The sequence below is a fragment of the Schistocerca cancellata genome, chromosome 2 (assembly GCF_023864275.1).
Source record: "Schistocerca cancellata isolate TAMUIC-IGC-003103 chromosome 2, iqSchCanc2.1, whole genome shotgun sequence".
Classification (NCBI taxonomy): Eukaryota; Metazoa; Arthropoda; class Insecta; order Orthoptera; family Acrididae; genus Schistocerca; species Schistocerca cancellata.
Genome location: NC_064627.1, coordinates 1,072,553,639 through 1,072,697,817, shown reverse-complemented (window position 1 = coordinate 1,072,697,817; position 144,179 = coordinate 1,072,553,639). Strand labels below are relative to the sequence as shown.

The following is a 144,179-nucleotide window of genomic DNA, read 5'->3' as shown; positions in this document are numbered from 1 at the left end:
TTTCGAGACTGTATTATAAATAACAATGCTTCCAAGGAATCTTAAAGAGGCAGTTCAGAGGTCATGTTCTACTGTGGGTTCCATTCTTAAAATTCTAGCTGGCAAATTTTAAATGCAGTTGAATGAAAAATTTTTCAGTAACTAAAGACAAACTTAGCTCTAGTTACATAAAAATTAAGAAGATTGTAAATTGTTAAATGTGACAAAGTTGTCAATTAATATGTGTCTGAGAAATGGGCTACTTAGATACTGCTACCTGTGTCTAAGGTGGCTGATGGCAGATGTTTCATGTGGTGGTCCACTGCACCCCTATATAAATACAGCCAGGGAGGCAGTGGTAGGACATACTTCGCACTGGGATAGCAAACTATTTGCATCAGTCAAACACCAGTGTGCTTTGTGCCTCGGGTGATGTCAGAGCTGGGCAGACCTGAATGCATTTTCAGTAAAAGTAGGAAGTGAACAAAACTGCCTGGCAAGTAGCCAGATTATTTTCAATTTTAAGGTGAGCAATTAACTTTTTGTGATTAAAAGTCAGGGAGATAGACCATTTTACTTGTAACTTCCTGTAGAGTTCACTGCTGAGCAGTTAACAATATGTTTCTGATGAGGATATTAGTTACAATATTAAGACTTGTATTTTGTGTGTGTGAAATTTTACAGAATATAGCATTCAGTTAAAACTCAAAACTTTTATTTATAAACATACTTCCTGATCCCACTGAGTGAATAACAAGTAGAAACATTTTTTCCAGTGAGAACAAAGAGTAATACGGATCTACAGACTGTAAATTATGGTCAGTATATTCTCCATCGCTTTCTGGCTGACTGTAAAAATAATGGCACTGCGGCTTCCAGGATGATAGGAATGAGTGAGAGGAGTGGACATGTGAGTGTGTGGATTTCAAAATACAGTTTTGTAAATAATAATATGTATCTATGTATGTAACACTAGGTAATAATAATAATAATAAAAAATAATAATACTAATAATAATAATAATAATAATATGCAATAATAATAATAATATGCAACATATGGTCAAACCCGGTACAACATAACAGAAATGCACAGTGGATACAAGCAGAAACAGACACATACAAGATGATACCACAAATGCCTGAAGTGATAATTTTGCAACATGAAGTCACCCGAGCAATGAATTCTACGCACAATTGGAAAGCCCCTGGAAAAGATAAAATAGCAAATTTCTGGCTAAAGAAGTTCACCTCAACACATTCACATCTAACTAAATTATTTAACATATTTAAAAAGAAAGATGATGAGACTTACCAAACAAAAGCGCTGGCAGGTCAATAGACACACAAACAAACACAAACATACACACAAAAATCTAGCTTTCGCAACCAACGGTTGCCTCGTCAGGAAAGAGGGAAGGAGAAGGAAAGACAAAAGGATATGGGTTTTAAGGGAGAGGGTAAGGAGTCATTCCAATCCCGGGAGCGGAAAGACCTACCTTAGGGGGAAAAAAGGACAGGTATACACTCGCACACACACACATATCCATCCGCATATACACAGACACAAGCAGACATTTGTAAAGGCAAAGAGTTTGGGCATGTTTCCCACGTGGAATGTTTCCCTCTATTATATTCATAAATTATTTAACAGTTACATTACAGACCCATCACATAACCTGATACACTTACACAAGGAATAACTTATCTGAAACCTAAAGATCAAGCAGACACAGCAAACCCAGCAAAATATCGCCCCATAACATGCCTACCAACAATATACAAAATATTAACTTCAGTCATTACACAGAAATTAATGACACATACAACACAGAACAAAATTATAAATGAAGAATAAAAAGGCTGCTGCAAAGGAGCACGAGGATGTAAAGAGCAACTGATTATAGATGCAGAGGTGACATATCAAGCTAAAACTAAACAAAGGTCACTACACTATGCATACATTGATTACCAAAAAGCTTTTGATAGTGTACCCCATTCATGGTTACTAAAAATATTGGAAATATACAAAGTAGATTCTTAATTGATACAGTTCCTAAACATAGCAATGAAAAATTGGAAAACCACACTTAATATCCAAACAAATTCAAATAATATCACATCACAGCCAATACAGATTAAGTGTGGAATATACCAAGGAGACTCATTAAGTACTTTCTGGTTCTGCCTTGCTCTGAACCCACTATCCAACATGCTAAATAATACAAATTATGGATATAATATTACTGGAACATGTTGTAGTTGTGGTCTTCAGTCCTGAGACTGGTTTGATGCAGCTCTCCATGCTAATCTATCCTGTGCAAGCTCCTTCATCTCCCAGTACCTACTGCAACCTACCTCCTTCTGAATCTGCTTAGTGTATTCATCTCTTGGTCTCCCTCTACGATTTTTACCCTCAACGCTGCCCTTCAATGCTAAATTCGTGATCCCTTGATGTCTCAGGACATGTCCTACCAACCGATCCCTTCTTCTAGTCACATTGTGCCACAAACTTTTCTTCTCCCCAATTCTATTCAATACCTCCTCATTAGTTATGTGATCTACCCATCTAATCTTCAACATTCTTCTGTAGCACCACATTTCGAAAGCTTCTATTCTCTTCTTGTCCAAACTATTTATCGTCCATGTTTCACTTCCATACATGGCTACACTCTATACAAATACTTTCAGAAACGATTTCCTGACACGTAAATCTATACTCGATGTTAACAATTTTCTCTTCTTCAGAAACGCTTTCCTTCCCATTGCCAGTCAACATTTTATATCCTCTCTACTTCGACCATCATCAGTTATTTTGCTCCCCAAATAGCAAAACTCCTTTACTACTTTAAGTGTCTCATTTCCTAATCTAATTCCCTCAGCATCACCCGACTTAATTTGACTACATTCCATTATCCTCGTTTTGCTTTTGTTGATGTTCATCTTATATCCTCCTTTCAAGACACTGTCCATTCCGTTCAGCTGCTCTTCCAAGTCCTTTGCTGTCTCTGACAGAATTACAATGTCATCGTGAACCTCAACGTTTTTATTTCTTCTCCATGGATTTTAATTCCTACACTGAATTTTTCTTTTGTTTCCTTTACTGCTTGCTCAATATACAGATTGAATAACATAGGGGATAGGCTACAACTCCGTCTCACTCCCTTCCCCACCACTGCTTCCCTTTCATGCCCCTCGACACTTATAACTGCCATCTGGTTTCTGTACAAATTGTAAATAGCTTTTCTCTCCCTGTATTTTACCCTTGCCACCTTTAGAATTTGAAAGAGAGTATTCCAGTCAACATTGTCAAAAGCTTTCACTAAGTCTACAAATGCTAGAAACGTAGGTTTGCCTTTCCTTAAACTTTCTTCTAAGATAAGTCGTAAGGTCAGTATTGCCTAACGTGTTCCAACATTTCTACGGAATCCAAACTGATCTTCCCCGAGGTCAACTTTGACCAGTTTTTCCATTCATCTGTAAAGAATTCGTGCTAGTATTTAGCAGATGTGACTTATTAAACTGATAGTTTGGTAATTTTCACATCTGTCAACACCTGCTTTCTTTGGGATTGGAATTATTATATTCTTCTTGAAGTCTGAGGGTATTAGGCCTGTCTCGTACATCTTGCTCACCAGATGGTAGAGTTTTGTCAGGACTGACTCTCCCAAGGCCGTCAGTAGTTCTAATGGAATGTTGTCTACTCCCGGGGCCTTGTTTCGACTCAGATCTTTCAGTGCTCTGTCAAACTCCTCACGCAGTATCGTATCTCCCATTTCATCTTCATCTACATCCTCTTCCATTTCCATAATATTGTCCTCAAGTACATCACCCTTGTATAGACCCTCTATATACTCCTTCCACCTTTCTGCTTTCCCCTCTTTGCTTAGAACTGGGTTTCCATCTGAGCTCTTTATATTCATACAAGTGGCTCTCTTTTCTCCAAAGGTCTCTTTAATTTTCCTGTAGGCTGTACCTATCTTATCCCTAGTGAGATAAGCCTCTACATCCTTACATTTGTCCTCTAGCCATGCCTGCTTAGCCATTTTGCACTTTCTGTCGATCTCAATTTTGAGATGTTTGTATTCCTTTTTGCCTGCTTCATTTACTGCATTTTTATATTTTCTCCTTTCATCAGTTAAATTCATTATTTCTTCTGTTACCCATGGATTTCTACTAGCCCTCGTCTTTTTACCTAGTTGATCCTCTGCTGCCTTCACTACTTCATCCCTCAGAGCTACCCATTCGTCTTCTACTGTATTTCTTTCCCCCATTCCTGTCAATTGTTCCCTTATGCTGTCACTGAAACCCTGTACAACCTCTGGTTCTTTCAGTTTATCCAGGTTCCATCTCCTTAAATTCCCACCTTTTTGCAATTTCTTCAGTTTTAATCTGCAGTTCATAACCAATAGATTGTGGTCAGAGTCCACATCTGCCCCTGGAAATGTCCTACAATTTAAAACCTGATTCCTAAATCTCTGTCTTACCATTATGTAATCTATCTGATACCTTTTAGTATCTCCAGGATTCTTCCATGTTTACAACCTTCTTTTACTGGAACATACCAACACAAAATCACACATTTGCTATACATGGATGATCTAAAACTACTGGCAGCAACAAATCAACAACTCAACCAATTACTAAAGGTAACAGAAGTATTCAGCAATGATATAAATATGGCTTTTGGAACAGACGAATCTAAGAAAAATAGCATAGTCAAGGGAAAACACACTAAACAAGAAGATTACATATTGGATAACCAAAGCGACTGCATAGAAGCGATGGAAAGAACAGATGCATATAAATATCTAGGACACAGACAAAAAATAGGAATAGATAATACATATATTAAAGAAGAATTAAAAGAAAAATATAGACAAAGACTAACAAAAATACTGAAAACAGAATTGACAGCAAGAAACAAGACAAAAGCTATAAATACTTATGCTATACCAATATTGACCTACTCATTTGGAGTATTGAAATGGAGTAACACAGACCTAGAAGCACTCAATACACTTACACGATCACAACGCCATAAATATAGAATACATCACATACATTCAGCAACAGGAAGATTCACATTAAGCAGAAAGGGAGGAGGAAGGGTATTTATCGACATAAAAAACCTACATTATGGACAGGTAGACAATTTAAGAAAATTCTTTATAGAACGAGCAGAAACTAGCAAAATACACAAAGCAGTAACTCATATAAATACATTGGCTACACCACTGCAATTTCATAACCACCTCTACAACCCTTTAGATCGCATAACATCAACATATACGAAGAAAATAAATTGGAAAAAGAAAACACTACATGGCAAGCACCCGTATCATCTAACACAGCCACACATCGATCAAGATGCACCCAACACATGGCTAAGAAAAGGCAATATATATAGTGAGATGGAAGGATTCATGATTGCAATACAGGATCAAACAATAAACACCAGATATTACAGCAAGCATATTATTAAAGATCCCAATACCACAACAGATAAATGCAGACTTGGCAAACAACAAATAGAAACAGTAGATCACATCACAAGCGGATGTACAATACTAGCAAATACAGGATACACCAGAAGACATGACATTGTAGCAAAAATAATACAACAACAACTTGCCATACAACATAAACAACACGTTCCCACATACAAGTATGCACCACAAAATGTACTGGAGAATGATGAATACAAATTACACTGCAACAGAACCATTATAACAGATAAAACAACACCACATAACAAACCCGACATCATACTCACCAATAAAAATAAGAAATTAACACAACTAACAGAAATATCCATACCCAATACAATAAATATACAGAAGAAAACAGGAGAAAAAATTGAAAAATACATCCAACTGGCTGAGGAAGTCAAGGACATGTGCCATCAGGATAAAGTTGACATTACACCAATTATACTATCAACTACAGGAGTCATACCACACAATATCCACCAGTACATCAACGCAATACAGCTACATCCAAACGTATGTATACAACTACAGAGATCTGTAATTATTGATACATGTTCAATTACCTGAAAGTTCCTAAATGCAATGTAACATATACCGTACAGTTAAAAGGAAGTCACGCTTGATGAAGGTCCGCGTCACTTTCCATTTTTAACCAGACATAACGTCTGAGAAAGGAAATAAATAAGAATAATAACAATAATAATAAATGACTCTTACAATTAAGTTAATATTTTCAGTGTAATCATGTATGTATACCTTCTGCACATTTCTGAAAGTTTCGGCACAGTAGGAAACATTTTGTCAGTGTAACAAAAAATTGAGAGATAAGATAATTGCTGGGATATGGATGTTTAAGATCGGAGGAAGCAAGCATGGGGTAATTTAGTGAAAAAATAATTACTTTGTGGAAAGAAGAATAGCTTTAGTAGTAGTGGAAAGAGAAGAAGTTTGAAGGATAACAGCATTAAAATTTTGAGAGAGAGAACATATTTGTTTACAAGTAAGGGCGAATCAAACTTGAAACATTCTGGAAGACCCTTCCTGCACCATTGCTGTTATGATTTCCTAATATTTCAAGAAGAATATTTTATTTTTGAAGATTCGTGTAGAAGTGTTGAAGATATTGGCAATGAGAGAAGAAATTAGAAGCAAGCAGATTTGTTTCAAAATTATAGTATAAGATGCAGAGAGGATGAAGGTATCAAAGAGGTGTAGGACAGTCCAAAACCAGTGGCAATCACACTAAGAGAGTGCAAGTACATCATGATTTATTTGAGCAGCAAACTGAATATTTTCTGTGATGTGTATTTTACTGTTTTACAGCATTATTACTTGAGACTGACCAGTACTGTCATGTGTATTGAACTGTAAATTGTTTTCTAAAATGAATTTTCATAATTTGAGAGCTAAGCTTCCAGTCACTTATTTTGAATGAGAAGTGATAAACTGAGGGCTCTCTGGTTAAATATATATTAAGCAGTTATCATTGTTGAAAGTGCAAAATCTATGTCTGTAATATTAACCTGGCTCACCTCATCTTGCATCATTTTTGAAACAGTGAATGTTTGTTTATTATTTGTGTTTTGCTATCAAACAATGTGCCAGAGCAGCCACAAAGTTTTATTTCAGTTTTGGTATTTTTTTTTAAGTTGATAGCCACTGTCATCTTGCAATGACTCAGCAGTCTTCAAGAACAGGAAAACACCAGCGTCAGAGAACGTCCTTCACAGCAGAGGCAACACCAAGTCAGACAAGTGAATTTATCAATTACTTCAAATGCACCACCTGCTTTGACTCTATACTGTAAAGACAGAATCTTTATCCAAATAATAAATGAATATGGATAAATTACATGAATGGTGATACTCTGAGTACCAACCACAGTAACAACAGTTAGCACTTTCTCACACAGCTGTAATCTTTGAAGTCATATGACTTAACAAAACAGTGTGGGCAGAGTTTATGTATGGAGTATGATTTTTTCCCTTCTTTTTCCCTGGGCCTAATCAAAATGGGAACAGTTTTATTAGATACTTTGTAGATGTCGTAAATGAGATTAGACATGACAGTAACTTTTGGTTGAACATATGAGATTACAAATACAACTTGTGAAGCATAATTGAAGTTTACATTTGACTGACCATATCTCTTGAAAATTAGAAACTATACAGAAGTGAGTATATCATTAACTACACTTGATTGCTAACCAGTATTACCACTAATTTAACTTCTGTTAGGAGTCACATCATATGCAGTCTGCCCTTACAATAAACAACATTTCACTATTACAAACAATGGAAATTCCAAGTTCAAATATCTACAAGGAAAATATACATCACTACTCACCTTAAAGGTGACACATTGAGTTTCAGACAGTTACAACATTGTGCCTGTCCACAATTCTGTGTCATCTTTACAGTGAGTAGTAATCTGTCTTTTCCTTATGTTGTTGATTTTGCTACAAGGTGTACAACTTTGCTTCTGCCGTTTTTTCCCCAACATTTGAGGCTCTAATGAAACAAATTGGTTACACATGTATCATTCAAAGTATTTTCCATCACTGGCCACTACTTTCTGCCATCTTTTGGGCAGTGTACGAATTCTGTGTTGAAAAAATTGTTCATCTTTTGAAGCGATCCACAAATCAATCCAATTTGTGACTTCTTCATGAGATCTGAAGTGTTGGTCAGCCAGGCCATGCTCCATTGATCTAAACAGGTGATAGTCGGAGGGAGAATATGGTGGGTGGGGTAGGACTTCCCATTTTAATGTTTCCAAGAACATTTTGACTTTTGCAATGTGGGGTCAAACGTTATCAAGCTGCAAAATCGCTCTATCGTGCCTCTCACTGTATTGGGGCCGTTTGTCTTTTAATGATCTGCTCAAATGGATTAATTCTGTTTGATAACAAGCATCTGTGATTGTTTCACTTGGTTTTAACACCTTGTAGTACATGATGCCTAGCTGGTCCCACCAAATGCAGAGCATGATCTTGGGGCTGTGAATATTCGGTTTGGCTCTCGACGTGGAAGCATGGCCAGGATATCCCCATGATTTTTTGCGTTTAGGATTATCATAATGAACCCATTTTTCATCCCCGGTCACAATGCGATGCAGAAATCCCCTTCCGTTTTTGCCTCTGAAGCAACTGTTCACAAACACACAAATGCTGTTCAACGTCTCTTGGTTTTGGCTCACACGGGACCCAAGTTCCTTCTTTCTGAGTCATGTCCATAGCCTTGAGATGTTTTGAAATGGCTTGCTGTGTCACTCCCACTAATCATGCCAATTATTTTTGAGTTTGACGTGAGTCTTCACTCAGCAATGTCTCCAATTCTGCATCTTCGTAAACTTTCTCTCTTCCACCACTGTGCTGGTCTACGACATTAAAATCCTGGTTCTTGAAGCATTGAAACCACTCACAACACATTCTTTCACTAATATCGTCTTTACCATATGTACTTGAGAGCATCTGATAAGACTCCGCCGGTGTTTTCTTCATATTGAAACAAAACAGTAACATCTCCTGCAAATGATGAAAATTAGGCTTGTAAACTGACATTTTCAATCAAAAACAACTTTATGATGCAGACACAAATCGACTAATGTTTGAATGAGGTTATGTTGACTGAGGTCCAAGCTAACTGCCTGATGTCTGCGATCTGTTTCTTTTGACCGCTACTTACCGTTGTTGCCACCTATCGGCAAACGGCAGAAGCAAAGTTGTACACCTTGTAATACAATCAATCTCAACTTACACTACAGTGATTTGGTAAAAAATTCTATTGAAGCATATCCATTCTCTTACAGTTTGAATAATTATTATGAAAAACAGAATTAAATTACTTATCCATGTCTCTGCTTACAATAACAAACTCTTAATAATTATTAGCTATTATTACAACAGAACTTTAAGCCTTTGTTTATTTATGTCTATGTATGAATTTCTTTATGATCATTGGTTGTAGGAGTGAATGTGGGTGTGTAAGTGTGTTGTCTTGCTCATCTCAGTCAGGCAATACAATAGGGCAAAGACAAGCAAAAGACAGCTATCAGTTATCAGAGATTCATTAGTCAAGTTTTTATTCATTTTTGGATAAGACAAGCCAGTTAATGAGGGCCTCATACTTCAAGTTAGTTTTGGCTGGCAAGGTCATGTTGTGAAGGCCACTAAGATAGTGAGTATCTGTAACATCATAGTGAATAGAACTCTTATTATCAGAGCATTATATACAGCATGAAAAGACTATTGGTTTCACTCATATTTGAGAGTTACAATCAAATATGTTGTAACTGTGTCAATGATTTACAAGCTACACTAACTTTTGTAAACTGTCCTAACCAAACCAGAAAGAGTCATGATAGTTAGTAAGAAGGAAAGCAGAGCTGTTAGGATCATTTTAGACCTCGTCCAGTTTACCAGTCCCTCATTAGCGTTAGCTGCTGCCAGCTTGGTTAGTCCCTATTGGGCAAGAGCAACAGAGGATGTACTAGCATTTCTGGATTACCTATTATCAGCTGTGGAGTTTGCTTTCTTGACAGATGAGCAGTTGCTGCAGATGACAAAGTTGCACTTGATGGGGGGAGTAAAAATGTATGTTATGTACCATGAGGATTTCAGGTATGCACTGATGCAGGAGCAACTTGAAGAAAGTGTGGTACAACATAACAAGAAGCAAAATAGCTCCAGAGCCTTTTGCAAACAGCTGAATTCAGAATCGCAAAGACAAAATGAGTCTGCAGAAAATTTTCTGGATAGAATACAGAATGTTAATATGAATACCCATGAACTGGTAGGGAGTGATGAAGCAAACAGAATTATTCTGCAGGAAGCAGGACATTAGGTGTTGGATGCAGTCCTAAGGAGACCACTACTTGATGTACCAAGAAGGATTTAGGACAGAAATAGTAATGGAAGTGTGGGACAGAAAGAACATCTCCTCTACTTACGTGAGGTGTTACTGATGTGGACGTTCAGGACACATTCAAAGGGAGCATAGCCAACCACCATGTAAAAGATGTGAAATAGTGCAGCACTGGAAACCAGGTTGCAGAAGTAAGGGACAAAATGGGAAAGGGTACACTAAAAATAATCTATCATTAAATGATGACGGGAACTCCAAATGCAGTTGATAGCATTCCCAGTAAGTTTTGATACTATGAAAACATATGCAGAGCCAGAGTTTTGCTTAATCAGCATAAGAGGTGGTAGAGAGCATAGGTTTTTGTTAGACACAAGGGATCACATGTCTGTTGCAAGTCTGGACATCTTGAGCAAGAGGCAGTTAAACCCTCATCAATGTAAGTTACATGGGGCAGAGAATAATGATGTACAGTTGTTAGATGCAGTTGTGTTAAGTTTTCAGACTGGAGCAAAATAGTTCCAGAAAGCTATGGATATTTTGCCCCATGTAGGTTAAGGGTACTTCATGATCCTAAGGTTGGATTTCCTGTATAAGCATCAGGCTTAAATTGACCTTCAGCAATGCACAATAGAACTCAGGGGAACATTGGTCCAATGGGGCAACTGGGGGGAGACTGTTGCCGATGATGTACTGTTACAAGCTTCATCTGTTCAAACGGCTCTGGACACTATGGTACTTAACGCTTCATCTGTCATGAAAGACAAACAATTTAACTGCAGGCAAGGTCATTACTGCTCAGTTCAAGTGATAAAGTGCAGCAAGGCATAGGACAAACACTTTGGGTGCATGTGGGAACAGAACTACCCGTAAATGTATTATGTGTAGTAGAACCATTGGAAGAGAATGATAAGCTAGTCAGAGGGTAAGTTTTTGTATGTTGGAGTGTTGTAAGCATACAGGAAATGGGCAGTGAATGAGTAATACCCATCAGAATGGGTAATTTCAGTGCCAATGTATAAGTTTGTTAAAAAGATTGTTAGTAGCAAATTGGGATGTTCTAGACAAGGATGATCTCGGCAAGTTTGGATCCTAGCTAAAAGAAAACTACCCTTATAACTGCATTATGTATGAAAGTGGAACATTTGAAAGGAGCAGAGTGTGTAACAATGGTCAAACTGCTGTTGGTATTTGAGGATCTGTTTAATCTTCGTGGCCCACTGGCTGTAAACCCCAGTGACATAGCACAAGATTCCAATTACATCGCCCATATACCGTAAGCCATGTAGGGTACTCCGTCACTTACAACCAACAGTGGAAGAATTCATTAATCAACAATTGAGTGATGACATCACTGAGGTATATACTAGCTCAAGGTTTGCACCTGCCATCGTAGTGCTTTTCCACAATAGATCTGAAAAGTACATACTGTCAATTGGAAGTAGTGCCAGAGGATGAACCAAATACTGTGTTCACAGGTCTTTGGGGTCATTACCAGTATCAGTGAACACAGTTTGGTTTGAAAAGTGCACTGGCCATATTTCAACTGTTGTTGGATGGAGTATTGATTCAGGTTAACATACTGATTATTTATGGTGTACTTTGATGATATTACTGTACTTACAAAAGACATGGAGGAACACATACGACAGTTGAAAGAAGTTTTTAAGAGGTTATGTTCTGTACATCTGATCCTAAGCATCAAAAAGTGCTATTTTGCATTGAAATAAGTGAATTGCTTAAAACTTGTAACTACTATCAACGCAAACAAAGCTGACACTCAGCACAGTGGCTGATGGGAGCAACTGTAAATGGGAAATGCCTTTACAGTTGCTCCCATCAGCCACCGTGCCGAGTTTCAACCCTGTGCATGTAGTGGTCAGGATAGAGTGAGACGATATCCAAGATTTGTATACACAGTGTGAAGTTTCCCAACACCACAGACAAGTAAAAAATTAAAGTCACTTTTTGGACTGAGTATTACTACAGGAGATTTGTAATGCAATTTGTGGATATAGCAGAACCACTTACACATTTACTGAAGGAAAGGATAAAGTTTTATTGGATAAAAGAGAGTGAAACCATGTTTCAAAAACTAAAAGCACTGTTAATCACTTCTCCCCTGCTGATCTTCCCAGATTAGAAAAAGAAATTTATTTTATCATGTGGTGCTAGTAACCATGGTGGAGAGCTGTGATTTAAATTTTAAAAAATGCAGGGTATGGAGCATCCAGTCACTTATGCATCACAGCAGTTGAATAAGGGTGAGAAAAATTACTCTGTCACTGAGAAAAAGATGTTGAGCTTGATATTCAGTTTGACATACTTCTGATGTTAAAGTGTTGACAACACACACAGCAATGAAGTGATGGTAATGTCTGAAGGGTCCACTGCATAGATTTATGCAGTGGACATTAAAACCAAGTGAGTTTGATTCCGAAATGGTTCACAGACTCAGTAAGAAACATAGTGATGCAGATGAGATCAGCAGAAAAGTCAGCAAAGTATGGGCAGTGGGTTGTTGCCTTGCTGAATGCCAGAGAGCACGTGCTGCAGATGCAGACTGCAAACATTTCACAAAACAACCACAGTTTACCTTTCAGGAGGGGATGTTGCAGAAAACAACAAGATTCAGGCTTTGTGTAGTGGTCCCTGTTGTGGTACATGAAGACATATTGAAGGAAGCACATTACCAAGTATTGCCTAGTCGCAGGGTTTTTCGAGTCACAGAACAGATGGTAGCTAAGCATTATCAGTGGAGGACACTGAAAAAGATGTACATCAGTACGTTAAAAACTGTGTGTCGTGTGCACAATGTGTGGATAAATCAACATTGTACCACTACAGAGGTCACCAGAAGTGATTAAACCTTTTGATACATTTGGAACTAATATTTTAGGACCTTTTAGCCACAGACCTGCTACTTTTTTACTATTATAGATGATTTCTCTTAACATGTGGCAACAATTCCTATTCCAAACTGACAAGTGTGCACAGCAGCATGTGTGATGGTGGATAATTCGTTCTTAAAGTTCAGTGCTCCAGAGATAGTAATTACGGATCAGGGCACCAGGTTTATGTCAGAGTTGAAGAAGCCATTATGTCACCTGTTACTTATTTGTAAACTGTGAACATCCATGTTGTTGTTGTTTTTGTTGTCATCTTCATCATTCCAAAGACTGGTTTGATGCAGCTCTCCATGCTACTCTAATCTGTGCAAGCCTCTTCACTTCTGAGTAACTACTGCAACCTAAATTCTTATGAATCTGCTTACTATATTCATTTGTTGGCCTCCCTCTACAATTTTTATTCCCTGCACTACCTTCCAGTACTAGATCGGTGATCCCTTTATGACTCACAATGTGTCTTATCAACTGATCCCTTCTTCTAGTGAGGTTGTGCCACAATTTTTTTTCTCCCCAATTCTATTCAGTACCTCCTCATTAGTTATGTGATCTACCCATCTAATCTTCAGCATTCTTCTGTAGCACCACATTTTGAAAGCTTCTATTCTCTTCTTGTCCAAACTATTTATCGTCCATGTTTCACTTCCATACATGGCTACATTCCATACAAATACTTTCAGAAACGACTTCCTGACACTTAAATCTATACTCGATGTTAACAAATTTCTCTTCTTCAGAAACGCTTTCCTTGCCATTGCCAGTCGACATTTTATATCCTCTCTACTTCGACCATCATCAGTTACTTTGCTCCCCAAATAGCAAAACTCCTTTACTACTTTAAGTGTCTCATTTCCTAATCTAATTCCCTCAGCATCACCCGACTTAATTTGACTACATTCCATTATCTTCGTTTTGCTTTTGTTGATGACTTAAATCTATACTCTACTTCTTCAGAAATGCTTTTCTTGCCATTGCAAGTCTACATTTTTATATCCTCCCTACTTCTATCATCATCAGTTATTTTGCTACACAAGTAGTAAAACCCATCCATTACTTTAAGTATCTCATTTCCTAATGTAATTCCCTCAGTATCACATGGTTTAATTTGACTATATTCCATTATCCTCGTCTTGCTTTTGCTGATGTTCATCTTACAGCCTTCTTTCAAGACACTGTCCATTACATTCTACTGTTCTTCCAACTCCTTTGCTGCCTCTGAGAGAATTACATCATTGACAAAGCCCAAAGTTTTATTTCTTCTACTCCCAATTTTTCTTAGGTTTCCTTTACTGCTTGCTCAATACACAGACTGAATGATGTTGGAGATAGGCTACAATCCTGCTTCACTCCCTTCTCAACCACTGCTCCCTTTCATGACCCTCAACTCTTATAACTGCCATCGGGTTTCTGTGTAACTTGTAAATAGCTGTTTGCTCCCTGTATTTCACTCCTGCTACCTTTAGAATTTAAAAGAGAGTATTTTAGTCAACATTGTCAAAAGCTTTCTCTAAGCCCACAAATACTATAAATGTAGGTTTGGTTTTTCTTAAGCTATCTTCTGTGAGAAATCGCAGGATCAGTATTGCCTAGCATGTTCCAACATTTCTATGGAATCCAGACTGATCTTCATTGTGGCCAGCTTCTAGCAGTTTTTCCATTTACCATTCATCTGTAAAGAATTCATGTTAGTATTTTGCAACTGTGACTTATTAAGCTGATAGTTCAGTAATTTTCACACCTGTCAACACCTGCCTTCTTAGATATTGGAATTATTACATTCTTCTTGAAGCCCGAGGGTATTTCGCTTGTCTCACACATCTTGCTCACAAAATGAAAATTTTGTCATAGCTGGCTCACCCAAGACTATCACATGTAGATATGATTTTAGCCAGCTACCCAGCTGTCTTTGGATTTCATTATGGCATACTTTCCCTACAAGCATCCTTCAATGAGATACGATTTTAAATTAGATTTAAAACTTGCTTCATTAACTGTCAGACATTTTATGTCATTGGACAAATGATCAAAAATTTTTGTTGCTGCATACTGAACTCCTTTTGTGCCACTGACAGATTTAACAACGGGTAATAAAGCTCATTTTTCCCTTTAGTGTTGCAGTATGTACATTACTGTTCTTCTCAAACTGTGATGGATTATTTATAATGGATTTCATTAGCAAATATATGTACTGTGATGGCACAGTTAATAAGCCTGCTTGAGTTAGTTAGACAGTAACATGTTCCATTGATCATTTTGCACAATAGACTATACATTCATATAGCAATTTAATTCTAAGCATTCCTAATTTTTTACAAAAAGAAAAAAAGATATGCAAATTTAAGTTAGTAATTCCTACTCACCACCTTCTACACATTATAATAATAGAAAATCTTCTATGGAATAGGAGGAGTTGTGAAGGAGAAACTTTCTCAGTTTGTTATCAGCTTTACTTTGCTGTCTGTCAGACATTTTATATCACTGGGTAAATGATATAAAATTTTTGATGCAGCATTTTGCTCCCCTTTTTGTGCTAAAGACAACCTTTATGTGGTGTAATGAATGTCATTTCTCCTTCTGATATTGTAATAGCATATCTCATTGTTCCTCTTGAGTTGCAGTGGATTATTTACAACAAACTTCATGATGGAATAAATATACTGTGAAGTAGTAGGCATAATTTTCAACTCCTCAAACAGATGTCTACAATATGACCATGGGTAACACCACGTCATTCTCACAGCACGTTTTGCCGCAATGAAGACTTACCTTCTTAAAGATGAGCTAGCCCTGAACATTATTCCATACGACATTATTGAATGAAAATATGAAAAGTATGTCAATTTACTGATATGTATCTCCCCAAGATCTGCAATTACTCTAGGTGCAAATGTGGCTGAACTATTCCTCACCATGTGTTACACTTATCATTGGTGTAGTGCCCCTAGATGTGCAGAACTGAATATATTGCACCTTTTTAAAATTGAGGGTGAGACCATTTGCAGAAAACCAGTCAATGATACATTGAAGAAATTTGTTTACTATTTCTTCTGTTTCTGTATGTATGCTTGAATCGATTACAACACTGGTGTCATCTGTAAAAAGAACTAATTCTGCTTGTTGTATACTAGGCAGAAAATCGTTTACACATGTGAGTAACAGTAGTGGACCTAAGACTGAACCTTGGGGAACCCTACACATGATTTCTCCCATCATAATTATGTCCCTGATTGCTTGAATTACTAAGTACAAATTACTGCATTCTTTTGGTTATGCCATTGCTATACCATCAATTCCATAAAATGTTAATTTATCTAGAAGAATACTGTGATTCACACAGTCAATGCCTTAGAGAGGTTGCAGAAAATATCAACCAGTGCTATCTTATTATTTAATGCTTGTCATGTCTGCTGAGTGAACATGTAATGGCATTTTCAATAGAGCATCCCTTCTGAAACCCAAACTGTGATTTGCTAAGGATACTATTGTTGCTACGGTGAGATCCTATTCTAGAATACATACCTTCTCAAAAATTTTAGAGAATGTTGTCAGCAGTGAAATATGCCAGTAATTCTTGGTATCTTTATCATCACCTTTCTTAAAGAGTATTTTAACAATGGCATATTTCAGTCTGTCTGGAAAAATTCCTTGAGTTAGTGATGCATTACAGATTTCAGATAAGACATGGGTTAATTACATGGGAACAAATCTTTAGGCCGCTATTCGAAATACCATAAAAACCATATCTTTTATTTTTGAGAGAACATATAATTTTCTTAATTCCAGAAGGAGATGTTGGTGATACATTTATATGATTGAATTTTATGAGTTTCACTTTTAGCAAACTGCTTTGATTTTGGTCTTGAACTACTTGTCACTATGCTTTCAACTATATTTAAAGAAATGATTATTAAATGCATTTTCTAACTGTGACACATCATTTATTGCCCTTCCATTCAGTTCAATGGTGCTGTTGTCCTGTTCTGTGGCTGGTTGTCCTGTCTCTCACTTCACTACATTCTGTATTGCCTTAAGTCTGTTGTCAGGAGTACTGATTTCTGACATTATGTGCATGTTCTTTGATTTTTTCAGTAACCTTTCTTAATAATCTTGAGTACTTATAGTGGTGTGCAACTACTGCAAGATCCCTACTTGTTCTTGCCAAAAGATACATTTCCCTTTTCCTTTCACAAGACAATTTAACCCCTCCAGTTCAAGTTTTCATAAATATATATTCCAAACAATTTGGAGCATTCTACCCTATGTGCTGACTCCAACTCACATGCTACATCAATTGCTGATATGACTATTTGTTGTACAGAACTGACTGTAGAGTATTTTTCTGAAATTTAGGGAGTTCATTTTCATAGGACCACTTAATGCTTCTTTGGAAAGTACCTTTACCAAGCCTTCTGTTGCTTTCTCTCTAATGAGATTTGTTATAACACTAGCATCATCTGCAGAAAGTATCAATTTTGCTTGTTGAATGTTAAGTGGAAGGTCATTTACATCTATAAGGAATAGGAGTGGCCCAAAATTGAACCCTGCGGTACTCCCTTTGTCATTTCCCCCCTTTTATTTTTGTTTACACTACTGAACAGTAGTCGCATTGTTCATGTTGGTCGTAGAAAATTAGTTTGTTCATAGGGATATAACTTCACGATATTAATTAGCTCACGTTGTTAATTCTTTACAATTGTCAGTCTTGAGAAGCTTGGACTTCATTTTCCAAATTCTGCAGTACTCACGGAAAACCAAGAGCACAGCAAAACACCTAATTTCAAAAATAAATATGACACTTCTCAAATTAATGTGACTTACTCTCAAATACAATGACTTCTTGTGTTAATATCTCTTTATAGGTTACATCCCAATAATCTCCATGTAAAATGTAAAACTGACAATATTAAGATACAGCTACAGGCCATACATATTTCACAGATAATGAGATTCTTCTCTTATCTCTGATGACAATCTGTATTGTCAAAGGACACTTTTTCCATGGCACACCCCACGTCTCTATGTTAGGATACTGCAACAGTGCGGAATAACAGTGCCTAGCATTGGTAAAGTTGCAACTGCTGTCTCGCCTTGAAGACACATAGCACCCATCAATGTATCACGTACACATACAAACAATGACAAAAACTTCCAAACAGTTTGGGAAAAAATTACTTAACTAATGAAAATACTTTTATATTTTGTGACTACCCACTCACAGGTGATGGGTACCTAAGTGGTTTGTTATAGCACATAGTACAACGATTAATAGGGCGATGTGACAGATGCATTAGCAACCCCTTAGACCAGTCATCCACAACATTTTTCGATTTGCAAATCCCTTCTACAGTGATTTGAGCAGGGTGAACCACTGATTTCGAAATATACATACAGTAGACATACATTAAATTCAAGCAAAAGGTTTAATAAACTTGAATTAACCCTTAACAATTAAAACCTAAAGTACTCTTGTTACAACTTAAAAGTTACACAATCTGTAGGCCTGGCACATACAAGTTTTCATTTATTTACTCACCTCTTCCTTGGAATTCAGTGAGAAGTTTGCACCTGCTTTCTGTGGCACAGAGCTTCAAAGTCAGCAACCACAGAAGTGAAACCAAGTCTCAAATCACTTTCAGCACAAAGTCTGTTTCCATGTTTATTTTTTTTAAATAGGCATATGAAGAAATGGCTCCGAGCACTATGGGACTTAACATCTATGGTCATCAGTCCCCTAGAACTTAGAACTACTTAAACCTAACTAACCTAAGGATATCACACAACACCCAGCCATCACGAGGCATAGAAAATCCCTGACCCTGCCGGGAATCGAACCCGGGCGTGGGAAGCGAGAACGCTACCGCACGACCACGAGATGCGGGCGGCATATGAAGAAAACAACTTTTTGCACAAATGTGTGGATAATGGCTTTAACACTGGAAACTGCTTTAAAATTCACCAAAAATCAATTAACAACAAACATTTAGAACTTTTTTTGCAAGTAAAAATCAGTGGAATTTCAAAAATATTCTTTTTCATTTACACTTAATGTGGAGTCTAAAACTGTCGACTCTTCGAAGGAATTATGAATACAATTGTTGTTATTGGAAATATTCTCCAAAAGGTTTTTCCAAATCCCTTTAAATTTTCTTTAACCACAGTCTTACCATTTTTGTCCAAGGAAAGATGATTTTCCACAAGGAAGTAGTGAAGGGTACGAAAGCACCCCATTTAATTCCTACTGAAATACATTTCCCAAAAATTAAGTTTTTTAATGAATGATTTGATAGGGTGTACAATATAAATGTTTATATTTGACCCCTGCACAGAGAGGTTTCAACGGTTAATTTTTTGGAAAATATCCACAAATAAGCTAAATTCTGAAGCCAGATTTCATCTTCCATGCTCTTTACTTTGTGAAAGGCATGACTGGTAATAAAAATGTAAACTTTGTCTTCAAGCTCATACAGTCTGGAAATAGTTCTACCTTGAATAGCCGCCTAACTTCAGTGTGAAACAATTAACATTTATAAATGCTTCCCATTTCCTCACAAAGCACTGCAAAGATGCGGGAATCTGTGGAGTGAGCATTAATAACATTAATTATTTTCACTGCATCATCCAGCACAGATTTCAATTCATACTGGAAGCGTTTAGAAACAAGAGCTTCTCTCTCAGTGCAACACTAGGTCAAAGCAGCATTTGGTGCTACCGATTTTACTTTGGCAAAAAGCACAGCTCAGCATCCTGTCATACATTTTGCGTGAGCCAAACAAATGCCTACAAAGCGAGTCCAGCCTACTGAGTTTTCCTGAAAGTATTCATCAGTGCACTTAAATATATCTCCTCCTGTGGGTCTCTTTCAAGGGTCTGCAGAATAGTAATTCCTCTTCTACAGCCTCCCCATTAATATAAGGGACGAAAAGTAACAAAATGGCCAAAATGGCAACATCAGTCAATTCGCCAGTTTGAATCACAAAAGGAGGACTGGCACAAATTCTTTCCCAAATTTCATTTTTGACATAATCTGACATGTCTTTAATCCCTGTATTAATCTTTAATCCCTGTGTTAATACTGTATTGTTATAAAATGGTACCATCCTGACTTTTTGTGAAAGTCTCCAAGCATGCACTGTACTACATCATTTATACATGGAAACACTAACTCTTCGTCTATTGAATAAGGTTTTGCAGTTTTAGTAATTCTGTAGCTAACATGATAAGACACTAAGAGCATTCTCATTGTCACTGAATGCAGTGGATATAAAGGTAGTTAAATCATTTTTCCACTCGTTAGCTTTTTGGAGAAAAAAAAAAAGAAACCAGCAGCAGCAGATATGATTACGTGGGTGAGGTGTTTAGTTTCTAAATGACATTTAAGTAGAGAAGGTTTCAGACTACCGTTAGTAAGCGTGTCACCACAAACAACACACTGGGATCTTGGACAGTCCTTGTCACCTAAATACGAAAATCCAAACCTAGTGCAATTATCATTGTACTTTATTTTCTTTACCCACGGTTCACTTTTGTTGGATTGACACATGTCATGAGAAGCTGAGTGACCTGCTGACACAACACTAACTTGCAATTTTGTTAAACCCTGTTTCCACCTCGCAGTCAGTTATACCTTTTAACCCTTCGGTGGGCATGCCTTTCAACTTCCACGAGGGGGCGCATTGCGGCTTTTACACCGCTATTAGTATTACATTTTTAACTTAAGGAAAAATAATCTGTACACAATCGCCAGTTAGATTTTATTGGAGAAAACATAACATAACATTACGTGGCTCTCTACAAATAATCTTTTATTTATTTGTTACCTTCACAATTATCTATTATTGTCATTGCAACTTATAACAAGCCAATATTCTTTATTGCCTTCATGGTTCTTTTAGTTATATCACTTAACTGCACTGATTCACATGAAAAGACAGTAACAAGGGCACACATTACGAAATGGAGCACTCCCACTCCCACTCATGTTTATGATTTTGAATAAATTAGTCAACTTCCATCTGCAGCTCACTTTCACATTGCACACATTTTGTATCTATGACACTGTTTCTTGCATACATTTTTCTTGCATTTCATACATACTGTTTTGATACTGTTGTTTTTATGCCTGCACATATGTAACAAATTCCAGGTTTTGTTGGCGCCTTGGTCTTCTCTTCTTCACGCCTATACTTGGTCAAGAAGGCGTGAATATCCTTGGGAAGTGTCTCAAGCAATACTTGTTGATTCAAATGTTCTTCCATTAGGTCCAAAGAAAGATGTTTCAAAAAGATTCGTCTTCTTTCTTTATTATCAGGATTGTTGAATTTGAAAATAATGCTGGGATAAATGCAAACAATATCTAGATGTTTGTAGAAAAATGCAAGTGGCCATCATCGCGTTATTCTGGAAGTACTGTAGGATGAGCACATCTGATCTACAGTGTCTACTCCTCCTTTGGTAGCATTTTAGTCCAAATTCACTCTCGGTTTCTTAGTCTCTTTATCTATTTCATTTGTGTTGTGCCTTGCTGATAAAAAAAAAATGTCACAGCTTTATTGTTTTTATGAACAGTCGAGACCTATACAAAAATCGTCTTGGAAACCGAAGAGACATGACTGGACTTCTCGGGTTTTATTTGCTTGGAATTCTTGAGGTATTTCCTTTTTTTTTTTTTTTTTTCATGGTTCCCAAGAAACTCAAACCTTTGCCGAGGAGATTTTCAGCCAGAGGGTAGGTACTGTAGAAATCGTCAGTCGTAAGATTTCTGTTTGTTTTCTCAATTGGTGTTGTTAATCTTTGCACAATGTCATAAGGTTTGTTAGACTTCAGGTAGGGTCCTGGCATCTGCTTGCCACAGTAAATTTCAATGTTCAGGGTGTAAAATGTTTTGGCATCACACAAGGCATAAATCTAGAGCTCATATTTTGCAGGCTTATTAGGGATATACTGTGCAAATCCACAGCGTCTTCTGAAAGGATGCAACATCTCGTCAACAGTGACAAACTTGCTGACACTGTAGTGAGCAAGGCAGTTGATGCCATACTCATGATGGAAGTCACGAATAGATGCTAGTTTGTCACTTTCTTTTCTTTCATTCCGGGTACCCAGGTTGTTGAACCTAAGAGTTCAAAGCAGAAAGCGAAAGCTCTAGTAGCTGAAGAGAGCTCGTAAAATAATCATTCCTGAACCATCTGCATCCCACAGTTCACATCAATTCGTGTGTCCTTTATACCTATTAGATATAATGCACCTAAAAGATCTCTGGTTTTGTGCTGTCTCTGCAGTCTCATTCTCTTGAATATTGAACTTCAGCTCTTTTACTATTCTGGATGAATCAGTTTGTATTTTCCACAATGTTGTCAATCATCGCATCAGTAATAAATAGGTAAAATGCCTGAATTTCTTTTTCCATAATTTCAGTACTTGCTTTTGGACCTGGCAAAACTTTTAGGATGTTCTTGGCCATGGTTTTAGAAGAGGGAAGAGGTTCACGTACCCAAATAGTTTCTTTATCTTTTCCTACGTAAAATCGGTAATCATCTGTTTCTAGTCTCCCCTCTCCAACCAGGTGGTCATCTGTTACCTCTGTTGATTGTTTGGAGTCACTGCTGTGGTTTTCTTCTTCAATAACTTCCTCTTCAGACTCAGATTCACATGGATCTGACAATTCTTGTAATTCTTCTTCTGACAATTCTAGCAATATTTTCTCATAGTATTCAGGGCGTACAATAAGATGGTGCCTATCAAATGCCTTCTTTTTCTCCATTTCCACACTTTTATGAGACCTAACAAAACATATTTTTTTGTAAAAGTAATATATTGTAGCAAATCAATAATAGTAATAATAATAATAATAATAATAATAATAATAATAATAATAATAGCCCCCGTGGAGGCCCGGGAAAAGAATAGACCTCCGGTATGTTCTGCCAGTCGTAAAAGGCGACGAAAAGAACAAACCACTAATAGGGCTAACCCCCCTTTTAGTGTGATTACTTGGTTCAGGACAAAATTAAAGAAGCCTCGGACAAGCGCCGTCATGGTCAGGGACGACGCTTGAACCCTATGCCCGCCCACAATGGTAACGACACTGCTAGCCAACTGGAAAATGATTTAAATCCAAATAGAGGTGTTTTGCAGGATATGCTTCCTGCAACCACCCTAGAAGGAAAACAAAGACAGAGGATGAGATGGTCAGATGAAGTTAATCGACACCCCATGTTCTGTTATTACCAAGCAACAAACCTAGGAACCAACACAACTGGATACAGATCACAAGTATACACAACATTTATTACAAGATACCCAGAATTAAAATTTTTAGCAGAACAACAACTAGCTGATCAGATCCGTGTAATAATAAAAAATATCAGGATACCCCAGTCAGAATTAGAAAACATCAAACAACAAGTACAACAAATACTGGAACAAAATAATGTGCAATCAGAAGAAGAAGAAGAAGAAGAAGAAAATACAGTATTGGACTCAAACATCCCAGAGCAAACAAACAATGACCAACACCCATCAATTAAACAATCAGAGGAAAACGAAATCTTAAGACAGCCACCAGAACAAGCACAAATAGAACACGAAGAGACACACTTGTTAGATATAGAAGAGAAATTTCAGCTGACATATATAGAATACAAAGACACAAATACAGACGTTAGACCATTCTTGCATAGACGGCCAAATAACCCACAAGTCGAAACAACAATAAAAACTATCAACACAATCATACACAACAAAATAAATGAAAACACAAGTATGGAAGAGTTACAACTACTGGTTTATATAGGAGCACTCACTACACTAAATATACACACTAGGCAGAGATCAGAACAAACCAACACACAGAAGAAATCCTCAAAACCAGCATGGCAACACAGGCTACAGATCAGAATAGAAAAACTGAGAAAAGACATCGGACAGCTAACACAATTTATAAGAAATGAAATATCAGACAAAAAACGAAAAAGGTTAGGTAAAATCTCACAACAAGAAGCAATAGAGCAATTAGATGAAAAAAAGCAGAAATTACAAGCATTGGCCAAACGACTTAGAAGATACAAAAAAAGTGAAAATAGAACGAAACAAAACCAAACATTCAACACAAACCAATAGAGATTTTACCAAACAATAGATAACACACACATCAAAATAGACAATCCACCAAACATAACAGACATGGAACACTTCTGGAGCAACAGATGGTCAAACCCGGTACAACATAACAGGCATGCACAGTGGATACAAGCAGAAACAGACACATACAAGATTATACCACAAATGCCCGAAGTTATAATTTTGCAACATAAAGTCACCCTAGCAATTAATTCTACGCACAATTGGAAAGCCCCTGGAAAAGATAAAATAGCAAATTTCTGGTTAAAGAAGTTCACCTCAACACATTCACGTCTAACTAAATTATTTAACAGTTACATTGCAGACCCATACACATTCCCTGATACACTTAAACATGGAATAACCTATCTGAAACCTAAAGATCAAGCAGACACATCAAACCCAGCTAAATATCGCCCCATAACATGCCTACCAACAATCTACAAAATATTAACTTCAGTCATTACACAGAAATTAATGACACATACAACACAGAACAAAATTATAAATGAAGAACAAAAAGGCTGCTGCAAAGAGCAACTGATAATAGATACAGAGGTGACATATCAAGCTAAAACGAAACAAAGGTCGCTACACTATGCATACATTGATTACCAAAAAGCTTTTGATAGTGTACCCCACTCATGGTTACTACAGATATTGGAAATATACAAAGTAGATCCTAAATTGATACAGTTTCTAAACATAGTAATGAAAAACTGGAAAACCACACTTAATATCCAAACAAATTCAGATAACATCACATCACAGCCAATACAGATTAAGCGTGGAATATACCAAGGAGACTCATTAAGTCCTTTCTGGTTCTGTCTTGCTCTGAACCCACTATCCAACATGCTAAATAATACAAATTATGGATATAATATTACTGGAACATACCCACACAAAATCACACATTTGCTATACATGGATGATCTAAAACTACTGGCAGCAACCAAACAACAACTCTACCAATTACTAAAGATAACAGAAGTATTCAGCAATGATATAAATATGGCTTTTGGAACAGACAAATCTAAGAAAAATAGCATAGTCAAAGGAAAACACACTAAACAAGAAGATTACATATTGAATAACCACAGTGACTCCATAGAAGCGATGGAAAAAACAGATGCCTATAAATATTTAGGATACAGACCAAAAATAGGAATAGATAATACGAATATTAAAGAAGAACTAAAAGAAAAATATAGACAAAGACTAACAAAAATACTGAAAACAGAATTGACAGCAAGAAACAAGACAAAAGCTATAAATACTTCTGCTATACCAATACTGACCTACTCATTTGGAGTATTGAAATGGAGTAACACAGACCTAGAAGCACTCAATACACTTACACGTTCACAATGCCACAAATATAGAATACATCACACACATTCAGCAACAGAAAGATTCACATTAAGCAGAAAGGAAGGAGGAAGGGAATTTATCGACATAAAAAACCTACATTATGGACAGTAGACAATTTAAGAAAATTCTTTATGGAACGAGCAGAAACTAGCGAAATACACAAAGGAATCACTCATATAAATACATCGGCTACACCACTGCAATTTCACAACGACTTCTACAACCCTTTTGATCACATAACATCAACAGATACGAAGAAAGTAAATTGGAAAAAGAAAACACTACATGGCAAGCACCCGTATCATCAAACACAGCCACACATCGATCAAGACGCATCCAACACATGGCTAAGAAAAGGCAATGTATACAGTGAGACGGAAGGATTCATGATTGCAATACAGGATCAAACAATAAACACCAGATATTACAGCAAGCATATTATTAAAGATCCCAATACCATAACAGATAAATGCAAACTTTGCAAACAACAAATAGAAACAGTAGATCACATCACAAGTGGATGTACAATACTAGCAAATACAGAATACCCCAGAAGACATGACAATGTAGCAAAAATAATACATCAACAACGTGCCATACAACATAAACTAATAAAACAACATGTTCCCACATACAAGTATGCACCACAAAATGTACTGGAGAATGATGAATACAAATTATACTGGAACAGAACCATTATAACAGATACAACAACACCACATAACAAACCTGACATCATACTCACCAATAAAAAGAAGAAATTAACACAACTAATCGAAATATCCATACCCAATACAACAAATATACAGAAGAAAACAGGAGGAAAAATTGAAAAATACATCCAACTGGCTGAGGAAGTCAAGGACATGTGCCATCAGGATAAAGTTGACATTATACCGATTATACTATCAACTACAGGAGTCATACCACACAATATCCACCAGTACATCAACGCAATAGAGCTACATCCAAACGTATATATACAACTACAGAAATCCGTAATTATTGATACGTGTTCAATAACCCGACAGTTCCTAAATACAATGTAACATATACCGTACAGTTAAAAGGAAGTCACGCTTGATGAAGGTCCGCGTCACTTTCCATTTTTAACCAGGCCTAAGGTCTGAGAAAAATAGAAATAATAATAATAATAATAATAATAATAATAATAATAATAATTATTATTATTATTATTATTATATTATGACAATGCCGTAGAAACTAAAGAAACAGTAATAGGCCTAACCTCAAAACCTGCCATAATGGAAAACGACTTTGGCGACCACTTGAAATATTTTGTGAACCCCCATGGGGTTTGCAAACCACAAGTTGGGAAATGATGCTCTAGACCAGTGGTTCCCAATCTGTCTGTAATTGCCCCATCAGGGGCAAAATGAAATTTTGTGAGGGGCAGAAACTAAACGATTCAGTTCTGTTTCAGCCACAACACTACATTAGTTTCAAAAGATTGTTACTATTATCACAATTTTGTATGACTAATAATGATTATATAAGTTACCAGTAATTACTTTTTCTCAGTTAGTAGCATTAATGTGATGGAGGTTACAGGTTCCTCATACAGTCCAACCCCTACGCAGATATGTTGTGCTTTGTCCCATACATTGCTGATGGTAAAAATGAGACACACATGTAACAAACACTCACTATCTCAAGAACATGTCTTCTCCAAGTTGTAGATAGTACCTGCAGTACATAAGGACTAACTATAGTGCTGTACAAACTATAGTGCTGTACACCACCACCACCACCACCACCACCACCCTCCCGGTAGCAGAGTGGTCAGCACGACAGAATGTCATTCCTAAGGGCCCGGGTTCAATTTCCGGTTGGGTTGGAGATTTTCTCTGCTCAGGGACTGGGTGTTGGATTGTCCTAATCATCTTTCCATCCCCATCGATGTGCAAGTTGCTGAAGTGGTGTCAAATCGAAAGACTTGCACCTGGCGAACGGTCTACCTGATGGGAGGCCCTAGTCACACGAAATTTTACTACTACTACTATTATTACTAGTGGCTGTGGTCATATGCGAAGCATTAACAGCCTGAAGTCTTCCAGTTTCTGCCACTTCAGAAGTAAGGGGTGTGATCAAGTGACTTACGAACAGTAAGTAGTATAGTGCAAATGTTTTAAATTGGTTAGTTTAAAAGGGGTTGCAGAGTGCAGGATAAGCAAGTGTTGCAATGGAGAGGAGTAATGCAGCAGAAGTATGTTTTGCAACAATGCCCAACCTCACTGCGGATAGTTAGCTTTCTTATCAGATAAGGAGTTTTGTGTAACATGTGAGGCACCACAAATTCCTTTGTTGTTCATTCCCCCCCCCCCCCCCCCTCTCTCTCTCTCTCTCTCTCTCACTCACTCACACACACACACACAAAATATCATTCACCTTTCCTTATTCTGAAAATAAAAGTGTTCCAAGAAAAGTCTTTCATTCTACAGCTTAGTAAGGTGCTAAAGTTGGTGACAATGTGTGGGACAGGACAGAGGTTGGAGGGAGAGGAGGAGGGTGCGGAAACAGGCAGCAGGGGAGGGGGGGGGGGGGGGGTACGAATTAATGTCTGACTGCACTCAGGTAATGGTCTAAGAAAGGTCGGGAATCACTGCTCTAGACAATAAACAAAGCCAAATAACTTAAAAGCAAACATGCATTCAGAAACCTAACAGCATTATTATCAATTTAATTAGCAGTAAAGTCACAACTTCAAGGGTATTTTCCCTGAGCACACAGTAAGACTCTTCCCTTCTCTGAACATTTTGTGCCAAGGTTAATCAGCTGAATTACCAACATGGACATAACATGTCTTCATCCCATTTAGTTAGTTTCTCCTGCTTGTTGACTGGCACTACATCTACATCAAATGTGAATGCTGCACAAATTCTTCATTTTCTTGTTCAGGTACAGTGATATACTTGACACAAACATGTATGCAAGAATTAATACCAACCACCACTTAATCATTCACTTTTCTTCTGGGTAATGCTAACACTCTACATTTACTGGTGATCAGAAACTTTATGTCAACACCTGAGCATGAAAATGATTTCAAAACTGTCTGTCTGTGGTGGATGTGCTCACAAAAAGAAATTTTCATGTCTTAGAGGTTCATCTCAATACTATTTATGGTCTTTGAAACTGGTTTACCTAAGTAATTTATGTAAGACTGGAAAAAATATATTGTATTTTTATTTTGTTTACTCATAATTAAAATGGAATTTCAAAATATTACAATTTCAGGCACAATAGTACAGTCTTTCAGTAGTCAGTACAAAGAGGTGTTTTAAAAAATACAGTTAGAAATTATTGCAATACTCAATATCAGTTCCATACAGGAGCACACAACTGATATACTTACAATGAAACAATTTATGTTGCCCTTAAAATTAAGCAACTGTATGTTATTAGAAATACCTGAGCATTTATTCATTAAGTGCAACATTTTTCTGAAATTGTACAGCTTATTTTCAGGCATTACAGTTACTAAGGCATTACTAATGCAACAATTCCACTTTTCTTAAAGTATGAGCACTACAGGCAGTGATACTCTTAGGTCATTTCATTACACCTGTTAATATAAGCTCTTTAATCACGATTTATTTGAATATATACACACATTATGTGCTCAAAATACAAATGATTTTAAAATTTATGATACAGTTACAATTTAATTTCACTGGCTGCGTAATGTTATGGATCTGCACAATAAAGTCATGAGGTATGAAAGACAGATAATTTAAACTTTTTACTAAATATAATTTAATCGGTTTCGATCATTCAGAAAGTGCATTTTGAAAGTAATTAATTATTTCTACTCAAAATTTCACTTTGCAATGCACATGTAAATTAAAAACTTCAAAACAGTACAAGAAGAGAACCAATATGTGATTTGATTACAATGAGAGAACACTGCTGCACCTACATGTGATGTTACTTTTATCCCTTGTGCTCTCCCATTAACATTACAGTGGGACTGAGATGTTGGTCTGAGTGGGGAGGTGGAAACTAAGCTTAATATGGTCACAAAAAGACATGCAGCAAGTAAGACCATTGGCAATAAGTCATCAAACCCACAATCTATGAAGTAATATCGATGAGTGTCATAACGAAAGATTTGCCACTTATACACCAATACCCTAACAACATCAAAACAATTAAGTTAAGTCCACTGATGGAATGCTTGTGTTATTAATATTTAGTTTTTAAGTATATTAAAATGCCACGCACTTTTAAGACAATCTGTGTCAACCTCATGCACTGACAGCAATGGGAATGCAGTTTTTTTTTTTTAATCTGCCAATATGAGGACAATCTAGAGTTGAGATTTTCATCCATGTACCTTCAGTTTTCACTGGAAGTTTCCCTTTAACTGTCTGAAGAGTAAACTTAGTCTAAGTAGGAAACCTCACTAGGGAATAAGAATAAAAGAATTTCTTGTTATAGGTAAATACAGTGTGCAACCACAGCATACCACCACATGCATTACTCCACTAAATCAACAGAAAATGGATATCTGAACACAAATTATGTTTATAAAAATACTGATTATGAAAATAGAATTTAACTATTCATAAAATCTATGTTTTCATTTTTCATACATGAAAGTGAATAAGAATGTTTGAAAATGGCCACAATTTATAAAAAAGAATACAATAAAAATGTTTCATTTAAAGAACATAACAATCTTTTATTTAAACAACACATATAAAAGATTTTTCTTTTTATTTCTCTGGTACCTCTTTTCAAAAGTGAGGAAGTTATCTTTACTCTGGTCTCCCTTATAAACCACAGCTGCCCTAACTACAGAAAAAAATCTTTGTGGAATGTTAACTTGCAGACTACAGAAGAATTATAGTAAGTGCTACCACCTCATAAATTTCTATACTTAATGAGCATAAAAATCCATCTCAAAACTTAAAAATACTAATTATTTGTGATGCAATGCAGATTTAAACAATGTGAGAAATGGATGATAAAAGGACAACATGAGCAAAAACCTAATACAGATATGAAACAATGAAAAATCCAGGATGGAATGCAACAATATTATGAAAAGGATAGTTGCTACTCACCATAGAACAGAGATGCTGAGTCGCAGATAGGTCCAACAGAAAGACCATCAGAAAGTGCGCTTTCAGTCTCACCAAGGCCTTCTTACACACACACACACACACACACACACACACACACACACACAGACAGACAGACAGACAGAGAGAGAGAGAGAGAGAGAGAGAGAGTGTTGCTGAGGCCAGGCTCCTGCGTCACTCTCGCATGTTATTTCCTCTACCCTTCCATGCCACATGAACTTTTATCTCATCCTACCAACCCCTCACCACCCCCACTCCTTTACCTCTCTATTCCAATTTGCACCTACTTACTTTACTTAATCTAGTCACATCTGCCGTCCCCCTTCTCCACACTTATCCACCCACAGTACTGCAACCCACATTAATATCTCTTAATTTATTTTTTTCTTTGATTTCATTGTGTCTTCAAGCCTATTTCAGTTGGTTTCTGTCTTTACTGTCGGCCTACTCCCTCAGATTTCATCTTCTTTCCCCTTACTTCACTCATTCCATCCTTTTCATTTTTTCTCCGCCTATTTGGGTGTATTTTTGTGAATTTTTTTTGACGTATTTCTATGTTATTTACATAGTTTTATCCTCCACCGTGGACCCTTGCTCCTTCCATCTGCATCAATACAGAAAAGTTTCCTTGTCCCTAGCCAAAACTCAGTCCCACATGCTGCTCCTGTATAAATTTATTATTGAGTCTGGCCTCAGTGGTCGGACTGTGTGTGTGTGTGTGTGTGTGTGTGTGTGTGTGTGTGTGTGTGTGTGCGCGCGCACACGGAGGGGTGGGGAGGTGGGGGTGGGGGGGGGGGGGGGAGAGAGAAGGAGCCATGCGCATATGCTTGTGTTGTCTATTTCTGACGTAGGCCTTGTTGGCCGAAAGCTCACTTTCTGACAGTATTTTTGTTGTGCCTATCTGCGACTCAGTATGTCCGCTATATGGCTAGTAGCAACTATCCTTTTCATACAATATTGTTGTAACACAGATACGACATTCATATGAGAAAATAAATACTTTATCTACTGGGATATATAATCGTCATGTTCGAATCAGATATTTGATTATAATGAGATTCTTGTGGCAAAAGATGAGCTTTACGCGATTGCCAGCCAAAATAAGTTAATCACTTCATATGAATATGAAAAATAACAAATATTTCTAGTGGGTGAAATATTCAATTGGTAATCAATAAAAATCTACAGCCCAATGACACTACACTATTTAAATATTAACAGCTTATAATTAATTCTGAGGTGATAATACAAATACTCATGAATTTATGTGTAGTACAGATACAAAATGACACTGTGGACTTTACAATGAAAAAATATAAATAAAAAGTATTGCAATATACAGAGAAGATGGCCCCACAAAATTGTGTCCAAAAGAATGGCCCTGGTACAATTCTTTCCAAAACAATGTGATTCAGTAGTACTCAGTTTTTACATGAGTAAGAAACTGCATACACAAATTATGACACATGAGAGAAATGGAGATACCACTTCAACCTTGAGTAAGAAAATACTGTGGTGTTCAAACCAACAGTTGACAGCAACCTTACCTTTCAGAATTTAACGTTAGGAATTCTGTGCTATGTTACCAACAACGTTTGAAAGTTGGTCTGCCAGAACAAAGCTATAGCTATTTGTAGGGTGTAGACGTAACAGGAATTTGATGAAAGAGGTGAGATGAGTGGAACGGAAGAGAGGATGGTGACTATTAAAACAAAGGCCAAGTGAAGGTAATGGTGAAGAAATCTAATTTGAAACCATTAAGAGTGGTTATTAACTGTTCAAGTAACTATACCTACAATAACAGCAATATATACGCATCAACCTTTTTCCAAAGCAAAATATTAATATACAGAAATTTTGCATTTTTTATCACCACAGTATTTATGTTTATACATAGACAAAACTATAAAACAGACTTGAGACCTAACAGCTGTTTTCTTAACAGATCTGATTAAAAAAGAAGAGGAGCAAGGTTCATCTCGTGGCACAACTGCTGCTTTTCAAATTGTTGACTATGGATCTAATGGATGAATTATTCAATTATAAATCATTACAAAATCTTAAATCCAATGAGGGTAAACTATTTGAAAATAACAGAATATAATTAATTCTGAGGTGGGAATACAATATACTTCAAATAACACTTAAGGTTTTTACAAAACATTGGAGACTGATAACACTGAGTGTTCCATTATCTCATTTATTCAGTTTGGTCACTTATTTATATGCGCTGCTCATATGCATTCCACAGGCGTGAACGTATTTCAGCTGCAGAGGCCACTGGGTCATCACTGGCTGATATAGCTCTCCCAGCCACGACTACATCTGCACCTCTTACCAATACAATATCTTCTGGTGTTGTATATTGCTGCCCAAGGCCGTCTGTTGTTTTTCTTTGGCTTAGACTGACACCAGGTGACAACTGAACTATGCCCGGTGACTGTAGCAGGCGGGGACTCTGACAAACTATTCCACATACGAAATCTTCGTGTTTCGAACACATATCCAATGCATCTAAAATACAAAATCAAACATGAGAAAAAATAAGACATGTTTATGATTTTTTTATGATTACTTGTTTCAAAATACACTTCAATGCTTTATTTATTATGAAAAGCTCAACCATATTATTTAATGGTGTTATTATGATCCATAATAACAACATTCCTATAGTGAGGCCATCTGAAGTGGCTGCAAGAGAATGATTGAAGCATAGTGCTAGAGAGAGAGAGAGAGAGAGAGAGAGAGAGAGAGAGAGAGAGAGAGAGAGAGAGATATCAAACTGAAAAAGCAGAAGTAACAAATATTTGTAGCAAGTACACAGGAGATATACAATGGTACAAAAAAAATTAAGATAATAAATTTATTGCTTTTATAAACACACTGATGACTTAATATAATTTTCTTTGTGTGATATTGCCTGTCTCCAGTACTATTCCACACATTTGCTGCCTTACTTCCTGTGTTGCTCTGTTCAAGTTCATCCACGTCTCATTTTCCTTCAGCTTGAAACCCTTCCATATTTTCACTTTGCTTTTAATCATGGTTATTTCGAACATTTGGTATTTTCTAAATGTCTTCTAACATCATCAATCCATTTGATAGTTCCTACAGGAAATAGTTGAATACCTGTTTGATTAATCTATTTCCACTCATTTTGTATAGGTGTCCAAGAAACATTCTCCTTTGCAAGACTTCTAGTTTTTCCAGGTTATAGTTCGTAGCATAGCATTTACTAGCACAGAAACAATCCATTTCAACTGCAGTGTTCTGTCTTTTTTTTGCATTCCAAGAGATGCACCTCTCATTGTACATATCTGACAATCCATGATCTTTCCATCCTTCGCATTTGATCTCCAACAGCTACTTGTCATTTATTTAATATCATTTATCAATAATCAGTTGACAAAAATAATAAATATATGTACACGGTAATATTAAAATGAACAGATTCATTCTCATTGGTTTACACCTTTACCAACTGGTATCACCAAATGTTCATTTATTCACAATAACTGATTGTAATGGCTGTACATCAACTTTCAGTTAAAAAAGCCACCATAGTTGCTTTAGATACATCTTGCCATTTGTCAGACAATACACTACTAGCTCCTTAGTGTAATATACTCATTCATTCTTCTACAAAACCAACTCTGCCCTGTAAGTCATACCCCCCAAACCAATTTTTGTACAAGACCTTTCCACAGAACCTGAACGTTTACGAGTCAGTGAGTGGTTGCCTAAATGATTTACAACCTAAACAAAGGTAAAATAATGTGTCACTCAGAGTTGACTAAAGTCACTAAAGAATGATATGTTGTACAAAAATGTAGCAGTTGTTCACAACAAAAGAAAAGTCAAGGGTTTTCTGCTCAACAAAACCCATTTAAATAGCTGTTTCACAGATCACATCAAATTAACCTTTTTCTCAAAAACAATAGCTCAGAACAGCATAGGTTATAAATGGCTATAAAAATGCTCTCAAGTCTCTCATCCCCCACATCCTAGCCTCCTACTCCGTGGAAGACAGGGAGGAAAAAGAGAGCAGTACGAGAAAGAATCTACAATAAGCTCAATAGATTACGCTCCATACAATGGAAAAGTCAACGTGCAAGTTGCCAAAGTGGCATCAAATCAAAAGACTTGCACCCAGCGAACGGTCTACCTGACGGGAGGCCCTAGTCACATAACATTTACATTATTTAAAATGGAGAATGAACTGGCCAATATCCTAGCATTATGAGGGGTTCTTGCCCTATTTGTGGCCTAAAATGAAGAAATGAGGAGCCGCTGCATTGTCGCTTCTCAGAAAAAAATTGTTTGTTCAGTCTACAGTCTTACTTTCATTTTGTGTAATGCCTAATGGGTTTCAGTATCTGGTGGCATCATCAGGGTACTTCATAATCAAAGGCACTTAAATATTTGGAAACATTTATAGTTTTTCTGTATGGCAGTCATATTTAAAGTATGATACAAAGTTCAATAAAATCTTCTCTGTCTAAATGTTGAATAAAACACTTGATCCCTCAATAGCTGTCTCTCCATCATCATCAGGACTTAAAAATTACTGACTATCTGGGCTGGCATGGTGTTCTGCTTATACAGGGTGTATACACAGACAAAGGGTCGAAAAATCCTGGATTTCGTGGTTATAAATACACTTTTTTCATGTTATGTGACAGTTACAATGTAAAATTTATCACTCCTCAGAATGATAAAGGTGCACGGAACTTCCCAGCACTTTAGGAAACGAAATCCCAGGGGAGGGGGCAGTGGGGGATTGCATCTTGGAAAGCTCAGTGATGGGCAGTAACATGTACACAACATTTTTTTGTATTGTGAGAATACAAATACTACCAAACTGGACAATAGCGACTATATAGCAGGGAAAGTTGAGGATGGCTCCTTTGATTTGTATGAAGCCAAGCATTATGCTTGAAACCATACCGAAACTGAATAAACATGAAACAATAGCTGCTTACTACTATGGCTCAAAATGGAAATTCTTATGAAACAGAACTAATCTAACCAATTAAATAAAAATTAATGATATGAATATATTAGAGGGAAACATTCCACGTGGGAAAAATATATCTAAAAAGAAAGATGATGAGACTTACCAAACAAAAGTGCTGGCAGGTCGATAGACACACAAACAAACATACACACAAAATTCTAGCTTTCGCAACCAACGGTTGCCTCGTCAGGAAAGAGGGAAGGAGAGGGAAAGACGAAAGGATTTGGGTTTCAAGGGAGAGGGTAAGGAGTCATTCCAATCCCGGAAGCGGAAAGACTTACCTTAGGGGGAGAAAAGGACAGGTATACACTCGCGCGCGCGCGCACGCACACACACACACACACACACACACACATCCATCCGCATATCATTAAATAAAAACTTTTATGAAAGCTACAATGAACAAAATATAAATTCCTTTCTGTATTTACTAACTGTCCACCACTCATTTTCTCATGGTAGCATTCTTGCTTCTCGATCAAGGGGTCCTGGGTTCAATTCCTAGCGGAGTCAGGGATCTTCACCTGCCCCGAGATGACAGTATTGTGTCATCTTCATAATGATCATTCATCCCATTACAGTCTGAGGAAGACAACGGCAAACCACCTCCATTAAGATCTTGCCTTGCCTAGTACGGTGGCGCAGATCTCCCGCATCGTTCTCTTACTCTCTGTCAAGAAGCATGGGATTTCATTTCCATTCCATTTCCTAACTAGGGAAAAGTGGGAAGAAGTTTACAACACTGCAGACACAAATGAAAAGTTTCATGCTTTCAGTACCATCTTCTGCTATTATTTTGAACTATGACACTGCATACTGAAAATGCAAAAACAAAACTTAAGACAAAACAGGTCTCAACTAGCAGGAAAGAAAAAACTTTTCAACTGGTTATCACAACATATTAAGACAAAAAAATTTTAAGGAATTTTAAAATGGCTCTAAAAAGGCATCTTTTAATTAAATTGCATTATAGTGTCGATGAATATATACAATCTTAAACTGTATAGAAGCTAGTGAAGCTAGCTGCTTCTGAAATCTGGACGAGCTCCTGTAGAATACTTTAGTCATTAACATAATCAGTGTAGGTGTATGTCATAGAAATTTTAAATATTTTCTAATCTTTAAATTTGTGTCTTTTGGCCAAATGCAAAAGCTATATAAACTACACTCATGAAGATGCCACAAAAACTGTAAACATTACTCTACATTTTTAATTAATAAGAGTAACAGTTGTGTTAAAAATCCTCTTGCTTTTTTAACTAGAAAACTGTCAAGTCCTTCAGAAGAGCATGTGTATATGTATACATTTGCTCACAGTTTTATGTATATAAACTTACTTCTATAGTAGCAGGTATAGAATTCATAATCATCACATTATTTCATGTTGTCTCACCACATCATTGTTGTTGTTGTTGTCTTCAGCCCAGAGACTGATTTGATGCAGCTCTCCATGCTACTCTATCCTGTGCAAGCCTCTTCATCTCCAAATAACTACTGCAACCTACATCCTACTGAATCTGCTTACAATATTCATCTCTTGGCCTCCCTCTATGATTTTTACCCTCCACACTTTCCTCCAATACTAAATTGGTGATCCTTTGATGCCTCAGAACGTGTCCTACCAACCGATCCCTTCCCCTAGTCAAGATGTGCCACAAATTCTTCACCACACCATCTCACAAAAATTGATTTGTCCAATATCAGTTTGTAACTATTACAAAGATGATGAAAAGATTAATAAAACAAAAAAATATTCAATCACTCAGTGGAACAATGGCTGATTAATCTTTAGTTAAAACCTTATCACATGAGCTTTTAAATTAATTTACTGTTCACATGTGAAAGCTGTGAACAGCCACTTCTCTTTGCTTCAGATGACAATGAAGCTGGTTGTAAATATTGGTTCTTTCTTGTAGCAATTTTATTTTACTCCTTAATTTTTCTTTTCTGGGACCAGACTAATAAATCAACTTCGCTTTCAACATCAGCAGCTGTTATTTAACACACTGCAGGAGTTTCAATGTATGCATCACTGAAGGAAGTTTCATTCATGTTTTCAACTGGAAAGTAACACATAGCATTGCCTTAAATGAAGCCTGTAGGCCGACTGATCTCTTACGATCTTGCTTGGCACATACTCATCTAACACATATTGTATGATGGTTTTGAACCTTGTCCACTGATCCTCAACACTACCTGTACTCAAGACAAAACTTTTGTGTTGAGCCGTCAGGTACTCTGAAATCTGCTTTTTGTCACTTTTGCTAAACAGAAAAATCTTCCTACCTTTTTTTAATATTTCTATTTACAGCTGAAATCATCGATGCAGTAACCGCTTTATGATTGCTGATTCCCTGTTCTACGTTAACTGTTTCAAATAGTTCGGGCCTGTTTGTCACCAGAAGGTCTAATATGTTATCGCCACGAGTTGGTTATCTGTTTAACTGCTCAAGGTAGTGTTCAGATAAAGCACTTAAAAGGATTTCACTGGATTCTTTGTCCCTTGCCACGTCTCAGGAGGCGTCTTGTTGGGCCTAGGGAGGGAATTCTCTAACCTAAAAAACCCACATGTGCACTCCATACATAATCCGCTACCCTTGTAGCCGCTTCCTGTGTGTAGTGCATGTCTGACCTATTCAGGGGGACCCCACATTTCTCCAGCCGATAGCGGAGGTCGAGAAATTTGCACTCCAGATCTCCGCAGAATCGTCTGAGCCTCTGGTTGAAGCCTTCCACTCGGCTCCAAACCAGAGGACCGCGATTGGTTCTGGGAACGATACTACAAATAGTTAGCTCAGATTCCACCCCGCGAGCGAGGCTTTCCGCTCTCACCAACTCCGCCAACTGCCTGTATGAACTGAGGATGACCTCTGAACCCAGACGGTAGGAGTCATTGGTGCCGACATGAGCAACAATTTGCAGTCGGGTGCAAGCAGACAGAGTGAACACTGGCCTTCTTCCCCGACCTTTCCGCTAATTCCCTAAGGGGCTCCATCACCCACCTAATGTTGGAGCTCCCAATCACTAATAAACCCCTCCCCCCATGTGCCTGCTCGGACCTTGCCAATACGTTCTAATAGGGATGTCTTTATTCCGTCTTCTTTCCTCATCTCCTCATTCCTTAACTTGTCCATCTTGGTCTTCTGGATGGTGGATCTAAGAAATTTCTTCTCGGATGCTTGCAGCCTTGATGATCTATTTGTGAGGTTACATGTTTTGATATCATAGGTAAATACTGATATGAAATAGCCATTAAACATCATCAGTTTGGCTGGTTTTGGAATAAAGTCATCCCATAAAAGTTATATTACTTGTTGGTAGAATTCAGATCCTTTTTGCACTCTGGTGGTGATCTCGTTTCTGTCCAAATTATCACTGGAGATTACACTTCCAAGGTAAGGAAAACTGTCCACACACTCTACTTGGTGTGGTCTCTTAGTTTTACACTTGCTGGTTGTCCATCTCTGTTGACTTCCATCACCACTGTCTTGGTCTTACTGATATTGAGGCTATATTTCTGGAATTGAGATTTCCATTCATTCAGTCTGATTTGTACTTCCTCTTCAGTTTCACCCCAAGTCATGATGTCATCAATAAAGGCAAATGCATTCAGTTCATGTGACCTCTCATTGACATTCTTCATTATAGTATCCATAACAGTGATGAATGGTAGTGGGGTCATTGCACTTCCTTGCTAAACTCCACTCCTGGTCTCAAACCACGATGATCATCCTTCCCCAATTTGTACACAGCTAGTACAGTCTTTGTACGTCATCTGAATTTTTCTTATTAGTCCTTTAGGCTCATTCTTTTTCCTCAGGCATTTCCAGATCTTATCTCTTATAACACTATCATAGGCTTTTTCTATATCCAGGAATGCAATGACCAGATTCTTGCCTTTCTCCCAATACTTTTCCATCAAAATGCGGGTGCTAAAAATTAGATCTATTGTTGATCTGTTACTTCTGAAGCCGTAATGTTCCTTCTCCAGTTGAGCTTTTATGATAGTGCTCAGGCTCTTTTCCACGATCTTCTAAAGTATTTTCAGCCCATGAGACAATAGGGTTATTCCACTATAGTCTCCTGCAGCAAATTGACGCATGGTGCAGGGAATGGCAATTGAATCTCAATGTAGACAAGTGTAATGTGCTGCGAATACACAGAAAGATAGATCCTTTATCATTTAGCTACAAAATAGCAGGTCAGCAACTGGAAGCAGTTAATACCATAAATTATCTGGGAGTACGCATTAGAAGTGATTTAAAATGGAATGATCATATAATGTTGATCGTCGGTAAAGCAGATGCCAGACTGAGATTCATTGGAAGAATCCTAAGGAAATGCAATCCGAAAACAAAGGAAGTAGGTTACAGTATGCTTGTTCGCCCACTGCTTGAATACTGCTCAGCAGTGTGGGATCCATACCAGACAGGGTTGATAGAAGATCCAACGGAGAGCAGCGCGCTTCGTTACAGGATCATTTAGTAATCGCGAAAGCGTTACGGAGATGATAGATAAACTCCAGTGGAAGACTCTGCAGGAGAGACGATCAGTAGCTCGCTACGGGCTTTTTTCAAAGTTTCGAGAACATACCTTCACCGAGGAGTCAAGCAGTATATTGCTCCCTCCTACGTATATCTCGCGAAGAGACCATGAGGATAAAATCAGAGAGATTAGAGCCCACACAGAGGCATACCGACAATCCTTCTTTCCACGAACAATACGAGACTGGAATAGAAGGGAGAACTGATAGAGGTACTCAAGGTACCCTCCGCCACACACCGTCAGGTGGCTTGCGGAGTATGGATGTAGATGTAGATGTAAAACCTGTAATTCTCAGGGAATTACATTGTACTTGGAAAAATTGGGGAAATTTCAGGAATTTTGAAAAATCTCATGGAATTCTGTATTTTTAACCTAACATTAGAATTTAATTTTATATAGGTTTGTAAGTCACAAATCATGGAGAGCTGCATCAAACCAGTCTCAGGACTGAAGACCACAACAACAACAACAACAACAACAACAACAAGTCACAAATTGTAGAACATGTAATATTTCAAAGTGTGTTTGTTATTTGAATATTATTCCATATAAATTATTGATGTTTAAAACATGCCATTAAACTACAGCTGAGAGGAAAGAAGTCATTTCTGTGAGATGCTCAACGCCCCCTCCCCACTCCTGCTCATCGTTAATTTCTCAGCGGTTTAAGACGTAATCTTGTTTCAGTGTTTAATTAGCACCCTGAGTACAAAGTGAGCCTAAAATACAGGCAGTCCCTTTTGTTACTCTACAGTCCTCTTCCCCCCCCCCCCCCCAATTCTCATTCCCCTCTCCTGTGCATTTCATAACTTATATAAAGTCTGTTATGATTTGCAAATGTATGTTATTTAGTGTGACATACCCCATTATTAACTATGTTTTGAGTCATTGATGCACGGATTGAATTTGAGATGATAGACACGCCTTGCTAAAGTAGCATAATGGTAGAAATTTTAAAAACACTCAACTTACTGTTTTAAGCTGCAAAGGCACAAGCAAACTATGAATTTAAAGTAAGTTACTGATTGTCAAGTGTTATAAACAGAATTCGGACATAAATATTGAATTTGCATGACAGAAGAGGATTACATTTACACCACAAAATGATAATACGGATCGCTGGTTCGATATTTCTGGGCTTCCCATAAAACACTAAGACTCATTGATGTAGCCTCTTAAAACTGCATGTAGCATACAAGAAATGGCTTTCATTATCGTGGTTGATTTGTGCTGCGTGATGCCACCCATGAGGTTGATCAAATACATGGACACATCTGGGATAAACAGGAAACTGGAATTGCTGCCAAAGATGATCAGCTGACAGTTGCAGAATATTGCATTGCCAAACTGCACCACTATGCTGGCTAATCTTTTCAGTACAAATAATTTTAACTGATCAATAAGTTGTGCTGTTGTTGTGAACAATATCGACCTGGTTAGTTCATTGATTTATAGAGGAATGCACTGTGTGTAAATGGTTGATGAAAAAATTAGCAATTTAGATGCTTAGTTTTTTGCTCAGTGTTTTATTATAGTGTGGTTTGTTTTGTTCATTATGTGTAATTATTTATTTATTTATTTATTTATATACTTGTTCCATAGATCTGTACATGTGAGCAAGTCACTCAGATGTGGAACGTGTCAATGTACATAATAAAATACATAGAATAAAGACATTGTTATAGTATTAATAACAGTGCATACTTATTAGCTTAAAAAGTCACACTTATTAGCTTAAAAACTAGTCAACATAAATGTGAAGATAGCAGTTTCATATTTAGGGCATTATTGCATCTATTTTAACCTTGAACAGTAATCAAAACTTCCCACTTTGGGTTTAAAAGTGACCCAAAAATGGAAATGAGAAAAACAGGAATTTTTACATTAGGGCATTATTACATTAGTTTAACAGTAAACAGTGTCAAAAAATTTAAAAACATCTTTCCAATCTGGGTTTTACTTATTTCTCTGAAAGAATTCCTCTAGTGAATAAAGTGAGGTCTCAAGTAAATAATTTTTCAAGCTACATTTAAATACTGATGTACTACTCCTTATACTTTTGATGCTGTTGGGTAGGGAATTGAAAATTTTCGTTCCAGCGTACTTTACCCCTTTCTGAATAAGTGTCAAGTTCTTTAACTCACAGTGGAAATCCTCTTTTCTTCTGGTGTTATGTTCATGATGTAGGCAATTCGTTTCATACAGAGTGGGGTTATTTATTACGAAGCACATCAGTGAATATATGTACTGAGATGTTGCTGTCTGTATTTCAAGTCGTTTAAAAAGATTTCGACATGAGGTTCGTGGGGGTACACCACAAATGATTCTTATTGCTCTTTTTTGTGTTGTGAGGATTTTCTTTGCGGCAGGTGTATTGCCCCAGAAGATGATGCCATAACACATGACTGAATGAAAATAGCCAAAGTAAGCTGACTTTGAGATGGTAATGTCATTAAAGCGTGACAAAATTCGTAAAGCAAATGTTGCCGATGTCAGCCGTTTTAGTGTTTGTAGAACGTGATGTTCCCAGTTCAGCCTACTGTCCACGTATACGCCTAGGAATTTTGATAAGTACACTTGCTTTATCATCTGATTATTCTGTGTGATAACTACACTCCTGGAAATGGAAAAAAGAACACATTGACACCGGTGTGTCAGACCCACCATACTTGCTCCGGGCACTGCGAGAGGGCTGTACAAGCAATGATCACACGCACGGCACAGCGGACACACCAGGAACCGCGGTGTTGGCCATCGAATGGCGCTAGCTGAGCAGCATTTGTGCACCGCCGCCGTCAGTGTCAGCCAGTTTGCCGTGGCATACAGAGCTCCATCGCAGTCTTTAACACTGGTAGCATGCCGCGACAGCGTGGACGTGAACCGTATGTGCAGTTGACGGACTTTGAGCGAGGGCGTATAGTGGGCATGCGGGAGGCCGGGTGGACGTACCGCCGAATTGCTCAACACGTGGGGCGTGAGGTCTCCACAGTACATCGATGTTGTCGCCAGTGGTCGGCGGAAGGTGCACGTGCCCGTCGACCTGGGACCGGACCGCAGCGACGCACGGATGCACGCCAAGACCGTAGGATCCTACGCAGTGCCGTAGCGGACCGCACCGCCACTTCCCAGCAAATTAGGGACACTGTTGCTCCTGGGGTATCGGCGAGGACCATTCGCAACCGTCTCCATGAAGCTGGGCTACGGTCCCGCACACCGTTAGGCCGTCTTCCGCTCACGCCCCAACATCGTGCAGCCCGCCTCCAGTGGTGTCGCGACAGGCGTGAATGGAGGGACGAATGGAGACGTGTCGTCTTCAGCGATGAGAGTCGCTTCTGCCTTGGTGCCAATGATGGTCGTATGCGTGTTTGGCGCCGTGCAGGTGAGCGCCACAATCAGGACTGCATACGACCGAGGCACACAGGGCCAACACCCGGCATCATGGTGTGGGGAGCGATCTCCTACACTGGCCGTACACCACTGGTGATAGTCAAGGGGACACTGAATAGTGCACGGTACATCCAAACCGTCATCGAACCCATCGTTCTACCATTCCTAGACCGGCAAGGGAACTTGCTGTTCCAACAGGACAATGCACGTCCGCATGTATCCCGTGCCACCCAACGTGCTCTAGAAGGTGTAAGTCAACTACCCTGGCCAGCAAGATCTCCGGATCTGTCCCCCATTGAGCATGTTTGGGACTGGATGAAGCGTCGTCTCACGCGGTCTGCACGTCCAGCACGAACGCTGGTCCAACTGAGGCGCCAGGTGGAAATGGCATGGCAAGCCGTTCCACAGGACTACATCCAGCATCTCTACGATCGTCTCCATGGGAGAATAGCAGCCTGCATTGCTGCGAAAGGTGGATATACACTGTACTAGTGCCGACATTGTGCATGCTCTGTTGCCTGTGTCTATGTGCCTGTGGTTCTGTCAGTGTGATCATGTGATGTATCTGACCCCAGGAATGTGTCAATAAAGTTTCCCCTTCCTGGGACAATGAATTCACGGTGTTCTTATTTCAATTTCCAGGAGTGTATTTGTTTTGGGTTTTTGTGGGTTGTCTGGAACTGGATAAAATTGTTTTTTTTTTCAGGTTTATTGAAAGGGAGTTAATACTAAACCAACCCAGAACTTCTTTAAAGATATCATTGACCTCGGATTCTAAGTTATTAGTTGACACATTATCCACCACAATGCTCATACCATCAGCGAACATTGTAAATTTACACTGCTTATTGATGGATAAAGGCAGGTCATTAACATATATGAGGAACAGCAAGGGCCCAAGCACTGATCCCTGTGGCACTCCATGCTGCACAATTCCCCACTCAGAGTCCACTATATATTGTGATACACTATCTGAAACATCTAGAATAATCTTCTGCTTCCTATTTTCGAGGTACGATTTTAACCAGTTCCCTACAGGTCCTGTAATTCCATAATGACAGGCCTTCTTGAAGAGTATCTGGTGATCTATACACAGTCGAACGCCTTTGATAGGTCGCATAAGACACCAATTGGCAGCCTCTTGCTGTTTATAGACTCTAGGACATCATTTGTGAATGAGAAAATTGCGTTATCTATTGAAACTCCCTGTTGAAAACCAAACTGCTGACTGTTAATGATGTTCAGGTCACCAAGGTGTGCCACAATCCTGTTGTACAGAGCTTTTTCTAGGACTTTTGAAAATGTTATTAATAGAGACATAGGGCGATAGTTTGACACATTTGTAGCATCCCCTGCTTTGTACAGGGGCCTGACAACAGAGTATTTCATTCTGTCTGGAAACACTCCTTGTTGCATGGATGTGTTGCAGATGTGAGACAAAACTTCAGTCGCTTCACTACAGCAAGCCTTCAACAGCTTGTTTGAAATATCGTTGATACCAGCAGAATGTTTATTTTTCAAAGACTGTATGATTTTTTTGATTTCATTGGCAGTAATGGGAAGCACACTTATTTGACTGAAAGGTTCTGGAAAATTATTTTTCATTATACAGGCAGCTTTATCTACAGAACCATGGCAACCTATCTGTGTTGGGACAGTTAAAAAATGTTGGTTAAAGATTTCAGCAATTTCCTCACTATTAGTTATCTCTGAGTTGTCAACAGTTAAAACAATATTTTTGTCTTTGGTGTAGTTTACAGTCCCTGTTTCTATCTTTATCACATTCAAGATTGTTTTAATTTTATTTTCAGAATTAGTAATTTCAGATGCTATACACATACTTTTAGAGTTTTTAATTACTTTGGCAAGGATTTTACAGTAAAGTTTATAATGTTTTAGCTGAGCAGGGTTGTTAGAAGTCTTTGATGCTATGTAGAGTTGTCTTTTTCTCTGACAGGAAGCTATGATGCCCTTAGCGAGCCATGGTTTTTTTGCAGATCTAGCAGGATGGACTCTGTATGACTTTTTTGGAAATACACTTTCAAAGATACCTGTTATCTCATTTGTGAACAAATTGTACTTTGAATTAGCAGTTTCTGCTAGATAAACAGGTGTCCAGTCAGTATGCTGAAGACATGATCTGAACGTTTGAATAGCTTCCTCACTTATTTTCCTTACTGTTTTCCATCTAAGTGAGGTGTCACTCAGAGGAATTCCCAAGCTGTTGAAAGTAACTCGTTGTCCGTCATGGTCAGACAGACCATTTATAACCATTTCAATATTAATATGGTTGACTTTACTCTGATCAACAAAAATGTTATCAATGAGAGTACTGGAAGAGGTTGTGGTTCTGGTGGGCGAGCTAACCACGGGAACAAGGTTGTACGTGCACATGAGATTTTCAAACTCCACCTTGCAGGGAGAATTAACCAAGAAATCTATGTTAAAATCCCCAACAACTACCATGCCCCTATTTTTTTTCTACTTAAGTACAACAAAAGAGTATCTAATTGTTTAACAAACACTTTAAAATTACCAAATGGTGCCCTGTAAACTGGCACAACTGTTAATCTGGAGACAGTGTCTGGCACCTCTATAGCACATACTTCAAAATGTAGATCAAAGCAGAATCTTTGTACATCTATTGCCGTGAACAAGACATTGTTTTTTACATATACAGCTGCTCCTCCTTTGTCCATATAGTTCCTGCAATAAGATGTTGCCAAAACATAGTTGGGAATAGGGACCACTTCAATACCAGCAGTGATGTGGTGTTCTGTTAGACACAGAATGTGGGCACTGTTTATACCTTTTGTGTCTTCTATATTTGCTGTGAACTGATCCAGCTTGCAGTATAGGCCTCTTATGTTCTGATGAAACACTGTTAACTTTTGTTTGTCTTTAATTGTATTGCTGTTTGAGTGAACTTTCGTTTGTGTATTAATTACTTGTTACAGATTTTTGTTACTGGACCAAATCCTGCTAGAGTTGACCCAGCTCACTAGTTTCCCTTGTTAGTTAGGGCTAAGACTGGTCTGCTTTCATGATCGTTATTGTTTAGGCCTATTATTTCATGAAAAGCTTTTCCAATGTCTGCTGCTAGTTTATTTTTGCCAAACTGATTTAGATGTAGTCCATGCTTTGTGAAGCAGTGTCTCTCATACCTATCTGTATCCAGTAGTGTCACATTCGTAAACTTAATGCAAAAGTGTTTCAGTTTACTATTCGTTAGGTGAATTTCCCCCCATGAACCATGGACCTTGCCGCTGGTGGGGAGGCTTGCGTGCCTCAGCGATACAGATGGCCGTACCGTAGGTACAACCACAACGGAGGGGTATTTGTTGAGAGGCCAGACAATCGTGTGGTTCCTGAAGAGGGGCAGCAGCCTTTTCAGTAGTGGGAGGGGCAACAGTCTGGATGATTGACTGATCTGGCCTTGTAACAATAACCAAAACGGCATTGCTGTGCTGGTACTGCGAACGGCTGAAAGCAAGGGGAAACTACGGCCGTAATTTTTCCCGAGGGCATGCAGCTTTACTGTATGATTAAATGATGATGGTGTCCTCTTGGGTAAAATATTCCGGAGGTAAAATAGTCCCCCATTCGGATCTCCGGGCAGGAACTACTCAAGAGGATGTCGTTATCAGGAGAAAGAAAACTGGCGTCCTATGGATCGGAGCGTGGAATGTCAGATCTCTTAATCGGGCAGGTAGGTTAGAAAATTTAAAAAGGGAAATGGATAGGTTAAAGTTAGATATAGTGGGAATTAGTGAAGTTCGGTGGCAGGAGGTGCAAGACTTCTGGTCAGGTGACTACAGGGTTATAAACACAAAGTCAAATAGGGGTAATGCAGGAGTAGGTTTAATAATGAATAGGAAAATAGGAATGCGGGTAAGCTACTACAAACAGCATAGTGAACGCATTATTGTGGCCAAGATAGACACAAAGCCCACGCCTACTACAGTAGTACAAGTTTATATGCCAACTAGCTCTGCAGATGACGAAGAAATTGAAGAAATATATGATGATATAAAAGAAATTATTCAGATAGTGAAGGGAGACGAAAATTTAATAGTCATGGGTGACTGGAATTCGAGTGTAGGAAAAGGGAGAGAAGGAAACGTAGTAGGTGAATATGGATTGGGGCTAAGAAATGAAAGAGGAAGCCGCCTGGTAGACTTTTGCACAGAGCACAACTTAATCATAGCTAACACTTGGTTTAAGAATCATGATAGAAGATTGTATACATGGAAGAACCCTGGAGATACTAAAAGGTATCAGATAGATTATATAATGGTAAGACAGAGATTTAGGAACCAGGTTTTAAATTGTAAGACATTTCCAGGGGCAGATGCGGACTCTGACCACAATCTGTGGGTTATGACCTGTAGATTAAAACTGAAGAAACTGCAAAAAGGTGGGAATTTAAGGAGATGGGACCTGGATAAACTGAAAGAACCAGAGGTTGTACAGAGTTTTAGGGAGAGCATAAGGGAACAATTGACAGGAATGGGGGAAAGAAATACAGTAGAAGAAGAATGGGTAGCTTTGAGGGATGAAGTAGTGAAGGCAGCAGAGGATCAAGTAGGTAAAAAGACCAGGGTTCTTAGAAATCCTTGGGTAACAGAAGAAATATTGAATTTACTTGATGAAAGGAGGAAATATAAAAATGCCGTTAATGAAGCAGGCAAAAAGGAATACAAACGTCTCAAAAATGAGATCGACAGGAAGTGCAAAATGGCTAAGCAGGGATGGCTAGAGGACAAATGTAAGGATGTAGAGGCTTATCTCACTAGGGGTAAGATAGATACTGCCTACAGGAAAATTAAAGAGACCTTTGGAGATAGACAACCACTTGTATGAACATCAAGAGCTCAGATGGAAACCCAGTTCTGAGCAAAGAAGGGAAAGCAGAAAGGTAGAAGGAGTATATAGAGGGTCTGTACAAGGGCGATTTACTTGAGGACAATATTATGGAAATGGAAGAGGATGTAGAAGAAGATGAAATGGGAGATACGATACTGCGTGAAGAGTTTGACAGAGCACTGAAAGACCTGAGTCGAAACAAGGCCCCCGGAGTAGACAACATTCCATTGGAACTACTGACGGCCTTGGGAGAGCCAGTCCTGACAAGACTCTACCATCTGGTGAGCAAGATGTATGAAACAGGCGAAATACCCTCAAACTTCAAGAAGAATATAATAATTCCAATCCCAAAGAAAGCAGGTGTTGACAGATGTGAAAATTACCGAACAATCAGTTTAATAAGCCACAGCTGCAAAATACTAACACGAATTCTTTACAGACGAATGGAAAAACTGGTAGAAGCCGACCTCGGGGAAGATCAATTTGGATTCCGTAGAAATACTGGAACACATGAGGCAATACTGACCTTACGACTTATCTTAGAAGAAAGGCAAACCTACGTTTCTAGCATTTGTAGACTTAGAGAAAGCTTTTGACAATGTTGACTGGAATACTCTCTTTCAAATTCTAAAGGTGGCAGGGGTAAAATACAGGGAGCGAAAGGCTATTTACAATTTGTAAAGAAACCAAATGGCAGTTATAAGAGTCGAGGGGCATGAAAGGGAAAGGGAAGCAGTGGTTGGGAAGGGAGTAAGACAGGGTTGTAGCCTCTCCCCGATGTTATTCAATCTGTATATTGAGCAAGCAGTAAAGGAAACAAAAGAAAAATTCGGAGTAGGTATTAAAATCCATGGAGAAAAAATAAAAACCTTGAGGTTTGCCGATGACATTGTAATTCTGTCAGAGACAGCAAAGGACTTGGAAGAGCAGTTGACTGGAATGGATAGCGTCTTGAAAGGAGGATATAAGATGAAAATCAACAAAAGCAACACGAGGATAATGGAATGTAGTCGAATTAAGTCGGGTGATGCTGAGGGAATTAGATTAGGAAATGAGACACTTAAAGTAGTAAAGAAGTTTTGCTATTTGGGGAGCAAAATAACTGATGATGATCGAAGTAGAGAGGATATAAAATGTAGACTGGCACTGGCAAGGAAAGCATTTCTGAAGTAGAGAAATTTGTTAACATCGAGTATAGATTTAAGTGTCAGGAAGTCATTTCTGAAAGTATTTGTATGGAGTGTAGCCATGTATGGAAGTGAAACATGGACGGTAAATAGTTTGGACAAGAAGAGAATAGAAGCTTTCGAAATGTGGTGCTACAGAAGAATGCTGAAGATTAGATGGGTAGATCACATAACTAATGAGGAAGTACTGAATAGGATTGGGGAGAAGTTTGTGGCACAACTTGACCAGAAGAAGGGATCTGTTGGTAGGACATATTCTGAGCCATCAAGGGATCACCAATTTAGAATTGGAGGGCAGCGTGGAGGGTAAAAATCGTAGGGGGAGACCAAGAGATGAATACACTAAGCAGATTCAGAAGGATGTAGGTTGTAGTAGGTACTGGGAGATGAAGAAGCTTGCACAGGATAGAGTAGCATGGAGAGCTGCATCAAACCAGTCTCAGGACTGAAGACCACAACAACAATAGGCGAATTTCTCTGTTCACACAAGACCAGTCTGCCAGGTCATCTCTCGTGGGCACAATTGTTAGTATTATGTTTGTATGCTGTAATAACTGCAGCAATACGAGTAGCTTTTTAATGAAAGTGCTGGCCTCGTTGCAATAAACATCGTTTGCTCCTGCGATTATCGCAACACAGTCTTTTTCCGTGAATTTAGCACATTCTGTGTGTATGTCTTCTACCACATTCACGAATTTTGCTCCTGGTTTAACAATTGCTGATATACATGAACCATCTTGAGCAGAGTTCGACATGCATGTCGAAATATTGCGAGCATGACTGTCTCCAAATATTTTTACATTATTTTTCCGTTGTGTTTGTTTATGCACGCGATCGAAACTTTTTCTTATGCAACCACGCGTGTTTTGTGAACACGTGTTGCCGTCTACTACAATTTTAGATGCACTGTTTTTGTTATTTGAATTATCCCTGTTTATCAAGCACTGAACTTTGTCCACTGTTGAGGCTTCTTTATTCACTTGTGGGTTTCCTTTCTTGTATATAAATGTGGCATCGTCGACGGTTACGTTTTCACGACGTACATAACACCAATCTACACACACTGTTGAAGCACTACTATTTTGTAGAGCTGTATATCGGTCTTGGAGGACAGCGTATTTCACTTCTAGCACTTCAATATCAGTTTGTAGCATTCTGATTATTTCGTCCTTATTTTTGATAATGTTTGAAAATTTACTTTCACACGCGGCTGCTATGCACGGCTCACAGGTCCACAAATAGTCATCAGTTACAAGTTTTAAGTTGATCTTGCAGCAATTTTCATGAAACCAGTACTTGCAGGTTCTACACTGAATTCCTTTACGAACTTTTCTGATACACAATTTACAATTACTATTACTTTTATCTTCATAACTGGGAGCTGAACCTACAAGTACTTTCTCTATCGGCGCCATCTTAATTTTTGCATTCCATGTTTTATGTGATGATGTATTTTTTATACATACTTTACATTGTGGTTTTTAACAGCTCTGTACATAGGGGGCTTCTTTGTCCCTACTGGTGGCAGTTTACATTATGCAACACTTAGCATTAATATTTATTTGGGTAAGTGACTTTGAGATGTGAGTAATGGACTGCCTAATTTTAAGACTGCACTTCATACTGTGTGTGTTCTTGGAGTCTTTTGCTTTGTCATGTCTCAATAAAATCTTGTCAATTTGCAAGCCGTTTGACTCAGCCTTTTGATAGTTGTCTCTGCCATTATTGACAGGAGTTAAAAATAACTGACTGCATGCACTGGTGCGGTGTTCTGCTACGGCAATGTCTATAGCCTTCCAGAGAGGGCCAGAGTGGTGCACACTCGGAAAGCAATTTGGGCTGCTCCCAGCAGGTCCGTCCTGCCATGGGACCAAGTAATGTCAGATTGTGTGAGAGGCCAGTGCCATGCTTAAAACTGCCCCTCCTACGGCCCTACAATCATCAAGCCTCTGTCTCTGCTTTTGCTCAATGTCCAAGGCCCATCCCCCCCTGCCCTGCTAAGTGTGTACCCATGGTCTCTGTTAAAAATTGTTGCTGTTCGTTCTAATATCGCCTGTGTCTTTTGTACCAGAATCCAAATATATTGATGTTTGATCAAAAACTTTTTTTTTAAAGTTGTGTTTTATGCCCATTTTCTGGACAATTTTCAGCCATGGCTGATTTCTTCAGTTCCCGTTCTTTAATATGTGGTGAGTGCTCTGCACAACACTCAGCAAAAGTGCAAATAGTTAAATCAGTGTAAATGCTACCACATTCACAGCAGACACCATACACGCCAGGAGCTCGAAGACCTCTATAAACATGGAGTAACATCTCTCTTATCTTGGAGGCAGGCCAGGACACAGTCTCAGTACATGTCGATTCAGCATGCATCCTATCTTGCTAGTAGCTGCTGCACAGTATGAATGCAATGTACCTGGCTTGGCCCCCTCCACCTGTTTATGAGTTTCTGTCATTGGTGACACCTGAAAGCTTCTGCAGTTGCTGTAGCCATTTTCTCTGAACATACGCTTCAGATGCTGAAATGCAGACTCGAGATGGTCATTGTCAGAAATAATATTTGCCCTGTGTACTAACTTGTTTAAGACCGCTTTCTTATGTACAGGGTGGTGAAAACTATTGTTGTGTAAGTACTGATCAATGTGCATAGTCTTCCTGTATAATGAATGACCAAGCCAGCCTCCTCCCTACTGTTCAGCTAAAACGTCGAAGAATGGAAGCTCCACATCCCTCGTCAACTTGACCACATGTACAGTGTCCATCCCAATATGTAATTTACTGTGAATTTCAGCATTTGAAGCTCATATTCAGAGAAACCAGTTACAGCAAGAGAGAAATTGCAAGAGACCCTCATGAACTGGTGGAAGAGGCCAAGTTGGCTGCATTCTGTCCATACTTGCAGGTACTAGCAAGATAGGCTCCATGATTAACAGATATAGACAGAGAGTGGTGTTTTGGCCTGCATCCAAGATATGATATGTTATACCCCATTAAAGACAACTTAGGTGTTCAGTTCCTGGCATGTATGGTGTCCTTTGTGAATGTGGTTGCATGTGCATAGAACAAACTATTGGCACTGATGTTGAGCACTGTGCAGAGCACTTGTGACATATTAAACATGGGGAACTGGAGTCGTGGCCAAAAATCAACCAGAAAAAGAGTATAAATTACAGTTTGAAAAGGCAAACATCATAATATCAGCATTGTGTTACAAAAGAAAAGGACAGCATTTTTTTTTAAAACAAAAAATAAAATTAAAAAAAGCAATAATTTTAACAGAACCGAGTTAGTAAACTGCTGCAGAAGCAAAGGGAACTTCACAGCAAAAATAAACATAGCCAAAGCCTTGCAGACAAACAAAAAGTACGCGAAGCAAAATGTAGTGTGAGGAGGGCTATGCGAGAGGCGTTCAATGAATTTGAAAGTAAAGTTCTATATACTGACTTGGCAGAAAATCCTAAGAAATTTTGGTCTTATGCCAAAGCGGTAGGTGGATCAAAACAAAATGTCCAGACACTATGACCAAAATGGTACTGGAACAGAGGATGACAGACTAAAGGCCGAAATACTAAATGTCTTTTTCCAAAGCTGTTTCACAGAGGAAGACTGTACTGTAGTTCCTTCTCTAGATTGTCGCACAGATGACAAAATGGTAGATATCGAAATAGACAACAGAGGGATAGAGAAACAATTAAAATCGCTCAAAAGAGGAAAGGCCGCTGGACCTGATGGGATACCAGTTCAATTTTACACAGGGTACGCGAAGGAACTTGCCCCCCTTCTTGCAGCAGTGTACTGTAGGTCTCTAGAAGAGCGTAGCATTCCAAAGGATTGGAAAAGGGCACAGGTCATCCCCATTTTCAAGAAGGGACGTCGAACAGATGTTCATAACTATAGACCTATATCTCTAACGTCAATCAGTTGTAGAGTTTTGGAACATGTATTATGTTAGAATATAATGACTTTTCTGGAGACTAGAAATCTACTCTGTAGAAATCAGCAAGGGTTTCGAAAAAGACTTCCGAAGTAAGAGTGACTTCAGGTGTGCTGCAGGGGAGTGTCGTAGGACCATTGCTATTCACAATATACATAAATGACCTTGTGGATGACATCGGAAGTTCACTGAGGCTTTTTGCAGATGATGCTGTGGTATATCGACAGGTTGTAACAATTGAAAATTGTACTGAAATACAGGAGGATCTGCAGCGAATTGACGCATGGTGCCGGGAATGGCAATTGAATCTCAATGTAGACAAGTGTAATGTGCTGTGAATACATAGAAATAAAGATCCCTTATCATTTAGCTACAATATAGCAGGTCAACAACTGGAAGCAGTTAATTCCATAAATTACCTGGGAGTACGCATTAGGAGTGATTTAAAATGGAATGATCATATAAAGTTGATCGTTGGTAAAGCAGATGCCAGACAGATTCATTGGAAAAATCTTAAGGAAATGCAATCCGAAAACAAAGGGAGTAGGTTACAGTACGCTTGTTCGCCCACTGCTTGAATACTGTTCAGCAGTGTGGGATTCATACCAGATACAGTTGATAGAAGAGAGAGAGAAGATTCAACGGAGAGCAGTGCGCTTCGTTACAGGATCATTTAGTAACTGCGAAAGTGTTACGGAGATGATAGATAAACTCAAGTGGAAGATTCTGTAGAAGATACACTCAGTAGCTCGGTATGGGCTTTTGTTGAAGTTTCGAGAACATACCTTCACCGAGGAGTCAAGCAGTATATTGCTCCCTCCTACGTATATCTCGCGAAGAGACCACGAGGATAAAACCAGAGAGATTAGAGCCCACACAGAGGCATACCGACAATCCTCCTTTCCACGAACAATACGAGACTGGAATAGAAGGGAGAACTGATAGAGGTACTCAAGGTACCCTCCGCCACACAATGTCAGGTGGCTTGTAGTATGGATGTAGATGTAGATGTAGATCCAGACTTCAATGGTACGGGAATGTGATGAGAATGGAGCCAACTAGATCAGTCAAAATAAATTTGGAAAGACAGGTGGATGCGAAAAGACCTCAAGGAAGACCTCAAACCTGATGGATGGACTTTATAAAGGCTGATCTAGTGACCAGAGGATGGGCAGTGGATGATGATCCCCATGAACAGGTGTATTTGGACAGGACGAAGTGGATGAGTCTCATTACCAGTACCCAGGAAACTGAAATTGTTAAATTATGATTTTGATGATGATGATGATGATGATGACAGAAGAATTGCCACCTTGGCACTGTATCTTAGCTATATATGGAAACTATTTTAGAAATGTTTCCTAACAAGTATTTTAACTGTGAACTGTGAGGTTTTTGATTATAGGATAGCATGATAATGGTACCTGGTAACAAAATTTGTAATCATCAGACAAAATGAAAGTATGACTGTAGACTAAAGCAAATACAAATAATTTCACTGTTTGGTTCCTGCTTTAACTGTGTGTTTGAAATATGTAATAATCACTTCTGTATTTGCTGTAATCAGTTTTGTCTTTCTAAATGAAGGCTACAGAAGCAGCATATGGCTGATAAGGGTAAGAATAGGGATACTAAGATGAACTGTGTCTCAAACATTTAAATACAAACATTCACACTGATAACTTACCAGATATATACTGCTGGGAAGCTAGATTTCCTTCAGAACTCATTTCCACAACTACAAAACATCCCCTTTTGCGTCCACCAATCTGAGATTTGAGACCATTTAGTATTCCATCACCCGGTAGTGCATGGGCTGTCACTGCATCAGCCCAGGATACTATGTGATGAGTTCCAGTGGAATACTGCAAGGTACTTATGTGACCTATGTCAGCAAATTTTCTGAAAATGGAGAGAGAGAAGCATATTATTTTACCAGGAAGTGGGCTGGTTACACTAGCATAGGTTGAGTCCAGAATGATGGTAGAATTGGGGGGGGGGGGGGGGGGGGGGGACATGCTGGAGAATAATTTTCTATCTCTGGAGTTCAGGGAAACTAGTGCTGTGTGGGGGCACCTGAACAGCTATATGGTAAAAAAGGCACTCATCTTCTGTATCATGTAGTATCTCTGACTTCTCATTTTTGCACACATTTCCTTTTATCTTTACCTTGCTCCTTTGTGACACTAGGTGAGTCCTTCTTAGCCGAGATTCTAAATACCTTCCTCCCCCCCCCCCCCTCCCCGCCCCCTCAATTATTTTCCTTTTTCTCCTTTGATGATGTAACATATGGTTTCAAAAGCTATGAGAGTTGTTATTTATTTTTGTGTATATCTGCAGTACCTCCTGAAAGTAAATTGAGGCCAGCACATAGATATCAACAGTTCTTTGTCATTTAAGAAATGTTGTAAACCAATGATGCAGGGGGTCTCATCAAGAAACTTAGTATTCTTGTATTCACATAACTGTACAGTTCCTTCTTAATGATCTATCTGGCTGTAATAAAAGTAAGTTTTTAGTTAACTGCAATGTAAACTACCACAGGACAACAAACATTAATAATGTTAAGCATGTGTGGTTCATAATTGAAGGCTTTGAAGCACAACTGTGCCAACATGTATATTAAAATACATATCTCTATAATGAACTGCAGAATTTAATTTATCAGGATTTTGAACATTTCCCACATGAATTTACACAATATTTAACATTTTTGGAACTGCTGATATAGAGTGATGTTTATCAAATGGATAGGAGTTGTCTTGAGGTTGCACCTTGAATATCAGCTAGTTCTTTGTAACAGAGATTTGGAAGTGTGGCTGCTTTAGAGTGCAGCTGTTTTGGGTCTCCTGAAGGCTCAGTCCAGTCCCTCCAGCCTACCCATCCCACGTCATGTCTATGTCACAAGCAGAACTTTGGAGACGCCATATTAGATTTCGTCCTAATCACTCGAATTCCATAATTGGTGGGTTTTATATTATAACTTATGTCATATGAATACATGCTTTTTAAAGCATCAACATATTGAAGATCTCTCAAAAAAGTGTAATTACTGGTACGATTTGTTGTTTTCTTCTTCTACTCTTTTGAGAACTGTGGTAGGGAAGACAAATGGTCGACTTTGGTTTACTGGGAGAATTTTAGGAAAGAGTGGTTCACCTATGAAGGAGAATGCATGTAGGATGCTGGTGCAACCTGTTCTTGAGTACTGCTCGAGTGTTTGGGATCCATATCAGGTCAGATTGAAGAAAGACATTGAAGCAATTCACAGGCAGGCTGCTAGATTTGTTACCAGTAGGTTCAAACAACACTTAAGCATTATGGAGATATTTTGGGAACTCAAATGAAGGGAAGGTGATGATACATTATTGGAAAAATATAGAGAACCAGCATTTGAAGCCAACTGCTGAAAGATTCTACTGCTGCCAACGTATATAGTGTGTAAGGACCACGGAGATAAGCTATGAGAAATTAGGGCTCATATGGAGGCATACAGACAGTTGTTTTTCCTTTGCTGTATTTGAGAGTGGAACAGGACAGGAAGCAACAAGGTACCCTCTGCCATGCACCATACGCTGCCTTAAGGAGTATCTACATAGATGTAGACATAGAAATGGTTTACTTACCAAAAGGCTGCAATTGTGAGGTAAGTCCTCTCAGAATAAAAGCAAGGTCTGTATTTCCTTGTCTCAATTTCTTTCCATGAATTTTTCAGATGACTACCAAACTGGTCTAGCATAAAAAGAGAACTATTCTTCAGTGAATCACCTTTCTTCTCTCCCATACTCAGTTAACCCATAATTTCATACCAGTCTTGTCCATCCAACCCCTGTCAAGTACAGGTGTGAACAATAACACCAGGTGGTATTTCAGAAGATTTTTCACTTTAAAATGATCAATGTATTAAGTTTAGTACAGTCAGAACTACATGAAAGGATAGCAGTCTAATGCATTTCTTAATGTCCAATTGTTTTTACAATTACAGTTTTAGCACCTTTCATGGCAACAGTTCTGTTACTCAGTAGATCAAATGTCAGAGGAGTTTCGTCCATGTTTGCCATTTGGCTTAGTTCCATACTGGTTTTCTTTAGATGTTGAATAATAAAGTGATGTAAAGATAATATTCTCTCTTCACACTCTTGTGGCATTTTATGAGATATTTTGGTTTTGGTTCGCAGGCTAAGACCATGACACTTCAAAAACCTGTAGCAGCAACAAACTCCAACCTTAAAGCCTGCTAAGTTCCTTTGTAGCACTAGCTCATGGATGGGTATTTGATCATTTTTTGTATTAGTTCCAATGGCATTTGGGCGGTGTCCTTTAATCCATTTCAATTTGTCATAATCTAGTTTTGGCCATTTTGTATTTAGTACTCTATTTGCACATTTATTCTTCTTTATTTTTTTCAGTTGTTCTTTTCTAGCTCACCAATGTTGAATGGTTTTCTCTGTTGGCGGAGAGCCGAAATGCCATTCAGCTGCTCTGTTTTCATGTTGTTCTGCATATGTTATTACTTTCAATTTATAGCCTGCGTCATATGAATACCTTTTATGTTTTTCCATTAGGAAACTAGCTACAAATAAAAATACTGCACTGTTACAGATAATATAAATCACTTTCAGTTCAAGTTCACTGACTCCATAGACTGCAATCATACATGATAGGCTAGACAGTGTTCTGGATATGTCATGGCAAGACAGGAGGGAGACAATGTTAGCAAGCTTGTGAATCCCCACAACTCACCTCATGTTCATCGCATCGGTGCACTGCTGCTGCCAGTCGAATCCAATGTTGCCAGGCAGATACAAGTTTCCAGCGGCATCAAATATATGGCCATTTTTAAGACTAGCGGGAATTTTAAACCAAACACTGGAAATTTTTCTATTAATTTTGAGTATAAGACTCATCTGAATTTTGGATGCAATTTTTTGTAGAAAAAAGTGCATCTTAAAGTCCGCAAAATATGGTTGTTCTTGGTATAATTTGTGATAAATTATCAATTATCGATGAATTGGCAATTCATGCCTTCAGGTGAACCACAAGATACAGAAACGTACGTATGGAAGTTTACTGCAGTATAGTTGATAAAGACACTGACCGACTATAACAAGGTTGGTTTGTTCGCATCTTTCTGTTTCCAATTTTTTTATTCATATTGAAGATATGCAATCCCACTAAGTTCTTAACTAGTATTGCTTGATGTCGCTAGTTTATTTCCAAATGTTCCTACTGATGAACCTACACTGAAGTGCCAAAGAACCACGTATAGGCATGCATATTCAACTATAGAGATATGCAAACAGGCAGAATACGGCACTGTGGTCAGTATGCCTCTACAAGACAACAAGTGTCTGGCACATGTCAGATCGGTTACTGCTGCTACAATGGCATGTTATCAAGATTTAAGAGAGTTTGAACATGGTGTTATAGCTGACGCACAATCGATTGGAAACAGCATCTCCGAGGTAGGGGTGAAGTGGAAATTTTCCCATACGACCATTTCATGAATGTGCCATGAATATCAGGGATCAAGTAAAACGACAAATCTCTGACATCGCTGAGGATGAAAAAAGATTCTGCAAGAACACGACTAATGATGACAGAAGAGAATCTTCCCGACAACAGAAGAGAATCATTCAACATGACAGAATGCAACCCTTCTGCAAATTGCTGCAGATTTCAATTTTGGGCCATCAACGAGTGTCAGCATGTGAACCATTCAACGAAACATTATCAATATGGGCTTTTGGAGCCGAAGGCCCACTAGTGTACCTTTAATGACTGCACAACACAAAGCTTTACGCCTGGCCTGGCCAATAACAACGACATTGGACTGTTGACTGAAAACATGCTGCCTGGTTGGAGGAGTTTCATTTCAAATTGTATTGAGTGGGTGGACATGTAGAGGTATGGAGATAAGCTCATGAATTCATGGACCCTGAATGTCAGCAGGGGACTGTTCAAGAGAGGCTCTGTAATGGTGTGGGGTGTGTGCAGTTGGAGTGAAATGGGACCCCTGACACATCTACATACGACTGACAGGTGACATATGCTTAAGTATTCCTGTCTGATCACCTGCATCCATTCATGTCCATTGGGCATTCTGATGGACTTGAGCAATTCCAGCAGGACAATGTGACACCCTAAATGTCCAGAATTGCTATAGAGTGGCTCCTGGGACACACTTTCGAGTTTAAACACTTCTGCTGGCCACCAAAATCTCCAGACATGAATATTATTGATCATATCTGGGATGCCTTGCAATGTGCTGTTCAGAAGACAACATTAGACTAACAATTTACAAAATTATTGCCATGTATCTGTGATTACCCAATGGCAAGAGACTTTAATCTATGGTACAACAACAGTGCCACACAAATGTAACTCATAGTTATTTGTAGACTATAGATATGCAACCTGTCTTTTCCATCAAAAAATTTCCATTCAGTCCTTAAAATGATAGTAACAACAAGCTCCATGACACACTATATGTAATTTTTCATCATTACCTGTCCTCCAAAATGAGGAAATTATGCTCTTTAGCAAGTGTTACTAATTCCTGCACAAAACTCTTGCTAAAATCTTCAATAATATCACAGTGTATTTTCAAGAGACATATGTGTTCAGCTACAGCTCTGGCCAAAGTTAACAAGTCTGCAGTTTTTGGCATATCTGCAGCTAAGCATAAGTTGCTCTTCTTCTTCGTCATTACAGCAAAAAGTTCTGCAGCTACAGAATTGCCAGCATAGGAAGCACGTTGTGCAAATGACATCGTTAGGCGGTTTGATTGCTCATCTAAAAATGAAAGGAATCACGATTAGCATTGTGTGCCAATCCATTTCTATCACACAAATATTTCATTAAACACTGGAGAATTATACGATAATGGTAAGTAACACAAATGTAGCATGGTATAAAATGCAAAACAGAAACACACAAAAAGAGCAGACTTTTTGCTGCAAAAGTGGTATTCAATGTAGTATCATAGGAATTCTCAGTAGTCAAACACGACATGTGCATTAGCTCCTGCAATATCCCTCATATTTCACAAAAATGTTTAAATGTTTAATGATGTAATTAGAACATTTATAATCTCTGACGTGTTCATTTGAAAATACATTTATTGCTCAGTCTGTCTCCCTTATACGCATTGAATTTATACCATCCCATCCTCATTTGGGATTTCAACAGTTTTCCTTGACCACTAAGGCAAATGACAGGCTAGTTCCCTGATTATGACCATGGTCAACCACATGTCCTATCCTCAAGGACAGCCTGTACTATCTTCATAAAGCTTGTTGTGTATGCTTTATCCTGTACCTATATTTTGATTTGTGTTGTATTATCTTGACAAATCTTATCACTGTGAGTTAATCCTTGGTTGGATAAAAATAAACAAAGTTAATCAGTGAGTGATGACAATTACCGACTTGTTTCACTGCTGACGACATTTCCCAAAATTTTTGAGAAAGTGATGTACTCTTGATTTTGGTGTGTTCACAGATCTGCTGGTAATAGATTCGCACTCACACGCCAGCAAATAGCAACCGGTCGGCACGCTGCAACAAACTGTGGGGGGAAGCGTTGGGGAGGGGTAGCGGACGGATGCAGGAATATGAACTACGACTTTGTCTAGCGCCTGACGTGCAACTACGGCTTCACGAGCCGATCTCTTTCGGATACAGCCGAAACTGCACGAGGTAGCAAAAGGAAAATTCGCTGTGCAGCGGGTAGCCGCCTGCCGCCTAGTAGCGCACGTTATCTATTGCGTATCTATCGAGTGTATAGTTTTCGTTGCCCTCGCGTGAACTAGGACAGAATCACCGTTATGATGATGAATTGCGTTCATATATATGTTCAGCGTGTGGAAGACGCTACTATTATAACAAGAATCTGATAAAATTCTTGATCATATGCACGTCAAGGAAAGTTACGTGTTGTCCCTCCACAATTAAAGGTGCAAAAGTTTTAGACATATTTGGGTAGTTTAAGGGTAAACAGTTCAACCAGGAGCGCAACTTAAAAAGTCACGAAAGAAACGCACATGCTTCGGAGAATAGTTATATGTAAATGAAAAGTCCGTTGTGCGGTATATCAGACCTTTCGAAGAAATGCAGTTATGACCACTTCTCAATGAAACATGCTATGTTCAAATTCGAATGGTTCAAATGGCTCTGACACTATAGGACTTAACATCTGAGGTCATCAGTCCCCTAGAACTTAGAACTACTTAAATCTAACCAACCTAAGGACAGAACACACATCCATGTCCGAGGGAAACATGCTGTGTCAATTACATCATAAAAGACTAAATTTGCTATACGAAACACGTTACTTTGCGTCAAAAAGTGTGGGGCGTATTACACTTCGGACAACGTCACACAGCGCGTCTTTATACGTCACCATTCAGAGAAATACGTGCCTAAAACAAAGGGCATACAAAACGTGAAAAACTAAGGGCATACATAACATGGAAACCCAAGCAACTAACTAAATAGGAGGCGTCTGTCCTTCCAACAGTTCTCGACGGGACGTTAAACACTTAATACCCTCCTCCTTAACGTGACCGAAGCTGGGACGGCAGCTTCAAAGTAAAATGCACGGTTACTCAACATCTATACTCCGCAAACCATCGTGAGGTGCATGACAGAGGGTATGTCCCGTTGTGCCAGTTATCAGGTTTTCTTCCTGTTCCATTTACGTGTGGACCGCGGGAAGAATGATTGAATGACTTTGTGCGTTCAGTAATTATTCTAATCCTATCCTCACGATCCCTATATGAGCGAATGTCTATGTTCAAGAGTCTCCCAGTGTGGAGGCCTGGATGGAAAAAAACCCTCTTTTAGCAACAAACAATTACATTTATCTTCTCCTTCGAACATAGATGATGCCGATGATCTGGAATGAATTCCGCCCGACGTCGGTGTTATGCCAGAGGCGGTCAACAACAATGAAACCGCGGTCATGTTTTTAGCATTGATCGGGTGAGCCGCTGTCGGCAGCTGGCACAGTCGCCCGTTGTCTGCTACAGCGTTGCCAACTATACGATAAATTATCGCGATATACGATAATTACAATGTGAACAAGATATACGATAGTACATTGCTGATAACTGTGGAATCCACGATAATTTTTGTGATGCTTTAAAATGAAAATAAATTGATATTTGTAGTAATTTCACACAATAATAATGTGTTTTCATATATTTAAGTCCATACTCCATTCAATAAAAGCAATTTCTTCTCTTTCACCCGTCCGCTCCCCGCAACAGTTCCACGTCTCTTAACTGTATATTCTCTTCCGGGGAATACTCTCACTTCCTAACGAATATTGTTACACAACCGATATGTGCCATCAACCATTAGGTCATCGTCATCAGTTGCCGGTGAGATTGGGACGTGAATGCACGGGTGCTCTTTAAGGACTACTACTTTTTTTTATTCCTAACGGAAATTTAAGTGTGGCGTTCTTCAAATAAATACTGTAACAAAGCGGCAACAGTAATTTAGAGTCTCCATCGACTCCACTGACGAAATTGAGGCTGTATGGTGAGAAACGTTTGAAGCAAGTAAAATATATTAAAAAAGTTACGTGCCCTAAGATGTGTCGGGCCCCTATAAAAGACGCTTGACTTTTCACCACACTCGAAGTCGTCCGATACGCTTGATACGCAGAGCAAGAAGGCTGAAATATTGCTACGTGGATTTCTGGCAGAACATAAGTGGGTTAGTGGCAACAAACGACTTTTCACATTGGTGTGTAGAATGTATGAGTCTGGCGACATAACATCTGACTTTCGGAAGAGTATCATCCACACAATTCTGAAGACTGCAAGAGGCGACAAGTGCGATAATTATCGCACAATCAGCTTAACAGCTCCTGCATTCAACTTGCTTACAAGAATAATATATAGAAGAATGGAAAACAAAATCGAGGATGTGTTGACGATGATCAATTTGGTTATTCTGACTGACGTGAGGTTGATAATGGAAAGAAAAATTAAGAAAGCAGGTTCATAGTATTTGTCGACCTGGAAAACGCGTTCGAGAATGTAAAATGATGCAAGATGTTCGAAATTCTGAGAAAAATAGGGGTAAGCTATAGGGAGAGGAGGATAATGCACAAGAGCCAAGAGGGAATAATGAGAGTGGACAACCAAGGACGAAGTGCTCGGATTAAAACCGGGTAGCTTCAGGTGTGGATTTAAAATTCAAGGTGAAAGGATATCAATAATACGATTCGCTGATGACATCGCTATCCTGAGTGAAAGTGAATAAGAATTACGTGATCTGCTTAATGGAATGAATATTCTGATCAGTACAGAATAAGGACAGAGTAAATACAGGAAAAACTAAAGTAATAAGAAGTGGCAGAAGTGAGAATAACGAGAAACTTAACATTAAGAAAGAGGGTCACAAAATAGATGAAGTTTGGAATTTTGTTACCTAGGTAACAAAATAACCATTGACGGACGGAGTAAGGAGGACATCAAATGTAGGCTAGCACTGGCAAAAGGACGTTCTATCAGTATCAAACATGGGCCTTTATTTGAGGAAGAAATTTCTGAGAACGCACGTCTGGAGTACAGCTTTGTATGGTAGTGAAATGTGGACTGTGGGAAAACCGGAACAGAAGAGAATTGAAGCATTTGAGATGTGGTGCTACAGACGAATGTTGAAAATTAGGTGAACTGATAGGGTAAAGAATGAGAAGTTTCTGCACAGAATCGGAGAGGAAAGGAATATGTGAAAAACTCTGACAAGGAGAAGGGAGAGGATGATAAGACATCTGTTAAGACATCAGAAATGACTTCCGTGATTCCAGAGGGAGCTGTAGAGGGCAAAAACTGTAGAAAAAGTGCCTTTCCCAATTCTAAAATTGATGAAAACATACAATTAAGTAGAACAAAAGCCACAGGACTGATAAAGAATGTCATAGGTAAGCGTCATTTGGATGAATTGAATGAAGTTCTACGAAAACAAAAGTTCGGTTGCAAAATTGACGAACCTACCGACATTTTTGTGCGGTATTTTGATGAAGGTAGCTCCAAAATAAATACTAAATTTTGGCAGTTGTTATAAGTTTTTGAGAAGAAAGATGCACATCCGCTCATGTAGGTGCTACTGCTAATGGTTTGTACGATCTCCTACGTAACACCTCATCAGTACATAGTATTTCTCTTGAAAATTTGGTAGGATTTGCTTCAGATGGGTGCAACACAACGATGGGGAAAGAAATTCTGTTGCTAGTCGACTAATTTGAGGTTTTCCTGGCAATTTTATAGTGAAATGTAAATGCCATCCATTGCAAACAATTACAAAGGATATGTGAAGGCACTGCAACGGATACATATACATTCTTTAAGCATAGATCAAAAAGAATAGTCTAATTTGCGGAATTCCAAGAGTTTTGTAATATCGAACCTAACACGACACTGCATCCGTCTCAAACAAGATGTTGTCTTTGTTAACTTGTTTCACATATTATAGAATAGTGGAATGCACTGCAATTATTTTTCACTTCCAAGTGGGAAGAAGAAAGCCTGTATGCAGCTGAACACTTAAAGTCATTCCGGGGCAACTTTGAACGTGTAATTTTTATATTTCTCGAGTGGATTCTACCCAACTTTGTGTCAATGAATAAGTATTTTCAAAGAGAGAAATTAGTAATTTGCTCTTCGCATGATAGAATGTACAAAACACACAAAGAAATCCTTCTCTGCTACATGTCTCCTGATTATATCAACAAAACTGATTCCACAAACGTAGGTCCAGCAAACTAAGCCCAACTTGTGCCTTATACACAAGTGTACGAGGGTTGGAACTTTAATAGTGGCAACTATTTATTTACAGTTTGTACAAAATAGATACGTGTTTCAAAGTTTTACTGGTGTTGAGAGTAGTCACCAACATTGTGTATAACGTGTTACCAGCCATGTGGAAATCGTAGGATACCCTTAGCAGTGTCACTTGCGTTGACAGTTCGAGTGGTGCGGTCTATTGTCCGCCGAATTTGTAGCAGTTCTGAAGCAAATGCCGTGAAGAGTTTCCTTCAGTTTAGAAATTGAGTTGAACTCAAGAGCACTTAGCAGCCCCATCAGTCAAACAAATCAGTAGGCCCTAATACCTTGCACTGTACATGCTTGAGCATTGTCCTACAAAATGATGGTCAGGTCCTGCAGAAAGTGTCATCACTTCTGTCTCTAAGCTGGTTGTAGGTTGTGTTCCAAAAATGAACAGCAGAGAGACAGAATTGAGGACACTTTCTGCAGGACCTGACCATCATTTTGAAGGACAATGCTCAAGCACATACTGATTTGTCAGACTGATGGGCTACTAAGTGCTATACCACCTACTGCACTCCCCTAACTTGAGTCCTCGTGAGTTCAACTCTGTTTCTAAACTGAAGGAAACACTTCATGGCATTCACTTCAGAACTGCTGCAAATTCGTCGGGCAATAAACCGAGCCGCTCGAACCGTCAACGCAACTGTCACTGCTAAGAGTATCCTACGACTTCCACATGGCTGGCAACTGGTTATACACAATGCTGGTGACTACTTTGAATGTCAGTAAAACTTTGAAACAGGTATCTATTTCGTACGAGCTGTAAATAAATAGTTGCCACTATTAAAGTTCCAACTCTCCTATTTAGATGTAGGTGTGATTAAGATCATGAGCCAATCGGAAAACATGTCACAAAAATCTAGTCATTTCCACTACACAGTGCAACAGTTCCTTATAATGTCTTGTTGTGAGATAAAAGGAGTGGTATTATTTCAAAAATTCTGTTCTAAAAATGTTGAGTTGGCTAACACCAGAAATAGCACTGGCAAAAAGTGCTAAAAGGCCATCAATGCTTGTTCCACTTCTATAAAAAGGTTCAGAAGATTTCTCAAAAAGACAAGATGCTTGTGCAAATTACTATCAGAGGAGAGGAGAGAATTTCCCGAAAATCAAAGAGGTAGACGATTTTCATAAAGAACACTAGTGACCTTCATGGTAACCAAGAATTCCTCCAAATAGGAAACTGTGAAAGATATATTAGTTTCACCAGATTCCAATGCTGGTTGTGAGTGGGTATTTTAGAAAATGAATTTAGTGAAGACGCTGTTGAGAAATACGTTACATTCAGGTACAGTAAGCTCACTTCCCAGCTTGTCAAGAATTCTGTACAGTTCGAACCAACCAGTATAATGATTGGATCAATGAACACGTCCAACATTTATGCCAAGGAGAGAAGGAATCTCCTCGGAATAGTGATGCCGAGGTGGAGTTCAATAACGATGCCTATTAGGGTGAGTTTAATTATATTACTATTTGTAATTATATTACATACCCATGCTACTTTTCAATCGGGTTTGCACAAAATCTGTGATGCTTTGGAATCTTCCGAGTTTATCTTGTTCTGAAGTAGATTAGTGCAAAGGATCGCGATTTGAGATGTTTGGGTTCGTAATTCGCAAATTTTATGGATAAAAATTTTAAGAGATGAAGACTTTGCTATTCGCGATTGAAAACATGTATTGTTTATGTCATATTATCAACATTATTGTTTTTATGGTTTATGACTTTCAGTATAGGGTAATTTTAGATAAAAATTCCATAATTTCGTTGGCAATGTTGGTTTGCTACACTGTGGCTATCCTTAACACTAGGACAGGGGCTTATGGACAGCCTGGAAGGACCAACTGGTCATTTTGATGGGTGTAGTTTTATTTGCCTTTTTTAAAAATAATAAACAAATTTGGATGTATACTAATTTATTTCATACTATTTACACAGTTTACGTGACTAAAGTTTCGCTTTTTCTGTAGAATCACACGGTAGAATGAACATTTTATATCTAATAATTAATCCAAATACATATGACAACAAAATGTGGAATGGTTAACTCCCCTTAGTAAAAACAAGTGTTAATATTAAATTTTGAATAGCACAATATATTGTACAGAAAACAATTATAACCTTCATTCCGCTCATTCAAATCTACCTGCTGCAGGGTGACAAATACGAGTATTCAGTGTTGCCTAAACATGGTCCACATACATACTTGCTGTACTTCATACATAATTACTGGCTCCTATTCTTCCCTGTACATCCTCCAAGTCTCGTGAATGTTGCTATATTGCAATACTGTATAAGCAAATCTGTTTCTACATCTACACTCATGCTCATAAATTAAGGATAATGCTGATACATGGTGAAACAACACTCTGGTGGGCGGTTTGCGGGTTTAAATCACCTCGGGGTATGACCATACGGTGCATTTGACCTGCGATCATTGCACGGTGGTGCTGGCAGCAGTCCACATATGCAGAAGTGTGTTGGTGCCTGTCAGAGTACGGTGCAGCCAGTAAGTATGCAGACGTTTTCAGGCGTGCTAATGATGACTGTGTGTTGAAAATGGCTCAAAGAACACACATTGATAACGTTATGAGGGGTAGAATACTAGGGCGACTGGAGGCTGGTAAAACACAGCAGGTTGTAGCATGGGCCCTCCGTGTGCTACAAAGTGTGATCTCAAGATCATGGCAATGATTCCAGCAGATAGGAAACGTGTCCAGGCGCTACAGTACAGGACGTCCACAGTGTACAACACCACAAGAAGACTGATATCTAACCATCAGTGCCCGCAGACGGCCACGGAGTACTGCAGGTAGCCTTGCTCGGGACCTTACCGCAGCCACTGGAACAATTGTCTCCAGACACAGAGTCTGCAGTCGGTTGAACAGACATGGTTTATCACCTGGAGAGTGGAAAGTGCATTCCCTCCTTGAAAGGGACCTGTATGAAGGTTGTGGTTTGATGGTGTGGTGTGGTGTGGGATTATGACTGGTGCACGTACACACCCTGCATGTCTTTGACAGAGGAACTGTAACAGGTCACATGTACTGGGACGTCATTTTGCACCAGTATATCTGCCTTTTCAGGGGTGCAATGGGTCCCACTTTCCTACTGATGGATAATAATGCACGGCCCCACTGAGCTGCCATCGTGGTGGAGTACCTTGAAACAGAAGATATCAGGTGAATGGAATGGCCTGCCTGTTCCACAGACCTAAACCCCAACAAGCACGTCTGGTATGCTTTCAGTTGATATATCGCTGCATGTCTTCAAACCCCTACGCCATTCAGGAGCTCCGACAGGCACTGGTGCAAGAATGGAGGCTATACCCCGGCTGCTGCTCGACCACCTGATCCAAAGTATGCCAACCCATTGTGTGGGCTGTGTACGTGTGCATGGTGATCATATCCCGTATGGGTGTCGGGGTACATGCGCAGGAAACAGTGGCATTTTGTAGCACATGTGTTTCGGGATGGTTTTCTCAACTTATCACAAATACTGTGGACTTACAGATCTGTGTCATGTGTGTTCCCTATGTGCCTATGCTATTAGCACCAATTTTGTGTAGTGCCACATTCTGCAATTATCCTCAATTTATGAGTGTGAGTGTACATTGGTACTCCTGTGGACTCATGTAATGGAGTCAACTCTTTTCCCAACTTGCATATGAACTGACGTGTCTTTACTTTTTCCCCCGTTACATCCTTACTCATGCATTGGCCATTCTTCAAATTGTAAAGTCGGGTAATTTCGTTGATAGCATCAACGTTTTACTTGGTTTCGTAGTGTGCCTCTGATTCTGATTGCTTTTTAGGCTGTCATTCATTGATAGTAACTGTGTCATGCACTGAACTCAAATGAAGCACCTTTTTACGTTTTTTTCCCCCCAGTTAGCGTTTTAGAGTATCACTTTGCTTATAAAGTATAGTTGTGTGCAAAGGTGCTACAGCAGATTTTGCTGTTTGAGGAATCTCCCGTATAGATTTTTTCACTATGTCGGCATAAATTTGCTCTTAAGTTTCAAACTTTATGCAAGGTATTTGGTTCAGAAACATGTAATATTTCTGCCTGCAGAAAGAGAGGGTATAAGATGCATTACAACATGCTCTGCAGGAGTACCATCTGCTCAACTTTGCTTAGGGAAGGAAAACCAGTCATCTAATATCTAGAATTTTTATCAACTGGAAGCTGAAATTATTTCGAATTTGACAGGTTTACTTCTCATATACTGAATGGAATCATCATCTGATACTGAAATCAAATATTTTAAAACTTCTTTATCAGACGAACCACATCCTGGAAATGCCATTATGAAGCAACTGGAATGTGATCAACACGAACTGTGCCATTTCAGCAATAAAGCTTCCTTCTTCATCAGCAAAGGGTCTGCAGAATGCTATAAACCGATCGAGAAAGGAAATGCGGATAGGTCCAAAATCTATTGATCACACATCCGTACCTGTCAAAAAGACGGAAGACGATCCTTCATTGTACCACTTTTCAGATAGGATCTACACGCATGGTTCATACTTTGCAGACGTTTACCTCACACATATTTGTTATAAGTAATAGAAAAAGGAAACTGTAAAATAAACCATTTACAAGAAATACGTCTACTAAAGCAGAGCACCCATCAAAGGTGCGGTCCTAGTGTTAACTATCGCGCACAGTGCAAGCTTTGGCTAGGGTATATCTTCGCAAGGAAGACTTGACTGTAGTATGAAGCGATTCCGGATTAGCGACAGACATGAAGACACCAGTCATCCAACTGGTAGAGGGGAGGAAAATATAGGTACTACAAAGGCGAAAAAGGGAAGATATTATAAGCACTATTTATTGCTAGGCTTAACGAAAAGTACAATCAATTGCAAACAACATGTGCAGTGTTTAAAACCCAGTTGTCTTTGGTTCACGTTCACTTAATCATTTGGAGCAGCAGTACTCTGTTGACGAGCCTGAAGCATTAGCAGTCTTATTTGCTCTGGAAAAATTTAAGCTATATTTGGAGCACCAGATGTTTGAACTTCAGACTGACAATCAGGCCATTCATTGGGTGCTGGGGCACCCTAGAAGAACTGGGCAGATAGCTTGATGGGCGATAAGAATATTAGCTTTTTAGTTCACGGTTAAGACACATCAAGGGCGTGGGCAACATTGTTGTGGACACCTTAAGTCAAATGTTTGAGGATCAGGACCAGGATGAACAACATCTGGAGAGAGATCGTCAGTTGTCCTATGAGATCAATGATATATTAGCAAAGTATCCTGAACTGCTTCACAGAATTGAAAATTATCAGAATCAGAGTTCAAGTTAGTGATCGAAAGACCAACAAGGGTAAGGATAGCTACCCCTACCTATTGAAAAATGAGATTTTGTGTTTTCAGACATGGGGTGAAACTCGTGCAAGAGCTGTGGTCCCTGCGTCTGCAGCAGTTTTTTTTCTATGTTACTGTCATGTGTCCCCAATGGGCAGTCACATTAGAATGTTTAAAACTAGGAAGAAGGTTAAGAAAGATTTTGCTGGGTAGGTATGGACAAGGACAAGAAGGTTTGTCAAGGAATGTCAAGAGTGCACTTCTAGTAAGCGTGCACTGCATACCTTGATGAGATACAGGGCCTCATGACCAGCCAAGTGTCCTATGGAAAGAATATTTGTAGATTTTGTGGGTCCAATGCCATGTTCTAAGAAAGGCTGTGTGTGTGTGTGTGTGTGTGTGTGTGTGTGTGTTTTCCTAGTTGAGTCCTTCTGTCTTATAATGCTACCAATTTCACCTCCAAGGAATTAAGGAATTTAATAATTTTTTATTTGACATGGGATGAAATATCACCGGATTACACAGTACAATTCAAAATCCCTCTCTTGCTGAAACAGTCAACCTAAATCTCCAGGTAGCTCTTATCACTTACCATCAAAAGAATCAGTCAAATTGGGGTGAGGCCTTGAATTGGTTAGCCTATGTCTTTAATATGGAAACACACGAGAGCCATCTGAAAGTGCCTGCTCAACTGATGTTTGCTTAAATCCTGAATTCTCCACAGTGCAACTTGCAGGGAATTGAGGATTTGTTACCTAAGAGAGTCTCACCTTCCGACATTAAAGAGCACTGGTGTAAGGCCTGGAGAAACGAGAAATCCATTATAATCAAAACAGTGTTTTGGAAGAATTTTGCAGCCATGAGCAAGGCCATCAAAAAAATCTCTAAGAAATTGCTGCCCTGGTTTAAGTCTCATCATCATTCAGGGGTGTGTTATGCTGGTCACAGTTAGACTGCAAGATACTCAGAGCAGTAACGTTCTTTGGGCACACCTATCACAAATTAAGCCATTTGGTTCATAAGCATTGAAGCGTTGTCCACTGGATACAGCTCACCTTCATGGGTACCATGATGTTCAGGGGGGTGGGGGGTTAGCCAGTTGGTTTCCTCCTCCAGCAATTTGCATTTCGCGTTGTTGCAGTTCTACCATAGTTCCTATGTATTCCACAGGATACTGATTATGCCTAGGTGCATGACTGACATTGCAGTCGCACTAGCGGCATCAAAGGTGACAGTTTGAGTAGTGCAAGCTAGGCTGGGTGTTCAGTTCTCGACTGCCGGTGTTCACGACCACAGAATTGCACAGGGGCACTTCAGCAATGAGGCAAAATTGTGTTGTGGCTGCTGATAGCATGTGTGTGTTGGCATTCAGCTCTGAAAAAGTGTTTAAATACATCTGTGGTGGTTTAGTTCTATGTTGCTGTCCATTTTGGTTATTACTTGGGTTCAGTCAAGATTTGCAGTTTAGCTCAGCTGGTCATTCCTATTGTCTTGCTTTAATGTTTCCAGCCAGGTTTGTTTAAATGGTGAATAGTATCGTCATAAAGTTTATTTCTACCTTAAGACGACAACGCTATTAGACCATGCTGACGATAAGAAGCTGTGTGGTGTTAGCACTGTGGTTGATTACGAGAACTGGCTAAGACAGCTGTATTGGTTCCTTAACTTCTTGCTCGTGGCTTCTATCATATTAAGGTGCCAGTAATGACTGCAAACTGTCAGTGTTATTCTCCAACTCTTTGTGAAGTATTGATTTCCTTGTCTTGTTTTGAGGTACAGTCATTGTGAGTTATTGCAAGGACCAGCTCTGACAACAGCTGTGCTTAGTAATATTATTGCTAAGGAGAGATACAAAAACACGTCCCCCATAGTAAAATGCTGTGTTTGGTTCTCCTTGTCTTGTTGTGGTGTGGTGAGCCCTTTGTGAAATGTTGTAAGGATTACTTCTGGCGGCATGTTGGTGGTAAATTTTCATTAGTTGCAACAGAATGTTAGCACATGGACCCGCCCTAGTAGGCTGATGGAAAGGATCGTTATTCAGCAAAGATACAATTTTTTGCTGTGGTGATTCTGAATCATTTGAAGTAGTGTACTTCGCTTCTATAGAATAGTAAGGTGGTGCACCACAGCAGTTAGGAAAATTTTAAGTAAGAGTGTTTGTCTGCGACTGATGAGCTGGGTACGGTAGCAAAATGGTTCAAATGGCTCTGAGCACTATGGGACTCACCTGCTGTGGTCATAAGTCCCCTAGAACTTAGAACTACTTAAACCTAACTAACCTAAGGACATCACACACATCCATGCCCGAGGCAGGATTCGAACCTGCGACCGTAGCGGTCGTGCGGTTCCAGACTGTAGCGCCTTTAACCGCTCGGCCACTCCGGCCGGCTGGGTACGGTAGCAAAAGATTACTTAACATTGTTTTGCGCAGCGCTTTAGTGCCCTCGTGGTTACAGCCTGGCCAGTGTTCAGCCTCACTTGTGTTGCTACAGCCTGTTAAGGTTAAGCTACCACTTGCGGCTGTGATCCTGTGAGCATATAGCGCGTCTGTGTGACAGTAGCTTATTGTTTGGATGCAGTGGTTGCTGAGCTTGGCCAGTATTAAGATTAGTGTAGTAAGTTTTAAAGGCTTTCTTGCTCAGCTCTGTTAGCCTATTCTGTTTGAATGTAATAATTAGCACTTGGCCAGTGTAAAGTTTTATTTAGCATAGCTTACATTAGTAATCATGCACTTGGTTGTTATTAAGATTAAGTTGTAAGCACCTTGTTGCTAAAGCTTTACTCTGTTTTACCTGCCACTTATGTGTTTGATGGTTAAAACCTTATCCTACTATTGAAGTTGCTTACTGTCCTTTCTGGTTCTGTGATATTTACACTTATTCTGGGGCTAAGTAGTTGAGCTTTGCTATTTAACTGTTCATTGGAACCTTAAGCTGTTAAGCCCACAGCTAGGACTGCACTAAGTTACTTCCAGGATGGAGGTGGTGACTGACGCCTGAGGGAGGACTCTAACCTCCGATGGGGGGAGTCGCGCGAACTGCGGCAAGGTGCCTCAGACCGCGTGGCTACCCCACGCGGCAACAGAAAGATGTACTAGCAGAGGGGTTTACTGATCAATGTCTATATGAGTAAAGGCACAAGAGACCAATTTCTGCATTAACATAATAGATCAAAAGCAGGCCAATCAAGCACAACACATGTTCATAATAAGGCATATAAGCACTGAACAGATAAGGTTGCTACAGATTAGCACAGTATGGATTCAGTGCAAGCTCCAGAAGGACATTTTGTTTTGCTATTATGGAGGTATAGCAATCTGAAGAGTTAAAGTTCTGTTTAAGTACTTAACTACTTGTTTACCAAATGATACTCCACCAGTTTCAAGTTCCTAGTCCTGAAAAAGGGACAGTCATGGCAGAACATTACCCCTTACCTTCTAGCATGTCCCCACTAATTCGCCTCAACGATAGCCTCACTGGTGTCTGTAAGAATCAACAACTGCACCAGCACACGTACACATACAATAAGAGGTGGTAGAATCTTGTTCCCACACCTTTTTTTTTTTTGTCGTCTTTAGTCCTGGGACTGGTCTGATACAGCTCTCCATGCCACTCTATCCTGTGCAAGCTGCTTCATCTCCCAGTACCTACTGCAACCTACATCCTTCTGAATCTGCTTAGTGTATTCATCTCTTGGTCTCCCTCTACGATTTTTACCCTCCATGCTGCCCTCCAATATTAAATTTGTGATCCCTTGATGCCTCAGAACATGTCCTACCAACCGATCCCTTCTTCTAGTCAAGTTGTGCTACAAACTCCTTTTCTCCCCAATTCTATTCAATACCTCCTCATTAGTTATGTGACCTACCCATCTAATCTTCAGCATTCTTCTGTAGCACCACATTTCGAAAGCTTCTATTCTCTTCCTATCCAAACTATTTTTCGTCCACGTTTCACTTCCGTACATGGCTACACTCCATACAAATACTTTCAGAAACGACTTCCTGATACTTAAATCTATACTTGATGTTAACAAATTTCTCTTCTTCAGAAACGCTTTCCTTGCCATTGCCAGTCTACATTTTATATCCTCTCTACTTCGACCATCATCAGTTATTTTGCTCCCCAAATAGCAAAACTCCTTTACTACTTTAAGTGTCTCATTTCCTAATCTAATTCAGTCAGCATCACTCGACTTAATTCAACTACATTCCATTATCCTCGTTTTGCTTTTGTTGATGTTCATCTTATATCCTACTTTCAAGACACTGTCCATTCCGTTCAGCTGCTCTTGCAGGTCCTTTCCCTGTCTCTGACAGAATTACAATGTCATCGGCAAACCTCAAAGTTTTTATTTCTCCTCCATGGATTTTAATACCTACTCCGAATTTTTATTCTGTTTCCTTCACTGCTTGCTCAATATACAGATTGAATAACATCGGGGAGAGACTACAACCCTGTCTCCCTCCCTTCCCAACCACTGCTTCCCTTTCATGCCCCTCAACACTTATAACTGCCATCTGGTTTCTGTACAAATTGTAAATAGCCTTTCGTTCCCTGTATTTTACCCCTGCCACCTTCAGTATTTGAAAGAGTATTCCAGTCAACATTGTCAAAAGCTCTCTCTAAGTCTACAAATGCTAGAAACGTAGGTTTGCCCTTCCTTAATCTAGCTTCTAAGATAAGTCGTAGGGTCAGTATTGCCTCACGTGTTCCAACATTTCTACGGAATCCAAACTGATCTTCCCCGAGGTCGGCTTCTACTAGTTTTTCCATTTGTCTGTAAAGAATTCGCATTAGTATTTTGCAGATGTGACTTATTAAACTGATAGTTCAGTAATTTTCACATCTGTCAACACCTGCTTTCTTTAGGATTGGAATTATTATATTCTTCTTGAAGTCTGAGGGTATTTCCCCTGTTCCATACATCTTGCTCACCAGATGGTAGAGTTTTGTCAGGACTGGCTCTCCCAAGGCCATCAGTAGTTCCAATGGAATGTTGTCTACTCCCGGGGCCTTGTTTCGACTCAAGGTCTTTCAGTGCTCTGTCAAACTCTTCACGCAGTGTCTTATCTCCCATTTTATCTTCATCTACGTCCTCTTCCATTTCCATAATATTGTCCTCAAGTACATCGCCCTTGTATAGATCCTCTGTATACTCCTTCCACCTTTCTGCTTTCCCTTCTTTGCTTAGAACTGGGTTACCATCTGAGCTCTTGATGTTCATACAAGTGGTTCTCTTATCTTCAAAGGTCTCTCTAATTTTCCTGTAGGCAGTATCTATCTTACCCCTAGTGAGATAAGCCTCTACATCCTTACATTTGTCCTCTAGCTTAGCCATTTTGCACTTCCTGTCGATCTCATTTTTGAGGCGCTTGTATGCCTTTCTGCCTGCTTCATTTACTGCATTTTTATATTTTCTCCTTTCATCAATTAAATTCAATATATCTTCTGTTATCCAAGGATTTCTACTAGCCCTTGTCTTTTTACCTACTTGATCCTCTGCTGCCTTCACTACTTCATCCCTCAGAGTTACCCATTCTTCTTCTACTGTATTTGTTTCCCCCATTCCTGTCAATTGTTCCCTTATGCTCTCCCTGAAACTCTGTACAACCTCTGGTTCTTTCAGTTTATCCAGGTCCCATCTCCTTAAATTCCCACCTTTTTGCAGTTTCTTCAGTTTTAATCTACAGGTCATAACCCACAGATTGTGGTCAGAGTCCGCATCTGCCTCTGGAAATGTCTTACAATTTAAAACCTGGTTCCTAAATCTCTGTCTTACCATTATATAATCTACCTGAAACCTTTCAGTATCTCCAGGCTTCTTCCATGTATACAGCCTCCTTTTATGATTCTTGAAACAAGTGTTAGCTATGATTAAGTTGTGCTCTGTGTAAAATTCTACCAGGCAGCTTCCTCTTTCATTTCTTAGCCCCAGTCCATGTTCACCTACTACTTTTTCTTCTCTCCCTTTTCCCACTACCGAATTTCAGTCACCCATGACTTAAATTTTCGTCACCTTTCACTATCTGAATAATTTCTTTTATTTCATCATACATTTCTTCAATTTCTTCATCATCTGCAGAGCTAGTTGGCATATAAACTTGTACTACTGTAGTAGGCGTGGACTTCGTATCTATTTTGCCACAATAATGCGTTCACTATGCTGTTTGTAGTAGCTTACCTGCATTCCTATTCTCCTATTCATTATTAAACCTACTCCTGCATTACCCCTATTTGATTTTGTGTTTATAACCCTGTAGTCACCTGATCAGAAGTCTTGTTCCTCCTGCCACCGAACTTCACTAATTCCCACTATATCTAACTTTAACCTATCCATTTCCCTTTTTAAATTTTCTAACCTACCTGCCCGATTAAGTGATCTGACATTCCACGCTCCGATCCGTAGAATGCCAGTTTTCTTTCTCCTGATAACGACATCCTCTTGAGTAGTCCCCGCCCGGAGATCCGAATGGGGGACTATTTTACCTCCGTAATATTTTACAAAGAGGACGCCATCATCATTTAATCATACAGTAAAGCTGCATGCCCTCGGGAAAAATTATGGCTGTAGTTTACCCTTGCTTTCAGCCGTTCGCAGTACCAGCACAGCAAGGCCGTTTTGGTTATTGTTACAAGGCCAGATCAGTCAATCATCCAGACTGTTGCCCTTGTAACTACTGAAAAGGCTGCTGCCCCTCTTCAGGAACCACACGTTTGTCTGGCCTCTCAACAGATACACCCCCCCCGTTGTGGTTGCACCTACGGTACGGCTATCTGTATCGTCGAGGCACGCAAGCCTCTGTGTTGATAAAGAATATTTCTGAATGATGTAATGACGCGGAAGTCTTTACACCAGTCAATACTGATTCATGTACAAACCATGTGTTAAATTTTTGGATTGTTCCATATTTCACATTCCTTCCACCAGCAAATTCATCACTGTCAAGCTATACAATGAATCTAGATTCATGGGACAGCAAAAGGGAGCTCCATTGGGTGTGCCCTGTCCATGTTTCTGCACCTTATGTCTTTGGATACTGCCATGCCAACTGACTAATGGACCACATATCAATGGGATATGAGGATAATGGCCACCTGTACGAAGATGACGGCTAACAGTTTTGGGCTACTAGTGTTTGCAATGTTGCTGCAACGTAGATACATTCGACATGCTATACGATGATTTACGAGCACTAGTTAGGGACCTGAAAAATTTGCATTCGTGATGAATGTGAATATGGATGCAAATTTTGCCTCAAAATGTGATGATGGGAATTTATCTAACTAATAATAGTCCATAGCAAGCTTTATCTAGATGTACTATTTTTTAATTACTGGTATTACACAATATATGCCAAATGCAAATTTGGAAAGAGCATGTGCATAAGAACATGTTTTCAAAATAAAGATCACATTAATGGACAAGCTCAATGATGTAACAGTGTGCTCTTAAGTTACGCTCTGGTCCCATGTCAACTGTGAGATGGTGAATAGCCTCTATAAGATATACACCATGTATTGTAATTGAGGACTCAGCCACAGGACTAGCACTTTAGAAAAAGAAACACATATATTTGCCTGTTAGCTAAAGTTGGTATTATGTTGATACTTTAAAATGGAAGCTTTAAGTGCGGCTGTTGAACTATGGTTGCATACGATTTATACGATTTCTGTAGAGATGGGGTCTGAACTATCTCGTTTATGATGCTGCCAAGCTGACAAACAACTGTGTGGTAGAAGTTACTGAATGCTTTGCTTTGCTTTGTGCGTAACTCTTTCTTTTATTATTTTGAAATGAGTGAAGATGCTGCTAAGACATTGTTGGTTCTATCTGTAACACTATCAACTAAAAGTCGCGTACCTATGAGTACTTGCAGTAGGGCTCTGCCATATATTAATCAGGGTTTCTATGCTACAGATTTGAAACCAATGTTATGAAGGTTTTGCCGTTAATAAACTGGGTCTGAAAAGAACATAATGTTGAAAAACTCCTTAAATAAGAAGAACTCTGTTGACCAGCTAGGAAATGCTGCTGCTTCTCAACAGTCAATCACTTTTTGCAAGAACAGAGAGAGAGAGAGAGAGAGAGAGAGAGAGAGAGAGAGAGAGAGAGAGAGAGAGAGAGAGAGAGAGAGAGCAGACAATTTTGGGACAAAATTTGTTTAAGTCTTTGCAAAAGTATGCATTCCACACAAGAAACTATTTAGAGAGAATAAAAACCATTTATTCTCTTATTATTATTTCTTTCCTTTCTCAGACGTTATGTCTGGCTAAAAATGGAAAGTGACGCGGACCTTGATCAAGCGTCACTTCCCTTTAACTGTGCGGTATATGTTACATTGCATTTAGGAACTTTCGGGTAATTGAACATGTATCAATAATTACAGATTTCTGTAATTGTATATATATGTTTGGATGTAGCTGTATTGCGTTGATGTACTGGTGGATACTGTGTGGTATGACTCCTGTAGTTGACAGTATAATGTCAATTTTATCCTGATGCCACATGTCCTTGACTTCCTCAGCCAGTTGGATGTATTTTTCAATTTTTTCTCCTGTTTTCTTTTGTATATTTGTTGTATTGGGTATGGATATTTCGATTAGTTGTGTTAATTTCTTCTTCTTGTCGGTGAGTATGATGTCAGGTTTGTTATGTGGTGGTGTTTTATCTGTTATAATGGTTCTGTTCCAGTATAATTTGTATTCATCATTCTCTAGTGCATTTTGTGGTGTATACTTGTATGTGGAAACGTGTAGTTTTATTAGTTTATGTTGTATGGCAAGCTGTTGATGTATTATTTTTGCTACATTGTCATGTCTTCTGGGGTATTCTGTATTTGCTAGTATTGTACATCTGCTTGTGATGTGGTCTACTGTTTCTATTTGTTGTTTGCAAAGTCTGCATTTATCTGTTGTGGTATTGGGATCTTTAATAATATGCTTGCTGTAATATCTGGTGTTTATTGTTTGATCCTGTATTGCAATCATGAATCCTTCCATCTCACTGTATATATTGCCTTTTCTTAGCCATGCGTTGGATGCATCTTGATCGATGTGTGGCTGTGTTAGATGATACGGGTGCTTCGCATGTAGTTTTTTCTTTTTCCAATTTACTTTCTTCGTATCTGTTGATGTTATGTGATCAAAAGGGTTGTAGAAGTGGTTATGAAATTGCAGTGGTGTAGCCGATGTATTTATACGAGTGATTGCTTTGTGTATTTTGCTAGTTTCTGCTCATTCCATAAAGAATTTTCTTAAATTGTCTACCTGTCCATAATGTAGGTTTTCTATGTTGACAAATCCCCTTCCTCCTTAATGTGAATCTTTCTGTTGCTGAATGTGTGTGATGTATTCTATATTTGTGGCATTGTGATCGTGTAAGTGTATTGAGTGCTTCTGGGTCTGTGTTACTCCATTTCACTACTCCAAATGAATAGGTCAGTAATGGTCTAGCATAGGTATTTATAGCTTTTGTCTTGTTTCTTGCTGTCAATTCTGTTTTCAGTATTTTTGTTAGTCTTTGTCTATAGTTTTCTTTTAGTTCTTTAATATTTGTATTATCTATTCCAATTTTTTGTCTGTATCCTAGATATTTATATGCATCTGTTCTTTCCATCGCTTCTATGCAGTCGCTGTGGTTATCCAATATGTAATCATCTTGTTTAGTGTGTTTACCCTTGACTATGCGATTTCTCTTAGATTCGTCTGTTCCAAAAGCCATATTTATATCATTGCTGAATACTTCTGTTATCTTTAGTAATTGGTTGAGTTGTTAATTTGTTGCTGCCAGTAGTTTCAGATCATCCATGTATAGCAAATGTGTGATTTTGTGTTGGTATGTTCCAGTAATATTGTATCCATAATTTGTATTATTTAGCGTGTTGGATAGTGGGTTCAGAGCAAGGCAGAACCAGAAAGGACTTAATGAGTCTCCTTGGTATATTCCACGCTTAATCTGTATTGGCTGTGATGTGATATAATTTGAATTTGTTTGGATATTAAGTGTGGTTTTCTGGTTTTTCATTACTAGGTTTAGGAACTGTATCAATTTAGGATCTACTTTGTATATTTCCAATATTTGTAGTAACCATGAGTGGGGTACACTATCAAAAGCTTTCTGATAATCAATGTATGCATAGTGTAGTGACCTTTGTTTAGTTTTAGCTTGATATGTCACCTCTGCATCTATTATCAGTTGCTCTTTACGTCCTCATGCTCCTTTGCAGCAGCCTTTTTGTTCTTCATTTATAATTTTGTTCTGTGTTGTATGTGTCATTAATTTCTGTATAATAAATGAAGTTAATATTTTGTATATTGTTGGTAGGCATGTTATGGGGCGATATTTAGCTGGATTTGCTGTGTCTGCTTGATCTTTAGCTTTGAGATAAGTTATTGCATGTGTAAGTGTATCAGGGAATGTGTGTGGGTGTGCAATGTAACTGTTAAATAATTTAGTTAGATGTAAATGTGTTGAGGTGAACTTCTTTAGCCAGAAATTTGCTATTTTATCTTTTCCAGGGGCTTTCCAATTGTGCGTAGAATTAATTGCTAGGGTGACTTTATGTTGCAAAATTATCACTTCAGGCATTTGTGGTATCATCTTGTATGTGTCTGTTTCTGCTTGTATCCACTGTGCATGCCTGTTATGTTGTACCGGGTTTGACCATCTGTTGCTCCAGAAGTGTTCCATGTCTGTTATGTTTGGTGGATTGTCTATTTTAATGTGTGTGTTATCTATTGTTTGGTAAAATCTCTATTGGATTGTGTTGAATGTTTGGTTTTGTTTCGTTCTATTTTCACTTTTTTTGTATCTTCTAAGTCGTTTGGCCAATGCTTGTAATTTCTGCTTCTTTTCATCTAATTCCTCTATCGCTCTTGTTGTGAGATTTTACCTAACCTTTTTCGTTTTTGTCTGGTATTTCATTTCTTATAAATTGTGTTAGCTGTCCGATGTCTTTTCTCAGTTTTTCTATTCTGATCTGTAGCCTGTGTTGCCATGCTGGTTTTGAGGGTTTCTTCTGTGTGTTGGTTTGTTCTGATCTCTGCCTAGTGTGTATATTTAGTGTAGTGAGTGCTCCTATATAAACCAGTAGTTGTAACTCTTCCATACTTGTGTTTTCATTTATTTTGTTGTGTATGATTGTGTTGATAGTTTTTATTGTTGTTTCGACTTGTGGGTTATTTGGCCGTCTATGCAAGAATGGTCTAATGTCTGTATTTGTGTCTTTGTATTCTATATATGTCAGCTGAAATTTCTCTTCAATATCTAACAAGTGTGTCTCTTCGTGTTCTATTTGTGCTTGTTCTGGTGGCTGTCTTAAGATTTCGTTTTCCTCTGATTGTTTAATTGATGCGTGTTGGTCATTGTTTGTTTGCTCTGGGATGTTTGAGTCCAATACTGTATTTTCTTCTTCTTCTTCTGATTGCACATTATTTTGTTCCAGTATTTGTTGTACTTGTTGTTTGATGTCTTCTAATTCTGACTGGGGTATCCTGTAATTTTTTATTATTACATAGATCTGATCAGCAGTCATTCTGTTAAAAATTTTAATTCTGGATATCTGGTAATAAATTTTGTGTATACTTGTGATCTGTATCCAGTTGTGTTGGTTCCTAAGTTTGTTGCTTGATAATAACAGAACATGAGGTTTTGGTTAACTTCATCTGACCATCTCATCCTCTGTCTGTTTTCCTTCTAGAGTGGTTGCAGGAAGCATAGCCTGCAAAACACCTCTATTTGGCTTTAAATAATTTTCTGTGTGTCTAGCAGTGTCGTTACCATTGTGGACGGGCATAGCGTTTAAGCATCGTCCCCGACCATGGCAGTGCTTGTCCGAGGCTTCATTAGTTCTGTCCTGAACCAACTAATCACACTAAAAGGGGGGTTAGCCCTATTAGTGGTTTGTTCTTTTCGTCGCCTTTTGCAACCTGCAAAACATACCGGAGGCCTATTCTTTTCCCGGGCCTCCACGGGGTTTATTATTATTTCTTTCTTTACTTTCTCAGACATTAAGTCTGGTTAAAAATGGGAAGTGACGCGGACCTTGATCAAGCGTCACTTCCTTTTAACTGTACGGTATATGTTATATTGCATTTAGGAACTTTCGGGTAATTGAGCATGTATCAATAATTACGGATTTCTGTAGTTGTATATATATGTTTGGATGTAGCTGTATTGCGTTGATGTACTGGTGGATATTGCGTGGTATGACTCCTGTAGTTGATAGTATAATTGGTATAATGTCAACTTTATCCTGATGCCACATGTCCTTGACTTCCTCAGCCAGTTGGATGTATTTTTCAATTTTTTCTCCCGTTTTCTTCTGTATATTTGTTGTATTGGGTATGGATATTTCGATTAGTTGTGTTAATTTCTTCTTTTTATTGGTGAGTATGATGTCAGGTTTGTTATGTGGTGGTGTTTTATCTGTTATAATGGTTCTGTTCCAGTATAATTTGTATTCATCATTCTCTAGTACATTTTGTGGTGCATACTTGTATGTGGAAACATGTAGTTTTATTAGTTTATGTTGTATGGCAAGCTGTTGATGTATTATTTTTGCTACATTGTCATGTCTTCTGGGGTATTCTGTATTTGCTAGTATTGTACATCTGCTTGTGATGTGGTCTACTGTTTCTATTTGTTGTTTGCAAAGTCTGCATTTATCTGTTGTGGTATTGGGATCTTTAATAATATGCTTGCTGTAATATCTGGGTTTATTGTTTGATCCTGTATTGCAATCATGAATCCTTCCGTCTCACTGTATATATTACCTTTTCTTAGCCATGTGTTGGATGCGTCTTGATCTATGTGTGGCTGTGTTAGATGATACGGGTGCTTGCCATGTAGTGTTTTCTTTTTCCAATTTACTTTCTTTGTATCTGTTGATGTTATGTGATCTAAAGGGTTGTAGAAGTGGTTATGAAATTGCAATGGTGTGGCTGATGTATTTATATGAGTGATTGCTTTGTGTATTTTGCTAGTTTCTGCTCGTTCTAGAAAGAATTTTCTTAAATTGTCTACCTGTCCATAATGTAGGTTTTTTATATCTATAAATCCCCTTCCACCTTCCTTTCTGCTTAATGTGAATCTTTCTGTTGCTGAATGTAAGTGATGTATTCTATATTTGTGGCATTGTGATCGTGTAAGTGTATTGAGTGCTTCTAGGTCTGTGTCACTCCATTTCACTACTCCAAATGAGTAGGTCAATACTGGTATAGCATAAGTATTTATAGCTTTTGTCTTGTTTCTTGCTGTCAATTCTGTTTTCAGTATTTTTGTTAGTCTTTGTCTATATTTTTCTTTTAGTTCTTCTTTAATATTTGTATTATCTATTCCTATTTTTTGTCTGTATCCTAGATATTTATAGGTATCTGTTTTTTCCATCGCTTCTATGCAGTCGCTGTGGTTATCCAATATGTAATCTTCTTGTTTAGTGTGTTTTCCCTTGACTATGCTATTTTTCTTAGATTTGTCTGTTCCAAAAGCCATATTTATATCATTGCTGAATACTTCTGTTATCTTTAGTAATTGGTTGAGTTGTTGATTTGTTGCTGCCAGTAGTTTTAGATCATCCATGTATAGCAAATGTGTGATTTTGTGTGGGTATGTTCCAGTAATATTGTATCCATAATTTGTATTATTTAGCATGTTGGATAGTGGGTTCAGAGCAAGACAGAACCAGAAAGGACTTAATGAGTCTCCTTGGTATATTCCACGCTTAATCTGTATTGGCTGTGATGTGATGTTATCTGAATTTGTTTGGATATTAAGTGTGGTTTTCCAGTTTTTCATTACTATGTTTAGAAACTGTATCAATTTAGGATCTACTTTGTATATTTCCAATATCTGTAGTAACCATGAGTGGGGTACACTATCAAAGGCTTTTCGGTAATCAATGTATGCGTAGTGTAGGGACCTTTGTTTAGTTTTAGCTTGATATGTCACCTCTGTATCTATTATCAGTTGCTCTTTACATCCTCGTGCTCCTTTGCAGCAGCCTTTTTGTTCTTCATTTATAATTTTGTTCTGTGTTGTATGTGTCATTAATTTCTGTGCGATGACTGAAGTTAATATTTTGTATATTGTTGGTAGGCATGTTATGGGGCGATATTTAGCTGGGTTTGCTGTGTCTGCTTGATCTTTAGGTTTCAGATAAGTTATTCCTTGTGTAAGCGTATCAGGGACTGTGTATGGGTCTGCAATGTAACTGTTAAATAATTTAGTTAGATGTGAATACGTTGAGGTGAACTTCTTTAGCCAGTAATTTGCTATTTTATCATTTCCAGGGGCTTTCCAATTGTGTGTAGAATTAATTGCTCGGTTGACTTCATGTTGCAAAATTATCACTTCAGGCATTTGTGGTATCATCTTGTATGTGTCTGTTTCTGCTTGTATCCACTGTGCATGCCTGTTATGTTGTACCGGGTTTGACCATCTGTTGCTCCAGAAGTGTTCCATGTCTGTTATGTTTGGTGGATTGTCTATTTTAATGTGTGTGTTATCTATTGTTTGGTAAAATCTCTATTGGATTGTGTTGAATGTTTGGTTTTGTTTCCTTCTATTTTCACTTTTTTTGTATCTTCTAAGTCGTTTGGCCAATGCTTGCAATTTCTGCTTTTTTTCATCTAATTGCTCTATTGCTTCTTGTTGTGAGATTTTACCTAACCTTTTTCGTTTTTTGTCTGATATTTCATTTCTTATAAATTGTGTTAGCTGTCCGATGTCTTTTCTCAGTTTTTCTATTCTGATCTGTAGCCTGTGTTGCCATGCTGGTTTTGAGGGTTTCTTATGTGTGTTGGTTTGTTCTGATCTCTGCCTAGTGTGTATATTTAGTGTAGTGAGTGCTCCTATATAAACCAGTAGTTGTAACTCTTCCATAGTTGTGTTTTCATTTATTTTGTTGTGTATGATTGTGTTGATAGTCTTTATTGTTGTTTCGACTTGTGGGTTATTTGGCGGTCTATGCAAGAATGGCCTAATGTCTGTATTTGTGTCTTTGTATTCTATATATGTCAGCTGAAATTTATCTTCTATATCTAACATGTGTGTCACTTCGTGTTCTATTTGTGCTTGTTCTGGTGGCTGTCTTAAGATTTCATTTTCCTCTGATTGTTTAATTGATACGTGTTGGTCTTTGTTTGTTTGCTCTGGGATGTTTGAGTCCATTACTGTATTTTCTTCTTCTACTGATTGCACATTATTTTGTTCCAGTGTTTGTTGTACTTGTTGTTTGATGTTTTCTAATTCTGACTGGGGTATCCTGTTATTTTTTATTATCACACGGATCTGATCAGCTAGTCGTTGTTCTGTTAAAAATTTTAATTCCGGGTATCTGGTAATAAATGTTGTGTATACTTGTGATCTGTATCCAGTTGTGTTGGTTCCTAGGTTTGTTGCTTGGTAATAACAGAACATGAGGTGTCGATTAACTTCATCTGACCATCTCATCCTCTGTCTTTGTTTTCGTTCTAGGGTGGTTGCAGGAAGCATATCCTGCAAAACACCTCTATTTGGATTTAAATCATTTTCCAGTTGGCTAGCAGTGTCGTTACCATTGTGGGCGGGCATAGGGTTCAAGCGTCGTCCCCGACCATGACGGCACTTGTCCGAGGATTCTTTAGTTCTGTCCTGAACCAAGTAATCACACTAAAAGGGGGGTTAGCCCTATTAGTGGTTTGTTCTTTTCGTCGCCTTTTACGACTGGCAGAACATACCGGAGGCCTATTCTTTTCCCGGGCCTCCACGGGGTTTATTATTATTATTATTATTATTATTATTATTATTATTATTATTATTATTATTATTATTATTTCACCTTAGATCATGGTGTTTCCTTTTATTATTTTTTATTGTTTGTGATTTGTGATCAATTGAGTCTACAGGCACATGATTGGCACATTTTAAATTGATACATTTAAATCGATACATCTAATAATTCGCAAAAAAGAGAATGAAGATACTAATTCTGGCAAAAAAATAGATGCTAATTCTGCACAAAATACACTCCTGGAAATTGAAATAAGAACACCGTGAATTCATTGTCCCAGGAAGGGGAAACTTTATTGACACATTCCTAGGGTCAGATACATCACATGATCACACTGACAGAACCACAGGCACATAGACACAGGCAACAGAGCATGCACAATGTCGGCACTAGTACAGTGTATATCCACCTTTCGCAGCAATGCAGGCTGCTATTCTCCCATGGAGACGAGAGATGCTGGATGTAGTCCTGTGGAACGGCTTGCCATGCCATTTCCACCTGGCGCCTCAGTTGGACCAGCGTTCGTGCTGGACGTGCAGACCGCGTGAGAAGACGCTTCATCCAGTCCCAAACATGCTCAATGGGGGACAGATCCGGAGATCTTGCTGGCCAGGGTAGTTGACTTACACCTTCTAGAGCACGTTGGGTGGCACGGGATACATGCGGACGTGCATTGTCCTGTTGGAACAGCAAGTTCCCTTGCCGGTCTAGGAATGGTAGAACGATGGGTTCGATGACGGTTTGGATGTACCGTGCACTATTCAGTGTCCCCTTGACTATCACCAGTGGTGTACGGCCAGTGTAGGAGATCGCTCCCCACACCATGATGCCGGGTGTTGGCCCTGTGTGCCTCGGTCGTATGCAGTCCTGATTGTGGCGCTCACCTGCACGGCGCCAAACACGCATACGACCATCATTGGCACCAAGGCAGAAGCGACTCTCATCGCTGAAGACGACACGTCTCCATTCGTCCCTCCATTCACGCCTGTCGCGACACCATTGGAGGCGGGCTGCACAATGTTGGGGCGTGAGCGGAAGACGGCCTAACGGTGTGCGGGACCGTAGCCCAGCTTCATGGAGACGGTTGCGAATGGTCCTCGCCGATACCCCAGGAGCAACAGTGTCCCTAATTTGCTGGGAAGTGGCGGTGCGGTCCCTACGGCACTGCGTAGGATCCTACGGTCTTGGCGTGCATCCGTGCGTCGCTGCGGTCCGGTCCCAGGTCGACGGGCACGTGCACCTTCCGCCGACCACTGGCGACAACATCGATGTACTGTGGAGACCTCACGCCCCACGTGTTGAGCAATTCGGCGGTACGTCCACCCGGCCTCCCGCATGCCCACTATACGCCCTCGCTCAAAGTCCGTCAACTGCACATACGGTTCACGTCCACGCTGACGCGGCATGCTACCAGTGTTAAAGACTGCGATGGAGCTCCGTATGCCACGGCAAACTGGCTGACACTGACGGCGGCAGTGCACAAATGCTGCGCAGCTAGCGCCATTCGACGGCCAACACCGCGGTTCCTGGTGTGTCCGCTGTGCAGTGCGTGTGATCATTGCCTGTACAGCCCACTCGCAGTGTCCGGAGCAAGTATGGTGGGTCTGACGCACCGGTGTCAATGTGTTCTTTTTTCCATTTCCAGGAGTGTATATGCTAATCTTGCAAAATAAGATGCTACATTTTCAGTCCCTAGCAATAGGTAATGATCACCACTGGCTGAAGTTGCTTATTATGATCTTTTTTGAATATCTCTCACTGTTTGATAATGAGTCCAGTTATGAAGCTACACGCTGGAGCACTCAATGGCATTTGATATTTCACCCTCCTATTCTACTGATGGCTCACTATACCATAGACTGTTCACTAGGAATAATGAACAAACTTAACTTCAATAAGAAACTTACGGAAAATAAGAATTAAATCATTTAATTAAGGATAGCCATATTGGAATTTAACAGTGGTCACTTTATACACAGTAGCACTCCGCCTCAGTGCGTTGGCAGTAGCGTTGGTATTAATGAAGTGAAGAAAGCACATTGCTCAGAAACGTCTATGAGTTAGGTGTACCATCCTGAGGGGTGAAACTACATCTGCATCTATACTCTGCAAACCACCATGAAGTGCATGGCAGAGGTTATATCCCATTGTATCAATTATTAGGGTCCCTTCCTGTTTCATTCAAGTAAGGAGTGGGGGAGGATTATTTGTTTGAATGCCCCTGTGCATGCTGTAATTATTCTAATCTAATCCTCATGATCCCCATGTGAGCGATAATTGGGGGCTGTAGTATATTCGTAGAGTCATAATTTAAAGGTGGTTCTTGAAACTTCGTTAGCAGACTTTCTCGGGATACTTTATATCTATCTACAAGAGTCTGCCGGTTCTGTGACACTTTCCCACTGATCACACAAACATGGGACCATGCATGCTGCCCTTCTCTATATATGTTCAATATCTCCTGTTAGTGCTATTTGGTACAGGTCCCCCACTTCCCCAGTATTCTACCAATAAACCGAACTATACCACCCACTTTACCCACGACTGAGCCCATGTGATCATTCCATTTCATATCCCTACAGAGTATTACACCCAGTATTTGATTGAGGTGGCCAAGTCCAACACTGATTCATTGATGTTATAGTCATAGCATGCTATGTTTTTTTGTTTTGTGAAGTGTACAATTTTACATATCTGGACATTTAAAGCATGTTTCCAACCTTTGCACCACTTTGAAATCTTATCAAGATCTGACTGAATATTTATGCAACTTCTTTCAGAGAGTACTTCATTATAGACAGCCGCAAAAAGCCTGATGTTAGTATTAATACTGTCTGCAAGGTCAGTAACATACAACACGATCAGCAAGGATCCCAACACACTTACCTGGGGCACACCTGAAGTTATACATGTGACATTGACTCTCCATCCAAGATAACATGCTGCGTCTTCCCTATCAAAAACTCCTCAATCCAGTCACAAATTCCACTTGATATCCATATAATTGTACTTTTGGCAATAAGCATAAGTGTGGTACTGAGTTAACTGATTTTCAGAAAACAAGAAATACTGCACTACCTGACTGCCTGGATACAAAGCTTTCAGTGTGTCATGTGAGAAAAGTGCAAGTTGGGTTTCACATGATTGATGTTTTTGGAATCCATGATGGTTGGCATGGAGAAGGTCATTCTGTTCAAGATATCTCATTATGTTTGAGCTCAGAGTATGTTCCAAGATTCTACAAGAAATTGATGTCAAGCACACCGGACGGCAGTTTTGTCGATCACTTCTACTATCCTTTTTCTAAGAACTGGACACGGTTCTTTGTTCAAGTGATCTATGACAGATTATAGTTAGAAGAGGGGCTAACTCAGCCACAAATTCAGTACAGAATCTGGCTGGGATTCCACTGGGCCCTGGAACTTGGTTCAATTTTAATGATTTCAGCTGTTTCTCAGCACCACTGATACTAATACTTATTTCATTCATCTTTTCAGTGATACAACGATTAAATTGGGGCAATTCTCCTGGGTTTTCCCTTTAAAGAAACATCTGAAAATGGAGTTAAGCATTTCAGCTTTTGCTCTGCTATCCTCAATTTCAGTTCCTGACTCATTCTGAAGGGACTGGACTAACTTTGGTGTCATTAACAACCTGTACATATGACCAGAATTCCCCTGGATTTTGTGAAAGATCATTCGACAATATTCTGCTATGGCAGTAACTGAAAGTTTCTTTACATTGACTGTATACCACGGAGATTCTCTCCCATTATCAGCTGTTCTACTGGGTTCATATCTATCCAGTGGACGGTTAACTATTCTTTTCAATTTGAACCATAGTTTCTCTACATGCTCCTGCCCTGAAAGTTTAAAGTTCCTCACTGAGATATGACACTACTGATTTGTTATCTAGTTTTCTGAAGATATATATCTTCCTGCCTGTTTTAGTTATCCTTGTACTTTGGTAGTCATTGCTGCCAAGACCACATCACAGTCAGTGATACCATTTTCAATGTGGACGTCCTCAAAAAAAAACCACAACTATTTATTGCCATTAGATCCAATATATTTCCATTATCAGTGGAGTTTGGAACTATCTGCTGCAGGTAATTCTCAGAGAAGGCATACAGTAATGTTACACAGGATGTCTTCACACGCCAACCACTAACAAGACAGTGACTTTCCCAATTGATTGTTGGATGATTAAAGTCTCCACCGGATAATCACAGTACGATTGTGGAACTTACGTACAAGTAAACTGACGTTCTCTCTTAAGTTTTCAGTTACATCATGAGATGAGTCTAGTGGGTGATAAAAGGATCCAGTCATGTTATGCCCACCCCTGTCCAAAGTATGTGTAGTGACTCCAGTAAAAGTTTTGAAGGAAAAAAGGATCTCTCTGTAAGGGTAGTATAAAACATCTGTGTCTTTTACCTCAGTAAAGACTATAGTTTCGCAACTCCAAATATTAAATGTTATTTACATCAATTTTTTTACCACTGGGAATGATTTGTGCTGAGATTCCACAATAAACAATAGCTCCCCCCCCCCCCCCCACCCACCCACCCAATAAAACTAATCAAGTTCTACATCTATGTTTAGAATTATACTTTACAAACCACCATGAGGTGTGTGGCAGATCGTACATCCCATTGTACCCATTATTAGGGACTTTTTCCTATTGCATTCCTGTTGCATTCATGTATGGAGCACAGGAAAAATGATAGTTTGAATGCCTCTATGCATGCAGTAATTATTCTAATCTTATCCTCACGATCCACATGTGAGCGATACGTAAGGGGTTGTAGTATATTACTACAGTAATCATTTAGAGCTGGTTCTTGAAACTTTGTTAACAGACTTTCTCTGGATAGTTTATGCCCGTCTTCAAATTAGCAGTTCACAATTAAGTCTTCAATACTGTGTGACCTCTCCGGGTTACAGGTCATAGGAATAAATGTACACAATGTCTCCAATAGAACCACACTGGACACAGCATTATAGTACTGAAACTGACATTCCAATTTATGAATGTCCTAACAGTGCATAATATGAGGCTTCATTATGGATAGAATTCTAATTTAAAATAATTTTAAAAGAAAATGACCTCAAATATATGATTTGACCACTTCATAGAAATTGGAATAACTACATCAAACTTCCTTCTACCATGTTCTCAGTTTGCCCAATTCTGATGAAAAACAACTGATATTATAATGGGGCAGACGAACTAATAACAGGGACTAATGAATAACTACAGTTATAATTGTTTCTGAGGTATTAAAACTGTGTGACAGACCATGACTTGAACCTGAATATGGCTACAGATGAGTGAGAGTCTTTACTTTGCAACAAATGTTTAATCTGACAGTGAGGCTCATCACACCACACAGGCTAGTACAGAGTAGGAGTAGTTTCACAATGTAATTACAATTATGAATGCTAAAATGTGCAGACTTTACCTGCAGGTGCAACTGTAGTATTAATGTAATTGATCAGAGGAATCTGACTTGCTGATATGTATTTTCTTACACTGTCCACAACAGACATATCCACTTTTCCAGCCTCATGTAAAATATCCATAATCTGACAAAACAAAAAGAAAAAAAAATCATTTACAATTAGTGGAGCACAGGGCAGTTGACAAAGAAGACTGTCTTGAAAATGAGAGGAAAGCAGCAATTGCATAAAACTTAAATGATTGTAATAGATATATCTCTGCATATTCACATATCACATGGCCATAAATACACGGTGAAAATCAGTGTTCTGAAGAATGTCAAACACTGTGTTGTCGTATGGACCTAAGTTACAATATCAAGCTATCAGCTCCCGAGCCAACGCAATGTACTTTCACACTAAATTAGAGAATAATTAAGTGTAAATTATGCCATGGAAATGTGTCCCATGTGATAGCTCCATTCCATTCTGAGTTGCTGGAGTCTGTTGTCAAATGTGCCACGAGATGTGTTTGCCTGTGTGCGAATGGTGTGCATTTCTCTTTTGCTGATGGAGACTGTGGCTGAAAGCTTTATGGAAGCGTGTATTAATTGTGCCTGTCTGCAACAATGTACCTTCTTTACGATAAGTAGCAATATTTCTTTTCACACACTTAAGTGTACATTACGAAACACACAAAAATAAATGTGTGCAAAATTGAAGTAAACTGTGAAAAATATCCAAATGGGAAGAGTTCGCCGAGTTAATGATGATTAAATTTTACTTCCCAAGACTTTGTATAAAAGCTCATGATCTGAACCAAAATTTATTATGTGGCTGTTACTTATGTGATGACACACCACACACTGTTGTGTTTTACTTTGTAGTACAAATCCACGAGTCAGAGGAGGCAAATGAAGAGGAGTTCCATTCACCTTCACGGTCAGAAGTTAGTATGCTGTGGCTGTGTAACTGACTTTGTCACCTGCAGCTTCTTGCCCACACTTCCAATTATTCCCCCCCCCCCCCCCCCCCCCCCCCCCCCCCAATGACATACTGCCCTGTGCCCCAACAACTGGATGTAGTGGGATTTTGCATTTTTAGACTTTAGAATATATACAGATCACTTTGACTGCTACATTTACTATCTGACTATGCTGAATTCCCACATCTCCCTGCACCCAATAGAATATCATCTTTCTTTGTCGATTAAATGACGCAGAATGTCTACGACAGACTAGACAATATGGCTTGCAGTGTACTCAGAATCTGAGGAGATGAGTTCCATAGTTCTAATACAGCTCATGTGTTCCAGAAACCCTCAGACTGCATTTTCCTCCAGGTCATATACACTGACTTCGCAAGTAAAGCTTGAGGATGGATTGCAGAGCAGTCAACCAAATCCATAGTTCGGTGTACAAAAGGTGTGATAAAATAATATTGTCTGGGTGCAATTGTGTGCTCCCCATGTGCATTTGCGTAGTTTTAAAATCATCTTGAGCTGGTTCAGCTTCTAGGCAATAATGTAGCCACAGAGCAGGTCCAGATCACAACCCCCCCCCCCCCCCCCCAATAACCTAAATGAAATTACACACAATATAGCTGAAAAATACAAAAAGTGATCAAAAAGTTTCGACTTTAACACAGTGCTGCAGCTTATATGCAACATATGTTGGTATATAAGTGCTTATATGTGGGCAAGGAATTAGAGTGACATTTGTGTCTTTTCGGTGTGTGTGTGTGTGTGTGTGTGTGTGTGTGTGTGTGTGTGTGTGTGTGTAGGGGGGGGGGGGGGGGGGTAAATGAGGAAACATGAACTATGGTGATGTTATTACCAAATGTGTGTGACAAGTACCAGCATACTGTTTATCTTTTTCTTGGCTGGCAAAGAACAGACAATGGTAGACATCTATCAGACAATGGAGATAGTGTATGGGGCAGCATGTTAGTCAAAAACCAGAGTTGTGGAATGGTCTGACAAGGGGTGCTTCTGCTTGATGAAAACTCACATACCCATTTCTCAAATGTCATAACATGGAAATTACAGGAACTCAGGTGGGAAAAACTCTAGCACTGGCCATATAGTGTTGATCCCTTCCCATGTGATTATCATGTTTTTAGTCCTTTAAGAGTTGACCATTCCTGTCATCGAGGATAGGCAGCAAGCAGTTACAGACTTCTTCACGCATCGGGACATTGTATTTTACCAAATGGGTATCTTTAACCTTCTGCATCGGTAGGATGATTGCCTCAACACCCAAGGCGCTTTTGTCTGAATGGCATGCCAATTGTGCATGATGTGCTCCAGTTTCACAATGTGTCTACAAGATGGGTGCCATGGCAGCTGACTCCTGAAATGAGAGAACGACATGTTGATGCTTGTGAAGAACTTCTTTAGCGCTTTGAATGAGAAGATGATGGGTTCCTTGTACGAATCGTTACTGGGGACGAAACCTGGGTTCACTTCCACCAACCGGAAACAAAGAGAGTGACCAGGGAATGGTACCATTCCTTATCCCCAAAACCAAAGAAGTTTCAAACAGAACCATCAGCAGGAAAGGTATGCTGACACTCCTTTGGGACGAAAAAGGCATCATTTTGGAGCATTACATGCCTAGAGGGACCACTGTCACCAGTGCATCATACACAGATCTCCTAAAAAATCATCTGCAGCCTGCAATCAAATCAAAGCGACATGGATTGCTGTCAGCAGGTGTCCTTTTGCAACATGACAATGCAAGGCCCCACACTGCCTGTACAACAGTTGCAACAATTTCCTCATCCACCATACTCACCAGACCTTGCCCCCAAGTGATTTCCATGTGTTTGAACTACTCAAAGACGCAATGGGAGGAAAGAAGTTCCATTCTGATGAAGAGGTACGCCACGCAATGCACGAGTGGTTGCGTGGACTACCAAAAGAATTTTTTTCTAAAGGAATTTATGCACTTTTAAGCACTGGAGAATAACCAGTTTTACCAACTTTGAGACTGAGCTAGCAACACCTGGATTTGGGAAGCAGGGTGATCAAAATCTATCTGTCGGCAACCTTGAGAAATGGTTTTCTGTGGTTTCCTATTTTAAATTCAGGCGAATGCTGGTACTGGTCCCCTACTACAGGCTACAGCCAATTCCTTCCAACTTCTTTCTTTCTTGACAGATGCCAGTTCCATTAAAGCAGCAGCTTCTCTGCTTAAATGAAAAGAGCTGTATCAAAGGCAAGCTGAACATCTCTTCAGAGACTCTGGCACTGAAAGCCATATTTACATTGGATCATCATTTTGTGCTATGTATCTGTGTGTAAAGATGGCTCACTTGCAGAACTAATAGTATGTCTTCACATTTTACTACAAGAACAATGATCTACTGTGAAATGTCTTATCCATAAAATGCTTTTAGCTTTTAGTCCAATCACCACACCTCTAACTTACTTTTAAATAAACATTCTACAAATGACAATGTATGTTTTACACCTGTTTCTGAGTCATCAGTCTTCAGATTAGTTTAAAGCAGCCTGCCACAAATTCCTCTCCTGTGCTTTTTGCATCTCAGAGTAGCTCTTGCACCCTATGCCCTCAATTATTTGTTGGATGTATTCTAGTCTCTGCCTTCCTCTAGTACCATGGAAGTTATTCCCGATATCATAACAGATGTCCTATCATGTTATTCCCTGATGTCTTAACAGATGTCCTACCATCCTGCACCTTCTTCTTGTCAGCGTTTTCCATATACTCCTTTCCTCATCGTTTCTGCAGAGAACCTCTCCATTCCCGAGATTCCCAGAAATTTCTTCCATAAACTAAAGCCTATGTTTAATAGTAGCAGACTTCTCAGGACGAGGAACACCCTACTTTCAAGCACTAGTCTGCTTATTATGCCCTCCTTGCTCCACCTGTCATGGGTTATTTTACTACCTAGGTAGCAGAATTCCTTAACTTCATCTAATTCTTGATCACCAATAATGATGTTAATTTTCTCACTGTTCTCATCTTGTTATTTCTCATTACTTTTGTCTTTCTTCAATTTACTCTCAATCCATATTCTGTACTCATTAGACTGTCCATTCTATTCAACAGATCCTACAATTCTTCTCGACTTTCACCGAGGATTGCAATGTCATCACCAAATCTATCGTTTCACCTTTAATTTCAATCTCACTCTTGAACCCCTTTTTTATTTTGTAGCATTGCTTCTTCGATGTATAGATTGAACAGTAGGGGGCGAAAGACTACATCCCTGTCTTATACACTTGTTAATCCAAGCACTTTGTTGTTGATCTTCCAGTCTTGATGTTAACTCACACTTCTTATAAATAATGCGTATTAACCACCTTTCCCTATAGCCTATCTGTTATTTTTCTCAGAATGTTGAACATTTTGCACCATTTTACATAGTTGAATGCCTTCTCCAAATTGACAAATGTGTGTCAATTTTTCTACAGTCTTTCATTCATTATTAACTGCAACGTCAGAACTGCTCCTCTGGTGCCAATGTCTTTCCAAGAGCCAAACTTTTCATCATCTAACAGATCATCAGTATTTTTTTCCATTCTTCTGTACATTATTCTTGTCAGCAACTTGGATACATGAGCTGTTAATTCTCACACTTTTTGGTTCTTGCTATCTTCGGTGTTGTGTGGATGATGTTTTTCTGAAAGTCTAAAGGTATATCGCCTACATTCTTCACACCTAAGTGAATAGTCATTTGGTTGCCACTACTCCAAATGATTTTAGATTTCCAATGGAATGTTACCTTTCCCTTCAGCCTTGTTTGATCTTAAGAAGTCCAAAGCTCGTTTACTCTCCCCTCTCGACTTTTGTCCCATCTTCCATCATGTCATCTGACGAGTCCTCCCCCTCATAGAGGCATTCAGTGTATTCTTTCACATATTCACACTCTCCTCTGCATTTAACAGCGTAATTCTTATTGCACTCTTGATATTACCACCCTTGCTTTTAATTTCACTGAGGGTTGTTGGGAATTTTCTATATGAGTCGGATCTTCAATCATTTTTTTCCCCACATTTTTCATGGAACCATTTTGCCCAAGCTTCCCTGTATATTTCCTATGCATTTCATTCCTAAGCGATTTGTAAGTCTGTATTCCTGAATTTCCATGAACCTTTTTTGTACTTACTTCATTCATTGATCAACTGAAGTATTTCTTTATTATCCATGTTTTTTTCGCTGTTTCTTGTACCTACATTTTTCCTCCAAACCCTATTCATTATCAGCGAACTTCAAGTGTATCTCTTCATTCCTTATACTTCTGCATCTCACTTCTTTGCACATTGATTCTTCGTGACAAGTCTCAAACTTCAGCCTCCTCTTCATAATTACTAAATTATAATCTGAGTCTGTATCTGCTCCTGGGTTTGCCTTACAATCCAATACCAGATTTTGGAATCTCTGCCTGACCATAATGTAATCTAACAAATATTCCAGTATCTCCTGGCCATTTCCAAGCACACCACCTCAATTTGCGGTGAACAGAGAATTCATTTTTACTAGCTCCAATTTGTTGCAGAACTCCATTAGTCCTTCTCTCCGATTCCTACTACCAAGCCCATATTCTCTGCAATCCCTTTCTTCTGCTCCTTCCCCTTCCAATATCCCATGACTATCAGATTTTCATCTCTCTTTACTTAATGAATTACCCGTTCAATATCCTCTTATACTTTCTCTATTGCTTCATTTTCTGCTTGTGATCTTGTTGGCATGTGTACCTAAACTATTCTTTTTGGTGTTGGTTTGTTGTCAATTCTGATGAGAACAACCCTGTCACTGAACTGTTCATAACACCCACTCTCAGGCCCACTTCCTGTTCATGGCAAATCTTATTCCTGGTATAACATTTCCTGCTGCTGTTGATATTACCCTATACTCGCTGACCACAAATCCTTGTCTTCTTTCCATTTCACTTCACTGACCCCCCACTATATCTAAACTGAGCTGTAGGATTTCCCACTTCAGATATTCTAGCTTCCCTAGCATGCTCAAACTTGGGACATACCACACCCTAACTCTTAGAATGGTGCCTTTTGTTGGTTATTCTATCTTTTTCTCATGGTCACCTCCACCCATGGCAGTCTCCTCCCAGAGATCCAAATAGGAGACTGGTGTGGAATATTTTGCCAATGGAGAGATCAACATGACACCATGACATATTATGTGTCTTTAATGCAGTTGTTTCTATTGCCTTCTGTGTCTTCATGCCATTGATCATTGCTGATTATTCTGCCTTTTAGGGGCAGTTTCCTACCTCAAGGGCAAGCAAGTGCCTTGAAATTCTGTTCACTCATCTGCCCCCTTTGACAAGGCAGTTGGTAGAATGACGACGACTTCTTCTGGTGAAGTCTTCAGCCTCCATTGCTAATTTCAAAATTTAAGCAGTGGCAAGGTTTGAAACTAGTACTCAAGACCTTTTTTTACTAGTCAAAGATGCTACTCCCTTTTTGCCTTCATTTTGTTTGTTATTGTTATCATCTGGTCTCAGCAGACATCATGTGACACCCCTTCAAGTTCATTACTGAATACTTCACTCAGTAGGCTTTATTAGAGGCAGAACAAACTGAACTACAATTCCGGCATCACTTAGATCTCCAGAACAAATTGTAGAGGAGTTTATTGGCATCAACGGCTGTATATCCATATTATCATGGATAAATACGAACTCATTTATGAGGCTGCATACATTAGAAGTCTAGCTGAATGCAAATTATTTACATAAAATAAATAAATAAATAATAAATACATCTTTTTCAGCATACAATGAAAAAAATGAACCTTTTAAGGTCCTCTTCAACAAATTGGACCCCTCCTGTCACAAAATCCTGGCTATATCCTTGTTCTAGGGTATCTGTCAGAGTCACACACTGCATAAATCTTAAGATACAGTCCACAGGAGGGGGCACTGCACCTGATTTTGAGCACATCCCTTATAACTTAATGGGTGGGCACTCATCCCGAATACTGTCACCAACAAAAGGAACAGCTTACCAATAATGACATCACTTGGATTCACATTGGATATGACTACAGACCTTTTTTTGATTAAAAAACCCAGACAAGATGGTAGTTCAACTGTCATGGCAAGACCTTTCCTTTGCTGTTTGTGAGGCCAACACTTACTCTGAGCAATTTCTTTACTGGAGCCTCATAGCACACTGTGTGTGTTGAAGTCTCTCATAAGGAGAAATTGTCATGGGAACTGTGTGATGTGGCTGTTGAGAATCTTGCTGTCTAAGTGATTCATTAGGGACAAGTACAGTCATCCATATGCCAAGTGCATTACTGAAGCAGCTGTTTGCAAGTTGGAATAACGGTTGAGAGGAAATAAGCCTTGGAAAAAAAATGCACCTGTGGTAAGATGCTAAACACCTACACATTAATCCTGAGCTCATTGTGATCCACTGTAAAATGGGAGCCATTTTCAAGGTATGGCTTTTTGCTATCCTTCACATTCTGTAAATGTTGTTAAGCCCACAGTGGTTGAGAGTTTTGATGAGTGTTTAATTGTTTTCTTCAATTGTCCTCATAGTCTGGATAATTACATTCTGGTAAGTCAAAAAGAAAACCAATGTAGTGTGGTGTTAAGGTCTGGTCTTGTTTAACCCTGAATTTCAATGTTCCAGGGATGCAAATGGCATCTATATTATTCTGGATATACTAGCTGATTTTTCTAACCATCATTTTAGTCAACATAACTGACTTTGATCCTCAATGCTATCTTCTGCATTCATTATGGCCTGCTGATTTTGCTGCATGAGTATCTTTATGAGAAAACTTGCAGTTATGGATGTTTGATCCAGCTTCTACTGACATTATGTTTAAGAGTCTTTTATAGGAAACACTTTCTTCATGACTTGTATGGTAATGTGGATTCTGAAAGTTTAATAGCAGAAGCTTCCTTTACTTCTGTCTGTGGTATTCTCCATGTTACCTCAATTTCTTGTAAATTCTTCTCCTCAATGAATTATGGGCAGTGACAATTCTACTCAGCATTTGCAAAGGTTAGTAGCAATGAACAAGGTGTTTCTTTGTACATGTGTTTTTGCCAAAGGTTCCCTAGGTCTGATTGGCCATTATAGAATATAGCAGTATGACAGCATCACAGGAATTTGTACTATCTCACTGGGCTTGATTACATGAAGAAATTCAATTTTACACATTGTGGTATACTAGGTGAATTGGAATTATAAACTTAGCTGTTCCTTCAAGCTCACCTTTAGCTTTTTCACGATATTTCTTACCTACCTCACACATCCTAAACACTTTTCTTTTAAAAATCATTGTTTTAACATGAATGCGTACACCAACTACCACAGTATGTTGCAAAGCTCCACTGTATTTGCCTAGCATTTTTGTGTTTTGGACCATATCACTTTAAGAGAAATAAAGATTTTTGCTCAAAGTGTAACTTTGAAACTGTTTACCACATTTAAGCAGAAGAACAGCACACTAAGTCCTTATGGATGTGGAACGATTACACTATTTCAATGATGCCATCTTCTCTTTTCACTATCAAAGTAGACATGACACAGTCAATATTCTGCTTTAATTTGTTATTTTCTTAAGAGCCACTGTTCTTAATGGACTATCCTACAACAGCCTCTGGGCTTTTGGGTGTTATTTCTCCCAACAGTACACTCATCATTCAGTGTGTTTTATTTTGTGAAGAAAAGACCACTGTATTTCTACAAGAAGTTTCAGAACTGGTCAGTTCCAGCAGAGCACCAAAGGTTGCATATTAATCACTGCCGTATCTCACCAACTATCCACCCTATTAAAATGCAACATATCTTGACAAGTTATCTTCGTTTGTCATGTTTTTTTGTAAAATGCTCTTACACAGCCTGGGGTGTTTGCCACTTACGAGTAGAATGACACAGGGAGCACATGTGGTTTTATCCAAATACCATGCTTATACTAAGTATTACCATCTACATCTACATCCATACTCCACAAGGCACCTGACGGTGTGTGGCAGAGGGTACCTTGAGTATCTCTATCAGTTCTCCCTTCTATTCCAGTCTCGTATTGTTCGTGGAAAGATGGATTGTCGGTATGCCTCTGTGTGGGCTCTATACTCTCTGATTTTATCCTCATGGTCTCTTCGCGAGATATATGTAGGAGGGAGCAATATACTGCTTGACTCCTCGGTGAAGGTATGTTCTCAAAACTTCAACAAAAGCCCGTACCGAGCTACTGAGCATCTCTCCTGCAGAGTCTTCCACTGGAGTTTATCTATCATCTCCGTAACGCTTTCGCGGTTACTAAATGATCCTGTAACGAAGCGTGCTGCTCTCCGTTGGATCTTCACTCTCTCTTCTATCAACCCTATATGGTAGGGATCCCACACTGCTGAGCAGTATTCAAGCAGTGGGTGAACAAGCATACTGTAACCTACTTCGTTTGTTTTCAGATTGCATTTCCTTAGGATTTTTCCAATGAATCTCAGTCTGGCATCTGCTTTACCGACAATCAACTTTATAGAATCATTCCATTTTAAATCACTCCTAATGCGTACTCCCAGATAATTTATGGAATTAACTGCTTCCAGTTGCTGACCTGCTGTATTGTAGCTAAATGATCAAAAATCAACAAATATTTTTCTCACATATTAATTTCTTCACTCAGTTCACTAAAATTGTATAGACAATTACCATTGTTGAAAACAAAAATTCTGGTATATTCTGCCAAAAATGTTGTAAAAATTTATTTTACAATATACTACTATGAACTATTCCAATCCACCATCTTATAATTGTCCCCAACATGGCTGTAACATTTGTCACAAGGTACCAGGTGCGATTAACATAAAACACTGAGTTATTGAGGAGAGAAAAAAAAAGCATCAGTGTGGCATATGCACTTTGTAGAGGATCAGTTCAGTTTTGTGTGCCAGACAGAAAAAGAGCAACTAATGCAATATAAAATTCACGAAACCAATCAAAATTATATGTTGTAAACAATATTGTGCCATTACCACTATTGATAATTAAGTCCCTTTATTATTATTGGGAACATTCTTAGAGGAGTTCACAGAATATGTATATTAGCAACAAAGAGTCAATATAACACAAATGACTAAGACGGTTTTCCCTCTTCTCCCCTTCCTCTACCAGATCAGGATTTTTTTGTCTTCAAGCCAAAATATTAGTTAACTGTTAACCCATATTTATAGTTTATTAAATGTACTTCACAATTTTCTCCATTTGCTAGATAACATAAATAAAGTGTTTTATAGCTTTTATAGTATCTACCAATTTTCAATTGTCTTTAAGAACAAGGAGGGAAGATTAGTGTTTAATGCATCATCACTGATATGAGAGAATAGACAAAGCACGGATTGAATTGAGGGGAAAGGTTTGCAAATTGACTGTGGTGTTTTTTGAAGGAACCAACCTGACTTCCATCTACATTGGTTTGGAAAATCCACAGAAAAGTTGAATCAAGATGAGACGGATGGGGATGCAAGCCCAACTTTTCCTGATTGTTATTATAGTAAATATTTATTAATTGGTAAACTGATATACCTTTAAACATCAGCCATCAGGCTGAAATATCAACAATTTTAAGAAAAGATAGATTGCTACTTACTGCAAAGTTGACAAATTAAGTTGCAGACAGGCACAATTAAAAGACACAGCCTTCACCGGGAAAAGAAACACACACCATCCATTCTCACAAGCAAGCACATCTCACACACGACCCCCAACTCCTGCAGCTCTGACCAGAATGCACAATGATACTGTCATGTGGAATAGAAGAGAGGGGGGGGCAGAGAGGGGGCGGAGAGGGGGGGAGAAGCACTGCAGGGACTAGACTGCCAACTGGCACAGTGGCAGGGTAATGCGAGACGGAGAGGTGGGGGGAAAGAGAGCGAAAAAGGAGAGAAGTGTGAAAAGATGGGAGAATGTGTTGCACAGGGTGGCACACAAGGAGGGTGGGGGTCAAGAATAGAGAGGTGGTGATGGGACAGAGGGTGTGGAAACTGTTAGGTGGAGGGTGTGCGAACAGTATGTTACTGTAGGTAGAAGCAGTGATAATTTCGTATGTGGAGAATGTGTTGTCAGGATAACTTCCATTTGTGTAGTTTGGAATAGTTTGTGATGAAGGGGAGGATCCAGATGGCTCGGGTAGAGAACCAGCAACTAAAGCCAAGCACATTATGTTCACCTGCATATTATACCACAGTGTGTTCTACTTTGCTCTTGGTCATAGTTTGACAGTGGCCGTTCATCCTGATAGACAGCTGGTTAGTAGTCATACCAATATAAATGGCTGTGCAATGACTGCAGCAGAGCTTGTATATGACATGGCTGGTTTCACAGGTGGCACGGCCTCTAATGGGGTAGGATAAGCCTGTAACAGGACTGGAATAGGAAGAGCTGTATGGATGGATGGATTGGGTAGGCCTTGCACCTGGGTCTTCCACACAGATATGATCCTTATGGCAAGGGGTTGGGATTAGGATGTTATGGAGGTTGAGTGGATGACAGAACACCACTTTAGGAGGGGTGGGATGTCCCTCATTTCAGGGCATGATGATAGGTAGTCAGAACCATAGAAAACAATGTGGTTCATTTGTTCCAGATTGGGGTGTATTGGGTGAAGAAGGGGGACACTCCTCTGTGGCTGGTTCTTGGGGGTGGTGGGAGAATTGGGGGTGTGAGGTGAATGGCACGGGAGATCTTTTTGTAGACAACATCTGGGGGGTAGTGCCAGTCTGTGAAGGCCTCAGTGAGACCCTCAGCATACTGGGCAAGGATGGTCTTACCACTGCAGATACACCATCCCCAAGTGACCAACCAGGCTGTATGGCGGAGAGTTTTTGGTCTGAAAGGGATGACATCTGTTGAAATGCAGCTACAGTTGGTGGTTGATTGGTTTAACGTGGACAAAAGTGTGAATGGAGTCATCAGCAAGGAGCAGGTTAACGTCCAGTAAGGCAGCAAGGTTGAGGAGTACCAGGTGAAGCAGATGAGAAAGAAGGTGTTAAAGTTATGAAGGAATGAAGATAGGGTGTCTTGGCCCTGAGTCCAGATCATGAAGATATCATCAACAAACCTGGAACAGATTAGGGTTTGGCATTTTGGGAGGCTAGGAAGATCTCCTCTAGATGGTACATAAACAGTTTAGCATAGGAAGTGCTATGCAAGTACCCATTGCTGTGCTGCGGATTTGTTTACATACTTTCCCTTCAAAGGAAAAGTAGTTGTGAGTTTGGACAAAGTTAATTAGGTGTATGAGGTATTGGGTTTAGTCTGAAGGACATTGGAAAAGGTATTGTTCAATGGTGGTAAGACCACGAGGGGTGCCGGTCTGCGAGGAGGTGGCATCAACAGTGACGAGTAGGGATCTAGGTGGTAACGGGGTCGGGAAGTGGAGAGTCTGAAGGAAGTGGTTCGTATCTTTGATATGGGAGGCCAGATTTACAGGCAACTGGTTGGAGGTGTTGGTCAATGAGAACCAAAATTCAGTGGGGCACAATAACCATCCACAATGAAACATCCAGGGTTGTTGGATTTGTGGATCTTGGGGAGTATGTATAAGCTGGGTGTGCAGGGTGACGCAGGGATGAGGAGGGGAATGGATTCAGGGGAGAGGTTCTGGGAGAGGCCTAAGGCTTTAAGCAGGTATTGGAGGTTGTGTTGGACTTCTGGAATGGGATCACTCCGACAGAGTTTATAGTTGGAGGAACCAGATAATTGACAGAGGTATGAGGGGAATGGCATGGGAGATCTTTTTGTAGATTGTGATTCATAAGAACAGTGGTGGAATCTTTGTTGCAGGTAGGATGACCAGGTCAGGATTTGTTTTTAGGTTGTGTAAGGCTACTCTTTCTTCAGCTGAAAGGTTGGTGTTCTGAGGAAGGGACCTGGAAAAGGATGATGAGGCCAAGCTGGAGCTATGGAACTCCTGGGAGGTAACCAGCATATGGTTAATTGGGGGTAGGGCTGGGGGGGGGGGGGGGGGGAGATCACAGTTGGATGGTATTATGAACTGGGAGTGGCACAGTTCAATGTTGAGCTTAAGTTGCTTTGGTTGGAGGGAACAGTGGCAAAGAAGTGTTTACATTGCAGGGATTGGGAGAAGAAGAACAGACAAGCTCAGCAAGTTAAATATGAGTGTAGAGCCAGCTAAAGGTGAAGCTTTCAGACAGACAAACTTCTGTGTGGTTGAGTGTTTTGGTGGAAACAAACAACTGTGTTACTGGAAAGTTTTGGCTTTGGATTTCGTGGAGTGCTGGCAGGGAGTTGAGGATATGGCTAGCTGAAAAGTTCAGCTAGACAGTGTTTAGACGATATGAGCAGTGGATGAAGAGGAACATTATGGGTAGGATAGCAGTTAGATAGTGGTGACCCAAGGCAGCAGCAGCAGGATGTCAGCAGATTAGATAACTTACGAAGGTGGTGTCCTGAAGGCTCCTCCAGGTGCTGGAGGGCAAGGGATTCAACTTCAGAGATGTGATGTGTGTGTAGCACAAGGATTGCACAGTAGCAGTACCTTGCACAGGGTGCAGAGGTGGTTTTGGGATGCCTGTGCCATGGATGTATGTTTTTATAGTACCATGTTTGTGATGACCAGAATCTGGAAGATGAAGAGGTCACTGTGAAAGGGGGGGGGGGGATCCAGAGAAAGAAATTTTTATGGTTAGGATGTTGGGGGGGGGGGGAGGGGGGAGGGGGGGGGGAATTGCATGGTTTAGGCAGCATAGAATGCAATACTGGGTTTTAGCCAGGGAAAGCAATACTTTTCTGCACTGGTGCCCAAAGATGGAGCAGGGGTCCATTGTGGCAAGGATGGTATAAAGGAAATGGGAATGACACAGAAATGGGCAAAATAATGTGATGATTGTTGTGAGAGGAGCTGGATAAGAGGAAAGAGGCATAAAAATGTGTAAATACACAGAAAAACACTCACAGATACTTAAAAATATGAAAAATGCATGAAGCCACATAAAAATATGCACAAATTCATTGAAAATGTACAGAAACACGGAAGAAAAAGAACAGGTGAGGTATGGAAGCATGTGTGTGTTGCAATAAGGGACACTGCTATCCATTCCCCTTCCCCACCCCCTCCAGATTGTTGCTTCATTTCCATGTGACAGTTGCATGCTGGTCCAAGCTGCCAGAGTTGGCAGTCATGTGTGAGTGAGGTGTGCTGGCTTGTGTGAATGAATGGTGTGTTTTTCTCTTTCTTTTTCTGATGAAGGCTATGGCCAAAAGCTAATGTGTAAGTGTCTTAACTGTGCCTGTCTGCAACTAAACATGTCATCTTCGCTGTAAGTAGTGCACTATCTTATCCTTACATTGTGGAATTTTCAATTGTGCATTCCACTATTTGTGTTGGAGGAAACAACAGCTCCTCTCTCGGGTTAACAGTTTTATCACACTTTCAAACTATTAAATTTATCATCACAATTATATACATTAATTACTTAGCAGCAGGAATGATTCTTCCTTGAAAGGTGATGCCATGAAAAGCTAGTGACTGAAGTGGCAATAGCCATCTGTCTTCAAAGTGAAGAAGGAAGTAAAGTTAAGAGTTTAAAGTCACACCCTTATCTAGACTATTTGATGTAGAGCAAAAAGTCTGCTGAACAAGGATGTTGAGCAAACCATCTGGTTTTATCCTGGAGTGATTTGAGGGAATCACAGGAAACCTTTAACTCATGGTTGGACAGGATGATTTGGACTCCAGATCTCCCAAATTTCGGTGCAGTGTCTTAACCAGTGTGCCAACTGTTTGATGTTTTAGAATGTGCTCAGTAATGAAACATTCTTTCTGTGCAAACTGCTTATGCTGTTTCAGTCACAGGACTGTGATTATCAAATGAGAAATACCATAGCATATAGGTTCATACATCCACAAGCCCACCACTCCCCTCCCATCCCCCCCCCCCCCCCCCCTTGAAAATGGAGTATAGATTTTTCTATTCATTGCAAAAGCCTCACACATTTCCAGAAGTGGTTGCCTTGACTGGATAACTATCAACTCTTCGGGCTATAGTAAGTTTCTTGAGTCACCTATAAAATGTATTTCTTGATGCATGACCAACTTATTTATATTGAAAATGACAGTTTTTGAGTCTTGTCCCCTTCCTTTCTTCATCCCACTCCCAACACCAAGATGATTTCTGTGGGCACCCATGCATATTGCAATATAACGTCAAGTGGAGTGAGGAAAGAAGAATAGAGAAAAGAGGAAGGGGTTGGGAGGGGAGGGGAGGGGAGGGGAGGGGAGGGGAGGGGAGGGGAGGGGAGGGGAGGGGAGGGGAGGGTATCATCACTGGAGAAATTCCTGTGAGAACACAGCAACTTTTAACCACCAGGATGTAATGTACGGCATCATTTCCCACTTTTAGCTGTAACTTTTTTCTGTTGTGCGTCTATAAAGATATAATACAATGTACTAAGAAAGACATACCAGGAGAACAGCAGCAGGCATATATTTAACATTTTTGAACAATAAAAACAGTTACAGCATAAAGAGGGAAATTGTCATTGCTTAAAGAATTTATAGAAGCTGTGATCCTGTATTACAATAAGTTATCCAACATGCTAATTACTCCTGTCACAAAGGATGGGGAAGGGAGAGAAGACTTACAAATGGCCACAGAAGTACATCAACAATAAATAATTGCTAGTATTTTTGTTTTGACAACTGAATGCAAAACTTCAGCTACTACTAGGATTGTAGCTTAAGCACTACACTACTTTTACTTTTTCCTTGAAGGAAAAGAAAGTAAGATTAGAGTGAAACATCCTCTCAACAACTAGAGCAAAGGGCAGAGCATAAGCTTGCTCCAGGGAAGGATGCAAAAAGAAATTGGTTGTAGTCTTTTCAAAGGAACTGTCATGGAATTTGCCTTCAGCAACTTCAGAAAATTTAAATCTGGATGACTGCGAGACTAGTGTTCACCGTTTTTGGTGACAAAGTAAAGGTGAGGCATGGCACCTTGTATCACTCCTGTCTAGAGCCCTAGTATTGGGAGAATGACTCGTGCGTGCATAGTGACAGATGGTCTGAAGCAGGTTCAATCGAGTATGTAGTTCTACTATTCATCTACCATAGTCCAGTAGTGCACAGACATTCATTCAAGAAAAAGGTTAAGAGAATGCTTTGTGAATTGTTCTGTTTATTTCTTGAAGGGCTTTTTTTTGTTTATGTTTGTACAGTTTTGTATATGCTTTTAGTAGTGTGAATGATGCATGAATGTGGTCTAAAGTAAATATGTAGATCGTTGTACTACTGATAAACACTGTACGAACTAGCATGAGACAGTGTGAATGCAGATGGGGAATTTTGTATCATAATGTGTTAAGTAAGTTTATGGTAAAAGGAAAAATAATTCAAGTGCAAATGAAAATAGTTACTAATGTAAAGTATGAACAAAATATCAGAATGTTAAATATTTATTTCAGGAAAAGTACACTTTGAAAGTCTTATTTGTTGATTGGTTAGTCATGAAAAGTGTGGACTAATGCAAGAGAATAATGTTTTTCTATTGGCCTTAAAGAAAACTGACCAATCAGAACGGAGCATTCTTCATGCGTCTTCTCTTGGAGATGTAGAATGCTGTCAGCAGTCAAAGAGTTGGAGCCCAGCCTTCCAATGGTTGTGTGCGGGATGAGCTCCAAAGGACATTGTAATTTGCCTGTTTTAGTTGTGCTACATGTTCAAAAGTGTTTTAAAGTGAAGGCATATTTATTCCAGTGTGTTTTTTTAGAAAGCACAGCAGATTGGTGACTAAAAACCTGAGTGCATTAGACACCGATTAACTTTATAGAATGGCAAGTATTATCATTAAGAACAATCTGTGCTTAGTAGCTATTCAGATTTTGGGAAATATGTTACCATAAACTTGCTAATGTGAATGAAAGGGTTTGTGCATGACTGTGGTAAGATTAGCATGGGCTTGGTAGTGAAAGCGTAAATTATTAAGGTTCAGAATACACCAAAGTTTTGCCGGTATTTCCACCTTTCATTCAAAATTAAGACCTTTTCCCAATTCTTGGAATAGTTACGTTGTATGCAGCCTGGTGTAAGTTGCAGTACGGTAGGTTTCTGCTCGGTTTTCCTATTGGTAATCGGCTGCAACGAGTTCGAAAAAAATGGTTCAAATGGCTCTGAGCACTATGGGACTTAACATCTGAGGTCATCAGTCCCCTAGAACTTAGAACTACTTAAACCTAACTAACCTAAGGACATCACACACATCCATGGCCGAGGCAGGATTCGAACCTGCGACCGTAGCAGTCGCGCGGTTCCGGACTAAAGCGCCTAGAACCGCTCGGCCACCATGGCCGGCTGCAACGAATTCACAGGTAGGTGCAGGTAAAAGGAAGAAAGGAACCGTGCCACCACAAAGGGGCTGAGGTAGATTCCAATAAGCCATATGCATATAGTTTCCTACACACAGTCCCCTTCTTTCTTGCCCAAATTTCTTTTTGACATAAAATAAAAAAAAATACTTTCAATATTTCAAATTGCAGATAAGAAATAAAGTACAAGCCCATGAGCGTACATACACATCCAGCACTTTGTCCATAATTGTCACTGTCCTTTCTATTTTTAAATGTCCATAAAAAAGTGAAACAATGGTCAGCTGATTTTCTTTCCGAGTTTATATACTGCTGATATTCCTATTTGTTGCTAATTGTTTTAGTATCAACAGTCTGTAATGCTTTATATGATTTTCTCAAATCACTTCAGAAAAAAGACATAGTTATTTGAGTACTACTGTGGTATTTCTTTGCTGTTATCACTTCATGTTTTCATTACTGGAAAATGTTAACAAATATGCCAGCCATACAGATATATTTGCACAAGGAAACAAACACATTGCTGCAAAGACTGTCACTGTAAACAATAACTACAGAGAGACAAGATCATTCCTTCTTAATCAGGCAGGAATGATGATTAAACAATCTAGGATAATACAGTACGCAAACAGAAAATTATGAACACTTTACCTGTGAAAGAGTGCATAGACTACTCATTTGTATTCCATACTGAGCAACATTTTGTGTACCTCCTTGCTCTCTATCAACAACAACGACTGCTTCTGTGACAACAAGGCCCTCTTGTGTCAAATCCTGTTTGGGGAAAAAATGATTTTTTTACATGGTTCAAATATTTATAATTAATGTTGTTACCATCACTGAACCTTCTTTCAAATAGAAGCAGTAACAAATGATAGTCACAAAATTGGCACACTTAGCATTACAATCAGTACAAGAAAATTTTACAGAATATATCATCTATAAATTCTACATCAGAAAATAAGTGCTTCAGTTGCTACAGCTACAAATGTTTGTTTAAAACAATTAGCAACACTAAATGTTAAAAACGTATCTTATGAGACCAGCTCTGTTAATATGCTTGGCCAATAAAGTGTAACAGACTTTCTATAAATTGTTTGTACAACACACTCTTTGTATTTAACAAATTGTGTGGTTTGGTATTAAATGTAAAATCTTTATTTTTAGTATGAGTGTGTGATGCAGGTGATTCAGTTAAATAAATACTCTATGATGACTGTCTCAGCACATAAAAGACTACACCTCCATCTGTTAATTCCATTTCTGGCAATGAAATAATGTTTCAATGGCTGATAATATTTATTCCAATTCTATAATTGTACTCTCCACTATGCTTATCTAAAAATTCTTTACTAAGATACGTCAATGTTTTTCTGCCTCTCAGTTTTACTTTTTTAAAATCTCACTTAAAATTTCTTAGTTTGTCTGAAGTAAGGGGAATGCACATTTATAGCATTTTTGTAAATTTAGAGAAGATTTGTTTTGTTTTGTTGTAGGGCACAAAAACAACTGGGGTCATATGTGCCCGAGTCAAAACTGCAGAACACAAAGACAGAGAGCAGTTAAAAACCAATTAAATGTCAATCCCAATTGACATGGGGGTAGACAGCCAAAAACAGGGACATGAGAAAGGGCTACAAAAGACACCACACAGAAATGGAGGCCCAAAACTAAAAATTGTTTAGCCTTTGCCATATTGCTTTCACGGATAAAAAGTAAAATGCGGTCGATAGCCTGCTCGTCATTTGCTAAAATGCTCGATAACTCAGACAGAAAACCCAAATGGGAACGAAAATGTTAAAAAATAGACATTTCATCAGGACGTGGCGGACAGTTAAAACTTGGGCGCAACGTGTACGAAGTGGTGGGGAGCGAAATAATGATGGCTAAAAAGGCAGTGCCCAATACACAACCTAGTTAAGATGACCACCTCCCAACAGGAGGGCCGAGAGGAGGTCGTCCAAGCCGCTGGGAGATGCTTGATAATCCTGAGCTTATTCCCACGAGGAAAGGACCAATGGTGATGCCTGAGGGACACCACCTCCTGACAGACAGCAACACAGAGATCTAGTGGGCTGAGGTACGAGGACTGCAGCTTTGGCAGCAGCGTCAGCAGACTCATCTCCTGGCATGACCAGGAACCCACTAACTTCAAACTGGTTCCACCAAGAATGAGTGAAAGTTTTCCTGGACCCGCTGCAGTAAGGGATGGGCGGTGTACAGTGCACATAGACTTTGAGGGGCACTGGGAGGGTGAGCAGGGATCACAATTAAAAAGTCTGTGTCACTGGATATACTCGGTGGTCTGAAACATTGAAAAGAGCTCGGCTGTAAATAATGAGCAGTGCACCAGAAGCCAATGTCTAAAACAATGCGTGCCAATGACGAAGGCACACCCAACACCATGGTCAGTCAGAATGCGATCAGTGTACATACAGGTGCTATCGCAAAATTCCATGTGAAGGTCCTGAAACTGAACGTAATAGAATGGAGTGGGAGTAGTGTCCTTAGGAAGCGAACAAAGGCCAAGGTTATCATGGACCACTTCACGAAGCCAAGTTGGTGAAGGGTTCACACCCACTGGGAAAGTTGCAGGTAGTGTGAAGTTAAGCTACTGAAGTAAGCACCGAAAATGGACTCCAGGGGGTAACAGAAGAGGGACATGCCTCATACTGGCAATCAAAGGAATCATCAAAGGAGGTATAGGATGGGTGGCCATGCATGGCAGACAAATGGCATGCATACCTGCTGATGAGAAAGTCACAGCGGCAGGACAGTGGCAGTTCAACAGCTTCAGCATACAGATTCTCAACCAGGCTAGTGTAAAAGGAGTCAGTGGCCAAACTGATGCCACGAAGGTGGATAGTGTCGAGACGGGGCACAAGAGGGACGGACATGCAGATGCATTGACAAAGAACCCATAGTCGAGTTTTGAACTGCATCCCAGGAAGCACCTTTAAGGAAATTGAGGGACTGCTGCCAGGTAAGACACATGGGAGGACCAAGAGAGTTTCCTATAGAGCATGAGCTCCAGGAATTTCATAGGTTCAATGGATGGAAGAGCAACAGACCCAAGATGTAAAGACAGTGGGAGAAACCATTTGCACTGCCAGAAATTCGTACAGACGGTTTTGTCAGGGGAAAAATGAAAGCAATTGTCACTGCTCCAGGAGTAAAGACGATCAAGACATCACTAAAGATGCTGCTCAGTGAGACAGATCCGTGGAGAACTGCAACAGATGGCAAAATCGTCAACAAAAAGGGAGCCAGAGATGCCTGGCAGGAGACAGGCCATTATAGGGTTAATGGTGATAGCAAAGAGGACAATGCTGAGGACGGAACCCTGAGGCACACTGTTTTCCTGGATAAAGATATCTGACAAGGCAGAACCCACACACACCTTGAAAACTCGGTCTTTTAAAAATTCGTGAAGGAAACAGGACAGGCAGCCACTGAAGCCCCATGTGTAAAGAGTACAGAGGATACCAGTTCTCCAGCAGGTGTCACAGGCCATCTGCAACTTGATAAACACTACCACAGTCTGGGATTTTTGCAGACAACCATTCACAACATGGGTGGATGAAATAACAAGATGGTCACCTGCAGAATGCCGCACTCAAAATCCACACTATGCAGTCATTAGTAAATTGTGAGACTCAAGCCACCATAACAGCTGGGCATGAATCATACGTTCCATCACCTTGCAAATGCAGCTGGTGACAGAGATGGGGCAGTAGCTAGGAGGGTTTTTGATCTTACTGGGCATAGATATGGGTATGATGGCTGCTTCACACCAATGCCCTGGAAATGTGCCTTGTGCCCTCTGCCCAGATGCGGCTGTATTTGTTAAGCAGAAAGTGCTTGCTCGGAAGAGAAAGGTGCTGCAACATCTGAATGTGGACAGCATCTGACCCTGGGGTGGAGGACTGGGATGAACTGAGAGCTTGATCTAGTTCCCTCATAGTAAAGGTGGAATTGTAGCACTCACAATTCTGGGAAGAGAAGGGTATCGCCCAAACCGCCTCCGCTCGTTTCTCATGGAAGAAGGCTGGGTGATAGTGGGATGAGCTCGAAATTTCTGCAAAATGGCAGCCCAAGGTGTTGGAGGTAGCAATAGGGTCCACAATGACACTTTCAGGCCGGAAACTGGGGAATGGATCTTGGTGCCAGAGAGCGTCAGAGGTTGGCACAAACGACAGAGAAAGGGGTGTAACTGTTAAAAGAACTAGTGAATGAAATCCAGCTAGCTTTTTTGCCATCCCAAACAACGCAGTAACGCCTTGCACACATCTGTTTATAATGAATGCAGTTTGCCATTGTAGGATGGCATTTAGAATCGCAGAGAGCACATGTCCGTCAGTGAACTGTGTCGTGGCATACCACAGTCCACCTAGGGACTGGGACACGGCATGGTAAAGAGGAAGTGCAAGGAACGGAACGTTCTGCAGCAGTAAGGATAAAGTTGGTGAGATATTCCATCTGGTCATCACAACTGAGGAAATCATGTTCTTTGAAGGTCACCAGGGAGTAGTAAAGCCGCCAGTCAGCCATAGTAAGCTGCCATTGGGTCTGAATGGACCACTCAAGACTATGAGCAAGCTGGGCAGTGCACCAGGATAGGTCCAAATGGGAATAGGTGTGTGAGGAGTCGGAAAGGAAAGTGGGTTCTCCAGTGTTAAGGCAGAAGAGTTTAAGTTGGTTAAGAAGGTCAGCCAAGAGGGCACCTCTCTGACAGGTTCTGAGAGAACCCCAATGGGGATGATGTGCTTTATAGTCACCGAGTAGCAGAAATGGGGGAGCTTGCTGCCCAATAAGCTGAAGGAAGTCTGCCCTGGTGACATCAAATGATGGACGGACATAAAGGGTACAGAGGGAAAAAGTCAGGTGGGAAGGAAAAGGCAAACTGCCACAGCTTGAAGACTGGTAGTCAGCGAGATGGGTCGACTATGAATATCATCCCGCATGAGCAGCATGATCCCCCACGAGATGTAATGCTGACCTCAGGTGGAAGGTCAAAACAAACTGGAAAGAAATGTGAAAGCTCAAAGCGGTTGTGAGGACGCTTTATCGTTTCCTGTCGGCAGAGTACAAGGGGACACTGCAATGCTAAAAGCAGCCACAAATCTTCTTTGTGGGACCGAAGGCCACAAATGTTCCATTGGAGGAGAGTCAGTGGCTGCCGAGTGACATCCTGTGAAGACTCGCAGCTACGGAACACAGAAGCAGGAGGATCCTGCTCCATTAGGTCTACAGAAGTATTGTCTTGCTTGTGCTGTTGGTCTGTGGAGTCCAATGCAGAAAAATAGTTGGTGGTGCGCACCAGCAACAAGGAGGCTGGCTGGGCTAAGGCATCACTTGGCAACACCATTGAAGAGGATCTTTGAGTTGGTGAGAAAACTGTTTGCCTTTGTTGGACTTCAAGCCTAGCAGAGGAAGACCCAGGTGTTATTTGGTTGGAGGGACATAGAAAGTCTTCACGGGACTACTACTCCTGTCCTTTCCGGCCTACTGGTTGTGTAGCTCGTGGCTTTGTCCCTTTAGGCGAGGATTCGATGGCTGCTTGTACAGCTGAACAGGGTGATGGCGATGCTACTTTGGCACTGTGCGATTTCACAAGCTCAGAGCTGAATTCGAGGTCGCATATCTGTGTGACCATATCATACACGGAGAGAGAGGTAACAAGAACAGAACTGTAAGTGCCAGATGGCTGAACGCAGGGTTTGTGACTAGCCAATAACTTGCGAGTGACTGGGTAAAGCGCATTTTCCTTTACCTGGATCTCCTGGACAACACTCCCATCAAGATACACTGGACAATCCTGAGAGGAGGCAGCATGACCACTATTGCAGCTGACACAGCGGGGAGGATGCGTCGGACAACCACCCTCATGCGTATCTGTACCACAGGTTACACATTTGCTGGGTGTCAATCAAACGGTCTAGTGTTGTTGAAATGACGACACTGGTAGCAGCGCATCAGGTTCAGAATGTACGACTGGACTGACAATTTCATTGGCTGCTTTGATCTTTGACAGAAGCACCACTTGATCAAAGGTGAGAGAAAGTGTGTGAGTGGGCACTAAGGAGGAATCTACCTTTTTCATCACCCGATCGACGCCACTGACACCCTGATCAGAGAGGTAAGATTGGATTTCAGCCTCGGTCAGACCGTCGAGCAGCCTAGTGTAAATAACACGGGAAGAATTCAGTGTTCTAAGGGCCTCGACACGAACAGGGTAGCCATTGAGAAGCAAGGCAGCAAGCAGTTGTTGTGTCTTCAAATCAGAAGTAGTCTCCCACAGCAAAGTGCCATTCCGTAAATGACAGCAGGATTTCACAGGGCCGGGAATTGCACCAACACCTTTCTGAATAATAAACGGAGGGAAAAAAGAATAGCATGAGGATAGCCATACAGCACGGGAGAGAAAATATGCTGCAAAGCCTTGGGCCCCATGGTAGCCAAGCTCAAACCCATCAAAAATGTATCCTAAATGTAACATCTGACAAGTTTCATTATTTCAGAACATGTAATGCCTACTAAAAACATTAACATATTGCAGCTTATTAGCAAATGTATACAGTACTGAATGGCAAATGCTTTTTGCTCAATCAAGTTCCTTTCTTAAAAATTACTACTACTCTAAGTTTAACTAACAAATCTAACAATTTAAGAGAAAATGCTTCATACACACAGCTTTTACACAGAAATTTCTATATATGTCAGTAACAAAATGAAGATAATGGCTGAAGTAAACAATGTCAAACTGAAAGTACTTAGATGTGCTGACAGATGATCAGGAGTTATTACACACATAAATGTTCACTAACTTACCATCATGCTTGAACTTGAGAATCTCTACCTCTCAAACACAGCAAACTACACACAGTCCATAAAATTACTGTAACGCAGGTTAAACATTTTGCTTGAAAATGGCTGCACAAATTAAATGTGGTCATTTATAAAATAAAAATAAAATAGATATAAACAAGCCAATGCAAAAAACTATTCTTTTTTGTAAAATTTATCATTCCTGTGGCTAGAGATGGATTTCAACTACTATCCTACCAGATACAAAAGCAATTTCTTACCACTGTGCCACCTCACTCGGCAACAATATCACAGATAAATAAATTCTATGCTATATGATAGGAAATCAGATGTCAAGGTTTTTTTTTTATGTAATCACACACTGCTGTTGATATGTCAGAGACTGCACGACAGTCTTACAACCAAAACCAGTAGCAAAATAAATTATCATTACTAAAATAGTAGCTTGTTGGCTATTCACAATTTCATTATTTTAAACACATTAAAGATGTATACTGGTGGGGCAAAACATTATGACTACCTGCTTAATAGCATCAATACAATACAGCAGCGATTCTGTATTGATCAAGACATTTACGCGAGTTCACTATTATACTTATCAAAGCACTGTAGCAAAATGATGACCTTGTAGTAGAGTTATCCTACTGGAATATGCCACTGCTATCGGCGATGATGACATCAAGCATGAAGGGTTGCAAGTGGTCCACAATAGTGTTCACGTAGTTCAAAGCTGTCATGGTGCCTTTAATTACTACCAGAGGTCCCATGAAAGGCCGAGGTGAATGCCCTCATAATATAATACTGCCCCCACTGACCCAAGTAAGTAGCATGGCGCATGTTTCCTGCAGCTGTTTCTCTGGATTACGACCTGGAGTTACAAAAAATGGGACTCAGGTGCCTGCATTAGCACTGTACTTTGTCATTAAGTCTGCTATGAATTGCCACTTATCCTATATTACTAAGCAGACAAGTTTCTGAAAATACTTTGTGATGAGGCATGGATGTTCAATACCACATGGCCCATGGGTAATTTTTTTAATCATATTTTACCAAAATTCCATAGGCACTAACAACAGCAGCAGCATATGAACAGCCAATCAGCTTCTTTGTTTCCAAGATGCTTGTTCCCAAATGCTGGGCCACAGCACACTGCCCTTTTGTCAAGGTCACTTACGTCAGTGGATTTTCCCCATTTGTGGCCTGTATCATCACTATGACGATTCCCTGCTAATCTTTCCACTACCAATATACTTTCCATACCTCATCAAGTAACTGCAATGTCACTTGGTGGCATGCTGTAGGCAGCTGTTTTAACATTTTGCTCCATCATTTTACAGCACAATTTTAATGTTTTGGGAAATTGATATTGAATTCAGTCAGTGGACAAGGTAGTGTTTGTTATGCAGATGAAGATGACGACTGTATGTACAGAAAAGAAATAAATAGAGGCATGTAAATGACCTGGAGTGGTTTTGGGCAACCAAATTGCGTTTTCCAAATTGAGCTTTTAACATGTCTAAAATGGTAAGTTTACAATTACTGTGCATTACTAGCTCTGTCTAGTACTGGAAGATGAAATTTCAATCTGAAAAACCATCCAAAAACTACAGGTTGCTCAGTGTGTAATTGAGACAAAGGTGTCGGAATTGGTTAGAGAGACAAGAAAACAGACTGACCTACAAACTGATTGGAGAGGCTGATACAATTGTGACTTAATTGATACAAAATGGAAGTGTGTTGGACATGTAGTTAGGCAAATTGATGGCAGATATTCCATGGAAGTTTTTTGTTGGAACCCAAAAGATAAAAGTGACCAAGACAATGAACAAAGGAAAAGTAGGTAGACGACATTAGAAAACATACAAGAGCAACACAGAGTTGTAGAGCTGATGACTGTTATGCATGGAAAAATTTCTACACTGCATTTATCCCACAGTGGATGTAAAATTGCTGCTGCTAATGAACTGGACAGATTTCTCTGTTGGTATGACACACTGATTACAGTAAGCTCAGGAAATTAGAACCAATTAAGAAATTGTTAGCTATTACACTAACAAATCTACTCAGCTCCCTATAGTTCATATGTAACACTGCATCATCAACTGTGAACCACAAGAGATCAGCCACAAATGAGCAGCTGCCATCAAATCGACAAAGGAGCCTCAGCACAGAGAGAGGGTGAGGACCTGGACTTCTGGTCACCCGTTTTGTTTTGTTTTGCTTTAGGGCGCAAAAAAACTGGGGTCATATGTGCCCAAGTCAAAACTATAGAACACGAACACAGAGAGGAGTTAAAAAGCGATTAAATGTCAATCCCAATTGACATAAGAGAAGACAGCCAAAAACAGGGACAGGAGAAAGGGCTATAAAAGACACCACACAGAAATGGAGGTCCAAAACTAAAAATTAAATGGCCTTTGCCATATTGCTTTCACGGCTAAAAAGTAAAACGCGGTTGACAGCCTGCACATCATTCTCAAAAACTGCTGATAAATCAGACAGCAAACCCAAGCTGGAACGTAAATTGTTAAAAAAGGGGCATTCCAGCAGGAAGTGGTGGACAGTTAAAGTTTGGGTGCAATGTGTACAAAGTGGTGGGGTAGTGCCACTTAGCAAATGATGACGGTTAAAAAGGCAGTGCCCAATACACAGCCAAGTTAAAGTAATCTCCTCCTGGCGGGAGGGCTGAGAGGAGGTCGTCCAAGGCACTGGGAGAGCCTTAATAAGCCGAAGCTTATTCCCGCGAAGAGAGGACCACTGATGATGCCAAAGGGACACCACCTCCTGACAGATGGCAACGCAGAGAGCATCAGACTGAATATAGGTACTCGCGGGCTGAGGTATGAGGACTGCAGCCTTTGCAGCCTTGGCAGCCTTGGCAGCAGCGTCAGCAGTCTCATTTCCTGGCAGACAGACATGACCACAGACCCACAGAAACATGACATTGGCTCCACCAAGAGTGAGCAAGTGACAGTTTTCCTGTACCTGCTGCACTAAGGGATGAGCAGTGTACAGCGCACAGAGACTTTGGAGGGCACTGAGTGAGTCTGAGAGAGGACACAATTGGAAAGGCTGTGTCACCAGATGTACTCCGTGGCCTAACACAAGATGACGAGCTTGGCTGTAAATACTGTTGAGTGCGACGGAAGCCGATACTGAAAGACATGGGTGCCAATGATGAAGGCATATCCGACCCCACGTCAGTCCGAGAGCCATCAGTGTAGACAAAGGTACTATCGCGAAGTTCCATGCAAAGGTAGTGAAACTGGAGGCGATAGACCACGGCTGGTGTAGCGAATAAAGGCCAAGGTTAACATGGGCCGCTTCACGAAGCCAAGGTGGTGAAGAGTTCACACCCACTGGGAGTGTTGCAGGTATTGTGAAGTTAAGCCACCGTAGCAAGTGGAGAAAGCGGACTCCAGCAGGGGGTAAGAGCCCCATACTGACGATCAAAGGAATCATCAAAGAAGGAGGCATAGGAGGGGTGGCCACACTTGGCAGACAAACGGCAAGCATACCTGCTAAGGAGAAAGTCACAGTGGTAAGACAGTGGTAGTTCAGCAGCTTCAGCATACAAACTCTCAACCAGGCTGGTGTAAAATGTGCCCGTGGCCGGACAGATGACATGATGGTGGATAGTGTTGAGACGGTGTAAGAAGGATGGGTCTGCAGACACAAACAAAACACCCATAGTCAAGTTTCAAATGGACAAGGGACCGGTACAAACAGTGAAGGATGGTTAAACTGGCACCACAGGAAGTACCATTGAGGACACATAGGAGACTGAGGGACTGCATACAGCGGGCTGCTAGGTAAGACACATGGGAGGACCAAGAGAGTTTCCTATTGAGCATGAGCCCAAGAAATTTTGTAGTTTCAACGAATGGAAGGGCAACAGGCCCAAGATGTAGAGATTGTGGGAGAAACTAATTGCGCCGCCATACAGACTGTTTTGCCAGAAACTGGGGTATGGATCTTGGTTCCATACAGTCGTCAGAGGTTTGCACACGAAAGAGAAAGGGGTGTAACTTAAAAGAACTAGTGAATGAAATCCAGCTAGCTATTTTGCTATCCTGAAGAACGCAACGGCATTTTGCACACATCTGTTTATAACGAATGCAGTTTGCCAGTGTAGGGTGGTGGTTAAAATGCGGAGAGCATGTTTAAGTGCGCGAATTGTGTTGCGGCATGCCTCAGTCCACCAAGGGACCAGGACACGACATGGTAGAAAGGAAGTGCGGGTGATGGAACGTTCTGCAGCAGTATAGATAACATTGGTGAGATATTTGACCTGGTGGATATCTCATACTTCGAAGGTCACTTGGGAGGAGTAAAGCTGCCAGTCAGCCATAGGAAGCTGCCATTTAGGCGTGCACGCAGATGGAGTAGGGGTCAGCAAACAGATAGCACACAGGAAAATGTCACTCGAGTAGGTGTCAGAAAGAAAAGACCACTCAAGACAATGGGCAAGCTGGGCAGTGCACCAGGATAGGTCCAAATGGGAATAGACGTGCGAGGAGTCAGAAAGGAAAGTGCGTGCTCCAGTGTTAAGGCAAAAGAGGTTAAGCTGGTTCAGAAAGTCAGCTGAAAGGGCACCTCTCTGACAGGTTCTGGGAGAACCCTAACAGGGGTGATGTGCATTAAAAGCAAAAATGGGGAGGTAGCTGCCTAATAAGTTGCTGGAAGTCTGCCCTGGTGACAGCAAATGATGGACGGACATATATAGAACAGAGGGAAAAAGTCAGATGGGGAAGGTAAAGGCGAACTGCCGCAGCTTGAAGATTGGTAGTCAGCGAGATGGTTTGACTATGAATGTCATGCCATATGAGCAGCATGACGCCCCATGAGAGGGAATGCCGACCTTATGGGGAAGGTCAAAACGAATCGGTAAGAAATGTGAAAGCTCCAAGTGGTCGTGAGGGCGCAATTTAATTCCCTAAAGGCAGGGTACAAGGGGACAATGTGACGCTACAAGCAGCCGTAAATCCACTTAGTGGAACCGAAGGCCGCGAATGTTCCATTAGAGGAGAGTGGGGGCATCACCTCGGCGGCTGCCGAGTGATAGCTGGGGAAGAGGTGCTACTACAGGGCACAGAAGCAGGAGGATCCTGCTTCATGGGGTCCCCAGAAGCATCAGCTTACTTTTGCTGAGAAAAGGTTGTTGGTGTGCACCAATGACATGGAGGCTGGCCGGGCTATGGTATCATGTGCCGACACCATTGAACAGGATCTACGAGGTGGCAAGGAGAAGACCCTTTACCTTCGGAGGACCTCTTTAAGCCTTTCCAGTTTGATGAAGACTCGGGTGTTGTTTGGCTGGAGGGATGGAGGAAGTATTCACGGGAGTACTCCTCCTGTACTTTCCAGCCTACCGGTTGTGTAGATGTTGGTATCGCCAGTGGAGGCAAGAGTTTGATGGCTCGTTGCACACCTGGATGGGGGATGGCGATGCTACCTTGGCACTGGGCGATTTCATGACCTCAGAGCTGAATTGAATGTCTGCATGGCCATGCCCTTCATGGAGCAAGGGGTAACAAGAACAGAACTATAGGTGCCAGTTGGGAGAACACAGGGTTTGTGATTAGCCAGTAACTTACGAGCAATTGCATAAGGTATCTTTTCCTTGACTTGGACTTCTTGAACAGCCCGCTCATTAAGATACACTGGACACTCCTGAGAGGAGCCAGCATGGCTACCATTGCAGTTTATACAGCAGGGAGAAGGATGTGGACAATCGCTCCCATGTGCATCCCTACCACAGGTGATATATTTGGCTGGGTGTCGACAATACGTTCTAGTGTGGTTGAAACGATGACACTGGTAGCAGCGCATTGTGTTCGGAATGTATGGCCAGACAGTGGCAATTTAATAGCCTGTTTTGAGCTTGGATGGAAGCACCACTCTATCAAAGGTGAGAAATAGAGTGTGGGTGAGCACTAAGGAGGAATATAACTTTTTCATTACATGATTAACAGCAATGACACCCTGATCTGAGAGGTAAGATTGCATTTTGGCCTCAGACCGTCAAGCAGCCTGGTGTAAACTACACCATGGGAAGAATTCAAAGTTCTGTGAGCCTCGACACAAACAGGGTAATTGAGGAGAAGCGAGACAGCAAGCAGTTGTTGTGCTTGAGAATCAGAAGTAGTCTCCAAAAGCAAAGTGCCATTCCGTAAACGAGAGCAGGATTTCACAGGGCCAGTTATTGCAGCTACACATTTCTGAATAATGAATGGTTTTACCGTGGCGAAGGACTGACCATATTCAGTAGGTGGAACCACAAAAAACTGTGGTGCAGCGTGAAGGTTCTTTGAATCATCAGCCTCATTGCGTTTACGTTTTGTAGAAGTTGAGTAGGTAGATGATTGACTCATCGCGAGAAAATCCCCATGATTGCCAGTGTCTCCAATGGCATGCTCCTTCCAACTGGGGGACGGGAGGGGGGGGGGGGGGGGGCTTCACAAGGAGGCACACTTGCATTAGGTGATTGTTCACACCTCAGGTCACACCTCTCGAACACCGGATGGAGGCACCAATTTGGGAAGGTTATAACTCAGGCAATCACCCCTCCCTGGGTCTGGCCTGTACCAGAGGGTACGTGCGAACCCTACCTGTTGACCCAGGGCTGGGAATTATGCATTACCCAGTCATCTGGAATGCGTCAGACGCGTGGGCCATCCTTCAGGAGCATGCAGGGAGGAAGAAGAGAAAAGAGGATCCTCCAACGCCGAAGTGGAGGATTGAGAGGAGAAGGGAAACAAAGAAAGGAAAGGGGAGAGAAAAACAAAGTGAGGCTGTTCGCACTTCAGCAACAGGATGCAGAACACTCCCAAGAATACCCCAGACATGTTCCCCGAGGGAGGGGAGAAAGAATAGCAAGAGGATAGACATGCAGCATGGAAGGGAAAAAATGCTGCAAAGGCTTGGGCCCCGTGGTAGCCAAGCACAAACCCGCCAAAGAGTAGCGAGCCCCCTGCGGGGCTGGTCATCTGTGACCAGTCCTTTCGCTTTCCCCTGGCTAGCATCTATGACCAAAAGATACTTTTATCAAACTGTGTGCTCTACAGGATGTGCGCTTGAAGCAGTTTGAGACATTAAGTGCCCAAGACCTGTAATGTTGCTACCTCTAGAAGGGGCAAGTTAAAAATAGTAAAATATCTTCTGAACCCACAATGGAAGAACTAAACAGCTGTCCACATCTGAAAGCTCAGAACACTTTTTAACAATTTGCACCACTCTTTTTCCTTTTCAGGATGTGAGTGCAACACTACAATATCAACTCGACCCAGTACAGACCACCTCTGGCATTCAAATATGATATAAGGGTGGTATCAGTAAATGACTTATTCCCAGATTTGGCTCAATAGATTAAGAACTTCTTTTGGTGCTTCTGATATCCACATGATGTAATGCACTTTATTACAGATGGTAAATCCAGCTTTCACATCTGTAAGAGGCAGTTGTAAAATGTTCCTCATTGTAGAAATTCATTAATTCACAATTCCATCAGCTTCTCCAATGCAGTCATCGTCTTTATCTGTATAACAAACACCACCTCGTCCACTGACTGAATTCATTATTAATTTCCTGATATTACACAAGAGGTCTGAAAACCTATAGCGTAATCTACCTTTTAACATAATATCCATCAATATTCGGGTGTTTGTCATAATGAACAACTAGCTTTCGAATTTCATTATAAAAATATATTGTCTGGTTACCAGACCACTGTTTTATGGCCATTTTGATGTTCTCATTGCGAGAACCAGCTCCTTAAATTTTAAATGTTTTTTCAAGTGCAGATAGACAAATGATGGCATTAGAGGTTGTTTTTGCAACAACTTTATGCACAAAGTCTCTAGTGATAAGATTGATTGACCTTTACCATGATAATCCTTAAATGTTGTAACACAGGCTGTCCCAGCTCAAATATTCACCAGGGGTACCCATGCCCTATGGAGCAGCATTGGTACTATCCCTCTCTCTCTGATGGTGCTGTGCGTACAGAATGTTATATCCTGACTGGCAATGGGATCCACTTCCATGAAGTGTTCAGTCATTGCTGACAGTGCCAATGCCCTGGGTTCATTTAATACACTGGTCTCGTTAGATCACTGAGGTGAGTAACATGGCACATGGTCTTTCCCGCAAAGTGGTGGTGTAAAGTTACACACACACACACACACACACACACACACACACACACACACAACTCTCACTTTGTGAGGGAAAGGTTCTAGCCTGTGCAAAGGATGGAAAAAAGGTTTCCAATTAGGTGGCCGAATCTGCACCTCAGGGTCTACAAACAAATCATACCATATGGCTTTACTTTACTGTGTCTCCTGCACTAGTCTGGAGGATTCCATTATGCACATACCTATGTACATCCAACCTCACCCAAAAATCATCCTCATTGTCTCCCACATCAATGTGGACTGAGCAAAACGATTGAAGATCCTTAGGAAGAATTTTTGAAGATCTCCTGGAATTCACAACACTATTTTTGCTCTCCTGAATAATTCAATTGCACTTTGTCGTCACTATCCATAAGTGCTCTTGGTTGGTACACATTTGAAACTTCAGGGAATTCCATGTCTGCCTGATTGACAAGAGGCACTCTTCACTCTACCTGTCGATAGATTGTTTTCATAAGTGGCCAGAAGATTTTGGAACAGACACATCAGGAGAGTGGTAAATCATCATAATTTGATCCATGCATTTCTACACTGCTATGATGTTTAAATGTAGCCAACTGGTTGTACAGCTTCCAATTAGTGTTTTCATTTGAGCACTGCTTCATCTTTTAGCGTTACCGAGATCAGGAAGTGGTCATTTGAGAGTAAACCAGCGATCCCTTTGCTACAGAGCAGTGTCAGCAATTGTGGGACAGCATGCTGACATACGGATGGTGCAGACAATTCTGTAGCAGAGTTGCAGTTAACAAGACAAAATATTTCAGAAAAGATGAGGCCAACATTTGGGGACAGTTGTTGGAAGAACCATAAAGCATGTTACACATGTTCAAGTCCCCACAAAGGAGGAATGCATAAAGGAGCTGTATGGTAATACCCGAGGAAGTCCTATGGTCCCTTGAACCCAAAATCTACCCCTTCTCCTAGACCTCTCCTTCACCCTTCTTCCTTGCCCATCAACTCTTCTGCCTGGAGGAGGAGCCATTGGCTCCAAAAGCTTGCCAATCACAAAAGTCTTATGTGCGTGTTATGCCGCTGCTTGGTGAGTAGATTTTTTAATCTATCCAATTTAATAATTTCATCCTTAACAAAAATGGACAAACCACTTTTAGCCCTCTAGCTGCTGAAATAATTCTTTCTGGAGTTTGCAAACTTTTAATAGAAGAATGTCAGTGTCTCTGAAATGTTTCTGCTGAAGGCAAAATATTCTAGCTTTTCTTGTGCTTAGATTCTCAAGTTCCTCCACATGAATCCTGGAAGCATTTGCATTACACTAGGGTATAGGAGACATATTGTTGGTGAGAATACTTACTTTCTTTAAGTCAGTGTCATTTTTAAATATGGCCACAGCAGCTCTGCACTTGGCGATCTGCACCAAGTAACTGCATCCACTGGCTACCCACAGATGCCATAATGGAAGCATTCATTCACATTATCATTTGTTTGTGCTTATTTAAAATGACTTTGTTCATGCAAATCTCTCAGTGCAAAATATGTACAGATTCATTTCAGTGTGAAAAAGATGCGAAAGTAGTAGAAAACCATTGGTAAATTAGTGCAGTTTATGAATAATACACTGTGAGTAACGGAATGGTAAGAAAATGGGTTAGAGCAGTCGTACCAATGTTGCTCCATAGGGCATGGGTACCCCTCATGGGCATCTGAGCTGGGACAGTGTGTTAGAGCAATTAAAGATGATCATACTACTAATGTTCATGATAAAAATCAAACAATCTTTTATCATTGAAGACTTTGTGCATAAAGTTGCAGGAACCTAACCGGATGCCTGTTAGTACTAAGTGGAAGCTGTACAGCCAGTTGGCTGTGATTAAACATTGTGTCTAGGAATGGGTGGGTCAAATTATGATGATCTACCACACTCCTGATATGTCCATGCCAAAATCTTCTGGCCACTTATGAAAACCACCTATCAACAGGGAGAGTGAAGTCCACCTCTTGTCAGTCAGGGGCAGGCATGGAGTTCCATAGAATTTCAAATGTGTATCAATCACAAGTACTTTGTAAATGTATGGATAGCGAGGTCAAAGTGCATTCAAATTATTCCTGAGAGCAAAAATTGGTGCTTTGCAACTGTGCCTTATCTAATGAGTTTTCTCTTGTTTAAAGAAGTGTTCTTTATGAAAGTTTTACAAAATGATTAAACCACTGGAAGTTGTGCCTGTACACATATGGTGCATCAAACACAAGATATCATTCTATCACATAGCTGGGAAAAACTTTATCAATGTCTTTGTAGCCCTCATCTAGTGGTATGTGTATCTGCACTAAAAAAAAAAAAAAACCATTTAAGGAGTTAGTTCTGCAATGACATCATCAAAATGGCCATAAATAAGTGGTTTTGAAAGCAGACAACATATTTTCGTGATGGAATTCAAAAGCTGGTTGTTCATTGTGACAAACACCCAAATATTGGTGACATAGTGTTGAAAATATATTATACTCTACATTTTCATGTATTAACCACAGAATGGGAAATCCAGGATGGAATGTAACAATATTAGAGAAGCAAAGTTGCTACTCACCATATAGCAGAGATGCTGAGTCGCGATAGGCACAACAAAAAGATTCACACAATTACAGCTTTCAGCCATTAAAGCCTTTGTCAGCAATAGACACACATGCGCGCACGCCTTACTGCTATCGAACACTACCTTTCCAGACACCCTACGGATTCCAAACCAAGAACCTCCTACCTAGTTGCCATGACCAACTATATCCTCACCCAAAATTACTTCTCCTTTGAAGGCATTACCTACACAAAAATCTCGGGTACAGCTATGGGCACCCACATGGCACCATCCTATGCCAACCTATTCATGGGCCACCTAGAGGAATCCTTCCTAAAAATCCAGAATTCTAAACACCTCACCTGGTTCAGATTCATTGATGACATCTTTGCTATCTGGATTGAAGGTGAGGACACCCCATTCATATTCCTCCAGAACCTCAACAACTTCCCCATCTACTTCACCTGGTCCTAGTCAACCCAACAAGCCACCTTCCTGGATGTTGACCTCCAGCTCAAAGATGGCTGCATCAGTACCTCCATCCATATCAAACCTACTAACCACCAGCAATACCTCCACTTCGACAGCTGCCACCCATTCCATACCACGAAGTCTCTTCCGTACAGCCTAGCCAACCGTGGTGGTCGCATCTGCAGTGATGAGCAGTCCCTATCAAAATATACCGAGGGTCTCACTGAAGCCATCACTGACCGTAATTATCCTCCCAACCTCGTAAAAAATCTCACGTGCCTCGTCTTTCCAGTCTCCCACCATCTCCCAAAGTCCCACAGTCCAGCCACAGAGGAGCGTTCCCCTCATAACTCAGCACCATCTAGTACTGGAACAACTGAATTACATTCTCCGCCAGGGTTTCGATTACCTGTCGTCGTGCCCTGAAATGATAAATGTCCTGCCCACTATCCTTCCCACGCCCCCCACAGTAGTATTCCGCTGTCCACTGAACCTACACAATATACTCTTCCATCCTTACACAACCCCTGCTCCCAATCCTGTACCTCATGGCTCATACCCCTGTAATAGACCTAGATGCAAGACCTGTCCCATACATCCTCCTACCACCAGCTACTCCAGGCCGGTCACTAACATCACCTATACATGGCACCAGCCCACCGCCGGTCAGTACATCAGCGCACCTGATGATGGCAACGTGGTCGATTGCTGAAATATTGTGTCCTATGCACACTCATACCAAGCTGATCACCCGAGATTTATTTCGTCATCACCTATCCGATCAAAGGCAGGGCTACCTGTGAAACCAGTCATGTGATTTACAAGCCAAGCTGCAACCACTGTGCCGCATTCTATCTAGGCACGACAACCGACAAGCTATCTGTCCGCACGAATGGCCACCGACAAACTGTGGCCAAAAAACAAGTGGACCACCCTGTTGCTGAACACACTGCAAAACATGATATCCCTCATTTCAATGACTGCTTCACAGCCTGTGCCATATGGATCTTTCCCACCAACACCAGATTTTCTGAATTGCGCAGGTGGGAACTTTCCCTGCAATACATCCTACATTCCCGTAACCCTTCTGGCCTCAACCTTCGTTAGTCACTGTCCTCACCCATCCAGCCCCTTCTGTGTTCTCATTCCAGCACTACACAGCCATCATTTCACCGCCACACCCAGTCTTTTAATTTCTTTTTATTTCTCTCTTTTCCACTACTTATAACCGCCCCCCCCCCCCCCACTTCTCTTCTGCTCTCTGAGACATAACAGTCTAATTGAAACCCCATTTAAACACGTAAATTTTAACCATAAACAGTAATTTCTGACAGAGGTGTATGCAAATATGTACTTGTGAAAAAGTTACAAAGAAAATAATCACAGAATTTTAATTACACTAATGTGTAGAAGACTTAACAGGTAGGAACATTTTCTACGGTATGAATCTTCTGTAATTAGTAAATATAACAAGTGTATTGTTAACATTTGATACCTAAGCATTTATCCATGCTTCAATTAATGCATACACTAGAATTCACTCATGGGTTTAATGTATAAGAGTCAAGGTAATTATTGAAATCTGTCATTGGTTTTAGAATGAATTTTTTATTGTAATTTTATTAAAAAAAACCTTTATAACAATGCTGAGGACTGTTCGGGATTGTTTAGATTATATACATAGGGGTAGCCAAATTGGCATAGTGAGTCAGTACTTTGTGAGTATTTGGACAGAAAGCATATAGCTTGTTGAGTAGGATTCGATTCATTTCATTTCATTTCATTATTGTAAGTAGGTTACTACTTATTTCAGTTTAGTCAAGATGCTTTGATTTATTTTGAGATCGTAATAAATACTCTACTGAAACATTATACTGGATTAAATATTCATTTAACTTTACAGTCAAATTTTACAGTAACTGTTATCCAGGACTTCAGCTGTGACAGATCGTCTGCAACAATGAGTATACGACCTTAAACTTATTCATAGATACGTTTTACCTCGGTCTAAACTGCAGCACTTCACTGTCCATCACCCCCACCATATAATCCCTCCCCCTCCTCACCCCACCCTCCTCCTTACCCCCACCCAGTCGCCACTACCATCATGCACTGGTGCTGCTGCTCGCAATGTGGTTTCAGTTGTTTGAGACTGCAGACGTGTGTGCAACTTGAGTTTGCGTGAGTGTGCATGTGTGTATTGTTGACAAACGCCTTAATGGCCGAAAGCTATAATTGTGTCAATCTTTTTGTTGTGCCTACTGCGACTCAGCATCTCCACTGTATGGTGAGTAGCAACTTTCCTTCTCTAATATTGTTTTCATGTAATAAAACTGTTTCACAAAATGACTTATTGAATATAAAAATAGTACCATAGTACCAAAAAACAGACCTCTTATGTAATATCATAGAACATTACAACTCTCTTATAGAAATTGAGGGTGTTGTGTAATTCAACAACAGACAGGTAGTCACTCAGTGCATCCACTCTTATAAGTTTGGCTCATCCTTGTGCTGCAGCAGCCTTTAAATGAAAGGCGTCGTTTGACTGAAGTCTCTCACAATGAGAAATGAGAAGAAATGATCCACATGTACTTTAAAGAAATTTTTTACAGGTAAGATCATGTTCAAAATTGTTTTGTTAACAAGTTTCAACAGTTAAGACTGTCCTCTTCGAATCTTTAAAAACTTTTTTTGTCGTATGTCATGTTCCATTGTACATTCATCACCCATCCCATGCTAACATTTTAGTGGAGAGTATGTTACACCTTCCACACAGGTTTGTCAAAAGTAAAAATATACACATCTAAAATGCGCCTTGTGGAACCTGGCATGTCTACACATGTAGCACTCCATTGACATTTGTCAGTTGTTAAAATCCACAATATATAATAAAAGGGCACATTTATGCCAATGTTTATATTTACACAAACAGTGAAGCACATCTTGAAATCTTCTCACTCTAAATACGTAGTTCCACTGGCTGGTGGGTTAAGGGGATAAACAGCAGGCTCATCAGCTAAGTTCCACAAGGTGCATTTAGCTGTGAGGTGGCTGAATCAAACAACAGAAAATCTCCAGGCAGGAACAACAACAGTATTATGAGAAGGATAGATTGCTACTCACCATACAGCAGAGATGCTGAGTCACAGATAGGCACAACAAAAAAAAACTTACAGCAAGTAAGCTTTTGGCCAACAAGCCCTTCATCGAAATTAGACAACATACACACATACTCTCACAAAAACACAACTCAAATACATGACCATAGTCTCTGGCTGTCAAGGCCAGACTGCGAGCACCTGCACGCGATGGGAGAAGCAATATGGTTAGTAGGGGTAAGGAGGAGGGATGGCAGGATAGGGGTGGGGGACGATAAAGTGCTGCTTGTGAGAGCATACAGGGACAAGGAGGAGATGATGGGGCTGCTAGGTGCAGCCAGGAGGTTAGATGGAGGACAGGGAAAGGGGGGGACCGCAGAAAAAGAGAGAGGTAAAAAGACAGGGAAGGGGATAGGAAAATGACCAGTGAAGCTTGAGGTTTGTGCCATCTGGATCCTTCCTACCAATACAAGATTTCTTGAATTGCACATGTGAGATATCTCCCTGCAGTATGTCGTATGTTCCCGTAACCCTCTTGGCATCAACCATCGTTAGTCATTGTACATCACCCACGTCCTCTTCCCTTTTCTCACTCTGTCACTACACAGGCCCCTATTCCACCAATGCACCCACAGTCTTTTTACTTCTCTCCATTTTTGCTGCCCCTCTTTCCGTCTAATCTCCCTTCTGCCCTACACTCTCTCCACCTTGTCCCTGTATTCTCCCACAAGCAGCACCTTATTGTCCCCCACATCTACCCTGCTATTCCCCTCCCTCCCCTTTCACGCCCCAGCCTCCTCCTTATCCGTACCACGCAGATTGCTTCTCCCATCATGCACTGCTGCTTGCAGTCTGGCCTTGGCAGCCAGCGACTGTGGACACGTGTGCGAGTTGCGTTTATGTGCGGGTATGTTGCCTAATTCCGATGAAGGCCTTTCTGGCCAAGCTCACAGTTGACAGTCTTTTTGTTGTGCTTCTATGTGACTCAATATCTCTTCTATATGGTGAGTAGCAATCTTAGTGGCTCAGAGTCTTGTGAGGGCTCATCAACTGTACACAAGGGGATGGATGAAGGGTAGGCAGCAATGGGACTCGCAGGTCATGGTTCCTTTGGCCATTGCCTGGTATCAATCCTCTGATCTTTGGGTTTCCAGGGTGAGGGAGTACAGACAGGGAGCCCTCTCACTGGTAGATTCCAGAGGAGGAAGCTGCTTCTACAAATGGATGTGGGAAGTAACTCCCGAAGACAATGTCACGGGATCCACAAGGGTGGAGGGCGGTGATTGATCTGGTGCAGAAAAAACCTGAGCTACAGGAGAGTAACAGCAGTGACTGGCCTGCCCGGTTAGCTGTGCAGTCTAAAGCACTGCTTTCCAGGCGGGGTCCACTGTGGGCTGAACCGTACAATGGCCCTGGGTTCAGTGTGGGGCAGCAGTGGGATGAGTGGACTGCTGTAGCCTGTTGTGGGGTTGTGAACCACTGAGGGCTATGGCAGGGACGAAGCCTCTCCCTCGTTTCTAGGTCCCCAGTTCCATACAATACAACAGCATTGGCTTCTGCATAATTGGTTAGGTTGAAATGATGCAGGCATTCATATTTTTTCCTCAATATATGACTGTGGTCAAATGATTTATATTCTCGTATTTTTTCCTCTTTTGAAGACTGTGCAAATTGGTGAACATGGAGTATGCTGCTTAGTACAACTGACACACAAAATTGGTTGTTTAAAAGGACAATTTCTGTATAGTGATCGTCTGAAGTTTCTGCCTTTTGGGTCTGCCATACACTGGGATGACATACGACCCAAATGTAGTCATTGGAAACACCTCATGCGCATCGGGACATAAGGTTTCATATCACAACTGTACACCGTAATTCTAACTTTTTCTGTAGGACATTTCCTTCAAACACTAACGTGAAAGCACCTGTATCTATTAAATTGTCCTTAGGACCTTTTTGTGCACATCGGACAAAATGTACACTCTGCCATTCAATACTGGCTCACCATGTTTCAAAATTTCATGTGGAGCAATAGTCACATTATGTCACCCAGTCATTCATTAGCCTGAATAGCTTCAGACTGTACAGCAGAGGAGGCTGTAATAGTGATCCACTGAACATTTTTCCCAATGAGCCAACTTCTCCAAATTTGTCTTCTATGTGTTCCACAAAAAAATAATGGTATTATCATCACAGAAGTATCTGCATCTGTTCTAGTGTACATCACATACTGAGTAAATTGTTTCACTACCAGTCGTCTAGCTTGTCCCTCTTCTCATGGGGTAGCCAACGTAGACAAAGCAGCAGTATTTTAACTGTCCGCATTGAAATACCAAGCCCCGTCTGCCAAAACAGGAAAATCAGAATGACCATTGTACTGGTTAAACTGGATACATTTTACGTGCAAAATGTCCACCCAGATACCACTTACTCCAATCAAGGGGCCTTCTCACAGGCACCACCCAGCTACAACAAAAGTCATCAGGCACAACAGCCACTGCCAGGAGTCCTGATGCTCCAGGAAGATGGGCATCTCCCCCATGGCAGGCATAGGGAGCTACCAGCTCAGGCAACAGAAGTGCAATCCCTATGATGTAACTGCATTCTATCACAAGGGTACATAACAACATCACCAGGTTGGATTGGCCATCAAGTCCATATACGTGTCTACACAGTCACTGTGCACAGAGGGTCATCATCACTGTACGCAGTAGGTTCTATTTAAGGTATTCTTCCCCAGTCAGTCCACACTGTAGAAATTGGATGTCACACCCAGAAGAGGACCAAAATTACTTCAGCCCAAGAGTGGTATAAGAGAAATGAATGAAGATGTGGGCGAAAGAAAGGGTAACCTAGTGAAATTGCCGGGTCAACATCGAAGGTTGCCACCATGAGAAAGACAAGAGTGCTGACAGTTGGTGATGGGAGATAGCAGCAGAAGAAAGGAAGTAGGAGCTACAATACCTTGGGGCCTCATGCTTACCTCATACACTCATGAAAGAGTCGTAGCACCTTTAAGGAAAATTCGGAGGTCTCATCGTCCTCTCTTATTACTATCAGTTCACCTGAGCAGTTGGGAATCTTATTGGTTGAAGTAGTGAGTTTCATTTTGGTCCCACAAGAAGCAAGGGAATTAAATGTTCACCTAGAGATTCACTAGCCTTTGTAATTCTAATAAAACTGATGTGAAACATGTGCTCCAGAAGTGGCTCACTAATGACTGCTTTGCTTCCAGTCAACCACCACATTGGCACACAATATGCACTGATGATTAGGTGATTTTTTTAAAAAAAAAAAATATAATAAAGGAAGCTATTCCCATCCTCACAGTCCAAGTGGTTAAGGCAAGCCCTCTGCTCTACCACACACACAAAACTCCATCATGTTCAATAGTGGTTACTGAAGCATTTCCAGAGTTTACTGTACTGCAACAGGTAGAGCTACATCTACACGACTGCTCTGCAATTCACACTCAAGTTCTTGGCAGAGGGTTCATAGAAACACCTTCAGACTATTTTTCTACTCTTCCACTCTGTAACAGCATGCAGGAAGAACTAACCACTTAAATTTTTCCATGCAAGTTCCGATTTCTCTTATTTTTTACGATAACCATTGCTTCCTATGTAGGTAGGCGACAACAAAATATTTTTGCATTCAGCTCTTTGGCGCATCTGTTGCATCTTCTAAATGCCCTGTCAATAAATGCAATTTTTGTATAATCTTTTCCACAAGCCTTATCTATGCGATTGTTATAGTTAAAGTTGTTTGCAGTTGTAACCTCGAAGTATTTAACTGAATTGACAGCATTTAAATTTGTGATCGAACCATCTGAAAACAATCTAAGAGCACTACTCAGATTGTCTCCTGCACTGTTTGCATAGATTACAAGCAACAGAAGGGCCTGGAACACTTCATTGGGGAACACAAGATATCACTTCTGTTTTATTTGATAACTTCCCATCAATTACTATGAACTTTCTGAAAAGCAATCACAGATCCAGTCACACAATTGAGACAATACTCCACAGGCACACAATATGATTGGAAGCTGCTTCTGAGGAATGGTGTCAAAACCCATCTGCAAATTAACTGCCATTCCCGGACTGTGGGGGTAGGGTGGGTGGGATGGTGGTCCTGCATATGCTACACCTGAATCCAGCCATTAATGGAGTCATTAGAAGCAAATATCCCATAACCTTGATCACAGGCAGCACCTCAGTGGGGGAGGGGGGAAGTTTTCTTTGTCTGGAAGTTAAGATCAAAAAACACCCCAACAGATACTGGAGGAAAAGCATTTCACTGCTGACTGAGAAGCTGTCTCACAGACTACAAGTTCAGAGTGGTAGTTTTAGATTCCAGGACATATCAAAATAACTCAAAAACAAAATTGACAACTGAACCTCTTATCTCTCACTCTCTTTGTTCGATAACACCTCCACTTCGGAGCAACGAGCAGTGTTTACATACAACATAATGCAGGTTTTTTTTTTTTTTTTTGGCTCTTTATTTACTGCTGAACCAACAGTACCAATAATTTCTGTATCAGAGCAATATACAATATGGTACATACATGCTGCTTTTTGAAGGACAACAAACTAGTAATATGTCAGTTATTCTTGACATGTCTCATGTAAGAAAAGTTCTCAGGTATATGGCTGGTTTGTAAAGACAAACATGCACAGAGAGAAAGTAATCAAGCCTGATATGACGTCTTGACCTTAAAACATCTCAGTAATGGTCTGGTTACAGCAAACATTTTTAGTTTCCGCAACTTCCAGTATTTCTACCTTATTCTGCAAAATCTCTGTTGAAGCTCTGTCTCTTCTTCTGTACCATTTCAGATACTAAGTGACTTTTTACTACCAGCCACAATCTAATATGTCATCCTCTTGGCAAATCTTTGAAAGTTACAATAGAATCAAACAATGGAAAATCCAGGATGGAATGTAACAATGAGAGAAGGAAAGTTGCTCGTCACCATATAGCGGAGATGCTGAGCTGCGATAGGAACAATAAAGAGATTCACACAGTCATAGCTTTTGGCCATTAAGACCTTTGCAGCAGTAGACAAACACTTCCAGTCCTTCTATTGCCCACATTAAGGAGTCCAATGACCCTATAATGCACCTTTCATCTCAAATACGAATAAAAACAAAACTGCACAGGCAGCTGTACATTACAGGCATGAGATGCCAGTTTAGTGCCTTAGATGCCATTACAAATGTGTGGCATTTTAAAACACTATTTTTAGTTTTACTTTCATGAACTCCACTCCAGTTCCCATTAGCATACATAGCTTCCTCACCAATCCCTTCCTCCAAACTGAACAATATGGATTAGCCCTTTTAAGATATTGTCTCTTTCTCCTAACAGAAGGTTAACCATCCCCTCCACCACCCCTTTCTCCATCAAATTGTGTGTTTTACATTAAAATAAAAATTCCTTAAAGATTAGCATCATTTTCTTTTCATACAGAACCTTTGTCATTCACGAGAATGAATCGATATTTGTGGTACCAGTACGCAGTTTTACTGAATGTTTTGCATCGATTGAATCTGCCAATACTGAATGTCAGCTCTGTCCTGTAATCAGGATATACCATGTGACATAGTTCACAAACAGGGAAAAGAAAAAAGGCAATACTTCTTTTGTATCTGTAATAGTTTTTGGAATGCAGGTTATGGGGGCACATTTAGTTATAGCAGAGCTTGAGGTCTAGGTACGATTGAAAGATGATAATTTTGTTGTGAGCTAATGAAGTGGCATCTAATGCTTCAGTTAATGTAATATTTATTTCTGAATGGAGTTTTGAATTGTCAGAGTTCAGTTGTTAAACTTGACATCAGCGTAGTAGCAATTATTGTTAAGGTGTAAGTAAAAATACACAATACTTGCTGTACTGCTTCCTGTAGGTTTACCAACTGCTTTTAAAACAGAAATAGCTGTATAAATACACAAATTTACTTTACCTACCCTATAGGTATCCAAGATGCTCGAACCAGAGGTAACCACATCCTCGATAATTATGCATGTGTCACCTTTCTTAAATTTTCCTTCAATGAGTTTTCTGGTGCCATAGCTTTTGGTTTCTTTCCTTCGTATTAGCATTGGTATGTTTGCATTCACAGATATGAGAGATGCTATAGGTAAAGCTGTATATGGAACGCCACAAATGTGGTTACATTTTGCACGATTTTGTGCAAAGTTCCAGAGAAGTTTTGACAGTACACTCTGAAAATATAAGGTACCAATTACGTTCTGAAGACAAACACATATAGACCTGCACTGCAATATATTTATGAATGAAAGGCATACATCAGCTCTACAAACTGGTGTGTGAAGTGCATAACTACATTTCATTCCGACAGTGTATTAATTCTGTAAATATTAGCAGTTCAATTTTACTGTAATATATTCATGTATTAATCTCCTGACAAATGATCAGTGAAGTGAGTATCATATTTAAATGTTCTATGGTTTTATGTTAGCCTTCACTTTCTGACACGTTCCACACCCACGAGAATCATCTCATTCTTGGGTCTATAGAAGGAAAACAGGATCTAATCTAAACTACATACAGTTAACAACATTCGGACGTTTTTCAGTGTTAAATCGATGTACTGCACAAACAATGTGTAACAAGGCTGCAGACCACGGTGAAACGTAAACGGAAGTCCACAGAAGAGGAAGAAACTTTTACGTGAGTGATTAATAAGAGACGCAAAGGTAATTATCAGATCTAAAATCTATATAAACATATGAATGGATGTTAATCTATTTCTTTAAAATACTTTCATTAATAGTTGCTAACCATCAGGGAAGGATATGACACAATTACTCTCAGATCAAAGTACACTGGGGAATTAATTCCCACTTTCATCTTGTAATCCCCGAATTTTAAAGCATCAATTTCGTATAACTGTACTACAAGGCTTTTAAGTTCTTCGCTAACTGACGACATTTTCACTCAAACGTGACGAGGAGTATGCTAGTCACTTAATACAACACAACTCATCCACTACTCCCCTCGCCACTTGCGGCTGTGTACTGTGCAACCGCGTTTATGAAAACAAGCCGCTAAGAAAATCCACGTGACAGCCCGTTACCAACATATGAAAAGTAAAAATTCTGTACAGATTATAATACGTGACAAGTTGTCTTGTTTACATTTAAAAGGCCTGAAGAGGATTTGCTAGCCTAGTTAAATTTGGCGCGTGAATAACAGCTGTTGTAGTTTATAATTTAGTCAGCACAATCGCTATTTTCCTTCAGTTAGCAGAGATGTAAACAGCTTGAGTCTAATATTTCAACTTATCCATCATTGTACATAAAGCCACTCCGTCCATGTTAATCGAAAAATTTTTGAAAAGGAGACGAAACCTGACAGCTCAATGACGTTTCAAAATATGTTGCTACTTAGTACGGTACGGTACGGTAGCCGTTATGATGTGAAACGTGTTATGTGCACAAACAATGCACATATGATACAAGATTTTTTTAATACAGAGTTAAAGATTAATATTTCTATCATTTACCCCATTCCCTTAAATTGCACAAAATGCGTATACTATATTTAAAGATTTATTTATTCATATTCAAGAATTCATGTATGGTATAGGAGTTGTCAAGGAGATATGATTTCAATTCATTTTTGAAGCTATTACTGCTGTCTGTCAGACATTTTATTTCATCTGGTAATTTGTCGAAAATTTTTATAGTAGCATATTTTACCCCTTTCTGTGCCAAATCTAGGTTGAGTAAAGGACAGTGGAAGTCTTTCTTTTTCCTGCTATTATAATCACGAATGTCACTATTGTTTTTAAACTGGTCCATGTTGTTGGCAACAAATTTCATTAGTGAGTAAATGTACTGTGCTTTTACATGGGACCGAAAATCGATAGTGGAATTTGAAACCGGCAACGAGAAATGGATCTCATCATTTTTATAATGATGAGATACAAGGATGCTAAGTAAATAAATAAATAAACAAATAAATTTCCAGAATCGATTTTGAAGTGTTTACATGTTCATCCAAAAACGGTTTTACGAAATGTAAACGGCGTTAGTATGTGTGTCACTAAACCAGCTTAAAATTAAATATTCGTTTCTTAAAACTTGTAATGAGATTTACGAACTTTCTTGAACAGTAAATAAGTTTCTTCAGAAAAACCTTTAAAAACAAATATTTTGATGTGTTTACATTTGTCAAGCATATTTATTTGTTTTTATAATGCATTTACATTAGTGCCTACTATCAAACAATAAGTAAACATGTTTACTGCAAGACAGCTGCTGAATGAATAAGAAAATTTCAAAAAAAGGTTGTAGGAATGGAAGCTTGCACAAGACAGAGGAGCTCGGAGAGCTGAAAAAAAAGAAAAAAAAAACTTGAGTTAAAATAATGTATGAAAGCTGAACCTTCAGTTGTGAGTATATTAAGTCTAAATCAATGTAAATATTCTTGTATGATTTAAAAACATTAATAAGTATATATTGTATACCTTGTACAACAAATGATCAAAAGGACCAATAAAAATGTAACGGACTGAAGACCACAAAAACAAGACTGGATTTTGCCTCATTTTGCGAAATACAAGTGATTTGTCCAAACATGTTTGATAACTACAGCGTAATTTTCCATGAGGTTCTTATTGTATTTCATTTTTTATTACTAGTCTGTTTGATTTGTAGAAGATTTATTAATTCTCAAACTGGAAATCACATTGTATTCCAAAGGATACAATAACGATACCATAGATGTGGTGACACTTTTTCGCGAAGAAAATAGAATAATTTGCGTTTTCCAAAAACGCCGAAGTCGGTCCTATAATTGTATTGTACAAATCATAAGTATCTGCAAAAGGTGGCTCTTGCCATCTGTAAGAATCTGGAACACAGACTTCCTGTTCAGTGCAGAGTTTTCATGCGTTTTTAGAAATGATTGTTATTCTGAGCCAGTTGGGAAATTATGTGGTCTTCTCAATCGCTCCATAATTTTTGCTTGCTTATCGTGCTTTTTGCGATAATTATGCAGTTTTCTTTGGCTTGGGGTTGGTTTCTGCACCAGTCACGCCACATTACACTGAAGACAATAGGTGAAGTTTTCAATGAGTACCATGTCTGAACCTTGTCGGAAGAGCTCTGACAAAACTGTAAGAAATTCTTGTATTTAAAGACTAAGTTAAACTTGTTGGTCCAAGCATTCATATATAAGCCAAGAATTGAAATTGAGAGTAGCAATGCAAAAGCAGAGCCGGTTTAATCTCTTTTTTTTTTTTTTTTTTTTTTTAATTGTGATTTTGATCACCTTGTAAACAAAGGTGGGCTGTCAGCAGCATAGTACGCCGCTCTTCAGCCTTGAGTTTTACAATAAGTATTACAGATAGGTGGCACAGAGAATACAATCAAAACGGCGGGCAAAAAATGTAGACACTAAAAAACAAAAAAACATCCAGCCGTTCACGCTGGACGAAAAATATCACTAACACTAGTTGACACGGCGCACATAACATGGATGACGGCGACGGCACACGTGAACAGTGGTGGTGTGACGGCAAAAGAACACTAAACACAAACGAAGGCACACACACGAGACACTGATGGCGATGATCTCCGGCACGCGAATGTTCACTGAGTGTGTGCGAGTCTGGGGACCTGCCAAGAGAGGAGGAGGAGGAAGGGGAGTGGGATAGGGAGAGGGGAGAGCAGAGATGCCATGGGCAGGGAGAGAGGGGGAGGAAGGAAGGGGGAGGGGAAGCCTGGGGGAAGAGGGGCGGAGGAAGGGGGATGGGGGAAAAGGAAAGAGAAGGGAGGGAGGGTGCCTAAAGGAAAGGACACAAGAAGTGGGGGGGGGGGAGGATCAAAGTTGATAGGAGGAATAGATGGAGGGGAGGAGGACATCATCAGGGAGGGGGAGCTGGCGGAAGCCACCTTGGGAGATGGTAAGGAGGGTGGAGAGATGGAGACCGGGTGGACGTGGGAATACAAGCGCGGCAGCAGGTGGGGGTGGGAGAGGATGGGTGAGACAAGCGGGTGAGGAGGATCAAGTTTGCGGGAGGTGTACAGGATCCGTATCCTTTCAAGGAAAAGGAGGAGGTGAGGGAAGGGGATGAGATCGTACAGGATCCGCATGGGGGAGGGGAGACGGATGCAATTGGCGAGGCGGAGAGCGTGGCGTTCAAGGATTTGGAGGGAGTTATAAAAGGTAGGGGGGGGGGCGGAGATCCAGGCCGGATGGGCGTAACTAAGGATAGGGCGGATGAGGGATTTATAGGTGTGGAGGATGGTGGAGGGGTCCAGTCCTCACGTATTGCCGGAGTGGAGCTTGAGGAGATGGAGTCGGGAGTGTGCCTTGGCTTGGATTGTCCGGAGATGGGGAGTCCAGGAGAGGCGACGGTCGAGGGTGACGCCAAGGTACTTAAGGGTGGGAGTGAGGGCGATACAACAGCCATAGATGGTTAGATAGAAATCAAGGAGGCGGAAGGAAGGGGTGGTTTTGCTTACAATGATCGCCTGGGTTTTGGAGGGATTGACCTTGAGCAACCACTGGTTGCACCAAGCAGTGAACCGGTCAAGATGGGATTGGAGAAGGTGTTGGGAGCGCTGCAGGGTGGGGGCAAGGGCAAGGAAGGCGGTGTCATCGGCAAACTGGAGAAGGTGGACGGGGGGTGACGGCAGCGGCATGTCTGCCGTATACAAAAGGTACAGAAGGGGGGAGAGGACGGAGCCTTGGGGCACACCGGCAGAGGGGAAAAAGGTGTAGGAATCTGTGTTATGGATGGTGATGTAGGAAGGACGGTGGGAGAGAAAGGAGCCAATCAGACGGACGTAGTTAATGGGAAGGGCGAAGGTTTGGAGCTTGAAGAGGAGACCGGAATGACATACGCGGTCATAAGCACGTTCGAGGCCCAGGGAGAGGAAGATTGGGGAGTGATGGGAATTAAGCTGGTTGGAAAGGAGATGAGTGAGGTGAAGGAGAAGGTCGTCGGAAGAGAAGGACAGCTGAAAGCCACACTGGGTAACGGGAAGGAGGCGGTGCTGGCGGAGATGCTGGTGGATGCGGCGGGTGAGGATAAATTCCAGGACCTTGCTGAAGACCGAGGTAAGGCTGATGGGATGGTAGGAGGAGACGGCGGACGGCAGTTTGCCAGGTTTAAGGAACATCAGGATACGGGAGGTTTTCCACAGGTCGGGGTAGTAACCGGTGGATAGGACGACATTGTAGAGCCTGGCCAGAGTGGAGAGGAAAGAGACAGGAGCTTCACGAAGGTGACGGTAGGCGACACGATCGTGACCAGGAGCGGTGTTGTGTTTTGTGCGGAGTGTAGCAATGAGGTCCTGTGTAGTGATAGGGGCATCGAGTTCCGTGTGTGCAATGTTGTCCAAGTACTGGAAACCAGGTGCGAGGGGAGGGACAGAGGTGCCAGTTCAATCGCGGACATCCGGGAAGAGGGAGTAATCGAAGTGGGGATCATCGGGGATGGAAAACACATCGGAGAGGTAGGAGGCAAAGTGATTGGTCTTACTAAGGGTGTCAGGGAAGGGGTGATCATCATGGAGAAGAGGATAGTAGGGGGAGGGTTCAGTTCCGGTAAGGCGATGGAAGGCTGACCAGAACTTGGACGAGTTGATAGGTAGGGTAACATTTAAACGGGTGCATGTCTGTCGCCATTCCCGGCGTTTCTTAGCCGCGAGCAAATTACGAATGTGTCGCTGGAGTTGCCGGTGGCGTCGTAGTGTGTCCGGGTCACGCGTGTGGAGAAAGGCACGGTAGAGACGGCGGGATTCACGGAGGAGGAGGACAACCTGTGGGGGTAAGGTAGGACGGTGGGGGTGGATGGCGACAGTAGGGACGTGGGCCTCCACAGCCTCAGACAAGGTCTGCTGGAGAAAGGAAGCGGCATGGGTTACATCATCAGGGTGGTGGTAGGTGAAGGGGTGGCTATTGACCTGGGTGGAGAGGGTATCTCGGTAGGCATTCCAGTTGGCACGGGAATAGTCATGGACGTACTTAGGGGGAGGGTCATTACGAGGGTCGGGGCGGGGGCGACGACCGTCTGAAATGGTGAGGAGGACAGGGAGATGGTCGCTACCAATAGGCTCCAGGACATCCACCGTTATGTGGCCAAGGAGGTTGGGGGAGGAGAGGATAACATCGGGAGTGGAGTTGGATTCGGGACGGGTGTGCTGGGGGATGGGGATGAGGTCGCCTTGAAGGGAGGAGAGGAACCGATGCCACCACTGTAACTGGGCGGCGGAATGACTATTGATGTTGAGGTTGGCGGCGATCACATAGGAGGAGAAGGTACGGTCAATGTGGGAGAGGAAGTCGAAGGGAATAGGGGCGTTAGGGCGGACATAGATGGTGGCGCAGGTAACGGTAAGGCCGGGGAAGAAGAGACTAAGGATCAGATGTTCAGTGGGGTCAGGAAGGAGAGGTTGGAGCCGAACGGGGATCTGGCGGTGGTGACCAATGGCAACTCTGCCACGCACAATCGGGAGGGGATTATCCGAGTGGTGAGGAGGTAGGGCAAAGTGTCGACGGTGTGGTGGGGTTGGAGGAAGGTTTCATTGAGGAGGAAGGCATCCATGCGGTGGGTGGCAAGGGTGTGCAGGAAGAGGTTCTTGTTGGCGGGAAGGGAGCGGATATTGTTGAAAAGGATACGGTGCTGTCGCGCCATGACAGGGATTTAGACGAGGGTGTCAAGATGGGAGAAGGTGAAATGGGCCTGGTTGTTGGAGTAGGTGGCGTACATTTTTAGTTGGAAAACGGAACGGGAGGCAAGGGATATCTGTTGGAGGATGTGGGGGCGCTGAAAAGGATGAACATTCTGAAGGGCGATGGTGAGGAATCTGATGATGTCCTCAGTGGCAGGGGATGGGTGAAGGGAATTGCCGCGAGGGGTGGGGACTTCCAGAGGGCGGACAGGAACGGTGAGTTCACGAGTGGTAGGTGGGGGTCGGGTCTTACATTTCTGGGAGTAAGTAGGATGAGGGAGGTTACAGGTATTACAGGAGGTGGGGGGGGGGGGCTGGAGATTGGGGCACTGCCGTAAAAAGTGGGCTTGCCTACAGTGGGGGCAGGTGGGGGCCTCGCGGCACTCAGATGTCGGATGTGCATTATACCGCAAGCACCTTTGGCAGCGGAGGGATTGAGGAGGGGAACGGGAAGGGTCAACTTGGTAGCATTGGTGAAAGAGAAGGGCACCCTTCTTCAGGAGACGGTCGATGGAGGGGGCGTGTTCGGAAAAGACCCGCATAAGGCGGGTGGGGCTGGCTGAGTTATGGATGCGGCGAATCGCACGCACCTCCAGATGGGGATGAGCCTTGAGCTCCGCCAACACCTCCTTCTCCGTGATCGCCGGACTAAGCCGAGTGATCATGGTGGTGAGGGTCGGTGGGTGACGCGGGGGTTGGGGTTGGCGGGAGGGAGGTGGGGAAGGAGCAGGGGTGAGGGAGGCATTAGGGCCAAAGCGGGTGACAGGGATGCGGGAAAGGAGATCTGTGTGGAGGGTAGGGCTGGGGGAGGAGATGAGCACCGAATCACAGCGAGGACTGAGGAGGGAGATGGGGGCAC

At 40.4% G+C, this 144,179-nt stretch overlaps 1 protein-coding gene across 1 annotated transcript; it reads right to left on the bottom strand.

Moving 5' to 3' along the window:
* Positions 1-31,615: 31,615 nt before the first annotated feature.
* On the bottom strand, positions 31,616-137,663 carry LOC126163070 (uridine 5'-monophosphate synthase). Its single transcript, XM_049919975.1, has 7 exons — positions 137,415-137,663; positions 136,577-136,834; positions 110,135-110,257; positions 92,172-92,295; positions 60,284-60,569; positions 55,462-55,676; positions 31,616-33,352 (listed from the first exon to the last, which is right to left on the bottom strand). The coding sequence occupies exons 1-7, from the start codon at positions 137,562-137,564 to the stop codon at positions 33,060-33,062; spliced, it is 1,449 nt and encodes a 482-aa protein (XP_049775932.1). The 5' UTR covers positions 137,565-137,663; the 3' UTR covers positions 31,616-33,059.
* Between the last annotated feature and the right edge of the window lie 6,516 nt (positions 137,664-144,179).

Excerpts from the sequence above, each read along its gene's own strand:
- LOC126163070 (XM_049919975.1), bottom strand. The coding sequence starts at position 137,564 with ATGTCGTCAGTTAGCGAAGAACTTAAAAGCCTTGTAGTACAGTTATAC. Across the intron at positions 110,258-136,576 it reads GCATCTTGGATACCTATAGG|GATTTGACACAAGAGGGCCT; the intron begins GTAGGTAAAGTA and ends TTCCCCAAACAG. Across the intron at positions 55,677-60,283 it reads TTCCTCATTTTGGAGGACAG|AAAATTTGCTGACATAGGTC; the intron begins GTAATGATGAAA and ends CTCCATTTTCAG.